General features: G+C 42.8%; 11 protein-coding genes across 19 annotated transcripts in view; 3 read left to right on the forward strand and 8 right to left on the reverse strand.

Annotated features, from left to right (window-relative positions):
* The first annotated feature begins 18727 nt into the window (after positions 1–18727).
* On the forward strand, positions 18728–34939 carry LOC121625702 (dynamin-2-like). Of its 3 annotated transcripts, none has more exons than XM_041963916.1 (20): positions 18728–19155; positions 21963–22036; positions 22314–22463; positions 22554–22757; positions 23972–24070; positions 24251–24411; positions 24601–24743; positions 24844–24979; positions 25320–25387; positions 25744–25882; positions 27929–28015; positions 28105–28175; positions 29119–29173; positions 31396–31506; positions 31616–31725; positions 31819–31930; positions 32439–32606; positions 32743–32969; positions 33649–33897; positions 34136–34939. In XM_041963916.1, exons 1-20 carry the CDS (start codon positions 18995–18997, stop codon positions 34203–34205), a joined length of 2595 nt encoding a protein of 864 aa, XP_041819850.1. In that variant the 5' UTR covers positions 18728–18994; the 3' UTR covers positions 34206–34939. The 3 variants fall into 3 exon arrangements, with proteins under 3 accessions (XP_041819850.1, XP_041819859.1, XP_041819867.1); XM_041963925.1 differs by having other exon boundaries at positions 34139–34939; XM_041963933.1 differs by lacking the exon at positions 25744–25882 and adding an exon at positions 26952–27090.
* Positions 34940–36858: 1919 nt separating this feature from the next.
* tmed1b (transmembrane p24 trafficking protein 1b) lies at positions 36859–41094 on the reverse strand. The gene is made up of 5 exons (XM_041933417.1): positions 40832–41094; positions 39851–39948; positions 39574–39763; positions 38108–38275; positions 36859–37978 (listed from the first exon to the last, which is right to left on the reverse strand). The coding sequence occupies exons 1-5, from the start codon at positions 41081–41083 to the stop codon at positions 37928–37930; spliced, it is 759 nt and encodes a 252-aa protein (XP_041789351.1). The 5' UTR covers positions 41084–41094; the 3' UTR covers positions 36859–37927.
* Positions 41095–44174: 3080 nt separating this feature from the next.
* On the forward strand, positions 44175–47811 carry LOC121604114 (tumor necrosis factor ligand superfamily member 14-like). 7 transcript variants are annotated; one of them, XM_041933526.1, is made up of 8 exons: positions 44175–44319; positions 44430–44541; positions 44868–45127; positions 45969–46037; positions 46120–46153; positions 46417–46488; positions 46619–46856; positions 47026–47811. In XM_041933526.1, the coding sequence occupies exons 3-8, from the start codon at positions 44930–44932 to the stop codon at positions 47213–47215; spliced, it is 801 nt and encodes a 266-aa protein (XP_041789460.1). In that variant the 5' UTR covers positions 44175–44319; positions 44430–44541; positions 44868–44929; the 3' UTR covers positions 47216–47811. The 7 variants fall into 7 exon arrangements, with proteins under 7 accessions (XP_041789460.1, XP_041789461.1, XP_041789459.1 ...); XM_041933527.1 differs by having other exon boundaries at positions 44906–45127; XM_041933525.1 differs by having other exon boundaries at positions 44920–45127.
* A 2718-nt stretch (positions 47812–50529) lies between these two features.
* Positions 50530–52913, reverse strand: LOC121604578. Its single transcript, XM_041934138.1, has 3 exons — positions 52451–52913; positions 52300–52333; positions 50530–51958 (listed from the first exon to the last, which is right to left on the reverse strand). Exons 1-3 carry the CDS (start codon positions 52664–52666, stop codon positions 51573–51575), a joined length of 636 nt encoding a protein of 211 aa, XP_041790072.1. The 5' UTR covers positions 52667–52913; the 3' UTR covers positions 50530–51572.
* Positions 52914–59607: 6694 nt separating this feature from the next.
* On the forward strand, positions 59608–64839 carry LOC121604275 (phospholipid phosphatase 3-like). Its single transcript, XM_041933752.1, has 6 exons — positions 59608–60051; positions 62571–62728; positions 62859–63145; positions 63236–63293; positions 64233–64409; positions 64508–64839. The coding sequence occupies exons 1-6, from the start codon at positions 59844–59846 to the stop codon at positions 64604–64606; spliced, it is 987 nt and encodes a 328-aa protein (XP_041789686.1). The 5' UTR covers positions 59608–59843; the 3' UTR covers positions 64607–64839.
* A 3180-nt stretch (positions 64840–68019) lies between these two features.
* Positions 68020–86040, reverse strand: LOC121604702 (adhesion G protein-coupled receptor L1-like). Its single transcript, XM_041934277.1, has 25 exons — positions 85971–86040; positions 83878–84091; positions 83271–83380; positions 82466–82480; positions 80956–81163; positions 79849–80113; positions 79405–79744; positions 79033–79326; positions 77955–78058; positions 77648–77833; positions 77500–77538; positions 77219–77399; positions 77008–77130; positions 76553–76770; positions 76264–76437; positions 75316–75528; positions 74985–75205; positions 74737–74803; positions 74511–74599; positions 73413–73581; positions 73168–73314; positions 72987–73083; positions 72053–72163; positions 70326–70349; positions 68020–70001 (listed from the first exon to the last, which is right to left on the reverse strand). The coding sequence occupies exons 1-25, from the start codon at positions 86038–86040 to the stop codon at positions 68020–68022; spliced, it is 5661 nt and encodes a 1886-aa protein (XP_041790211.1).
* An 11027-nt stretch (positions 86041–97067) lies between these two features.
* Positions 97068–99111, reverse strand: LOC121604500 (nucleoredoxin-like protein 1). The gene is made up of 4 exons (XM_041934033.1): positions 98965–99111; positions 98123–98376; positions 97530–97619; positions 97068–97392 (listed from the first exon to the last, which is right to left on the reverse strand). Exons 2-4 carry the CDS (start codon positions 98356–98358, stop codon positions 97068–97070), a joined length of 651 nt encoding a protein of 216 aa, XP_041789967.1. The 5' UTR covers positions 98359–98376; positions 98965–99111.
* Positions 99112–99668: 557 nt separating this feature from the next.
* On the reverse strand, positions 99669–103100 carry LOC121604697 (nucleoredoxin-like protein 1). The gene is made up of 4 exons (XM_041934273.1): positions 102988–103100; positions 100914–101184; positions 100712–100801; positions 99669–100528 (listed from the first exon to the last, which is right to left on the reverse strand). The coding sequence occupies exons 1-4, from the start codon at positions 103022–103024 to the stop codon at positions 100153–100155; spliced, it is 774 nt and encodes a 257-aa protein (XP_041790207.1). The 5' UTR covers positions 103025–103100; the 3' UTR covers positions 99669–100152.
* A 2451-nt stretch (positions 103101–105551) lies between these two features.
* Positions 105552–119410, reverse strand: LOC121603963 (procollagen galactosyltransferase 1-like). The gene is made up of 12 exons (XM_041933307.1): positions 119101–119410; positions 116080–116190; positions 115865–115982; positions 114382–114516; positions 112422–112626; positions 112201–112320; positions 110209–110285; positions 110014–110120; positions 109537–109669; positions 108832–108959; positions 106870–107076; positions 105552–106761 (listed from the first exon to the last, which is right to left on the reverse strand). Exons 1-12 carry the CDS (start codon positions 119316–119318, stop codon positions 106491–106493), a joined length of 1830 nt encoding a protein of 609 aa, XP_041789241.1. The 5' UTR covers positions 119319–119410; the 3' UTR covers positions 105552–106490.
* A 13872-nt stretch (positions 119411–133282) lies between these two features.
* Positions 133283–138640, reverse strand: LOC121603824 (long-chain fatty acid transport protein 1-like). Its single transcript, XM_041933069.1, has 13 exons — positions 138309–138640; positions 138061–138199; positions 137706–137961; positions 137433–137600; positions 136768–136837; positions 136257–136348; positions 135579–135688; positions 135245–135454; positions 135040–135166; positions 134762–134899; positions 133976–134140; positions 133735–133881; positions 133283–133643 (listed from the first exon to the last, which is right to left on the reverse strand). Exons 1-13 carry the CDS (start codon positions 138458–138460, stop codon positions 133486–133488), a joined length of 1932 nt encoding a protein of 643 aa, XP_041789003.1. The 5' UTR covers positions 138461–138640; the 3' UTR covers positions 133283–133485.
* A 938-nt stretch (positions 138641–139578) lies between these two features.
* LOC121604523 (adhesion G protein-coupled receptor E5) overlaps positions 139579–140948 on the reverse strand; it is a 15306-nt gene continuing 13936 nt past the window's right edge. The window contains exon 17 of the mRNA XM_041934063.1: positions 139579–140948. This exon is cut by the window's right edge and continues 491 nt beyond it. The gene's annotated coding sequence lies outside the window, so the exon portion shown is untranslated.

Genomic DNA, 140948 nt, shown 5'->3' on the forward strand with positions numbered 1-140948 from the left:
AAAGCACCTGGGTTGAAGAAAAGCTCCAGAAGACTGCTGCAACTGCATCCACACAGAAGACTCATCATTTTATGATTTGTATCATTTATCTTTTATGTTTTCTTAATTATGTACAGACTTGTTCTACTGTCATTGTTTTGTGAATGATCATTGTGTTTCTTATTGTTAATGTTAATATACCTGCAAGCTTTGGAATACGGTCAGGATTGTGTATGCTTTCCCAAGGACTTCTGCAATTTGACACCCCGGACAGGGTGGACTTCCCCAGTCACCAGCAATCTGAATGAGATCCCAGTCACTGTGCATCGTACATGAGATTTTCCGCGATTAATGCTATTCAGTATGATGGGTCTGGCGTGTGGATGCAGTTGCAGCAGTCTTCTGGAGCTTTACTAGCGAACATGGGATTTTCCAATGGAATTCTGCAATGTGACACCCCGACAGAATGGACCTCCCCATTTACCTACAATCTGGTTAAGATCCCAGTCAATGTGCATCGTATGTGTTCGTAACCTCTCCACAGTGATGACCCTCTACGGTGTGTGACGCACCTGGGTTGAAGAAAAGCTCCAGAAGACTGATCATTTTATGATTTGTATCATTTCTTTTTTATGTTTTCTTAATTATGTACAGACTTGCTCTACTGTCATTGTTTTGTGAATGATCATTGTGTTTCTTCTTGTTAATGTTAATGTTAATATACCTGCAAGCATTGGAATACGGTCAGGATTGTGTATGCTTTCCCAAGGACTTCTGCAATGTGACACCCCTGACAGGATGGACTTCCCCAATCACCAGCAATCTGAATGAGATCCAAGTCATCGTGCATCGTACATTCTGCAATGTGACACCCCGACAGAATGGACCTCCCAAATCACCTGCAGTCTGATTCAGATCCCCATCACTGTGCATCGTATGTGCTAGTAACCTCTTCACAGTGATGACCCTCTACGGTGTGTAAAGCACCTGGGTTGAAGAAAAGCTCCAGAAGACTGCTGCAACTGCATCCACACAGAAGACTCATCATTTTATGATTTGTATCATTTATCTTTTTTGAATGTTCCTTTTGTTTTTGATTTTGTAGTTTTATTTTCTCTCATGTTTTTATGATTTGTATCATTTATCTTTTATGAATGTTCCTTTTGTTTTTGCTTTTGTAGTTTTATTTTCTCTCATCTTTTTATGGTTTGTATCATTTATCTTTTATGAATGTTCCTTTTGTTTTTGCTTTTGTAGTTTTATTTTCTCTCATCTTTTTATGATTTGTATCATTTATCTTTTATGAATGTTCCTTTTGTTTTTGCTTTTGTAGTTTTATTTTCTCTCATCGTTTTAAAATTTGTATCATTTCTTTTTTATGTTTTCTTTATTTTGTACAGACTTGTTCTACTGTCATTGTTTTGTGAATGATCATTGTGTTTCTTATTGTTAATGTTAATATACCTGCAAGCTTTGGAATACGGTCAGGATTGTGTATGCTTTCCCAAGGACTTCTGCAATTTGACACCCCGGACAGGGTGGACTTCCCCAGTCACCAGCAATCTGAATGAGATCCCAGTCACTGTGCATCGTATGTGCTAGTAACATCTCCACAGTGATGACCCTCTACGGTGTGTAAAGCACCTGGGTTGAAGAAAAGCTCCAGAAGACTGCTGCAACTGCATCCACACAGAAGACTCATCATTTTATGATTTGTATCATTTCTTTTTTATGTTTTCTTAATTATGTACAGACTTGTTCTACTGTCATTGTTTTGTGAATGATCATTGTGTTTCGTCTTGCTAATGTTAATATACCTGCAAGCTTTGGAATACGGTCAGGATTGTGTATGCTTTCCCAAGGACTTCTGCAATTTTGACACCCCGGACAGGATGCACTTCCCCAATCACCGGCAATCTGAATGAGATCCCAGTCACCGTGCATCGTACATGAGATTTTCCAATGGAATTCTGCAATGTGACACCCCGACAGAATGGACCTCCCAAATCACCTACAGTGTGATTAAGATGCCAGTCACTGTGCATCGTATGTGCTAGTAACCTCTCCACAGTGATGACCCTCTACGCTGTGTAAAGCACCTGGGTTGAAGAAAAGCTCCAGAAGACTGCTGCAACTGCTTCCACACAACAGACCCATCATATTGAATAGCATGTACTCATGGAATATTTTCCTCAGGAATTCTGTAATTTGACACCCCAGACAGGATGGACTTCCCCAATCACCGGCAATCCGAATGAGATCCCAGCAACTGTGCATCGTGTGTTTCACAATCCCAAGGTATACTGCAATTTAATCCACCTACAATTTCTTTTTCACTGTTTACTGTCGACTGTGTTTTTTGAATCATCATTGTTTTTGATCCTGTGATTGTGAAGACACCTGCAGGCCTTGGAAGAAGGTCTCTCTTGTGCTCATCTTCCCAAAGCAGCTTTCTAACTTTTCCTGATACAGTTGTTGGAAGCTTTTCTTTGCTCACTTGAGAGAGGTGTCAAAACTTTCTGTTTTGTTTTGCTTTTGCTTTTGTAGTTTTATTTTCTCTCATCTTTTTATGATTTGTATCAATTATTTTTTATGAATGTTCCTTTTCTTTTGGCTTTTGTAGTTTTATTTTCTCTCATCCTTTTATGATTTGTATCATTTATCTTTTATGAATGTTCCTTTTGTTTTTGATTTTGATTTGATTTGATTTGATCTTTTTATGATTTGTATCATTTATCTTTTATGTTCCTTTTGTTGTTGCTTTTATACTTTTATTTTTCTCTCATCATTTTAAGATTTGTATCATTTCTTTTTTATGTTTTCTTAATTATGTACAGACTTGTTCTACTGTCATTGTTTTGTGAATGATCATTGTGTTTCTTATTGTTAATGTTAATATACCTGCAAGCATTGGAATACGGTCAGGATTGTGTATGCTTTCCCAAGGACTTCTGCAATTTTACACCCCGGACAGGGTGGACTTCCCCAATCACCAGCAATCTGAATGAGATCCCAGTCACTGTGCATCGTATGTGCCAGTAACCTCTCCACAGTGATGACCCTCTACGGTGTGTAAAGCACCTGGGTTGAAGAAAAGCTCCAGAAGACTGCTGCAACTGCATCCACACAACAGACCCATCACACTGAATAGCATGTACTCATGGAATATTTTTCCAAGGAATCCTGCAGGTTTACACCCAGGACAGAATGGAGCTCCCCAATCAACCACAATCCAAGTGAGATCCCAGCAACTGTGTATCGTACATGAGATTTTCCAAAGGAATTCTGCAATGTGACACCCCGACAGAATGGACCTCCCAAATCACCTGCAGTCTGATTAAGATCCCAGTCACTGTGCGTTGTATGTGCTAGTAACCTCTCCACAGTGATGACCCTCTACGGTGTGTAAAGCACCTGGGTGAAGAGAAGCTCCAGAAGACTCATCATTTTATGACTTGTATCATTTCTTTTTTATGTTTTCTTAATTATGTACAGACTTGTTCTACTGTCATTGTTTTGTGAATGATCATTGTGTTTCTTATTTGTTAATGTTAATATACCTGCAAGCTTTGGAATACGGTCAGGATTGTGTATGCTTTCCCAAGGACTTCTGCAATTTAACACCCCGGACAGGGTGGACTTCCCCAGTCACCAGCAATCTGAATGAGATCCCAGTCACTGTGCATCGTACATGAGATTTTCCGCTATTAATGCTATTCAATATGATGGGTCTGGCCGTGGATGCAGTTGCAACAGTCTTCTGGAGCTTTTCTAGCGAACATGGGATTTTCCAATGGAATTCTGCAATGTGACACCCCGACAGAATGGACCTCCCCATTTACCTACAATCTGATTAAGATCCCAGTCAATGTGCATCGTATGTGTTCGTACCCTCTCCACAGTGATGACCCTCTACGGTGTGTGACGCACCTGGGTTGAAGAATATCTCCGGAAGACTCATCATTTTATGATTTGTATCATTTCTTTTTTATGTTTTCTTAATTATGTACAGACTTGTTCTACTGTCATTGTTTTGTGAATGATCATTGTGTTTCGTCTTGTTAATGTTAATATACCTGCAAGCTTTGGAATACGGTCAGGATTGTGTATGCTTTCCCAAGGACTTCTGCAATTTTGACACCCCGGACAGGACGGACTTCCCCAATCTGAATGAGATCCCAGTCACCGTGTATCGTACATGAGATTTTCCCATGGAATTCTGCAATGTGACACCCCGACAGAATGGACCTCCCAAATCACCTACAGTGTGATTAAGATCCCAGTCACTGTGCATCGTATGTGCTAGTAACCTCTCCAGAGTGATGACCCTCTACGGTGTGTAAAGCACCTGGGTTGAAGAAAAGCTCCAGAAGACTGCTGCAACTGCTTCCACACAACACACCCATCATATTGAATAGCATGTACTCATGGAATATTTTCCCAAGGAATCCTGCGGGTTTACACCCAGGACAGGATGGAGATCCCCAATCAACCACAATCCAAATGAGATCCCAGCAACTGTGTATCGTACATGAGATTTTCCAAAGGAATTCTGCAATGTGACACCCCGACAGAATGGACCTCCCAAATCACCTGCAGTCTGATTAAGATACCAGTCACTGTGCATCGTATGTGCTAGTAACCTCTCCACAGTGATGACCCTCTACGGTGTGTAAAGCACCTGGGTTGAAGAAAAGCTCCAGAAGACTGCTGCAACTGCATCCACACAGAAGACTCATCATTTTATGATTTGTATCATTTATCTTTTATGTTTTCTTAATTATGTACAGACTTGTTCTACTGTCATTGTTTTGTGAATGATCATTGTGTTTCTTATTGTTAATGTTAATATACCTGCAAGCTTTGGAATACGGTCAGGATTGTGTATGCTTTCCCAAGGACTTCTGCAATTTGACACCCCGGACAGGGTGGACTTCCCCAGTCACCAGCAATCTGAATGAGATCCCAGTCACTGTGCATCGTACATGAGATTTTCCGCGATTAATGCTATTCAGTATGATGGGTCTGGCGTGTGGATGCAGTTGCAGCAGTCTTCTGGAGCTTTACTAGCGAACATGGGATTTTCCAATGGAATTCTGCAATGTGACACCCCGACAGAATGGACCTCCCCATTTACCTACAATCTGGTTAAGATCCCAGTCAATGTGCATCGTATGTGTTCGTAACCTCTCCACAGTGATGACCCTCTACGGTGTGTGACGCACCTGGGTTGAAGAAAAGCTCCAGAAGACTGATCATTTTATGATTTGTATCATTTCTTTTTTATGTTTTCTTAATTATGTACAGACTTGCTCTACTGTCATTGTTTTGTGAATGATCATTGTGTTTCTTCTTGTTAATGTTAATGTTAATATACCTGCAAGCATTGGAATACGGTCAGGATTGTGTATGCTTTCCCAAGGACTTCTGCAATGTGACACCCCTGACAGGATGGACTTCCCCAATCACCAGCAATCTGAATGAGATCCAAGTCATCGTGCATCGTACATTCTGCAATGTGACACCCCGACAGAATGGACCTCCCAAATCACCTGCAGTCTGATTCAGATCCCCATCACTGTGCATCGTATGTGCTAGTAACCTCTTCACAGTGATGACCCTCTACGGTGTGTAAAGCACCTGGGTTGAAGAAAAGCTCCAGAAGACTGCTGCAACTGCATCCACACAGAAGACTCATCATTTTATGATTTGTATCATTTATCTTTTTTGAATGTTCCTTTTGTTTTTGATTTTTTAGTTTTATTTTCTCTCATGTTTTTATGATTTGTATCATTTATCTTTTATGAATGTTCCTTTTGTTTTTGCTTTTGTAGTTTTATTTTCTCTCATCTTTTTATGGTTTGTATCATTTATCTTTTATGAATGTTCCTTTTGTTTTTGCTTTTGTAGTTTTATTTTCTCTCATCTTTTTATGATTTCTATCATTTATCTTTTATGAATGTTCCTTTTGTTTTTGCTTTTGTAGTTTTATTTTCTCTCATCGTTTTAAAATTTGTATCATTTCTTTTTTATGTTTTCTTTATTTTGTACAGACTTGTTCTACTGTCATTGTTTTGTGAATGATCATTGTGTTTCTTATTGTTAATGTTAATATACCTGCAAGCTTTGGAATACGGTCAGGATTGTGTATGCTTTCCCAAGGACTTCTGCAATTTGACACCCCGGACAGGGTGGACTTCCCCAGTCACCAGCAATCTGAATGAGATCCCAGTCACTGTGCATCGTATGTGCTAGTAACATCTCCACAGTGATGACCCTCTACGGTGTGTAAAGCACCTGGGTTGAAGAAAAGCTCCAGAAGACTGCTGCAACTGCATCCACACAGAAGACTCATCATTTTATGATTTGTATCATTTCTTTTTTATGTTTTCTTTATTATGTACAGACTTGTTCTACTGTCATTGTTTTGTGAATGATCATTGTGTTTCGTCTTGCTAATGTTAATATACCTGCAAGCTTTGGAATACGGTCAGGATTGTGTATGCTTTCCCAAGGACTTCTGCAATTTGACACCCCGGACAGGGTGGACTTCCCCAGTCACCAGCAATCTGAATGAGATCCCAGTCACTGTGCATCGTACATGAGATTTGCCGCTATTAATGCTATTCAATATGATGGGTCTGGCGTGTGGATGCAGTTGCAGCAGTCTTCTGGAGCTTTACTAGCGAACATGGGATTTTCCAATGGAATTCTGCAATGTGACACCCCGACAGAATGGACCTCCCCATTTACCTACAATCTGATTAAGGTCCCAGTCAATGTGCATCGTATGTGTTCGTAACCTCTCCTCAATGATGACCCTCTACGGTGTGTGACGCACCTGGGTTGAAGAAAAGCTCCAGAAGACTGATCATTTTATGATTTGTATCATTTCTTTTTTATGTTTTCTTAATTATGTACAGACTTGCTCTACTGTCATTGTTTTGTGAATGATCATTGTGTTTCTTCTTGTTAATGTTAATATACCTGCAAACATTGGAATACGGTCAGGATTGTGTATGCTTTCCCAAGGACTTCTGCAATTTGACACCCCGGACAGGGTGGACTTCCCCAATCACCTACAGTCTGATTATGATCCCCGTCACTGTGCATCGTATGTGCTAGTAACCTCTCCACAGTGATGACCCTCTACGGTGTGTAAAGCACCTGGGTTGAAGGAAAGCTCCAGAAGACTGCTGCAACTGCATCCACACAGAAGACTCATCATTTTATGATTTGTATCATTTATCTTTTATGAATGTTCCTTTTGTTTTTGCTTTTGTAGTTTTATTTTCTCTCATGTTTTTATGATTTGTATCATTTCTCTTTTATGAATGTTCCTTTTGTTTTTGCTTTTGTAGTTGTTTTTTCTCTCATCCTTTTATGATTTGTATCATTTATCTTTTATGTGTTCCTTTTGTTGTTGCTTTTATACTTTTATTTTTCTCTCATCATTTTAAGATTTGCATCATTTCTTTTTTATGTTTTCTTTATTATGTACAGACTTGTTCTACTGTCATTGTTTTGTGAATGATCATTGTGTTTCTTATTGTTAATGTTAATATACCTGCAAGCATTGGAATACGGTCAGGATTGTGTATGCTTTCCCAAGGACTTCTGCAATTTGACACCCCGGACAGGGTGGACTTCCCCAGTCACCAGCAATCTGAATGAGATCCCAGTCACTGTGCATCGTATGTGCTAGTAACCTCTCCACAGTGATGACCCTCTACGGTGTGTAAAGCACCTGGGTTGAAGAAAAGCTCCAGAAGACTGCTGCAACTGCTTCCACACAACACACCCATCATATTGAATAGCATGTACTCATGGAATATTTTCCCAAGGAATGCAGCAATTTGACAACCCGGACAGGATGGACTTCCCCAATCACCGGCAATCTGAATGAGATCCCAGTCACCGTGCATCGTACATGAGATTTTCCAATGGAATTCTGCAATGTGACACCCCGACAGAATGGACCTCCCCAATCACCTACAGTCTGATTAAGATCCCCGTCACTGTGCATCGTATGTGCTAGTAACCTCTCCACAGTGATGACCCTCTACGGTGTGTAAAGCACCTGGGTGAAGAGAAGCTCCAGAAGACTCATCATTTTATGACTTGTATCATTTCTTTTTTATGTTTTCTTAATTATGTACAGACTTGTTCTACTGCCATTGTTTTGTGAATGATCATTGTGTTTCTTATTTGTTAATGTTAATATACCTGCAAGCTTTGGAATACGGTCAGGATTGTGTTTGCTTTCCCAAGGACTTCTGGAATTTAACACCCCGGACAGGATGGACTTCCCCAGTCACCAGCAATCTGAATGAGATCCCAGTCACTGTGCATCGTATGTGCTAGTAACCTCTCCACAGTGATGACCTTCTACGGTGTGTAAAGCACCTGGGTTAAAGAAAAGCTCCAGAAGACTGCTGCAACTGTATCCACACAACAGACCTATCATATTGAATAGCATGTACTCATGGAATATTTTCCCAAGGAATGCAGCAATTTGACATCCCGGACAGGGTGGACTTCCCCAGCCACTGCCAATCTGAATGAGATCTGAATGAGATCCCACTTTCTTGGACTCAGCGTGCTTTTGAACCAGCAGCAACGCGTCACACAAACATACAGGACCTCATCCTCTCAAATGACTTTTTATGACAGGCAAGTCGTTACAACAAGGCAACAAGTAAGTGACTGCTCACAGAGCAAAGGCATCATCGGGACGCTCAGTCAGTACAGCTGTGTCAAACAAAGACAACGCGCCACAGCACATCCGTCATGGAGGACAGGTAAGCTCACCTGTTCATGTTTGTGGGTGGAGAAGGATTCCGGATAGCATCAATGTCAAAGTGTCTCAGTTTGGAACAGTTGAATAAGGGATGCTGGTCGGATAAGCGATGCCTGTGCATATGTTTGCTCCGTGCGCTGAATGACGCCTGTGCTTTGTTGCGTGTGTGTGCGAAAGTTTCTGACGTTACAAGGAGGAATGCTGATGATGCCTCGTTAAAATGAATTGCTCTGATTGATTGCACATTGTGGATAGATTCAAATGTCACAGTTTGCTGAAACTGAATAAAAAATGAGTCAAACAAATGACGGTGCCTCGTGCTTTGAGATGGAGTCTGGGAAAAGGGAGAGGAAACTCACTGAAAAAGCTATTTGAATAAAACTGAAAGTCTGCAAAATGAACGTAAAGTGTTTTGGATAAAATTCAAGGGTTGATACCACAAATGAAAGTGTGTCATGAAACAAAGGGAAAATGTGTCTCAAGTGAAACAATGTCTGGGAGATATAAATACACTTTGTGAAAATGCTACAACCCTTACACAATGAGCTGTTGCCTCTACTTTCTGAGAATGAACTCAATAAACAAAAGAAATGGTTTTCAAGCATTCTGAACTACAGCAATACATTCGAAAGGACACTCAAAAATGGATTGTTGAAACTGAACAAAGAATTTATCAGAAACAACAGAATTCACCAGAAATACCATTACTTTCTGTGGAAATGAATGAAGCAAATGAAAATGAGGATGACATTAAACCAAGCAACAGTGTTTCAAATGTTGGAAGCCACAAAGCATCTCAGTCACAATGCTCTTCAACCTCTTCTGCACGTTTAATGGCAGAAGCTGAGCTGGCAGCCTTAACCACGAGGCACAAATTATTAAAGGAAAAGCATGCTTTGGAAGAAGAGGAACAACGCCTGCGCAAAAGGAGAGAAGAGCTCAAACTGAACACTGAAATTGCAGAAAAAATGGCAACACTTCAAATTCTCAAGACAAAAAGCACAACATGTGGAAAAAGAGCATCAAAGGTTTCGAATGGAATGAAATCATATTTTGAAAAGGCACAAGCTAAACAGTCACTCAGTGTCAATGCAGATGAATTTATTCCAAAACAAACTGAAACAAATAAAACCATGAATACAACTTCATATGAACATAACCAAATGCAATTTCATATGAGCCCATTCAACACACAAGACTCACATGGACAACAAGGAGTGGATCTGGAAACCAGCAATGGCGTTCTTGGCATCATGAGGAAACAAAACGATATAGCAACATTGCTAATGCAACAGCAATGCCTCTCAGCCCTACCTAAGAGAGAAATCCCAATTTATGACGGTGATCCATTAAAATACCACACGTTCATTAAAGCTTTTGAGAATGGAGTTGAGAGGAATACAACTAACAGCTGTGATCGTTTATATTTTTTTGGAACAACACACAAAGGGTCATGCCAAAGAAATTGTGAAAAGCTGTCAACACATCCAGAACGAGGATACACAAAAGCAAAAGCTTTATTAAAGGAGCAGTTCAGAAATGAACAAAAGATCGCCTTTGCTTACATGGACAAAGCCCTCTCATGGCCTCCAATTAAATCAGAGGACACAAAGGCCCTGCAGGACTACAGTCTCTTCTCAGAGGCTGTTGTAACGTCATGGTGGATGTGCGGTGTTTTTGGATATGGATATGCCTTTGAACATGTTGAGCATCATTAAAAAACTGCCCTACAAATTCAGAGACAAATGGAGAAACCGAGCATGTAAGTTGCAAGAACGACATGACCGAAGAGCTAGATTCACAGATATTGCTGACTTCATGGAAAGGCAAGTGAAAATTATGACAGATCCTGTGTTCGGTAACATACAAGACTCTCAACCAATAGTGATTAGAGGAACAAAAAAACCTAACCCAAACAAGCCACAGTTTCGTCCTGGAAACAAGGGGGGTAGTTTCGCTACCACTGTAGGCCCTCTGGAAACATCAGTCTGCAAGGAAAGAAAAGGAAATTAAACAAATGGGAAGGAAAGTATGCATCTGCTCTGGAGGAGGACACACATTAGATGTGTACAAATGGGACAAATGCCTCATGAGAGGAAAATAGGCTTCTTAAAGGAAAATGGCATCTGTGTACAGGACACATCAGTAAGGATTGCCGTAAAAGGATTTCTGTTCAAGATGTAGCCTTAAAGATTCTGAGCAGATGGAGGAGAGGAGCCCAGAGCTGCGTGTTGATAACACACTGATGTCAAGTGGTCTTACAGGGGCTGGAGACCAGGACTGCAAACTGCCTATTGTGCCGGTACAGGTTAGATCTAATACAGGAACCAAAATTGTCATCACTTCCGCTTTCTTGGACCAGGGGAGCACTGCGGTGTTTTGCACTGAGAGCAAAAGCTCCATCTCACAGGGAGGAAGGGCCACATTCTCCTCGGAACCATGGACCAGGAGAAAGTTGTAGGCAGCAACATTGTGTCAGGACTGGAGGTTGCTGCACTGGAGGGGGACAATTTTCTTGAGCTGCCAAGAGCTTACACGCAAGAGTCCATGCCTGTGAACAGAGGAAATATTCCGACCGAAAGGGATATTAAACAATGGTCGTATCTGAAAGACATTCACTTACCTCAGATTGATGCAGGAATAGAGACTTATAGGAACCAATGTTCCTAAAGCACTGGAACCGCTGGAAGTGGTGTGTAGCGTGAATGATGGACCATATGCTATCCGTACCATGCTGGGCTGGACTGTCAATGGTCCCCTGACTGGAAACAGTGGAGATGCTGTAAGCTGGGAGCATCCACAAGTATCTGTCAACAGAGTTTCAGTCATGAACCTGGAGGACCTCTGGCAGCAACAGTTTAAGATTGACTTCCCTGAAAGCAGCATTGAAGAACAACCTGCAATGACAAGAGAGGATCAAAGATTCTTGGAGTTTGTCACCAATTCAGCAAAACAGATGGAGGGGCATTACCAGATTTTATTACCTTGAAGGAACATTAGCGTCAGTATGCCAAATAACAAGAGAATTGTTAAGCAGCGTTTGTGCTATTTGAAAAGAAGGTTTCAGAAGGACTCAACATTTCACACTGAGTATAACACCTTTATAAATGACCTGTTGGCTAAAGGCTATGCTGAAAAGGTGCCCATAGAGGAGCTGGACTGTGGTGATGGGAAAGTATGGTACATACCACACAATGGCGTTTACCATCCCACCAAAGGAAAGATCAGAATTGTATTTGACTGTGGAGCAAGATACCAAGGTACATCATTGAATGCTCAACTTCTACAGGGTCCTGATCTTACCAGCTCTCTGATTGGAGTGGTGGCCCGATTTAGGAGAGAACCAGTTGTGATTATGGCTGACATTGAATCCATGTTCCATCAGGTACAGGTGCCTCCTGATGACAGAGATCTCCTCAGGTTCCTCTGGTGGAGTGCTGGAAGCCATCCCAGAGAATGACAGAGCAAAAGGCGTTGAAGGGTTGGACATGGAGCTGGACTCATTACCTGTGGAGCGAGTGCTGAGTGTGGAATGGAACATTAAATCAGACTCCTTTAAGTTCAAGATTGTACTTAAGGATAGACCACTTACCAGAAGAGGAATCCTCTCAACCGTCAGTTCCATTTACGTCCCCCTTGGAATGCTGAGCCCTGTGGTTTTAATAGTAAAAAAGAACCTGAGAGACCTGTGCAGGAGAGGGATAGGCTGGGATGATACTGTGTCTGAGTCTGTCTCAAAGGAGTGGCTGGAGTGGCTGCAGCAGCTGCATCTGTTGGACAGATTTGAGGTCAGTACATGCATGAAGCCACCAGGCTTTGGAGAAGTGGCTTCAGCACAATTACATCATTTCTGTGATGCCAGCGAATATGGGTGTGGAACAGTCACTTACCTGCTGTTGGAAACAGCACCCGGACTGGGTGGACTTCCGGTGAAGGCAGAACCCCTTTGGCGGTCTGGCAGGTGGACGGCGGTGACGGCGGAACCCCTCTGGAGACTGGCGGCAAATGCGGAACCCTTCTGGAGGCCGGTAGTGAACCACAGACTGGAGGCCGGCAACAGGGCAGCTGGACAGGAGGTCGGCGACGAGGCAACAGGACCGAAGACCGGCTGGCGTCTGGACCGCAGGCCAGGAGGCCGGCGACGGGACAGCATGACAAGCCTGTGAAGATTCTCATTCATCCAGGTCATTGTAAGCTTCAGGGCCTTCAGTCCTGTCAATGTCCTCACAGAGAGGACATTGACAGTTTGACAACATGCATCACAGACTACATTAACTTTGTGTGGACAACACTGTGCCAACCAGGAAAGTGCAGTGTTTCCCAAACAACAAACCCTGGGTGTCCCCTGAACTGAAAACCCTACTGAATGAGAAGAAAAGGGTTTTTAAGTCTGGGGATAGAACTGCGTTGAAGAGGGTGCAGAAGGGGCTGGAAAGAGAGATCAGGAAAGGCAAGGAGAGCTGTCGGAGGAAGCTGGAGGAGCGCCTGCAGAGAAACAACACCAGAGGGGTTTGGAGGGGCCTGAAAACCATCTCGGGCCACAGCAGCGACGACGGCAGGGGCCCAGAATCTGGAGACTGGGAATTGGCAAATGAGCATTACCTCTCAGCATCCCCTCCCTTTCCCCCAGTGCATCCCATCCCTGACACCAGCAGCTCCATCCTCACACCACTTCACCCCCCACCAATACACATCACAGACTACAGACCCAGCCCCCCTCCTCACCCAACAGGAGCCACCCCCCTGCCCCCCACCTGGTCTCTACATAACAGCAGATCAGGGTAGGAAAACTCAGCAGGACAAATGCGAGGAAGGCTACTGGCCCTGATGGCATCAGCTCCAGACTGATCAGGGCTGTGCAGATCAGCTCTGTGGGGGTTGTTCAGAGCACATCTTCAATATGAGCCTCAGTCCGGAGAGTTCCTGCCCTGTGGAAAAAATCCTGCATGGTTCTGGTGCCTAAGACTGTGCATCCCAGGGAGCCTAACCACTTCAGGCCGATAACCTTAACTTCCCACCTGATGAAGACTCTGGAGAGGATTATGCTGAATCACCTCCATCACCTGGTTAGCAGCAAGCTGGACCCCCTACAGTTCGCCTATCGTCCAGACATTGGTGTGGAAGGTGCCATCATCTACCTGCTCCTGAACAAACTGGTCAGGAGAGCTGGCTCTGTCCTGGGCTGCCCTCTGGACACCAGTGAGGTTGTAGGTGAAAGGAGGATGTTAGCCAAGCTGACATCCATCATTGACAACCCCTGCCACCCTCTGCATGACACAGTGCACTGTAAAAAAGTAAAAAGCTGAGAAAACGTAAAATATCAAGGCAACATGATGCAAGAGATTTTTGAGTTTTCTCAACTTATGCCTACTGTTGTTGACTTAACTAAGGTTCACAAGTTCAAAGAAATTCTGGTTTCAATGCCATGTATTTCTGCCTTCACCAAATGCAGATATTTTTTTGAATAAACATACAATTATTCCTTCAATGCCGTATATTCCTAAAATTCACCAAACACAGATATTCTTGTTGAATAATCATACTTTTTTACTCCAGTGAGTTGAAAATTTACGTATGTAAATAAAGGAAAATGTATGTTGCTGTCATTAATAATAATAATAATAATAGATTTTATTTAAAAACACTTTACATTGTAGAAACAATGTTAAAGTGCTACAATTTGGAATTAAAACCATACAAACAAGTAAAGACACAACAGCCAAAAGACATTTGAAAGATTGAAATGTCTCCTAAAAAGAAAGGTTTTCAATCCCTTTTTAAAACTTTCAACAGTCTGTGGAGCCCTCAGGTTGTCAGGGAGGGCGTTCCACAGGCGTGAAGCGGCAGAACAGATTGCCCTGTCCCCCATTGTACCGGTCTTGGTCCTGGCGAGGAGGAGTCAGTAGCAGGATCGTGCTGAGGTGTATGGGGTGAGGAGTTCTTTCAAATATGAGGGGGCATTGCCATGAATACAATGGAAAGTGAGGAGAGAGACCTTGTACTCAATCCTTGCGGCGACGGGGAGCCAGTGAAGTTTGTGAAGGATGGGGGAGATGTGTTCGTATTTCCACACTCTCATCAGGATCCTAGCAGCACTGTTCTGTATGTACTGCAGCCTTTGAAAGCTTCTGCTGGGGATCCCGATGAGAAGTGCGTTACAGTAGTCCAGTCTGGAGGAGAAAAAGGCGTAGATGAGCTTCTCGCCATCAGGGAGAGTTAGAGTGGGATGGAGTTTTGCTATATTTCTGAGGTGGTAAAAAGCAGTCTTGGAGAGGTGTTTGACGTGAGCCTCAAAAGGTCAGATGAGGGTCAAATCTAACACCCAAGTCAGTGACAATAGATGATAATTTGATGTCCTGGCCAGAGAAAGCAATGCTGCTTATGGGAGATATTCTGGTTTAATGAGGGGTGCCGACTAACAATACTTCAGTTTTGGAGCTGTTGAGCTGTAGGAAGTTGTGTCTCATCCAAGCCTTTATCTCCTCCAGACAGGCAGTAAGTGTGGACAGTGATGAAGTGTACTAAAAGTAAGATTATTGTACTTATTGTGGCTGTAACAGAAGGAGAAGCGGCGACCAGAAACGCCATGAGAGCGCCGTGTGTATGTTTGAAAAATGCTTAGTATATAGATATTGTATAAAACAAAGCATGACTGAATGTTATCTGAAATCTTTTTTATTTTGTTAAACAGTGCCTCAAGTACATTTCAGAATGTTGTGGGTTGTTGGGTCAATTTCTGTAAAAAAAAGTATTGCCTGTTTTTTTGTTGGGTGCTTTGAGCACCGCAGCAGAGACGTTAAAATTGAAGTCCAGAACCAAAAAAGAAAAACAAAGTTTGTGGAAAAAAAGTGTGCAGCAACATGTAGTTACTCATGCACACACCCTGACTGCTTTGTAAAAGCCAACACAACTGCCTGGTCTCACACAGACATACTGCCATCGTCATCTTGTAGGATGGTGAGGATGGCAACAGACGCACTGTTCAGCACTGTTTCCAAAATGTCAGTGTCCTGAAGAACAGTAACGGATGCATTATTGACAGCTAAGAAAAACTAAAGACAAAACACATTTCTACGGATTTGAACTCAAACTTCCTTACCATGCTGGTCATTTGACTCATGGAAGTTTTAAAAAGAAAAAGCATATTTTTCTTTAATTAATGACACAGTAGCTTTCACCCACCAACCTTGTGATGAGTTTTGTACAAAAGTATTTTCTGCTATGGAACACCCACCACCAACCCGCCCAGCTGCTTCTCAGCAGAAAAAAGGGAGCAAGAGTTATAGACAACTGCAATCCTCACCATAAAATTATCTGGACTGCACTGAGGAGGTGTGTATTTCCATTTTGGATGAACTCATCCTTTAAAACATGTCCTGGAAATTACAAATTAGTTTTATTAGTTTTTTTGTAATAACCAAGCACTTCAGGAAAACCTTTATTGCATCTTCTTGGAGGTAAATGTGCAGGCCTCTCAGTGCTGCTGTCTTTCGGTGGGACACAATGTCGGATGTCTCAGGAGTATTCAGTGGAAAACAAGCATTTCAATTAGGTAGTGTACTTATACAGAATGCAAAAAAAAAACTCTTTTGTTATGGCTCGAGCAATGAGAACCAGGACCCAGATGCAGAGTGGAAAACAAAAGTATTCATTTAACAATAACAAAGTACAACTAAGAACGCCAAATGGGAAAAGATATCAAAAATCATACACCCAAAAGGGGAAATAAGTACTCACAAAGTAGCAACCAAAAACCTAGACAGAAACTCGGGAGGATAAACTCAGGTAAATTCTCGAAACATCAATGTACAGGAAGTGTGGCTAGATTCTCCTCAGGAGCGAGACAATGCGTGGGAGACATGAGGGAATAATCTGGCACTGGAGGAGTGTTTGGTCCAGGCTTAAGAAGCCAGCGCTGATGGGTTGATTAGTGTCAGGTGTGTGCACTTTTTACTCTTGAGGAGATCGGCTCCGCCCCTACTCATGCATCTGTAGGCAGAGAGAGAGAGACAGGAGTGAGCACTAAGCAACAGGCAGAGTTTTGACATGACACTCTTTTATAGTAATGACAACGATATAACATGCAACATGCAGCAGCATCATATAGAACTTAAAAAAAACAATACTGCAACAATGTTAACAATTTTACTTTACTTTTACAAATTAAAATTCTGTTTAATCAAATACCTCCAAATGAGAACATAAAGCAATGGCTGCTGACATTCATTTTTACTGACATGTGTTTTTGCTAAAACCAACATCTTTTTCTGTTTCTTTTATGAGAAAAGTATATTCATACTCTTCTAAAAATGTCAGGCAAAGGAGCACTTCACTCAACTGTTCATCAGGTTTATCCAGGAGGTCTTCCATCTTCTCACCAAGAGCTCCCTTCTTAGAGTGGTACAGTTTCAGCAGGCCAGGCACAAATTTGTCAAGGAATGCACTGAAAGTCCCCAGGATGTCTTTGCTCGTGATCCGATGAAATTCTTCAGATATCTAAACAAGACAATCAACAAAATATTGCCATTTATTCAACACGAAAAATTCCTGAGTAGCTGTCTTGTGCAATCTGCAGCATGTTAAATGCCCGACCATGTTATCAACAGCAAGACCTACTTCAAAAAGTTCTCTTGAATACGTCTTTTGCACAGGAATGGAAGAAAAAAAAACGCTAGACTTTGAAGTATTACATTTTAGACTATTAGGTTAAACTTATTATTGGGATTGATATATCCTGATATGAAAAAAAAATATATCATGATAAGAATTTTATCAATATCGCCTGCAGCCCTACTTGCCTGAAATCTAATTGTAACAGCCATTATGGGATAAATCATCCATATATAACACACAGAATGAATCCCTAGATGCAGTAGCTGAATACATCAACAAGCCAAAATCAGAGGCAACAGGAAGTATGAAGGGAATCATATTAACTCATATATGACCACTCTGCTACTATATCTTTTACTACATCAGGTATATAATTGATAACATAAATGACATGTACATAAATGCAAACGTAGATTCAAACATTTGTCTTTGTTACTATGATAAAAATACAATAACTCTGAAAAAAATAATACTATCTATAATGTGACATCAACAACACACAACAATTATACCTCAAATATTCTGTCTCCTTTCCCATTATGTAAAACGGTAACAGTGTCTATTGGAAAAGTGAAAAACAACGTTAACTAATATGCAAGTTACTTACATCACTGTCATGTACCATCACATGTTTGCCATACACCAACCCATGACGCCACTTGTTGTTGCAGTAGCACAATACCCGCATGTTGTTTTCTTGTACTATTATGAAAATCTGTCATATGTAAATTAATATAAATTCATAAATTGTACATTTGAGTACAATTAATAGGATCCAAGCCCTATTATAGACAAGTTACATACGCAAATGTGTATCAGATCAAGTAAACATTTCACCAGTCCAGTTATTTTTTGTTTGTGTATGTTTGCACACATGTGAACTGAAAAGATAAAGAGTAATAGAGCAAATGCTCACAGACTCAGGTGTGCAAAAATAAAAATGTCCCAAATAGAGTTAAAACCAAATGTACAGCTTCGGGGCACCAACTAACGGTAATTTTCTTTATCGATTAATCTTCCATGTATTTTCTTGATTAATTGGTTAATTGTTTGGTCTATAAATTTAAATAAAGGCCTGATTCTCTTTCTGTGAGTGTCCCGGCTTAAACCAGGCGATGGTGAAGCAAACTGAAGTGCTTCGTGTGTGTGTGTGTGTGTGTGTGTGTGTGTGTTTATTGTGAATACACACACTTTTCATTCTTCCTGCTTCAAAGTGCAAGTCCAACAACTGTACTTTAAAAACTATGTACGTTGACAGACATCCGAACTGACCAATGACTGAGAGCGTGACGCTGGAGGCGGCGCCAGTCTCCGGCGGAGGCTGGGTGTCGCCTGACCGGATGATGACAGAAGTTTTCGGTCTTAATGTGGCCACTTTTTATCATGCGATCATCCAGCTAGTGGAGTCGCCGGTTCTCTGAGCGCAGTCGGGACTCTTGCCTCTAAACTTCCTGGTGTTTGAATGAAATAAACTCACAGAGATTCTGACAGACTGCGTTGCCATCTGGGAACTTTTGCTTTGCTGGAAGAGCGTCCCTTTGGCTCTTATCTGACCGGGCAGGAGAGCAGCAGAGAGCCCGCTGGGCTGACCGAGGTGCCGCGATGGGAAACCGGGGAATGGAAGACCTCATTCCCCTCGTCAACAAGCTCCAGGACGCCTTCAGCTCCATCGGCCAGAGCTGCAACTTGGACCTGCCGCAGATAGCGGTCGTCGGCGGCCAGAGCGCAGGGAAGAGCTCCGTGTTGGAGAATTTCGTCGGGAGGTTGTACCGTTTTTATGTAGTCTGGGATTCATCTGACATTGTGAATGTGATATTTACTTTGTTGACTGTTGTTTGTTATTGTTCTTTTAAGACAAACTACACCGAGCTTTTGCGTAAAAGTCGCCAAGTAAGCACTTGGTTACGCACTCTGTGTGTCGGTGCCTCCCAGTTTCTAAGGTTTTTTTCCCCAACGGATTCTTTCCATGTTGGAGCTGAGCTATTCACGATGCATTATTGCGCATTTTACGCAAGTAAACAGCTGTGAAGTGAGAGACAAAAACGAACGGAGAATTGGTCCAAATGTGACTTTAGTCTGGAGCTCCACGTCCTAAATCTACACCGTTAAACATGTAATTTGCTCAGCATTGATGCGTGAAGTCGCTGCTTCACATTAGGCCCATCCTGTCAAACATTTACAAACGCTGTGTTTCCTTGAGGCTGCTGGTTATAAATCCGTCTTTATAGGCCTCACATTGCACGGGTCAGGCCAATGTTTTACCTGCGAGGATCAGGCGCTACAAGGCTGATGAGGTGATCAGGTAGATGAATTATTGGAGAGCTGCACTGACAGTACAGATGGAACTGCCTCCAGTCTGCGCTCGCAGCACGCCTGCACTGCTGAGTTTCTTTGTGAGCTTGATGAATGACTAAAGGAATTTGAATGAGCAGTTGTGGACCCTCTTTGATGACAAATAGCCGCAAACCAGCTGCTCCATTAATGCCACAATGTGGAGAGCAGTCACTTTGTTTTGCAGTTAAAACACAGTAACACAAGCTTTGGAAAATCGATTCACGAGGAAAGGGAAAGGGGAAGGAGACATGGCCGGGCTGCTGCCGTAGAGGCCTAATCTACCGAACACATCCATAGCAGCTTTGTTTGCATCTCCAAGTGAAGCTGCCCCGAACAGGCGACTCTTCTCAACTCTTCTACATGTCCGAATGATTTCACTTGTTGTCCAAGAGATAGGGAATGTTGATTAGGCAGCCACGACTCCTTTTTTTCCTGCTGCCTTTTGTCTCCGAGTCCCGAGCAGTGGCTGGGGGAGACAGTAGGGGCATTGATGTGTTCGTGCTGGGGTCATCAGTGATGTCACCAGCTGCACTGTCATGTGTATATGACACACTGGGTACCAGATACCCACAGAAGGCAGCTTAGCTTTTTTCATGTTTGTTAATTAGCCCACTGACACAGAGGTGTAACGCTGGCTTGTGAGATTTGTTTATATCCAGTCAGTTCAGGGCTCTGGCTAACACTTATTTTGATGATTGATCTGTTTAACGTGTTCTACTTCATCATACAGACCGGTGGTTCTCAACCTGGGGGTTGGGACCCCCCCCATTTGGGCACAAGATTAGTCTGAGGAAGTCACATGACCTATCATCTTCTCTTTTGCTTGTAAAATATCGGACAGCTCTGGCTTCAGGCCTCCAACAATTATTCAACATAACCATCTGAGCTGTGGGGAGAAAGCTGCGACAAGTAGTCACGACTTTTCAGAGGGTCAAAGGTCAGATTAGGAATGGGATTGCAACAAAGGATTATCTTCATTGTGAATTAGTATGTCAATTCCTTTATTAATAGATTAATAGCTTAGTGCATGAAAAGTTAAAAAAAACTGGAAAAGTTCGGAGAGTCCAAGATGACACGAAACTCCGTTTAAAATGATAGAAAATAGTGAAAAGCACCAAATTCTCACTTTGAAGATGCTGAAACCAGAAATTATTTGTAATTTTGCTTGATTTGAATGACAAATAACTAATCAATACACAGAATTGTTGCAGATTAGATATGCACTTGGGAAACACTGATTTAGACTATATAGTGTGAAAAAAATAACAAAAAGGGCCTTCAAAAGTCCATGCAGCAGTCTTCAGTCTACAGTGATATAAAAAAAACCAAAAGGAGCAAATCCTCACATTCCAGGAGGTGCAACCAGCAAACGTTTGGGTGGGCTCTTCACTGTGTAAATGTCTCAGTGATTTAATTGATTAACTGCCTTGTTGGTCATTGTGTTTTTCATGTCGTGCTTTCATAAGTGACAGGAAGAGATGAGGAAAGAGGATGGGAATCACTGTTGTGTAACATCCTGACTGCTCTGTCAGCAGTGGACAACAGGCGCAGGGTGTATGCGTATGTGTGGGTGCAAATGTGTTTTTCTGTGTTTGTGTGTGTGTGTGTGTGTGTGTTTTGGCCTGCTTACCTTACTTTGAAACTCAGTTCAGTCTTTGCCGCTGATCTGGCAAACACACACACACACACACACACACACACACACACACACACTCAGACAGACAAACAGACATATTCTTGTAGCCTGGAGGGATGTGTAGCCAGTGACCTGAACATGATCACAATTCTATTGAACAGGAGTTTCCATTCAGATGAACGTCTGTGTAAAGAGAGGGGAAAAAGAGACACATGTTTCTTTCTCTTTGCACTATTTATAATGAATAAGGTTGTAAGTCAATCTTTGTTTTGCATCAATAATGCACACGTCTACATGCACAGACACTGGGGATCAATTTTAGAGCTTGTACTGTTATTCTGGTAGAAGCTGACACAAATTCTGCATTTTGACATCAGAATGTTTGAAGACAAAAGCTGGTGTGTGTGTGTGTGTGTTTTTACCCTCAGTTTGTATTTGCTTGCTGAGACAAAGCATCATGTTGCTGAATAATTAATGCAGGATTAATGAGAGTGCTTTCAATTTCTCTCCTTCATGTTTTAACATTTGATTTGACATGTTGTTATTCTTGTCTGTGTGTGTGTGTGTGTGTATTAAACAATATCTCTGCCTCTCTCTCAGGGACTTTTTGCCCAGAGGATCTGGCATCGTCACCCGTCGCCCTCTCATCCTCCAGCTGGTTAACAGTAAAGCAGGCAAGTTGTGTGCGTGAGTTGGGTAGGGGTGAATGTTTGGGTCATAGTGCGATCATCAGCAAAGCTTGCAGACAATCAAATGCACACATGAATGTACAGCTGACAGGTGTAGACACACGCTCTCTCAGAAGTTTACCTTAAAATCCATATTATTAACAGCTTATTACAGCCTGTTCCATCCCTCAGACTTCCTGCATTGTCTGTTGTCGTGTCGTTTTTGTCTCTATATGTCCATCAGCCCTGCCTCTTGTCTAATTCTGTGATGGTCTCCATGCAGAGTACGCAGAGTTCCTGCACTGTAAGGGACGGAAGTTTGTGGACTTTGACGAGGTTCGCCAGGAGATTGAAGCAGAGACAGACCGGCTCACCGGATCCAACAAGGGCATCTCCCCCATCCCCATCAACCTCCGTGTCTACTCTCCTAATGGTAACACACACACACACAAACTCAGCCTACTTGCTGCACTTTTCAAAGCTCTGTCTGACTTATTTCTTCCTTCCTGCTTTCCACTCTCAGTCCTGAACCTGACCCTGATCGACCTGCCTGGGATGACCAAAGTGGCCGTGGGAGACCAGCCCCATGACATCGAGCACCAGATCAGGGACATGCTGATGCAGTTCATCACCAAGGAGAGCTGTCTGATCCTGGCCGTCACCCCGGCCAACATGGACCTGGCCAACTCCGATGCCCTCAAGATTTCCAAGGAGGTGGACCCTCAGGGTAAGGGGACCTTGTGAGACCTTGAGGAAAACACGTTAATCTCTGTGTCTTTTGCTACGCCTTCTCTGTATATTTCTCTAAATTTGACCATTTTTGTTCTAATTTTGAACAAAGCTAATTACTCTTTGCTGTATCTTGCAGCTATTCCTCTTACTATTAATCATTGCCTCGGTGCAGGAGCCAGCTCGCCAAAATAATTAACAGTTACATTATTAAAAGACTTCCTGGCAGCATAGAGGTACTGAATAAGATTAGTTATAAGATGTAATGAAACTGAATTATCTCCACCTTCGGCCTTCTTCCACTCAATCCAGAGGATGTTATTTTTTAAACTACAAAAGAAACACTGCTCCACTGTAGGTTGTTAGAATTTGCCTGTGAATATTAAAACAGGGGTGGGGAACCTTTTTCGTGTCAAAAGCCATTTCAGTTTTTATAACATCCTTTCACAGCCATACTCAGTGGCGCCCCCAGACATTTTTCAAAGGTGTGGCACACATGGGGAGGGGGGCACCGGTGATTGGGTAGCACCTGAGAAGTTAAGCATGAAAATGCAACTAACCTCCGCGATGGCTGGAGACGGTGGTGATGATGATGATGATGATGCTCCTCGCAGATCATTTTCCAGGTTTGAGTCTTGAGCGGAACTGAGTCTTAACAAGAGTCAGTCAAGAGCTGAATAATTTCATGTCGTAGGTTGTCAGAAACATCAAATGGTTCCATGTTAAACAGCAGATATGTTTACTTCCTTTTGTTTACTTTTAATGACCTGAAATCTCTCAGCAAATGCCTGAAGGTGTTTTCACCCTCAGCAGCATATTCAGATGTCAAAGCAGGTTTTTGTTCTTGCAGAGCAGGAAAATGCAGTGTTTCCTCTTTCCAGTTGCACTCGCAGCAGCTTTAATTTTACTTGAAATGATTTCATGATCTGAGAAGCTGCTAGAGCTTGAGGTTCAGCTCTCAGATGTTCTTGGTAATGTCCACCATGAAGGTCAAAGCACAAAGCTGCTTGCTATCACTGAGTGTCCACGTCAGGTTTTCCTTCATCTCTGTGAATTATTCCAGACAAACTGACACTTTGGTAGTCTACTATTTTATGTTTTCTTCTTTATTGCTGAAAAAAGGTCATTGCTTTGTTGAATTTTTGAATTGCGTCATTCATCTCATTTTCATCATTTTCATTGAGAACATAATCATGACACCTTTGTCCTCAGGGCTGCGCACCATTGGTGTGATCACCAAGCTGGACCTTATGGACGAGGGGACAGATGCACAAGACATCCTGGAAAATAAACTACTGCCGCTCCGCAGAGGTAAGACCACGCACATCATATGCAGTCTGTCTAACTACGTTCTGAGGTGATGGTCTACTTTTTGCCCTCAGTCTGGTCTTCAGCCAGTGGAACACATTTGGATTTGGGTTAGAGGTCAAAAGCCTTCCACTGCTGGAACATAAAAAACTGTTTGGGTGCCTTTTTTGTATTTTTCTGCAGGCTACATTGGGGTGGTCAACCGCAGTCAGAAGGACATCGATGGCAAGAAAGACATTCGTGCTGCTTTGGCTGCTGAGAGGAAGTTCTTCCTGTCTCACCCTGCATACAGACACATTGCAGAGCGAATGGGCACGCCACACCTGCAGAAGGTGCTCAATCAGGTGAGACTAGATTATACACGCACACACACACATACACAGTTTTCTCTGGGATGTTTTCAGTTGTGTCTGAACATGCTGCACTAAATGTAATTATATTCATTCATTGTTCAAGTCAGTGCATCTGTTTTAAAACTAAAATCCAACAACAGATTTTCCTTAAATGTTATCCTTCCCTTTATTTTTCTCCAGCAACTTACCAACCACATCCGTGACACGTTGCCAGGGTTACGCATTAAGCTGCAGAGCCAGCTGTTATCACTGGAGAAGGAGGTGGAGGAGTACAAGAACTTCCGCCCCGATGACCCCACGCGCAAGACCAAGGCCTTACTTCAGTCAGTGCACGCACAAGCACACACACAGATGCAGGCACACACAAATACACATGAGCTGAAGATGTTAAATCATTTCCACTTTGCTTTGCACAACCTGCAGGATGGTGCAGCAGTTCGGCGTGGACTTTGAGAAGTGCATTGAGGGGTCCGGGGACCAGGTGGACACCTCCAACTTGTCTGGTGGAGCCAAGATCAACCGCATCTTTCATGAGCGCTTTCCCTTCGAGCTGGTGAAGGTGACCACTTTCGTCGTGATTATTTACGTTATGCTTTGTCTTGGAATTGCTCTCTGTTATTTTCCTGTTAGCAGAAAAGCAAGAGCATTGTTTTCCCAAGTGGCTCTGTGAGCGCTCTGTATGTACACTGCTGAAGTCGTGATCTTTATAAATACTGTGACTATGTTGCGTTAACTCTCAGACATTCAATACTAAGAAAGGGCACGCAAACCCACAGACCCCTCCTCTTGTCTAGCCTCATGTCTGTTTGTGTGTCGGTATACGCTTTGCAATAAGATGCAGCATTCATTTTTCAAAGAACAAATAAGACCTGAGCCTCATTTTTTGCACTGTGTCATAGATGGAGTTTGATGAGAAGGAGTTGAGGAAAGAGATCAGTTACGCCATCAAGAACATCCACGGTGTCAGGCAAGTTGGGACGGCCTGCAAGCAGCAGCTTAGATGTCTGGCAGCCTTTTCCCTGTGTCCATTCAGCTTTATAAAGAGCTGCAGTCTTCTCTGTCTTCAGATGCCCTGTTTTTCATGTCTCCGTTAGAAGCGCTGGCTCTTCTGTCTCTCTTTGTTGTCTTTTATCTGTGACCTTTTGTATAGTCTCCTGGGCTTGTTAGCTTCATGTCCGTCCTCTGCACTGCTTCTTCCAGTTTTTCTTCCACCACTCATCATTTGGTCTTCATAAGTGTCTGTCTGCATATGTCTTCCTTCATCTTCCTGTGTGTCTATCTACACCCCGCCCTCCATGTCTGTCTTGTCTGTATGTCCTTCAGGACAGGCCTGTTCACCCCAGACCTGGCGTTTGAGGCCATAGTGAAAAAGCAGGTCATTAAGCTGAAAGAGCCCTGTCTGAAATGCATCGACCTGGTCATCCAGGAGCTCATCAACACAGTCAGACAGTGCACTAATAAGGTATCACTGCATGGTCTCCTGCCCGCTGCCACACCTGTACATACACAGCACAGAGACCAGCCGACGTTAGAGATCCCAGGGCCTGTTTTACTGCCAAACTGTTTTCATTTTTGCTATAATTTCAATAAAATGGATAAATTCAAAGGGAGGGTTCAGTTTTCACAGTCCTGCTTTGAAGTGCACTCGTATGAACATCAGTGGATATATTTGAATGCGCTGGCGTGGTGTCTCTGAGGGGCTGTGTGGTCAGAAACACACGGGCCGTTACTTGTTCCTGCAGGTTCATTACGAAACAAGCTGCAGGCTTGGTTTAAGAGTCTACGGCCATGCTAGCAGCTCTGTGAGGCTGTACTAAGGCACAGCTAAATACTAACATTATCCCAATGGCAATGCTAACATGCTGCTGTTCAGCAGGTATAATGTTATCCATGTTCGCCATCTTGCTTTAGCCTGTTAGCATGATAAAGCTGGATTTATTCTCATGAATGCTGCTGCTGAACTGCTGCGTACCTACAGCAGCTACGTGTGTAGTCTCCAATCATGATGATGATGGGAATGTCAGTAGATATGTAGAAATTTTGACCTGATGGTGGCGCTTGAAGAAATTTAAAGCATCACCAATAATTAATCATCGTCTGGGAACCATGTATGTCCCAACGTACAAAAATTTATTGCAATCCATCCGATTAATGTTGAGATATTTTGGTCTGGACCAAAGTGGTGGACAGACTGACGTTGCCATTCATGGAGCTAGCATGGCTAAACAGCTGTAGGCTGACTCTTAACATGAATAGGGAACTGAAATTGCAATGAACTCTTTTGAGAACCTGCACCTTGTTTCTGTTGTGTAAGCGAAGTAGAACTAACTAAATACCTGTTTTTTTCTTTCTCATATTCCCCAATCTTCATCATCCTTTTTTTTCCTTTTTTAAACTTTATTCTTTATCAAACTCTTCCATCCAACTTGGGCTACCAACGTTCCCTTTTTTCCCCTCATCATGACCCACGCTACACCGACTCCTCCTTCACCTAACATTAAATCTCCAACTCCCATGATGCCTCACCACAGGACAGGCCTGTTCACCCCAGACCTGGCGTTTGAGGCCATAGTGAAAAAGCAGGTCATTAAGCTGAAAGACCCGTGTCTGAAATGTGTCGACCTCGTCGTCACCGAGCTTGTGGCCCTGATCAGGAAGTGCACTGAAAAGGTAAACAGGACCAGTGAAGAGACATATTGAGAAGTGATGAATGCAGAGAGAAGGGTGAAGGGGGAATAAACAAATTCAAGCAAAGAGTGATAGAGAGCAGTGAAGGAAATTACTCACATCACAAAAATTCAATGAACTAACTTGTCTCTGTCTAGCGTCGATCGTTACCCCTCACTGCTGCTTCACTCAGCACACATCCCGCCCACCCTACCCTGCTCTTCCCTCTTCAGTGACAAATCTAAATGAGCCCATTCTGATCCAGGACCCCTACCAGCCCACTTACCCACTTGGTGATTCATGTAACAACCCCTCACCCTGACTCACCTGTCCAATCAGACCCCCACTGACACTAAGAAATATCCCTGCTCAGAAATGGCTGTCTTGTCGTGGGAGATTTTAATGTGTTTTCCTGTGACACACTCTACTCTGCACCATTGACAACAATAATGCACCCCTCACAAGACCCCACCAGACCCTACCCAATCTTCTTCTGCTTCTGGACTTTAATCTGACCTTTTTTCCTCATTCCTACCTGATTTGTTGAGACTCCTTATCAGCTTGAGATGACGTTAAGCCGGAGATTTTTAATACGCTGTTTTGCTGCAACTGCCGTCACAATATCTATAGCTGACGTGAAATCTCAAGCTGTTATGGAAGTCATTGCATGGCTCGCCTCCTCTCTCTCCATCTCATCTTTCGTCATAGTTGTGTTTACTATGTGTATTGATGTGGCGAAGATGTTTCCAGTGGTGTGTAAGCCTGCACTGGTGTGTGTCCTGTAATGACGGTACCTGCAGCAGTGCACGTGTGTGTGTGTTTTGTGTGTGTGTGTTGACAGCTGGGATCGTACCCTCGACTGAGAGAGGAGACCGAGAGAATCGTCACCACCTACATCAGAGAGAGAGACAGCAAGACCAAAGACCAGGTGTGTGTGTGATGCAGCCTACCTATTCGTTGGTATGGTTTTCACTTCTTGTGAACATACCATGCGTAACAACATGTTTTGCCTTTCAGGTGCTGCTGTTGATTGACATTGAGCTCTCCTACATCAACACTAACCACGAGGACTTCATTGGATTTGCCAAGTAAGACAAAGCTTCAGATTCTAGAGCTGAGACGTTAGCCTGAAATGCTCTTCTGTGTCGTGTCCTCTTTAACATCCAGTGAGTCAACGTGCAGGGAATGATCGGTACATTTGTTATTACATAACATGGCCAGGTTTTGCTGAGTGGGACAAAATAAACTCATCAGTGCCCTCAGGTGGACAAACTATGTGATGGCGAGACGCATTACATCAAACATATCTGCATCATCTCTGTACTGCAGGTTTTTGTCACTTATCCGTCGTAGGTCAGCACGGCAACAGTATAGTAGATGGGAAGGGACAGTTCTGTTTGTTCAGGCTTGTGCTGTTGAACGATGACCTCTAGCCTCTTCTCAACAATAGGGACGCTGTTGGTTTAATAGCCTGCAAGTTTAAAAATAGGTTTTTCTAAACACACATGAACAAAGCCACAGTAACTACTATTCTGCCTCTATGACGTCAGCTACAGGAGAACATGAAGGCAGCGGATTATTTTTTACAGTGTGCTGTAAATCGCTGTTATGTTAAGGTTTTTTTGTTAGCGGAGCTGAATTGATCGGCCGATTAATTGTTTAGACGATGCACAGAAGATGGTCAGCTAATATGAGAATAGATTAATTTAAGTTATTTTACAATCATTCCAGAGTCTCTTTTGTGTGGATTTGTTGCTTGACTTCTCATTTGTGAGTTGATTTGAAGTTGAAGTCGTCACTGAGTTTTAAGAAAGTGTGACGGGCATTGTTCACCATTCTCTAAAATATTATTGACCAAACTAACCAAGGAAACAATAGTTAGTGAAAATAATCTGTAGTTGTGGCTCTAAGTAGCAGTTTTAAGTATATAACTAATATCATGTGTTTTTGTTAGGATATCCCTCAGATCAGATTCATTAGTTTTCCTGTGTTTTAAACCAGAGTTCATGTTATTGAATCTCTCTCTTGCAGTGCCCAGCAAAGGACTGCTGCTAACGCCACCAAGAAGAGAGTGATGCCCAACCAGGTAAGTCACCTGTTTAAAGAGACACACTGTGCCCCCCTCCCATATTAAGCCCTCCCAGCACTGTAGCACCATAGCAGCTGCTTCCTCCTGCTGCTCTTTTTATTTCTTGTTCTGTCGTTGTCTCAGCCCGTCTCTCCTGTCATTGTTGCCCTGTGTTGCTTCACATTTACATACTCTTGTCTGTGCCCCTCTTGTCTTTTCTCTTTATTTCCCTTTCCTCTTTCTCCTCTCCTCTTCCTCCTTTTTACGGCCCAGGGAGAGATTCTTGTAAGTACCGTACCCCCCCTGCACCTCCACTTGTCACTTCCTCTTTGGGTGGGTGGGGGAGTCAACAGTCATTCAGACCATGTCTGAACATTTGTGCTCCTTGACAAAGAAGAGGGAAGTGAAAGAGTTACAGTAATGGATGTATTATGTGAACTGGATACAACGCACAGAGATGGCAACCATTCATTCCAATTTCCCAAGTTTCTCACCTAGCTAAAAGGTCAAAATAGTTTTCTATGATCCTGTTTTGAGTTGACATTGCACATATCTTTCGCCGTCCCGTTGACTTTGCACTGGGATGTTGTCACACACAAAAGAGGCTTTTCTAGTCTCTCAGAAAGTTTTACAAATATTAAGTCTCCATGGTTTAAAAATGTACAGCTCAAAGAGCAATAATAATGTTTTCTGCAGTTTTAAAGGTGTCTATCAGAGCCTTTTTTGGTGCTCCTGGTTGGGCTGATTTATTCTGATATTGTATGAAAGTTATGATAGTTAGAGATTTTATTCAGCATTCAAATGCAAATTTATATGCTGGTCTGACTCGCCATATAGCCTGTCAGTTAGCACCTTTACACGCACGCTAGGCTCCATCATGTCATCTCTTGGTTTTAAACATTCAGGATAAGTTAAGGAACAACATGTTTTCACTTTAATAAAACTGGGGGGAAAATGCACAAAGACAGTGGGTTGGGGTGGTGGGTTGGTACATTTTCTACAATACTGTATGAAAAAAAAACTAATCATTATTTTATGTATTGAATAACACACACAGGCTTCAGTGCAGTTGATAAGAATTTAACAATATGTCTTGGTGTGTATGATGCCTCATCAAGGACAGACAGTATCTGACTTTCACTTCTCTAAAGGGGATGTAAGTGTGGATCTGTTTTGCCAGGAGGGTCTGGACATGACAAACCTCCCTTCAACCAACAGCAGCACTTTCAAGATGTCGTTCATCTGTTAGAAAAATTCAAAGCAGCTCTGCTGTCTCACTGACACTTGCTGTTAGATCGTTAATCTAAACTACTGGCTGCAGCTTTTGGACAGCTGGCTTTTTAGCTGATATCAAGACTCTTATTAACCAAAAATATATAGATAGATATAAATCATTCCAACTTTCGCCATTATTTCTTTTGTTTGGCTCACAAATGTTGTTGTAGTTGAGGATGCACCTGCTCGCACACATGCACAGTGTCCCGGTGTGATATATGTGGGATATGATGGAACATAAGCCTGTCTGGTGCTCTGTCTCAGAGTGTGAAGAAATAAAGTGCGTGGGCCTGCAGACTCAGAATCATGCCTATATGGCAGCACGACCATCGAGTTTACTTAACAGTGAAATGCGTGCGTAGGCACGAGTGGGGCCGAGTGGTGAAAGTAGATTAGGTGTCTTCCTCCTGCTTGCCGCCCCTCCAGCTGGTGGTATCCTAGGCAACCACCGAGCTCATCAATGGCGGTCTATGCAGAAAATACATTTTACGCTGCAGGGGAATCTTTTTTGGCAGCACGGCTCTATGATACAGTCATAGTCATACCACCCAGGGTAGGGTATATGTCTGCTTATTATCCGTGTGTGTGTGTGTGTGTGTGTGTGTGTGTGTGCGTGTGCGTGCGTGCGTGCGTGCGTGCGCGCGTGTGTGTGTGTGTTTTCCCTTTGTCTTCTTGGCCCTCAGTCTGGCAGAGAGAGGGATGCAGAGAAGGTGACTTTTCACTGGAGCCTGTGATAATTATTATTTTTTGTGTCTCTATGTTTGCGTATGTGTGTTTTCAGTTCACTTTAATGAGGAATAGTGTTGCATTTGCATGACTGTTGTGCTGTATTTTCAAGCCAGTTCTCTAGTACATGTCCGTATTTTTCTCTTCTGTTGGTTTGTAGTATTCTGTTTGCTTGCTGTAGATGCACATTACCTCTTGTGGGATGTTTAGTTAGTCAACTGTTGGACTCTGATGTGCAGGTGATCCGCAGAGGCTGGCTCACTATAAACATCAGCATCATGAAAGGAGGGTCCAAGGACTACTGGTTTGTCCTGACTGCTGAGTCTCTGTCCTGGTACAAAGATGAGGAGGTAAGACTGCTGATGGGACAGTAGATGCATTTTTCTGTGGGATAGAGAGGAAGCGAGTCATGAGCTTTGATTCTGATTTTGATTTTGACGTCTGCGGGTGTTTTAACAGGAGAAAGAGAAGAAGTACATGCTGCCTCTGGACAACCTGAAGCTGAGAGACGTGGAGAAGGGCTTCATGTCCAGCAAGCACGTCTTTGCCATATTCAACACGGAGCAGAGGTGTGGATGCTAGCATCTTCTGAAACAGTCAGATATACGGTGTTCATCTGTTCATTAACCATTGGTTAATGTTTGTGTGTGTGTGTCTTACAGAAATGTATATAAAGACCTGCGTCAGATTGAGCTGGCATGTGACACTCAGGAGGATGTTGACAGCTGGAAGGCTTCGTTCCTCAGAGCTGGTGTTTACCCTGAGAAAGACCAGGTACACAAGAGGGTATTCTCATGTTAGGCAAAAATGTACAGATTGTATTTACAAAGGATTCCAGTATTGCTTTAAATCTGGCCGAGGGAAGACATGCAGCATGCTGTGACATGTGTGCCTGTTTGCACATATTTGGGAAAGATTAGTCTTATTCTAAAACAGTAAATAATTAATTAAAAAATTGAAGTAAAAAAGACATTTATTATAATATCAATAATAAAGTTTATTTATATAACACTTTTCTAAAATAAATTGTAAGTTATTTGATTTAATCTCAGCTAATCAGATTTGACTGACAGTGGCCAATCCACAGGCTGCCATCAAATTCTGATTTAAATAATGTTTCATCCTGATTGGTGCACAGCATGTGACATCACACAGAGGCCCGCCCACTTCAAACCAGTGCAGCCCTTCACTTAGAGTAACAATCTGAGGGAGAAAATAGATTTTCAGGCCTGTAACTGATCAACATGTCTGCCTCTCTGTCTGTCTCTGCCTTGGTCTCCAGCCTGAGAGCGAAGATGCGATGAACCCTAGCGACACCGTGTCCATGGACCCGCAGCTGGAGCGGCAGGTGGAGACCATCCGCAACCTCGTGGACTCATACATCGGCATCGTCAACAAGTCCATCAGAGACCTCATGCCCAAGACCATCATGCACCTCATGATCAACAATGTGCGTCTCTTTTTCCATTAGTCATTACTCCAAACAAGTACGCTAAATAACAGAGTTGGAAAGTCATTTATCAATAACATTGGTTACTCTCTCCTGTACAGTCTTAGTTGTATTAACCGCCCTCTCCCATCTCCAGGCGAAGGACTTCATCCACTCTGAGCTGCTGGCCTACCTGTACTCCGCCGGGGACCAGGGCAGCTTGATGGAGGAGTCGGCCGAGCAGGCTCAGAGGAGAGATGAAATGCTCAGGATGTATCATGCCCTAAAAGAGGCCCTGGTCCTCATAGGAGACATCAGCACCACCACTGTTTCTGTCCCAGTGCCTCCGCCAGTAGACGACAGCTGGATTGCCAAGGATCCAAGGTAACAGACATGTAGACACACAGATATATTAGCCAGTATCTGCTTTTCTGTGCACATGTCGGCCAAGAAGCGTCATTGCAGACGAGCCAGACTAGACGTGAGGAAATTTAGAAGCAGTGTCACCACTACATAGTTTGTCCACCAGAGAGCGCTGATGTGTTGCACAATGTCCTGTTTGGTTTGTATCCTGTTCACAAGTCTTTAAAGAAAATAAATCTAAGGTATCTGTGTGAAGGTGTCATGGTATTTTCAGTATAACACAGCTTATCAACAGCTGGCAGTCTCATCAGCATCACCTTATCTCTCTATTTCCACATGCGCACCAGAACAATTTGGGGCTACTGCCACCTGATGCAAATTAATGAAATGTTAAGTACTTGTATTCAAGCATGTAATCCTGATTTTTGCTAATCAAAAATATACATAAACCTCTATATAAAGCTTCAAAAATTTCTATGAGAGGGACTGATAAAGTGTGTCCTTCACAAACTAATTATGATCATGTTTTCAGAGCATCTAAACGTATGAAATCGACAGAAACAATTGACCAAATATAACAATGTGTTTAATTGGCTCTTATTTGAATAATATTACTAATCACCCTCAGTGATCTTTTTCTTTCATGTGTGTTTGTAAGTGAACTGAAGCTATGAGATCATTTCATGCCTCTCTGTTTCAGTCCTCCACCGGCGTCCCGCGCTGCCCCAGCAACAGCGCCCCCTCCCAGCCGACCCCCAGCAGTGAGGGGGCCCAACCCGGGTCCTCCGCTCCCTCTCAACCCCTCACCGGCATTCGGCGCACCGCCTGTGCCGTCTCGACCCGGCCCCGGCCAAACGGCCTACACAGGCGATCCCAACTCTGGTTCCGTGCCTCTTGTCCCCTCCAGGCCGGCCCGCGTGCCTCCTGCCCTGCCGCCTGGGATTCCCAGGTAAAATCATACACACACACACACACACACACATTCTGATGCCTTTATGTATGCCGTTGGTATTGGTGGAAGTTGTGGGGACAATTGAGACTGCTGGTGACGGGTTGTACTGTATGTTCTGGCTTTTTGGTGGTTTGGGAATCATTGGTGCATGACTATCTGATGATATTTTGCCTTGCATGTTTCTTCTCTCTCTCTGCCCCTCCCCCAATACCTCCCCTCCTCTCTCTTCCTGCAGCAGAAGACCCCCGGCTGCTCCCAACCGACCCACTGTTATACGTCCTTCAGAGCCCTCCCTACTTGACTAGAAACACACACACACACACACATAAAACCACCTTTCCTTTTGTTTACACTTTTATATTTTTCTCTTTTTTTCATGTATATTCCTATAACTACAAACTTTGTCCTATTGTAACTGGTAATCTGATGCTGTTTCAGTCTGTGCATTTCAGAAGCATTATGTATGTAATTTTGACTTTTATGTGCAGGTAGCTTTTTTAACAAAGGATATGATGAATTATTCTGCACTCAGTATTATAAAAGGGATAAATTTGATGATTTTCTTGACTTAAAGGTTATGAACCAGCAAGTCATCTTGAATTTTGCTTGTTTCATTTGAAATGAAATGCGTCTTAAAACAATTTATGATCCATAACTTTTATATAATGGTAAGAAAACACTTTTAGAAGTCATTGTTTTGTGAGTTGTATACTTGCTAACGTTTTGTCAGTAATCTTATACACTAAGCACCTCATTAAGTAAGCAGCACTTTTTGATAGTCCTTTCCTCTTCATTGTTGGTATTTTCATATTTTCAAAGCTTATTGAAAATAGACTGACCAATGAAATTTGAATGCGATATTTTGGCTAATTACTTTATTACAAATTTTTTAGGGTGTGGAATGGTTGAGGTAAGAGTGACCTGCCATCACAGCTCATCCTTGATGAAATTTGTATCCAAATGATAAAAAAAAAAAGATAAACAATGATTTTATGATTACTTCCAGTATTATCACCATAAAAAGCCATAATGAAAACAACGAGCATGTAAGAAAAGGGCCTCTCTCTTTCAGAAGGTGTATGAAGTGATGGACTGAATAAAAGAGTAGAAAAAGAAGGTGTGCTGGCTGCTGCTTGTTCTTGCTCTTCGACATTCTTTGCTCCATTTACATGCGCCACCAAGCCTTCCTTTGGTTTTTTTTGTTTACCTCATCTTTTGCTCCATCTGTTGCTTGATCTGCCATTTCTACACACTAAACATGTAGTTCATGTACTTCCTGTCACTGTATGACACAGAGTACAGTTCAGTGAGTCCAGGTCAAGACCTGTTGACTTGCACGATAGTCAAATGGAGACAGTCATGCAGAACAAGAACGTTTCACTTTCCTGTGTGCAGCCTGGCATGTCCTTATTTCCGTCCTGTATGATGGAGCTGTCGGTTACCATGGCAATGGTGGTTGCCAGTGGTAACGCACAGTACAGACACTGTTACTCATTGCTTTGGGGCTGTTCATAGAGCCAGGCAGGAATGAATAAAGGTATGCAATCCCACTCCTCTGCTGTCTGGAGATCTCTTCCTTCTCTGTTGTGTCTGTCAGCTGTGTGCGTTATTGATGCACTCAGCAGCAGAAATTGACTGGAAATCTTGTTATGGTCTTCTCTCGCAGGCGACCTCCACAAGTCCCCTCTCGTCCCAACCACTGGTGAAGGAAACTCAGGCGCTGGACTCTGTACAGTCTGCTGTGCCTGAGGGGATAAGCTCCAGGGAGCTTCTGGAGCGGTTTCCTATTTACACTTACACTGAAACTGTAAATGCTTTGTTTTTGTACTTACACATGTAAGGAAGGGAAAGATGGCAAAATAATTGGGATAAATCATGACATATGGTCGTGTGTGTGCCAAAGCTGACTGCCTGTCACCTCAGCCTCAGTTGGTAATACGAAAGTACTGAAAAGCTTTGTACATACAGGTATGCTATTGACCTTACAGAGTGTTCCTAGTATTTAATTTATACTGTAGATCAATTATGATGTATTTGAATGGGAGTAGAACTAAAAAACTGTCTCATAATTCCTCTTGCTCAAACCTGAGGATGGATGAGTCAACATGCAGGAAAATCTCTGCATGTCAAATTAAAATATCAAGAAACTATCTTGAAACAAACTTAGCACAAAGTATTCAGTGCAGAATATAGTCATGTCCTCCTTCAAGATGTCACACTCCTGCTATATTTTTTCTTCTTAAATTGCTAGATAGTGTATGATGGTCATAACAAACTGTTTACACATCATGAACTGTAAAATTAACTCATAAGCTCACCTCTGGCAGCCACATTTGGGACTTTACGCTGTATGATTTTAATTTCCCCAGGGTGGGATTAATAAAGTCTCATTTTATCTCATCTTATCAAGCAGATGTGCCTCAGTGTAGTAATTTGGTGATTCGACTCCAACAAATTCTGTGTTTTTCAGATATGACCACCTAACAAAGTGTGTAGTTAATTCATGCTGATTCTTGAAGTGTCTGATCAAATACGACTTGGTATTTAACCTTTATACCAACTTCAGCTTAATACTGATAATGTCAAAGTTGTTGGAAATGTTTTTAAGGTTAGACATTAGGGGGAGCTACATGAGCAGAAATAAACTGACTATATGCAGTATGTTTGGCATGGATATGTAAAAAAACAAAAAAAAAATCGAAAATTCACACATTCACATATTTTATATATATATACATACATTCTCTTTTTAGAGCTGTCAGCAGTAAGGTTTCTCATGATTAACATGCTAAAAAAAGCAGAAAACTGCTTTTGCTCAGTTGTAGAGTTAAGTCTGTTAAATTCTGATTTCATTTAACTGGAATTAATTACAGCACAACAGAAGATTATCCAGTTGTCAGCTCTGTGTGTTACTAGTTTTTATTCTACAAAGAAAACTCCCATCAGGCCGAGTATCTTCTGTGTAAAAAAATGCATTTATTAATTAATATCAATGACATTCACTGAAATATGATTTTTAATTATTCTATAGCATATGTAATGCCTGCTCTTATTTAAAAAAACAAAACAACCCAGCCCCCAAACACTCAGCATCGGTCTGAGTAGAATCAAAATGTCACATTCTGTTGACACACACATACATCAGGAAAATAAAAAGCGAGTCTGATCGTCTAGAAGACAGAACAAAAACCAGAAACCCACAAGCACACGTCTAACAATCAGTATGTCCACACTGACTTATCGTACTAGATATTTGTCCGGGTACTGACATGTGCATTATTGGCAATCACACTGGAAAACATCCCTTTCTTATTCTACATTCTGATTTGTCAACACATCAGCATGGACATGAAATGGCACATGAAAAGAAATCAGTAACATCTCAAAACCAAAAAAAACAAAAAACAAAAACCTCACTATGAACTAAACTGTGGCCAAGGGAAAACCTGGACAGATGGACAAATCACAAATGTTATGGAAAGATCTTTAACTGTCAGGAAGAACAAATACACCAACAACACTATTGCACATTGTCACCGCTTGTAAACCAGCAAACTAAGAGTTCTGTGGATCTGCTCTTGAGTTGTGTCATGTAGCCGACCTTCAAGCTTAAATTTACCTGTAACAAAAAATTCCAAATACCTCAAACCAGTTTCAGAAACGTAGGACAGCAGTTATACAACAACATTTATTCTTCTGTCTTTGTGGGCAGTGCCTTTTTCAAAATACATTTCCTTATTGGTTTGTGATCAGATTTGACATTAAATGAAATGCCTTCAACTGCCTCGGTCTCTCCCTCTTCTAGTTACCCTTCACGGTCTATTAACATTTCATTATTGCTCACAAACTGATCTAACACAAGATTTTAGAAGTGAAAAAGATGCAATAAAATTGGTGTAAAATGCTGGTGTTGATGCAGAATAAACGAAAAATAATGGAGCGTCGTCTGAATGGGTAACCAGCTGAACCTCTTGTGTCGGACTTTCCTCCTTCCCAGGCTGCCCCTTATGACCACAAAACAATGCCTCTATGTGCAGACCCTCCGCTTATCGTCGAACAGTTTACGGACAGTGTAGACCTGGGAGAGAATTAACACAGACAACAAACAGTGTGATAGACTGTAAAACCCCCTGAAGCATGATAACCACACTCTTTTAGCAGCTGAATTACCATACTGTGCTGTGTGGTGTGCCAGTTCTCCATTTACCTGCGTAAGGGCCACACACAGCATCACCAGCACGCTGGCACAGGACCAGAATGAGACCCTCCACAGGTTGTCTTCCAGGAGGTTTCGGTCTCGCGCCTCAAAAGCCCGCAGCACCGTCTGCATCTGCCGGCTGCGCTCCAAGCGTCTGTGCAGAGACTCCATGGACTCCTGAGGACAGTGTGGAGAACAGGGAAGTGGGAGACAGAGGAAATAAAATCACTTGAGGGACACAATGATCTCAAAAGTGAGTTTTAAATCGCTTCGAGCACCAGCCGCTTCCTCAGACTCGAGCCTGCTCGAAATGTCACACAGCAGTAAAATCCTTCTCACAGGAACTATGTTTCAAACCAAAGTAATGGGCCACTCAACCATCGCTGTGGTTTGGCTTAGCTTGTCTGATCTGCAGAGTAGCTTATGTTTTCAGCTGGTATTACAAGTTAAGAGTGGGCACGGACTAGTTTATAGTTTCTCAAAGTGCGGCCCACAGGCCAAAGGCGGCCTTCAGAGACATTTTGTGCGGCCTCTCAACATGACATGGAACACATGCATTATATTTTTAAAATTTTAATACTTTCACTTTCAACAGGCTACATTAATACACTACACGGCTACAATGTTGAACTGTGCACCCCTAACAAGCAGCTGTCAGGTTGAGAATGACAACAAAATTGTGTGTTGCTCTCAGGTTCAAGCTCGATTCTCTGCTATGAAGAAAAAAGAAAATGAGTCCAAGTCATTTCATAAAACAGTTGAACAGACTGTTGAACTGAACAGTTGAACTAACAAACATTACTAAAAACAGGATTAAATTGTGTTTTTGTTGGGGACTATTTATAACCATGGATTAATATTCTCTAGTGGGTATTTACTGCAGCAGGACGGTGTACGCGGAACTGACTCAAATAATTACAGTGCATGTGTTCATCATAATCAAGAAACACATCAGCCAGACAGTGTGGCTCACTGATATGGTCTTTGGACAACAATGGACAACAGAGGAAATATCTGTCTTTGGCTAAACGGAAAATACTTGTTAGCAAGATTGCTGATGTTGGTCTTTTCAGTGGAGTTGTTAATAATAAGAAAGACATAGAATAATGTAGCCTTATCCTTTGACCAGCAAAATGATCAAGAAAGGTTAACAGTTCAAGAACAAAAGCAACTGCTTTCAAGCAATTATTAACGATATTTGGCTCAGAGGCAAGGGCAGATTTAATCCAGGAAAAAGTAGTCGTCACTCTATTCACATTTGTATATAACATGAAAAATCTGACCTGGGTTGCACCTACACAACAAACCTGCTTCATCCATCTCTCCTCTTCTCTCCTCTTCTCGCCCGAAGTTGTGTGGGTGACATGGGCGAACATATCTAAGTGCCCAACTGAGGTTTATTATGAGATCAGCTGCATAGTGAACTAGATTTCCTTTTATGAATTCATTTGTAAACCCCAAAATAAGCATCTCACCCGAATGTCCTCCAGTTTATACTCCAGAAGGCTTGCATCAGGCTCCTCTAATCCCGCCCACTCTTCATCTCCACCCACATCTCCTCCTTGACCCTCGATGATGATCTCGAAGAACACCATCTTCTCTGAGAAGCGACTGAAGCTGTTATCAAAGCAGATTTCATAGTCTCCCTCCTGTGTAGGCTCCACCCTGGAAAGACAGGAAGTACAGACAAAGATAAACAGACAGCTCTAATAGTCAAGGTTAGTAATATGAAATACACGACGTAGCACTAACACATGGACGCCGTCAGAGCGCCGAGACTCGGTGATGAGCCGGACGCCTTCTGGAGAGAGGATGGTGAAGTCTACATCCATGCCGGCACCCGCTATCACCTGTGTGCACACACATACATACACACAATGAGCAACAAGCTCACAAATGATCTTCCAAAGTGAACATTTTCTTTCTTTTGTTTTGAAGATTATTGTTTTAGCAATTTGTTTTTAATAGGTAGCAACAGTAGCGATAACAGACAGGAAATACTGCATGTGGAGAGAGACAGGGGTCCCAGGATGGTACCAGGCACATTGCAGTTGCAGTGTGTGGTGTGTCTTAACCACAGAGCCACCAGGACGATCCAAGCCAAACATTTTCTAGAGATGACTTGTGCCTTTCAAGAGAGAGCCAGTTAGTCTGTTGGCCTGAGACCCTCCCACTAAACAAACACACTGCTGACTGGTTAAACTTTAGGTGGTTCTTCATATTACATTTACATGGTGTCGCACAGCATGGTTCATAGTGACTCATTCAGACTGGGAGCAATGCCTGGTGTATTCTTCATTTCCTGAACAGTATGTTTTGTTATCACTGAGTGAAGTGCTTTGCATCTCTTTCGGGAAGGACTTCTTATAGTGCAATCATGCGTAAAGGGTGCTGGATAAATAAAGCCTGACTTGACGTTATGGATTTTGATCGAAATTTATCGCCGTCTGTGGAAAATGTGAACTGCAGTGCGTGGTTATTAGATTGGTTACGTTAACTCCCACAACATGAGGTTAATGGAAGAATAGGTGCTGTTATTAGTTTAGCAGCAGACTTATACGACCATCACAGACTATGCAAATACACCCCCAGCATGCCAGCTAGCTAAAGGAGAAACGTTTCGTAACGGTTAGCCAGCAACATCCTGTACCACTGGTATGAGTCGTTAGCAGATAGCAGGTAAATGAGAACACACTAAATGCTTTTGTCTATTTACCACATACACCCAGTTACCTGATATTCCACCTCCATAGTAGCATTCTTCACTGCTGTTTGAAAGAAACACTCGGATCTTCCGGCTGGCAGGAGAAACGTGAACTCGCTGTCTAGGCTCTGTCCGAAACAGCTCACAGACCCTAAACACCACCCAAACACTATCGCAACGACAAGCAGTCGTCCTGTACTTCCCTCTTTCCTCCGTTGAAGGTCCATGGTGAAGATATTCCCAAACCCAGGGCTATCTAAGTTCAGCCATCTCCTTCGCATCCCTCTTCCGCAGCTGAACTTTGCAATATTGTGATTGGATGGAAGACCCCCGATGAGGGCAACGATGCGAACCAATCAGAGGAGGAATGGTAGCAATCCTCCTCCAATCACAACAGGGTTGAGGTTTTCACTAAACACCGTCCAAACGGTTACAGCTACTGTGACCCGCTCCTGTGAGGAAGTGACCTGCTCCTAATAAACAAAAATATCATTATCATAATAATAATACACTTTTTATAAAGCACTTTTTCAATTAAGATAAAAAAAACGCTTTACATACATTTCTGCATGGACAAATGACTCCATAGAGGATTTTTAGGTTGTAATTAAAGTTTTTATTTAAAGTTATTTAAATTAATCACTTACTAATATTTTTCAGACTTGTTAATACCAATAATAATATTAATAACCAACTAACTAAATACTAAATAAAAAAATAAATTTTGGATGCCAGATTGTAAAAAGATCTCTCTCACTGGTTGCAGCCGTAGACTGGAGATTTCAGTTTGCAGTTCGTACATTTGTAGTTATGGAGCACCTTTCAAAACAATAAAAAGTGTTAAATAAACTTTAATGACTGTAGGCATCCTATAATGTGTGTCTAATAAGTAAATCTTTGTCACTTGCCTTTTCCAAGGTCAGCTACATAAGGTAAACTTCAGAACTGAATAATGATTATGTCAGTAATAACAATATTGATAATAGTACAAACAGAAAAATAATGATAACAACAACAATGCACTCATAAAAATATCACGTTATTACTGTCGTCTTTATATTAGCCTATTGTCAATGCTTGCTAATTAGCAAACCTGTTTTAATAGCTACACCTGTGACAATGAAAGAACTGAATTTTTGCAGTTTACTATTTTTCTATATTTCTAAACTATCTTTCAGCTGAAGAATTATTTGGATATGACATGCTTTGCATGCGGTGGCCATTGACACATGTTTATGAAAACTGAAATTGAGTGTGACAGTAGCCATGGAGCTATGATGTGTCAGTTGTATATATCATCTGTATAGTTACAGCAAATTATTATTATTATTATTTAGATTCTCTATTTGGGAGCATTATACTTTTCCAAGTTGGGTCTGAAATCTCCCTCATTCACTGATTCACTATTACCCACAAAACTGGCACCTTTTTGCATCATCACTGACAATTAAATTTGGGACGAGCAAACATAGTGCACTCGGCAGCAAACTGAGTGATTTCAGACTCAGTCCGAGAAAATTATATCAACACGCTACTGGACAAAAGGTATAACATTACTTAATATCCTCATTTCATTTAGGTAATCCAGGCCCAATAAAATATGGAAACTGGAGCTTTGCATGCAAAGTTACTTATGACCGCCAGTTGTAGCCCATATTTAACCGAGGAAGCAGCACTAATCATGTCACTTCCAAATCCCATCAGACAATTTAACACTTATAGGACTTTCACTCATCAGTTGTTTTTGCTTTGATGTATTTTAGGAAGCCTTTTCAACTCCTTGGCCAGTGACTACAGATGGAAAATAGCCTGTTGGCTAATTGTGCCATTTTTACTGTATATTTTATTTAATACAGTCCCTTTTTAAATATACTCAACTAATTGTTGTTTGGCAAGAACAGGACATAGATAATTATTAAATATATGCTAGGAAAGTGAGGAGATGAAAAAATAAAAACAGTTTGGTAAAATGTGCCACGTGTACTATTTACTGTATAATTTCTGAAATCAGTTACACAATCATGGTTGCTTCTGGGGCTTCATACATGTCCAAGTCCATCTCTGACTCTCTAAATATCTACAATTAACAAGCAACACAAGCCGGACCGTAAACTTCCATCTGTCCTCCTTGAGTCTTTATCTACACTTAACACAACGTGCATTTCTCTCTCTCTCTCTCTCTGTATATGTGTGTGTGTGTGTGTGTGTGTGTGTGCAGACACACATACTAGCACGTACGAGCATGTGGGCAGCAAGTAAGTCAGAGTGTATGCAGTGTAGTTTCAACATGTGGAGTCTGTCATGACAAACTGCCCCCTCCTACAAAGAAGAAAAAAATCCAGAATGTTTCAAAATAGCTCGGAGTTTTGAGATTGAGTTTCACTCTGAGAATCATCTCTTTTTGTAGCTCAAACACTTTATTGGATCTTCATTACATTGGAGAGAAAAATTAAAGTATTTCTCAAACTGCTTGTTTAAGAAGCATGTGAAGAAAAAGAAAAAGAAAACAGCTGTCCGCACAAATGTAACATGGAATTAGATTGATGGGGTGCTGCAAGCACAATAAAGCAAGCAAAAGCTGATTGTACCTACAAACAGAAGCATATTCATGTGTCACCCATAAGAGAAACAATGCGGTAGAAAAAAGGAAGAGAGCAACGATACTTAACGTGAGGAAACTCTTGAGTGAAGCAGTGATCCTCAGCATGACAAGAAAAAAATAAAAAACAAAGCAATACAAGAGGTGTTGCCACATTACAACAGGCCTTTCACGTGAGCTGCGGTTTGCTTTGCTGTCGCCGGTCCTCTGCAACACAGTACTCATCTTCAATCACTGCAGGTCAGGTGCTGAAAGTACACAAGTTTCTGCGGTTAAAACATAAGCGTTTACATGAGATGTTTATATTGGTGCATATATGAGAAAGTAGTAGCCTCGGGGCAGGCTGAGAGCAATACTGTGCTGCATTAAAATGCGGATGAATCTTGCTGTGATAGTGGACGGTGCTATTAGCAGCAGTGGGTAGCACTAAAAGTATGCGTGTGAATTCAACAGCTTGCAACAACTCCTCCACAGTGCCCTCTGTGTTTAAGGTCACACTGCATGCTTGAATAGGATTAATAAAGTGTCAGATGCATGGAATTGCGCAAGTTTCCGGGGAGAAGAAAATAGCTTCAAATCTTGAGAAGCCAAACCAAAAGTGTTCAACACATGAAACACTCAAAGCGAGAAATTGAAGAGAGAGGAAGTGTCAGCTGAGGGACGATAACTATATCCAGTAGTGTAGGGAGTGTCCCTCGCATACACACACACACACACACACTCACATGCACACGACTCACTCTCTCGCTCTCTGTCTTTCTCTCTCTCTCTGTTGCCTCTTCCCCATGTCATCTTCATTTCCTCCTTACACGAGCTGGCTTGTAAAGCAATTTTAGTGATAGCTGGCAGCAGGCGAGCAGACGCAAGAGGTGAGGGAGGACAGATATCTGCACTTGGAGTGTTTTCTTCTCTCAGAAGGTGAGGCATTTAGAGAAATCACATGCGCCGAGGCACCTCAAAGAATGTTTCTATTTTTATCTTTTTTTTTAATATGTTAGAGAACATTTTTGCCATTTAATGCCCCAAAGGAGCTTCAGAGGTGTGAAAACTGCCCTGTGCCGCTTGATGGTTGACTGAGCTGTGGCAGAAATATCTGGTGCAATCCAACATAATCTCTCTCTGACCAACCTTGAACAAAATGTAAGAGTTTTGATTCATTGGACCTGTTGAAGCTGCCTTTACTTGTGTGCTTGTAGTAGAAAGAGTATGTTGAAATCACTTTGTTTCCCAGAAGCTGGTTGCATCGCATGTGCCTACTGTAAACAGAGCAGACGAAGCGTCTGCGGTCATGTCAGCGGCTCATGTCTTTATGTCTCATGCCTCTCTCTCTCCGTCCGTTTTATGTCTTCCTATTTTGTATTTCTTTGCTTTTTCTCATCTCTAAACCGCCTGCCTGTCTTTTCCCTCTCTGCATTTCTGTTGTCTTTTACTTTGCTTTACCATAACCCAACCTCCATCTCTTTCAGTACCCCTTCCTCACCACATCAGGCTCTTTCACCTTTAGCTCTAACGCCCCAGGTGGAGTGTGATGGCAGAGCGCGGCGTGGGTGCATGCCCCCAGGTGTTTGTGGTGGACAGCCAGGCTAACTACACCTCCGTGCCCGGCGGAAAGAAACCGAGGTGGGCGAGGGCAGGCCAAAAGTTTCTTTTGCTGCTGGTGGGACTCACCGTGCTGGGACTTGTTGTCGAGGGATATTTAATCTACAATCTATACAAAAAAACTGAGGTGAGGCTCACTGTGTGCGTCGGTCTTTCTCAGCCCTGGTGCTTGGAACACATGGAAACTACCTTTCACTTGAATTTCCCTGTTTTGCTCTACGTCATAACCAGACACAGATACTCATAGACAGCTAAATACATTTGTACATGGGTCATCATTTGATCTTTAAGTTCCTGGTTTGACATTTCTTTCTCTGTTTCTACTTCCCGTTCTTTTCACCCTCAAGTGCAAACCCACAACTTAACTTCGCTTTTGTGAGAGTTTCATAATGCTGATTATTACACACCTGCCTCTTCTCTGCATCTTATGTAATATACACTACAGATACAAATCAGACCTTAGAAAACATAAAATGTCAAGTTTTGTCTCGAATAACAGAAGCTAATAAAGAGAATAATGGGCCAAAAGTGACTCTCATCCCTTTAGCTGGTACAGAGGCATAAAGTTGGCATTTAACATTTTGTTACGTTGTTTTGTTTTGTTTTTTTTTTGGTTATATCAATGAAAACGTCTTCCCATTTTTTCATTTATTAATACCGATTTAATAACACAACGGAAAAAAACAATACATACGTTTAATTATTAAACAAACCGAAAATACATTTTCTGTTTAACTTTTTAAAATTCATGTTAGAATGTGCTTGTTTTCATTCAGGATGTTAGGATATTTTCACATTTCCACTCATTTCTGTTGGTTTCCACGACGCAGGACACCTCCTGTGCTCACACACTCTTAAACTTTTGATGTCTTGCTTGCAAGCACACACAAACTGTGGTACTCGCCCGTGCGTTCAATCTTTGTTTCCCACTTTCTTTTTTCTTTCTGTCTTCCTTCTTTTCTCGGCAGGCATTTTCCCTGTGCATGTCTCATCCTCTCTGCCAGAACCTGTCCAGCCCCAAAACATCTGGCCGGCAGGTAAGTGTGGGTGTATAGGAGGCATGTCTTTGTGTGTGCCTGATGTGTGTTGGAGCTTTAACTCTTTGTTTTTCTGTTTCAGGGTGGCACCTTAATGAGCAGAGTGGGACCTTATGGTATGGAGTTAGCCTCTGTTATCATAATTTCTGGGAAGAAAAGCCACAAATATTTGATGCATGAAATAATCTTGCATCCTTATCAACTGTCAACAGCAAATCTTGTAACTAATATTACATCACCAACAATGATATTTTTTGAGAAGTTCAGGGCTCCAAACATATGCAACAGCTCACATGTGAACTCACATGTTGATTTGGACATTGAATAGTTGGTTGGCTGGCTGATTGGCTCATTGATCTCACCCTGCTTTCTTGAACAGAGTCCAATGAGATTCCTACAGTGCGACCACATGTGGAACAGGACCAGCAGAGGCCATTTGCGCAGCTGATAGGTTAGAGACCTCTCTGTGCTCCAACCTAAATATTATATTTGACCTTAATGGTTAAATTGAACTGATTTTTTTTTTCATTTCGTTTGTTCACAACAGCTCTTGTCTTTCTCCATTCTCATCTTCATCTCAGGCTCTGGGAGTCCTATCGGGGAGAACAATGTCGTACAATGGGTACATAAAGGTGGCGAAACCATCACCTACAACATGGGCTACAACAATGGCCGGTTGTTGGTCGAGAAAGATGGCCACTACTACCTCTACTGTAAAGTGACATTAAATGCTGCAGAGGAGTGTTCGCTAATCCAGCACAAGGTCATGAAAGTCACCAAGGCCTATGATAATGCTATAGAACTTATGAAATCTAAAAGGTTAGTCAGTGTGCCACTCCTTACTTCCTTCCTCTGCCATTGCACATGTGCTTACAAGTGCCTGCTTGACTGCAACCCTTTTGTGTATGTAATGGCAAGTTGAAATCAGTGCCGTCCTCGTTGTGTTGCGGTATGTTTCTCTGTGACATCTGTGGCATGTTTCCTCTAGTTTCCGCTGCCGGACGCCGAAACCTTCAACTGCAAAGTCTTCAGGTGGGGATGATCTGTGGAACAGTTTCCTGGCTGGGATCTTCCACTTACAGAAAGGAGATGAGATTTTTGTCACATTGGAGGACATACAGAAGATGCGTCCAGGAACTACTGACAACTTGATGGGGGCCTTCATGATATCTCCATAGAGGCATATAAAAAATACCTCTGTCCCACATTGTGATCAACTATAACTAGTTTCCCTGAAGATATTAGACTGTTTGATTCATAACGGGCATTGAGGTTTTAAGGTAACAACCACTTAAAGAGTCACATCAGTAACGTTAGTTACAACGACAAATCTTACAGACGTACGTAAACTCCTTTATGACCTCCATCGTTTGTTTTTGGCGCTCTAGTGAAGCAGAGTGACTGATGAACCGTTCGATTCTTCCCTACACAGATCACATTTCACTTTGAACTGAGCATTTATTTTTTTGCTGGCTGACGACCCTGTGCACTGTGCAGGAAACTATTGGAATGCAGGAAGCGATTGCAATGCACCTTACATCTCTCTGTGTCAATTTACACATGTTGTGGTGAATTTTATATATCTAATATATACAATATTTTACAAAACATAATCTAAATTATACTGTACTTGATGAATGTATGTGAATCACTTATGAAAGAGCAACAAATGGTTGTGATATCATAAAAAGTATCTGATATTCAGGTTATATAATCCTTCTTGATAATTTGATATATATTTTGTTGTGTGAATAAAATGCTGTTTCTTATCAAACAACAATGTGAGTTGGTCATATCTTAGATGTGTCACAAGATCCATGAAAAAAAAGTTTTAAACAGATAATCAGCGGTAGGAAGTTTAGACAGATTTCCTATTTGTTCACATAACTACTTGTGCAAAAACCAACATGAAACAGCTTAGATACTTTAAGCACACTGAGACAAACCACAGATATGTAACCCACACAACACAGTAGCAGATCTATAGATTTGCAATATACACAAATGACTGCAAAGCAGTGTGTTTGTGTGTGTGCTTGTGTGTGAAACCCAGGATGTGGTTGAGTAAGGATGCAGTGAGGAGAGGATGGAGGGGAAGACTACTGAGGTGCTGAGGCTGGTGTGGCTGACTCAGCTCTTTTCTCAGAGTACAGGGGAAAGTTTTGCAACCATTGCAGCAGTGTCAAATGGAAAAAAGGCATATAGAGCTACAGAAATTTGAAGTAAAGCAGTTTGGCAACGAACAGGGGAATTAGGGTGCCAGGGAATTAGAGTGGAAAAAGAAAGGAAACAAAAAAAGCATAACAAATGCATTAGAATGGCGTGAAGGCACAGGAAATCATGTAGACAGGTAGACAGACAGGTAACCAAAGCACCACTGAGAAGTAGTAGGTGAGTGGAAAGACTGACCTCAGATGCAGCTAAACTTTTTGGGTCATTTCCTGCTCTGAGACACAGATAAACATCTGTGCATCTGAGTGAAACAAACACACGATGTGTTAATACTCTTGCAGCTTGAGCATGAACACTTTGCAAACAACACCTCGTGCTGTTCATCCTTTGCACTGTTGAAACTGTTGCATCAAGTATATTTGCTCAAATACTGTACAATTTTTATGTGCTTATGTTTATAAGGGCCACCTTACACTACTACTCCACTATAGATTCTGAGGCAAATATTGTATTTCTACAAAACTGTAGTTTTTAGTTAGTTTGAAGGTTAAGATTTTACTTACATTACATATATCATAAAATATGATGCATTGTTCTAGATTAAACTACCCAACACTATATAAAATAGCTCAAATTAGCTCCAACTTGATCCAGCTGCAACTTAAAACATTAAAGCTGAGGTGTTCAGGGTTTTTAGCATTCATTCATTGGCAAAAATTCCATAATGACCTTTAAGCATATTGGAATTCAAGTCGAGAGAAAACTAAACTTCTGCATTCAGGCTTTACAAAATCTACGTTGACCATGATATGAGACTTTGCTCGATCAATGGTAATTTCAGAGAGAGGGCTCTCATTCCTATTGGCTGTTCTACAAACGCAGATGTGCGTGCACATCCCTGCAGATGGTAAAAGCCTGATGCAATGGCAGAAAATCCTGCAGAAAATCTTGGAACTCGCAATAAATTTTGCCTACATTGGTGTTTAGTACAAAACATGTGTAGGCATGTAGGCTAGTAAAGAGAAGCTGTGGGGAACGACTTTTGAGGGAGAACAGTTCTCTCTGTGTGTGCGTGCATGTGCTTGTTGTTTGGCTTTTGCTGGCACAAAGATGAGCATGTCCAGTTTCCTTCTCCATGTTATTAGAAGTTGGTGTGACAGTCCAATAAAAAGGCGCCCTCCTCCAGGCAAAATCAAGTCCTCTGCTGTTTCTTGCCCTTTATGTTTGCTCAGGTAGTCAAAAAGGATGTCTGGACCATCTTCTCATCCCGCTGTTGGATGGTGTAGCAGATGCCTCTGAAGCCCGGGGTGCTCTGCCCTGGGGCTGCAAAGCACTGGAGGGCCGTCTTTTGCAGGGCAACTGACTCCTTCTACTGCCATTTGAGCTTGTGGGTTTTGTGAAAAGGGCTTAGTGGAATGATATGAGGCAGCAGAGAGAGCAGCGAAAGGTTTTGCATTGTGTATGTTCAAACTGCCAACTACAGCCTTGAAGCATTAGCACCCAGCGGCTGAAAAACGAAGCCAAAAGTGCAAAAAACAGTAATTGCTCAAACTGCCACTTGAGACTTGCTCCAAGTACGAGCCAATCCCCATAAACCCCCATAGTGAAATGCCCAAACTTACAGCAGAAAATAAACACAGCCTGATATAAAAACTGGTTTTGGTCTCTTTTGCTAATTTCCCCATTCATGACAACTGCATGAGGGTGACTTTTTAAATCACTCACTTATATAAATTATGTTAAGGCTTAAAGTTATGCATGGACGTAGCATGTTTGACTGGTATGCTTATCTGTTAAATAAAGTTCATCATTCACTCCCTTTTAGCTCTGTTTTTGGTCTCTACCAACTCATGAGATAAATAGCTGTCTCTTTAGCCGCTAAAGGCTCTACTATGTTCATTAAGAAGTTTAACACACACACACACACACACACACACACACACACACACACACACAGAGAGAGAGAGAGAGTAATGTTCACATATTTTTTGGGAACATTACATAGACTTCACTTCCTGGAGAATTACCCTAACCATAAACATAACCACTACTTGCCTAACCCTAATCCTAACCCTGACCTTAACCCAAGTCTTCACCCTAGAATTGGATGATTAACTTAAAAGGACTTTTGTCCCCACGATGTGACTGTGTGAATAGATTTATGTCCCCTCAACATGAATAATGCCCACGCACGCGCACACACACACACAGACACACACACACAGAGACACAGGCATCATAAATAAGACATACACAAAATGGCAAATTTTTCAAATTGCACTCAGCATTTCTTTTCAGACTCAAATATCTGAGCATGCCCTCTGCTTCGTGCTTGTGCCGACAAAATGAAAACCATAACTCGTATATCATAAAAGGAGTTGTTTTTTTTTTCATTTGACATCTGCACCTCGTGTTATGTAACACGGGAGGTGTATTTGTGTTGTTTTGCTGGACCACAGTATTTTTTTCTAAACCACGCTGTATGGTAAATAAACAGGAAGTGATGTACATCCAGTTCCCGGTATTGGCTACGTCACCGTTTCCATGTCTAATATGGATCACAAATAAAATACATTCAAGGAAGTGTCGTTTGTCCACAGCACTTACAGATTTTTAAAACACAAAACATTTCTCAATTCATGAGTCCATATATTGAAGTTTTAGTAATTCTGGTCATGTTTTCATTACAGAGGCATTTTGTTAGGGAACATTGTTTCTGTAAAAGTGATTTTAATTGTAGAGTGTTACTCATCACTCATTTGAACTCACTAATTTGCTGCAAGAGATTAAGTTAGCTACAGTAGGTCTAAACAAAATTCCTGCATAGCTCATCTGGGTTTCTGAGCAAAATTGTATGAATCACACATTTATGTCAGCCCATCCATTTATAAAATGAAAACAGAGCCATAAAATCACATTTAACCCAATGTAGGCTGAATAAAACTTGCAGTATATTGCACATCAACACTAATGTAGTGATTTCTACATCAAAATAAACATCTATAAAAAACAGCAACAACATTATAAATATAGGTATATAAATAGTTCTGCATCGCTAAATAAATATATCACATACACAGCAACATATAAACATAAATATACAGAATGAGGTGAGTGTCTAGTCTCCATATGCTGTTGCACTGTCATAAATGCAACCTCTTCTGAGATTCCACCTTAAAACCCTGCTGAACGTCATCGTCTTACATCTTGAGTTTGCGATAAACCTCAGAGCTTTGAGAAAGGCAGCAGCGCCAGCCCGTCTTCACCCAAGACAACACAAACTGGTGCTGTTTTTCAGCGATGACCCACAGGTCACAGGCACATCTGCATCTCGATGGCAGCGGCGGCACTATAGTGTCCACATCAGTCCACGAGGTACATCCCGAATCGTGAGCTGCTCAGCTCCAGTTTCCAGTCCTGCAGTCCCTCCTTTGGCACGGTCATCTGAGTGAACAGTTTCTGCCTGTCTACCTGGCTCACAGTCCAGCACTTCCTGGTCACAGGTGTTGCATCTGCCACAGCTGGAAGCTCCACCTTGCAGGTGAGCTTGTCGCCTACCTGCACGCTGAGGAGGCCAGCGGTGCAGTTGTAGGTGCAGGTGAGGTTGAGCTCAACGTACATGAAGTAGGTCCCCACCCGTTCAGGCTTCAGAGAATTCTGATGTGCATCAAACAAGAAGTTGCTTCCTACAGATGTCCCAGCACCATAAGCGACTGGAGCCCACTTCATGGTGGAGGTCTTCAAATCGCCTGCAGGTGGAGACAAGCACGTGTCATTTAGATGATGTTTACACAGTGCAACAGTACAAGCTTGTCAAGTTTTATTCCTTGCTGGTGTTGACTTGATTTGAGTCTGAAGTGTTTTAATACAGCTTAAAAAACCCACATTTCTGAAGTAATTTATGCAAAATCTTTAGGCTTAATAGTTGGAAATTACACTTTGTCCATGAAGGGGAAAAAAGACGCTATGGCCCTAAAGGAACACACCATTATGATCTACCTACTCTAAATGTTTGTAGTTTATAATTTTGTGACTCTGTACATAAACATCTATATATGTGGCTGCTTTTGATAAATAAAAGAAGACTTACTTGAGACAGCTTCCAAATAGGCAAAGTTCTGCATCTGTTGAGAGAAAGAGAAAAGAAGACAGACGTGAGTTGAAATGTGGTTGAGGACGTGGGTCAGACTTGACAAGAAGAGAAAAGCCGCTCATTATTCTGATTTAAATCGTTTGTTTACCTTGTACGCTGGGTCCGGTGTTTCTCCTGTAAACTTTGCGTGTTCAAAGGGCGGACGCACGGACTCCAGTTTGGACCGCAGCTCGAGCACCACCATCACTCCGCCGACAGCCACGGCTGCCACCGCCACAAACAGAAAAATGATGGACATGACGAGGAAAACGTCCAGACAGCCTCTGCTCCGGCGGCCGCTCCTCTGGAGAGACTCAACGTCCATGTCTTTGCTTTGCGGTACCGTCTATGGATAGAGCGCCTGAGCTTCGGGGAGAGTGTCCACTTTTTAGGCTCTGCGGACGAAAGGCTTCAGGCTGCAGATGCAAGCTTTGCAAGTTGTACAGCTCCAGGTGCTTTACCTCCACAAAGTAGTCCTCTTGTTGTCACACAGCCCAGTCCGCGTCTTAGGTGGATGTCGCGACTGTGAGGACCATGATGTCTTTATATACACCTACTACCATGTAGTTAGTTTCAGACAGGGAGGAAAAACGCGGAAGTCATGGATTTCCCTCTCGCCTCCTCCCACACGCCTCCTTGCTTCGCTGCAAGCACAGGAGGTGAGAAAACGAGACGCGCAGACTTTCCGCGGCTCCCCCTGCTGTTGCGCAAGAGCGCCCTGACGACGGAGCGCATGCGGTGGAAACGAAAGAGAGAGCGAAGGCGCTGCCTCCATCCCCACTACGTTCCGACACAGCGTCAAACAGACGCTCCCCTTCCCCTCACCACCTCGAGCCCAGCATCTTTTAGCAAGTATATGTAAGAAGAGAAACAGGTGTGTGTGCGCGAGATATGATGGGATAGGGTGGGGTATTTGCCAATAGTGTGTAGCCTATGTCATCATCAGCCTATAAAAAAAAAAAAAAAAACTCACGGCGTCACTGCTGAGCAGGTGTATACATGCACCTGGCGCAATTCTGGCACAACCATGTGCCAGCGACCATCACATCAAAATGTGATTGTGCTGTTGTTTTAAAGTGTAAAACCATACGGGAATCCCCCCGGTATGTGTGTGTGTGTGTAAAGATCTGTATAAAAATTAATAAATAAATAAATAAAAGAGAAAGGCTCGTGGCTGAAAGGGAGGGGAGGGGGGTTGGACTTTTATGTGACGTGTCAGCGCAAGGAAAAAAGCCTTTGTGTTGCATAAAGTCATAAAGTCATAAAGTCACACTGGACGCTACACCTGTCATTTTCATTATTTTGAAGTAACATCTAGTCGTTTCTCCTGTGATTCATTATTTTTATTTTTTTTTTTAGCATTTACAGTTATTCAGTTAATCACAAAACCGAATGCTCAAAATTAGCAGAAAAAGCAGTAGATAAAGTTATGTTCGTATTTAAAATGAAATGACATGGCCAAAAGTATGCGGACACGCTCATCCACAAATGTTTGTGCACTGCTGGTGCTGTTCTCCTGGTTTGGCTGCGTTCCTTATTGCCCATTATGAGAATTCTTAATGCTACAGCATGCATTGATATTCTGGGCAGGAAATAGTATGCCTCCAGGTCTGTGGCAACAGTCTAGGCAAGGCCCTTTGAACACAATGCTGCCCACATGCAGAGTGAACTCCATAAAGAAATGGTACTCTCCCTTTGGTGTGGGTGGACTTGACTGGTAACGCCTGACTCCTTCACACAACATCAGTGTTGGACTACTAATGCTCTTGTGGCTGAATTGAAGCCAAAATCTCTTCACAGAGGAGTGGAGACTGTTTTAGCATCAGGTTAATGCCCTCAAGTGTGACACCTTAAATGTTTGAAAGAAGGGTATGGCGGAAAAAACCTTCCAACTGATAGTAAGTTTAAAAGTAGCCCAGTGGCCTTTCACTGTAAAATACGTCGACATCTATAAGGTAGATTGGCACAAAATTTTGTACAGACATCTATTGCTCCCAAACACCAAATCTTAATCACTTTGGTGATGCCCTGACTTTTTCTCTAGCACCAGCATGCGGTTGATATAGAGTCTTGAAAGAAATGTCTTTAAAAGTATTGGATCGATTGCAATGAAATTTAGTACACACTTTCGTGTGTCCTTCACATGAGAATGGCTGTAGACTCTTTGTCTTGTTCATCAACATTGGGTCAGTGCAGGCAGCGTGCAGTGAGTGAGACTACAGACAGGATTTAGCTATAAATGTAAAGATGAATAAATGCAACCTGAATCCCCTCAGGAGTTTTACTGTATCTCGCTGTAACTCGTGAATTGTTACATTGTGACTGGTGTAATTACTGAGGGCTTCCCCTCCCACATCAGATGGTGATCCGTGCAGCCTTAACCTGCTACAGGACAGTTTGCGTTGGGATTTATGGTAATCACACTCAAATGCTCCATGCTGATCAAAACGTCAGCTGATCAGATCCACATTTTGCATATAAATGCTATAAATCTCAAGGGAATGTTTGTGGTTCTTACTGAAAGGGAAGTGCATGTTTATATACAGGCCCACAACAGACGGGAAGCGAGTGTCACTGGCAAAGGGTCAGAGTTATGTTTAGACTATCAGTTAACTACTGCTGAGAAAGCTAAACGTGTCAAACCCGACACTGACATCATCAGCATGTACAATTAAACAGCTTTTCTATGAAGATTGACAAAACCATCCTTGATTAGAACATTTTCTATGATAAATGTATAGTAAAGTTTTACAAATCTGCACATGAATTCAATGTAAAAAAAATAAAAAAGGTGAAGGATTGTCGCGCTGCGGCTGACTGGCAGGCGGAGTGGCATGCGGGACGTCATTCAGTTCAGGGATCCAAGGACCAATTTGCATCTAACAAAAGAATACAATGTCTGGTTTTGGCCCGTGGGCCACCATTAACTTTCAGTTGCAGTAATTGCAACATCTTGTCTGTGGTTTAATCAACGGCTCTTGAACTTCATATAAATAACATGTTTTTTGTTGTTGCTGTTTTTTAATATTGCCCTGAAAGTCACTGGGAAAATAATGTTCCTCTACATTACGAAGTATGTTATAAATTATATCATTTTGTCTCTTATGAAACTTGACAAATGATACTTTCAAACACTGAGCTTGAAAGAGCTCGTCCTCAGGCTGGTTAACATCATTTCTCACAGTGTGTCAACTCCAATAAACCAGTGAGTTGTAGTAATCACACCCTTCCCCACCCCTGCACCCCTAAAGTGAATGTATATAGTATGATTTAATTTATTTCCCTGGGAAGCAATTATTGTAAATTATTATAACTGTCAAGTAAAGAATGAATGTACTGTTACTCAAAACATAATAAAGAATGTGCATTATTTATTGAAAACCCTGTACAATAAAATCCACAATAAAGGATCAATCCTGAAAATGTATTTGTCTGTGAAGGATCAGCAGGACATGAACATGTGTCTTTTTCACCCAATGCAGAATAATAATAATAACAACAATAATAAATTGTCAATAGTATTAATGGTAATGCATGACTATAGTAGTTTATGGATACATTATTTGTTTGTGTAATATATGTCATGATAATATTCCTTTTTTCCATGCTGTGGTGATGCTTGTTTGGCTGTCAGTAAACTACAATGAAAAATGTTAATATGATTTGTATTTATTCTGTAGAGAAATCAAGTACAATTTTTTATGTGCTGTTGTACCTGGAGGTACTGGTACAGATATTGCACAGTATTAGAAGTACAATACTACCAACATTCTAAAGGTTAATGGTGTAGTTTTTCATTTTCTCATTTATCTGAAAACTTCTTTGCCAACTATAATCCACAACATTCTAACTTTACATTTTGGCAGCATGTTCGCTGCCTTAACACTGTCAATCAAACTGCACGTCCTCCAAACTATTAAATATTCCATATTTATCCTCTGTCACAACTGTGTTCATTTTATCTCATTTCCACTTTCTACCTACAGTATAGGTCCTGGTGAGAGGGGGGAACTTTAAATTTCCTCCTCTGAGGTTTCCTTCATGTTTTCCCTCCTGTGCTGAGGTTGTTTGGGCTTTTTTTTTTCTTCTTAGAGAGCTTGACCTGGGTCAGGAACCTCTGCTGTTGCAGGTCTGTAAGCCCGCAGATGTTGCGTGTGATGCTGCAGGATAAAGGTGAATTTCACCTGTCACACAACATGTAGTGGTCCCACACAACCTAATCTGACCTCATGCCATGCAAATTGCAAACAGAAAGAAAAAAGCGCTTCACTAATTTAAATATCATGAGGAATGACAACTGAGAAAGGCAGCAGGTATGCTGGGAAAAATGTGGGGACTGTTTATGTGGGGGTGTGAGGGAAATGGGGAAGTCAGCACGAAACAGAGAAAATGAGAAACTTAGCGTTACAAGTGTGACATACAGTTTGTAGAAGGTCATATGGTCCTGAAGGCCAAAAACCCAGGCCTTCTGTTCCCTAATGAAACTCAGGCTCAACCACACGCACACACACGCACACACACACACACACACACACACACACACACACACACAGACGCAATAACATGAATTCCTCAAAAGTTTCCATATTTGATTTGGAAAGCTTAATCTTGTCCTTCTGGATGTGCCTTTACTTTATTATTGCTAAAGTGCTGTTTGGGGTTTCTTTGGAGTGTTTTCTCTCTCTCTCGCTCTCTCTCTCTCTGTGTGTGTGTGTGTGTGTGTGTGTGTGTAATGATTGTGTTTCACTTTGTCTGTATGGATAAATCACATACATGCGCTGTATGTATATGTTGGAGTGCTGATGTAGTTTATCAGCATGTCGATAAAAGAAATCATGACTTCTCCTAGGCCTCTGCTTTCCACCTCTCATCACAGGAAGTGACATGCAGCATTACTCAGCGAGTGCTGTAATGTGTCATGTGGAGGAATCATTTCATGAAGAGTAGTAGATTTTTCTTATGAACAGTGATGAAAGACCAGACTGAGGTTGTGATGTCACGTCGTGTTTGAGTGGCTCACCTAAGGCGAATCAATTACTACAATTACTACAGCTATGAAAGCACACATTAAAGCACATACTACTCAAATCCATTGTTGGATTTTCTGTGGTCAGGATTACGTACGGGTCTTTCTGACCAAAGACAAGCAAAAAAAAAAAAAAAACCCTCCATCGTGATGTGCTGGGCTTTCTCACAGGGAAGTCACTGTCTCTGTTTTCACTTCACGTTTACGAAAGTGCAAATAAAAATACCCCCCCCTCTCCCTTTCTCTCTCTATTTTTCTCTCCACAGAGAAAGGAAGCAGAATTTGCTGACCCTCAGCAGAGACAAACCTCGCCTGGCAGTGCTTTTGCTGCCCCCTACAGCAGAGAACCCACCAGTCATAAATGCTCTGCTGCAAAGCTTTCCATACACTCATTTTTATTTTTACCACGCTTCTCGGGTAAATGACAGAGGATGTGACTTGACTTTTTGTCTACTGTGAGGAAACTATTGTATCTAATTTCTCATGTTGTTAATGAAAACAGAAAAACAATGTTATCATCAATTAACCAAAAAGAAAGAAAAAGAAAAGAAAGAAAAAATAAAGAAAAAAATAAAAAAAAAACAAAGAAACGGGATTATATTGACAGGATCATATTACAAAGTCAGTTTGTGTGTAGATTCCTAAAAACTGGAAAAAGTTTCATACCAAATCTAATCAGCAAGCAAACACAACAAGGTGGTAGCACTACTTACTTGTCTACATCCCTTGTAGGGCATACAGCCACAATGAGCTCCTTCTGTCTTTGGCAACATGTTGATATTTATCCCAAGTCCATTTTAGCTACCTGGTAGCTGAGTGAGCAGGTGGGTTTACAGTATACAATAAAACGGAGCAGGACTTCTCTGTCCTGTGTCCTCTGCTTTGTTGTCTTCCTGTTTCATGAACAAATGTTTGATGCAAAAACCCCAAGTTATGGCGATGGAATCATGAAGGAATGATACAACAGAAACAACAAAACCAGTTGTATGTTCGAAGTCATTTAGTTGCCCTCAGGGTGTTTTTATTATATACGATTTATAACTTGTAATATCTTAATTATAATAGTATCATAATCATAATCATAGTATCTTTATTTTATTTTATTCTAGAACATTTCCTATCTTTCTTATTATCTTGTTTCTAACATGGGGGTTGCAATGCAAATTTCATTGACATGTCATGCTCAATGACAATAAAGAATCTTGAATCTTGAATCTTGTAATTCATGTCTTCATTATTTCTTGGCTGGGCACTATCACAGCAACCAGCAGAGACTCCCGCCAAGAAATAACGCAGCTCAAATTGACCCAAACACCACAAAACAGCTTTATAGGGGAGATATAGGCCATTAATAAGAACAATTTTTGAGTTGCCAGGTTGTAAAAATCCCTTTGACCAATTTGACTTCATTCTGAAAATGTGTTTAACTTATGAAGCATTACTCACTGGATAACTGCATTATTGCCAAATAGAAAGAATAAACTCTGGCTCAACATTGGTTTATATCAGGTCTATAAAGCATGAGTACATATATTTCTCAAATTGTACCTTAAATACTTTATATAGAGAAGCAGTACCTCACTCAGAAGAGGCCTAATCTTGTAGAGGTTCACATCAGGCTACTTTTTACACTGCCAGCCAACTAGTTTAAGCATCAGTTAAGTGTGGGTTACGTGCCATGATGCTTATTCAAAGATAAAAAGTCAGGAAATTAAAGTGGTAGGTCTGCAGGTTTACCGGTTTTATGAGTCAAATTCTGGTACATCAAAACAGTACATTTTCAAGAGTCTTCCTGTCTGATCCTTCACTTACTCGTCCATTAGCAAGAGTTTTGTATGGGCTGCTTTACTTGCTCCTTGGTAAACTCGGGATTCAGTGGATGTAGTCCTACAATAAGTCCTACCTGAAGGCGAAATGAAAGTGCACGATGAATCATGGAGTTGAAAAAATGATCTCCCACGTTGCATCCATCAACACCGTCACCGTCAGACATGACACACATCTGATGCATGAGCCAAATTCGTGGAAATTGTGGCCTTGGTGGGCCTATACCTTACTCACAGTGCATCAATTTAATTTGGAGAGAGAGAGAGATAGATAGATAGATAGAGAGAGAGAGAGAGAGAGAGAGAGAGAGAGAGAGAGAGAGAGAGAGAGAGAGACTCCATATCCATGTCTGTTTCGCAACCAGTGTGGAGTTTTCCGCTCCACCGTCTTGCATATCTTCAAGGTGACGGACGCCCTGCAACGAGTCAGGGCGAGCCCTGCAGACAATGTGATGAAATTAAAAATGAGCAAAAAAGACAATTTACTGTCTGACAGCGACGCAGCGCGAGCCGCGGGGAGCATATTAAGCGCCGCGCCAACTTGTGGATTTACTTACAGTCTCTCCACAGCTCCGCGCGTGAGAAGTTCAGGGGCGCTCCCAACTTTCTGATGCCAACAACTTTTTTACTTTCACCCGCAGCCAGTCATCATGTTGGACAAATTCGGGCCGCAGAGCGCTGGTGTGGCCGTCTCCAGCGCGGACCTCCAGCTCAAACTGACGGACAACAAGAGCAGCCTGGCCGCAGCGGGGATGGGGCTGGAGAACGGCACTGGGAAGAAACTCATAGAAATAAGTGGACCGGCTTTATCTAAAAGAAGACTTCTGGTTGGCTTGGACCTACTCTGCCTCTTCCTCGGTAAATATGAAAATATGCAGAAAGGAGAAAACCTTCAAATCTGTTATTTCACTTGTTGAATGCGCGAGTGTGCAGCTTCGTTGATGTGCAGAGTGGAACTCGATATCACAAAAGTACCTGTGCATCATTCATTCCAACAAGATACAATACCATTACAACATATGTTACAGTTTCTAATTGTTTAGTGTGTGATGAAGAGGTGCTGATACAACTCTGGTCAATGTGGAGGCCACATGCTCTCAGGCTGTTGTTTTCACCGGAATGAATTATGTTGTAAGGTGTTTCTGTTATTGTGTCCATCCGTCCATAAGGTATGTGAATATGTATACTTAGTTGCATGAAAATACTTAAATCAGTAAATAAATAGTTTTGCTGAAGGGCTTTTTATAAGACTGATTTAACTCTACAAAGTAGAGCTGATAGTTGAATTTATCAGTTACTGGACTGGCAGAAATCACTGAACTGAAAGCAATCTGATACCATCATCGTGGGCATGATGATCATTATCATTTTTCACAATTTGCTTACACATTAATAGAGAAAATGACTGAAAGTGAAAGTAGCAATGAGTTGAATATTTTTTTTCTCTCAATATGAATTTCCTTTTTTGCTTTAAAGACTACCGAATGAATGAATTCCCTTACAATTTATTATTCCTTCCTGTTCAGGCTTTCTCTCGTGAGGGTGAACTTCAGCCATGCTGAGTTTTGTTCCACTTTGTTTTTCATTGTTTGCGCTCTTTGTGTGGGCCTGCTGAATATGAGCAGCAAATTAACACCAGCGATGTAAGCAAAAAGAAGAAAGACCGAAAGAAAAAAGAGAGAAAGAAAGTCCTTCAAGTGCTCTGTCCATACATGTAGCCCTGGCTCTTTTTTTTCCCTCACTCGTGCGCGCTCTCGAGCGCTCCGTGCCAGCTGGTTCGTGCATTGCCCAGGGAATTCTGCAGTTTCCATGACAACATCCAGTTCTCAGGGTAGAGCCGGGCCAGAGGGAATTCTATTTGGTATAAATAAATAAATGCACGATCCTCTCTCTCTCTCTCTCTCTCTCTCTCTCTCTCTCTCTGTGTGTGTGTGTGTGTAATTGTTGATCCTCCCTCCCATGACCCCTATATGTGACAGGAGGTTGCTTATGTAACGATGGCTAATTGGAAAAAGCTGTACTGAGAGGTAGTCTGTATTAACAACAGATTGGAAGTGTGCAGAGGGGAGGGAGCCATGCTAGAAGTCTGTCTGTGTGTCTGTCTGTCTGCCTCTACTGTGTGAGAGCAGGGATGCAAGACAGAAACACACACACACACACACACAGAGAGAGAGAGAGAGAGAGAGAAAGAGAGAGAGAGAGAGAGAGAGAGGAGGGAAGGACACCCAAAGACAAACAGAGACAGTGTGAGGCTGGTCCTGGCTCTGGTCTGCTGCGGCATTTGCTCTTTGTTTTGCAAAGAAGAGTTGAACTGAAGTCACAAACAACCATCCTTTCTCTCCTCATCAACAGAAATGCACACACACACACACACACACACACACACACACACACACACACACACACACACACACACACACACGTGCAGTTCAAACCGGGTCTCTATTGAGCTCTGCCTGCTTTACTCTTCTATTTCCAGACCCTCACATTCCTAATGGCTGTCTAACTACTTGGGATCTCCGGAGTAAAACTCAAGGTTCCCACCTTTGTTTTCCCATAAAACTGCACCTCATCTGACTGTCTCTTCCTTCCTCTGTCTCTGCATGCCATATCCCCTGTCAGCTTTATTATAGCTTCACATTTATATTACCTCTGTCTTTCTTTTTCATTCATGACCTTATTGCTTTCAACTGTGATTAAGGAGCTACTCAATGTGTGTCTCTCGGTGTGTGACAAGGATATTGACTCAAGGGCATTGTATCTGCACTGGTGCTTTGTTTTAACATCAATGTTTTTTAAATATATATATTGCAAAAGTGTAAAATAGAAATCATCAGTCATATTAGAATCATATATTTGCCAGTTTAGGCCAAAGTTCTTACATGAATGCTTCTGTTTACACAACTTTTAAACTTAATTGTTTGTTAGTTTGTTGTTTACTTGCAGAGCTTTGAGCCAAATGCTGACATTGCTCATAATGACAGGGTTAAAATGCTGTTATTAAGCAGGCAAATGCCCTTTCTCACCATTTTAGTTCAGCGGGGTACCACGCTGGCATATGCTAAGTTTGGACCAGAGGTAGAGCGACTGACATTACCACCCCAGAGCCAGTGTATTCTGTATTGTTGAAAAATATCTTTTGTTTGTTTATTTTGGCACTTATATCTACAAATCTCAAATATAATCCAGTTCATATTTGCACGTATGAATGTTTTGATGACAGTAAAGAGCTGGAAAGACGTGCACAGCTTTGCTCCTCCTCTCTCCTCCCACGCATCAACTCCAGTTTCTCATCACAAAGTGGAATATCTATACTCCCGCTGGGGATTGTTGTGATATCGAATAATCTCCCTCCTCCTTCTGCTCCATCTGTGCAGCTTCCATCCCTTTCTTTGCATGTGAGCTGAAGGCAGTGAGTCCTTACAAAAGGGGCTTCATGTGCGGGGACACCAGCATCACCTATCCTTACCTGCACCAAGAGGCCATATCAGACGAATTACTCATCGCTGGTGGCATCATCATCACAGGCCTCACTGTGAGTACTCCCCACCCTGATCATCCCTGTCATAGCAGTCACTCCGTTATTCATCCTACACAATGTCCCAGGTCCTGAGGAGGATGAGGGGAATGTAATATGACGGTTCTGACTACGTGTCCACCTCCAGATCGCCCTCGGGGAGTGCTACCGGGTTCGTTTCCGAGGCGTCAGTTCCAAGGCCTTCGTCAGGAACCTGTACGTGTCCTGTCTGTACAAGGAGCTGGGCTGCTTCCTGTTTGGCTGCTGCGTCGGCCAGTCACTGACCAACATGGCCAAGCTGAGTGTTGGGCGGCTGCGACCGCACTTCCTGTCTGTGTGCGGTGTCACGTATGCGTCGCTCAACTGCACACCTGGAACCTACGTTGCAACAGTGAACTGCCGCCAAACCGACCACCGGCTGGAGGAGGAGGCCAGGTGTGTGTGCGTGTGTGTTTATGCATTACATGTATGTTATGTATTGGTCTTTAGTTCTGTGTAATTCTAATCACTTCTCCAATTTTTTAGGAAGTCCTTCTTCTCTGGCCACGCTTCCTTTGCGATGTACACGATGCTCTATTTGGCGGTGAGTATTTCTATCTGTCTGTCTATGGATTGCTCTGTCTTTTGCGCATTTTCTCACACACACTCACAAACGCTGGCAAACACAATTTAATGTCTCTCCAATTTCCAATTACCACATCTCTACAAAATGCAGAGAGCGAATGAAAGAAACAGGGAGCCATCATCAGTCCAGTTAGCAGCAGAAAGCGAGAGAATGAAAGAGGAGAGGGAGAAAGAGGAGGACTGAAAGGAGAAATAGGACAAACAGAGACAGCTTTGTTCTGCTGTGGGAGGAGTGTGACCTCGCCTCACTGCCTCACTGCTCTCCTCTATTGTGTATTTGTGTGTGTGTGTGTGTGTGTGTGTGTGCAAGCTTCTGCATTTATGCGTGTTTATGGTGGCCTGTGTGTGTGCCAGTGCCTGCATATGTACATGCAGCATATTAATTTGTGTGCCATCTTGTGTGTGCACAATCTTGGCGAGGCTGTCTTGCTTGTCCATGATTACGTTCTCTAACTGCTCCATCAAGTGCACGAAATACTGTGCAATGTCCATAGATGTATGTGGATGGATACACTCTCATGAGCATGCATGGAAATTGTGTCTATATTCACATTTTAATTCCCAGATAAATGCCAGTACTTAAATAATGACCAAAGCAACTGCACCATTCACCATGTGGCAATTAAAGTTTGTGGTAATTTGATTAAGTGTGAAACATAACATAAACCAAAATTAATAAGAGTCTTAAGGCATCACCTGCAGTTTTAGCTATTTCTTCTTAAACTTTTAGGTTAACTTGGTGCATTTTGCTACAGTACATCCTACTGTAGACATACATGACTCACAGAGGGTGCTGAACATGACACCACTCTCTGTACTGATGTAATTAGCACTGTGGGTATTATTGAATAATAAATTATCGTTCATTATTGACAGTAACATTGTTTTTGTCATGTAGTTTTACCTACAGGCGCGATTGACATGGCGTGGGGCTCGGCTGCTGAGGCCAGCGCTGCAGTTCTTCCTGGTTCTGCTGGCGGTCTACACAGGTCTGACCCGCATCTCAGACTACAGGCACCACCCGTCCGACGTGCTAACAGGCTACATACAGGGAGCCCTCACTGCTTACTGGGTGGTCAGTATGCCTTGCCTGCTTGTTTTTGCTCAGCCGTGCGCGTCCACATTGTCGGCATTGAAATTTTATGGTTGGGCATGTGTTTTTGTGTTCCCTAGGCCTTCCACATCTCATCCATGTTTAAAAGCTCGAGTTCAGATCTGTCTCCGACTGAGACCCCGGACAGCCCCCTGTCGCCCCACCATACTGTCTGCTAAACCTCACCTCCGCCAACTCCTGCGTGTGCCAACGCCTGCCTGCTGCTTGTAGTCTGCTTTGGATGGACAAGATTTAAAGAATGTGAGATCATTTCCTGTGAAGTCAAACCACATACCTCAGTATTCAGACTCTGGGAGAGAGTAAGAGAGCGAGAGCGACAGAGAGTAGAGCTTGTGAGATACTGTATGTGGCTCAAAAGAGAAAACGTGAACTGAGGGAAAGGAGGAGGGAGGGTGCTATATTGCCTGCTCGGCTCGAGTGTTGCATAAGCAGCCTGAGCGCCCGAGCTGTTGTCCTTGTGACTGACCTTAGCTTCACATGTGATACTTACCTGTGAGACGAGACGACTGAATCCTGAAAACACAGCAACCACTACCACTCTATACGTCACCTGTAAATATATACAGCTTTTGTACAACTCGAATGATACTGTAAAAGCACTTTTTGATTTCCATGTTAGTATTATTAACTACCGTTTTATTATGATTTGGTTATGTAGGATGAAATATATTTTATATAAATATGTAATATGTCTTGTAGCTTTTTTTCTTCAGCCCTGTGAATGTAATGGTGTTTAAGGAAAGCACAAATAGTGAGAAGGCAACTCATTTTCCTAATGTGTTGTAGCGTTTAGATGTGGTAGGACGTGCCCGTCCTCCTGTGCGCAGTGTGCTGTATATGAAGATTATTAGTGAGAGAACACAATAGAGCCATGTCCGAGAAGGGATGCTAATAGTTTTCAGACTTGTTTTCTTATAATGCTAATGTATGTTGCTAGACTACTTACCAGTCCAAGAGCACAGATCATTAAAGAAAAAATGTGATTTTTTTAAATAAACTGTTTCCTCTTTAACACTTCATAGACATTTTTAGAATACATTTTTTAGATGTTGTAGCACAATCATCTAAACGATGATGTCTGCACATCCTGAAGTTCAAACCTCATAGCTGTTTGGCCATGTTTGGGCAATGCAAGAAGTTTTTAATATAAGATTGATATATTATTACCTGGCGAACACACACTATATATATATATATATATATATATATATATATATATATATATATATATATATATATATATATAGGCTATAGCGAATAGTTACCTACTAGCAAATGAGTAGACACATAGAAAGCATTAATTTGGAGTCATGTTTCTAGCCAACCGATGAATCTAAGTACAATATACACGTTCTTTTAGCTCTGTTTTTGGTCTCCGCCAGTCATCTGAGAAAAATATTTGGCTCTTTAGCTGCTAAATGCTCCTCAATGTTCACCAATTAGTTGCTAACTTTATATGTAGCGTGCACTGGGCTTATGAGCAGCTGCCTGGAAAATGAGGTTGTTAGGAGCAGTTTAACTGAAGCAGAAAACGCTGAGCTAGAGCCAAGGGGAACTGCAGGGTCGGGAGATAATTTTTTGGGTGTTTGTCACTATGAGCAACACCTCACAGTGCACTACCACACCACAGTCATTAATTTTTTTAAACTAATTTTTCATATTTTAGAGTTATAATTTTTGTGGCTAACCAAAGTCCACAAAACTGCAGTTTAACTCGTATGAATGCATTCGCTCTAATTTTTTCATAATGCAATAAATGTGTGGACAACACTTTTCTTTTTGTCTGTCCGATGCTGACTGTTCAGTCCTGTTCACCTTTTTGGATGTGCATGTCCTAGTTTGCCTATGATATGATTTTTGCCATTTCAGTCTGATAATGTCCTTTAAATCTTCAATTCATATAAAATGAAATATCCTTCACCAGTGGTGGAAGAAGTACTCAGATCCTTTAATTAAATAAAAGTAGTAATGCCACAATGTAACCTTACTCAATTCAAAGTATACTTAAGTAATAGTAGAGAAGTATTACCAGTTAATTATCATTATTCAGCCGACTGGCCTCTAGCAGAGTTAGAATATAATTTAAAACAATATTATGAGCACTGCTGGGTTAATGTGAAAGAGGCATTTCAGTGTTGAGGCTGAAATTGAAGTGTTGATTGAGACGGAGTTCATTTTAGTTACCTTATAAAGTGTTGGGTCATCTGCAAAAATCATCACATGCATAGTGTATAAAATCTTAATCTGCAAAGTAACTGCAGCTCTCAGACAAATGTAGTGGAGAAAAAGTACAAATTTTCCTTTGAAATGCATTGAAAATTAAAGAACTCAAGTAAAGAATAAGGAGCTTAAGTACAGTACTTGAGTAAATGTACTTCATACATTCAACAACTACCTATAGCAGCAGGTTTTAAATCTATTGTCTACTTCAGTTTTTCTCTTTATTATATGCCTCATCAGTCTCTCCTCCCCCTCATTTTCCTCTGCAGATGCCTTTCTCCTTCATCTGAAACCCTCCCTCTCTCTGTACATCCACACAAAGAGAAAGACAGGAACGTTTATTTCACATGTTTACTTGAACTTCAATAGCAATACAAGACAATCAGAACACTTGAGGTCGATATGTACAAGGATCTCTGGGGGTTGCAGAAAAGTTCTGAGGTTTTATATGATCTCTGGCTCCGGAGTCAAGAGTCCTGTTGCTATGACAAACTCCATCACCAACAGTTAGTGGCAGGTGGAGGTGGAGGGGGCGGGGTTTGGTCTTGATGTGAAAATGGGATTGGTCAAGAGTTCAAAATCAGTCGGAGGGGATGTGTGTAAGAGGCCCCCCAGTTGACATTGATAAAATGCTTCACTGTGATACATTAATTATACAAGAATGATGTATATACAGGCACGCACTCTCTCTCTTTCTCTTTCTCACACACACACACACACACACACACACACACACACACATCTTTACACACATGCATGCTCATCAAGCTACACACACGCTCCAACATACGCTCACACACACTCACACCCCACACACACGCGCTTCAGCACTTTCCTCCTACAGTATGTAGCCTTGTAAAGCCACTATAAAGTCATGCACATGTTCTTTGAAAGGATTTTTTGGCAACACACAAGTGCTTCTTTGACACACTGTTCGCTTGCTACAGGGAGGGAAAACACCCAGCCGATGAACCGCTAGAAACTCAGACGATGGGCAAATAAGGATAAGCACCGATGAGATGGGAAGACACATCAGGGTTTCAGGAAAGAGAGAAGAGGGAGAGGAGGAGGAGGAGGAGGAGGAGGAATAGTTAGAAATGGATCACAGTCATAGAAAAGTAACAAAACATGAAAAGGGGGAAGTCTCGTGGTGATCGGGAGATAGAAGCAGGAAGGAGCCATCACTGTCATCATCATTACCTTCGTCATCCATCATCACTGTCCTCAACAGTGTCATCATAATCATCATCATCATCATCATCATTTCCATCAGTTTGATCATCCTTGTTTGTTGTTGTCACCATCTTCCTCCTCCTGCCTGGTTTCTATTCCCCGATCACCACCGCCCTAGTCACAGGCTCGTCACCCGCTGCATCTGTCCGTCTTCTCCCTCAGAGGCGGGTTCTGATGTGTACACTGCCTCTCCATTGGATGCCAGCGGCGGTGGCTGGTAGAAGGTCTGCAGGTGATTGGGCCGAGGGCCCAGTGGGGGTCGCCCCAGGCTGTAAGGAAGTTCCAGGGCGGGCTGCTGGGGCGGGCCAGTGGGGCTGACCTCTTCTGGACCTTCAGGGCTGCTGTCGGGGTACGAAAGGGTCGGAGGGGAAGTGCGGGTGTAGAAGCGAGGAGGGGAGCTGCTTCGGCTGTACACCTGGGGGGAGTGGCGGGTGTAGAGATTGTTCGGAGGTGAGTTGCTGTCTCGAGGGGCGAAGATATTCGTCGGGGGAGAGCTTCGGGGGAAGATGCTGAGTGGCGGCGAGCGTCGGTCTCCAGGGTAGAGGGGAGAGGGGTTTGAATCTCGGGCGTAGATAGGTGAGGAGTCAGGGTCGAGGTCGAGGTCGGGGGTCAAAGGCAGAGCAAAGCTGTCAGAATCTTCTCGTTCACCATGGTAACGAACAGATCCTCTTTTCCTCGCGTCGAGACCTCCATCTTTGCTCTCAAACAGAAAAGATTCCTCCCTGTCTACGTCCATCCCTCCTCTCCACACATCCAGTGCTCTATCCTTCTGTTTTTCATTCTCCCGCTGGATCCCTGCTCGCCATCCATCTCTGTCCTTTAAAAACAGGGATTCATCCTTCTCTCGCTCCATCCCGCCTCGCCATCCGTCAATCCCAAAATCTTTCTTCTGAGTTATGAAAGTCTCTTCCTGCTCCATCTCTGCTCCTCCCCGCCACACCTCCATCCTTCCACCTCTCTTCTCCAGCAGATGAGATTCATCCCTTCCTCTCTCCATTCCACCTCTCCATTCATCCATCTCTCCATCTCTCTTCTGAGAGGTAAAAGACTCGTCCCTCCCCCTCTCGGTTCCTCCCCTCCATTCATCTATCATTCCGTCTCTTTTTAAGAGAAATGCCTCATCTTTCTCTCTGTCCTGGCCGCCTCTCCACGTCTCTACACCCGCCTCCCTCTGTTTCATCAGCAGCGGCTCTTCCAGAGCCTTGTAGAGGGGCTCAGACTCCTGTGGAGGAGGGGGAGGAGGAGGCGGGAGGGGCCTGTCCCGGTACCGATCCCTTTCTCTCTCCCTGTCTCTCTCTCTGTCTTTGTCCGTCCCTCCGCTCGACTCCACAGTGCTGCGGTGGCGGGACAGAGTACCAGGGGTGCGGCTGAGGGTGGAGTAAGGCCGAGCCTGAACATCAGGGGGACGTGCTTGCTGCCTGTCCTGCAGCCCGCGGCGACCCAGAGTGCCTTGCAGCGACCTGTCCCCGTCTTTAAGAAGCTCACGGGACTCGGAATCTCCAGAAACACGTGAGTGCGACCAGCCATCTTGCAAGCGCGGCGTTGTGGCGTGATCTTGTCCGCGTGTTGTGGAGTGTGTCTCAGTGTCTTGTGTGTGGTGCCTCGTATGCGGCCAACCCTCTTGTGCGTTGTGGCGTGTGTTTGGCTGCATGGTGGCAGCCCAGCCCTCTTGGGGTGGCTGTGCGTGTCGAGTTAATGTGGCAGTGTGAGTGAGAGCCGCCCTGTCGTGGTGATGAGGCCTCGCCAGGCTTCCATAGCGCTCAGGAGGGACAGGCATGGGGACTGAGGGTCTAAGGTTACTCTGCACCAACTCTGAGATGATCATCTTTTCCAGCGCCGCTGCATCAGACAGGTTACGACGCATGCCAGCACCGCTGCCCAGATCTGTGGCCCCGTGCGGGGTGAGGAGGGCAGGGGAGATGTCATCGCCTCCCATCCCAACTCCTCCCTCCCTCAGAAGGTCAGTGCTGCCCACCACTCCAGCTCGGGATCCAGGTGTGGTTCCCAGACCGTGCAGGGTGAAGGTGTTCGGGGTGTAGCCTCCATTGAGACATACACTGTCCAGCCCACAGGACTCCTGGCTCTGGGACACACCACCCTCTGTTGGAAAAAACAGGTAGATACCAATTACACAGTTTTACATGACAGATTATAGATCTGCATGAATGAACGTATGAATGAATGAGCAGAGTTTAGGGTTCATGTGCCTACTGAGGGTGTGGCTTTGGATTTGGATATTAAAAATAGTCTTTGATGAAATGTTTGGTAACATTGCCACATGGAAGAGATGCATGTCATGTCTTCATGGTTTCTTAATAATTACTGTGGCAAGATATTGCACAGACAGTTTATGACTTGAAGCACAGTGCACAAGGAAGTGGCGCTCAATGATTCGAGTGAGCACGATAAAGGTAGAGCTCATACTCTGCTTGTTTCTGAAGGTTCCTACTGGTCCACGTTAAGACAGAGAGACAGAGAGGGAGAGTGTCAAAAAACATTTAAAACACAGACATTTCAAGGTCAAAAACTGAAAACAGAACACCACACTGGTACAAAGCAAAAACATCTCCAGTGCTTTCCATTCCAAACATTCACACAGAACAGAAAGAGAAAAATGAAAAACCGTCATGACCCCTGCCATGCACGCCGGTTTTTGTTAAGTTTCCCATTGTGTGTTGTCTTTGTCTGGGTTTTCTTACATCCTGTTTTATTTTGAAGGTTCATGTTATGTGTTTTGGTTTACTTTACTTCCTGTGTTTTCCCGCCCTTGTGATGGTCTGATGTGTTTCACCAGTGTTCCGTCCTTGTGTATTTAAGTCCGTGCCTTCTCCACTGTCTTTGTCGGGTCGTTGTCTGTGTCACCTAGTTGTCTGCGTCACCTTGTCCATGTCGCCTTGCCATAGTTACAATCCTAGCCATAGCCATGTAAGTGAGTGTTCTTTGTTGTGTTTCTTTGTTCATGTCCGCTCCGTGAATTATGTGATTGTCTCATTGGTTTGTCTTTGTCCTTTGTTTGCCACAGTTCCCGTAGGTTTGTTTCTTGTCTTGTTCTTGTTCTTGTCCCCGTTTATGCCTTGTTTTATGTTCTGTTTGACTACTTTTGTTATTTAGATTCTTGTTTCTCCGTTCTTTAGGAGTGTATTTTGAGTTGTTAGTTTTTCATATCTAGTTCTTTCAGTTGGTCAGTTCCGTTTCAAAGCCCTTTGTGTTTTCCTCCTTCGGGAGCGTTTTCTGTTCGTTATCTTATTCGTTGATAGTTATTCATAGTCTTGTCCCTAGCTCTAATGTGTCATTCCCTGTGTTGCATCGTTGTGTGAACTCTGTTACCCTTGTGTGTTGATAGTCATTAGTCCCCTGAAATTCTAGCTGTCTTGGATTTTCTTGTCTTGTGTAAAATTTTTATTCATTAGAATCAAGCACCCCCTTGTATGTCTGCATTTGGGTTCTGTCCCTCAGTTCCCCTTAGTCCCCACTTTCCTGAAACAAACTGTACTGGGCAAAAGTCTTAGGCCACCTAGGGAAAATTCAGGCAGCAGAGCCTAAGCGATAAATCAGTCACCTGACATCACTGTCCCATATTATTTTATTCCGGATACACATATATAAGGCATATAAGTGATGTATGCTGGCAAGTGACAAGAAATCTGGGGACAGAAATGCATAAGAGCCAAATTAGAAACAGGGCTGCCATCACGTAGTTTGTTTATAAGAGAAACCCCTGTGCTGCATATCACTTTTTTTTAATGTAATGCTATGTTATATATAAAATAGATTTTTTTTTAAACTCTCCAATATCGATATTGGGTATTGCTCTCAAAAATCCAGATTACAGATTGGTCTCATTTCAACAAGCAAAACAGAGTAGACAAAGGCAAAAGAGGAAAACTGTCAAAGTGTGTCAGAACTGAACACATTAAACTCCTTCATCTAAACTGAACACCTTCACTTTTGAAGGTTGCTGCAGTACAATTTTTTTCCTTAGTCACTACATCAGACATTTCTGAGTGTGGCATAAGAGGTTTGCAAAGTGCTGAGTACACATAAGTAAAAGAAGTAAAAGAGACCAACATAAAGAGGGAGAGTAAGTAGGCTGTGTCAGAAACACAGACGCCACGTTAGGAAGAATCACAGAAAGTTGTAATAAAACGTACCTGTGGAGGTGAAGGGTTGATTGTATCCCTGAGCCAACATCGTATCATAAGGAGAGGCTCCGGCATGAGTTTGCAACACTGGATTAGTAAGGAAATGGTTCCCCAAAGCGGCTGAGGATGGAGAGAGAAAATAAATATAGCGTTCTTGAACAACAGATGCAGCAACGGTGATATTTAAAGGATCATTATGCAACCATTTTACCAAAAAATAACAAAATCATTTTAATGGTACACTGAATTGTAGTGGGGATAAAGGGCCTCTGTCGCTCCGATCGCCTGGTCTTGCAGCATGAAACCTGGGAGAAGGTGTTCAACACTTTGTGGCACTGTGTCACACACCACCACCACTATGCTGGTGAAACTGGGTCATATTTTTCTCGAGAAAATGTTTGATGTCCTCTGAGGCTGCTCTGCCTCAACTATCTGTGATTCATGGAGTTTCCTGATGGGCAGGTAGCTTTACAGTACTTCCTGCTTGTGGACTAGTAAGTAATATTAGCTAGCCTGCTATGTCTTGTGTTGTTGCACTTGCTTCATGTTCAGCCCATTTCGACAAAGGTTCAGCCATCATAGACAAGTGTCAGCAACATACTGTCACTGGTCCAGCTTACATTAGCTTGGCATGCTACTGTTCTGAGTTGTGTGCAATGCAAAGCAAGTTTCGACGGGCTTTGACTGACTTCGACATGGCAAAAATACTCAAGCATGCATGTTAATTTCAAGTCATAAGTTTAAAACACATTATTACAATGTGGCAGAGCTTTATAGTTAGTAGGTAGCGTACATTACATCTGACAATATTGTTAGAGAAACACGGGTTTTGTATTTAGAACAGTGGTGTTGCACTCAGAAACTGTGGGAGCGCCAAACTGCGCAAAATACCAATTCTTGCATCATGTTGGCTTTAAAAAGCAAACAAAATGGTGATCTCTACCTCGGTTGAGAGTCGGGGTGTTGTTCACATCTGCAGCTATGAAAGACGATTCGGTCTGTCTGCGAACAGTGTCGTTCCACATCCTCCTGATGCGACTCTGAAACAGAAATATTCAACACAAGGTCAAAACTGACTCACACACAGAGAGAGAGAGAGACATACACATTGTATTGTAATGTACCTGTCTGTTAGCTGTAGCTCTCCGACTCTGGCTGCTGGTGTAGCGGCTGTTGGAGCGCAGGGCAGCTCCCTTCACCGAGTCCGGTGAGCTGGAAGAGGTGACGCAGCACTGCGAGAGACGTAGGCATCTGCCGTAGTCCTTCTGACCCTGCAGGCAATGTTCAAACATACCTGTCTAGTCACAAATGGTGACATTGCACACAGATTCCCGCAGCTACGTTATGACACATGAGAACAGAGACAGACCTTCCTGGCGAGGGTGCAGTGCAGTATGGTGATGAGGAGGGCCTGGGCGGTGTTGAGGGAGGAGAAGAGGTAAGCCAGGAGGAGAGACGGTGCAGACAGGAACATCAGGCCCGAGGACCAGGTGACGCTCTGCAGGAAGAGCAGCGTCAGGGAGCCCACCGCCCACGCCCTGGAGACCCCAGAGGAAGCAGGGCACCAGATACAGCACATTAGATTTTCATTCTGACAAGCAATTTCAACAAGACTTCACTCACCTTAGTCTGTTACAACGATTTTCTAATTAGATTTTTCAGTTCCCCGAGCATCAAATCCCACAGAGGAGGTTTAACTGTGCTTCTACTTCACAGCATCATCAAGCTCTCCATAAGCTTTAAACAGAAACTGAAAAAAGGAGCGTTCTGACGAACTTTACAAACACAAGCTTGTTTCTCTGCCGAGTGCAATTTGCCTACTCTATTTTTTATTTATAATACTGCATTGCTCAGGTTTGACCTTTACTTACTCCAAATAACTCAAAGAATACATAGACTGCTGCAGTGCATTTTATTGTATAAAGCTGTGAATGCTTGACTATTCAAAAAGCTGCTATTTAACAAAATGTTGGAGCTTTAATAAGATAATAATTAGATAAAGGAAAGACTGCATTACATGTGTTTCATGCAATTTACACTGGCTCCCTGTCTCAGCTGGGATGAGTCTTGAATATTTTAATTAGCTACAAATCTCTAAGTGAAGATTAGATTCTGCATACATAGTAGAATGCCTCCAGCTAAGGAAACAATCATTTTCAAACTTATTTTTATAGTTTTCTTTCTCTTTTTTTTGCATCTGATTTAATCAGGTTTGGGGACACTGTACTGCACTGCACTGAACAAAAATGAAAAGAAAGAAAGCTCCAAAAGAAAGATTATAATAATATAAATGAATATGTAACAGGAAGGTGCAGAAAACATGAGTCAAGTTTTTATCAATGCAGGCCCTTTTCAGCTCGTAAATTACACTTTACTGTGTTTTTCTGACTGGAGTCACAGCCGCTGAAACACAATGAGCTCGAGACATTATCACCCACAACAGATCAGCATAAGACAGGGGCCTTACCTCAGGTTGTCATGGCGACTGGAGTCTGGCTTCAAAGCAGCAGTACTGTGCATCTTATGTAAGGTCATCACCAAGACAACCAGGTTCAACTGAGGTCGAAAAGAAGGAACAGCAAACTCTGTTTAATGTCTGTTCATTCATGATGACGCCACATGACATTTTGACTGGAAGTATATGAAAATATATACGAAAAGGTCTGTATCTGTGCGACAGCATGAGCTCTCACCGTAATGACAACAGCAACAGGTCCAAGGAAACTCCAGATGAAGTAATTGTCTGTTCGCAGCCAGCATCTACACACACACACACACACACATACATAGAAACACATAAGCAAATCAGACTAAAATAAGAACCTCCAAAATAGTCAGTCTGAGCTGAAACAGCAATATACAGATGTAGGAAAAGTAATTCAATTCAAAACACACACAGAGAGACAAACACAGACAGACACACACACATTAATGAACTTACGCCGTTTTTGAGCCGTAGCCTCTGAAATCAATGGCTGCAGACACAGCCACCACCAGCCCAGGAATAGAGTAGCCACACAGGTAGAAGTACTTCCTCCTGGAGTTCCGTCCCTCAAATACCTCCCGCTGCAGCAAGTACAGTTCCACCCCCTCCAGACACAACCAGCAAAACACTGAGAGCAGCGAGAAGTGCAGCAGGCCAGCAATGATGGAGCACACAACCTGGAGTTTGGATAGAGAAGGAGGAATATTTCACAAAGTGCTTAAAATAGACCACAATCCACCATATCATACTCTAAACTATTCAAAAACTACAACTACAAAGCACTCACTGTGTACTGGGTCTTGTTGGCACCGACAAGGAAGAGCAGCTCAGTGATGAGCAGGTTTGCCCACAGGTTGCAGTGGATGGTGCTGTGGTCTGTGTGCCAGGGCGCCCCCTGGCAGCACAGGGTGGTAAGGCAGGTGGCCAAACACACCAGCGCCACAGAGATGCCAACCCAGGAAACCACATAGACAAGAAGTTCCTCTACACCGACCCCGAACTGATGAGGACAAGCAGCCAGGAAGGAGGGTGCGAAGAGATTAGAGACATGTTTTATCCGATCAGAAAGAGTCCATGATTGTAGGAGCATGTGCTGAGCATATGTGCATGTGTATTTGCCTCTGGTTGTATAACCCTGTGTGTTACATAACATCCATTCAAATGAATAAAACCACACCTAACAAAGAGAACATCTTGCAGAGAGACACTTAATTCAATTTCATGGCAGGACAAAATGCCCTGCAACATTCATCACTCTCTGTCTGTCTCCTACAGCTACAACCCACAAATATTACTGCCTGTGTGCTTGGTTTTTACACAACATTTTGGAGGGCAGGGTTGGGGTGAAGAACTGTACTACAGCTTATGGGTGCATAAGGTTGGAGTCAGGTCAAAGATGGAGCTGGATCTATGATGTTCAAGTATGGTAGCAGGCCATCGAAAAAGAAAACTATAGCAGTAACACAGGCCTTTCTTAAACTGATTTTATCACCACATATGCACACATGCAACATGCACAGAAAACAAAGCTTGTGCATGGCCGTTTTCAGTTTTGCGTGAATATTGACTTGATATCGATATCTGGCATCTTACTACACTGTCATTGTTTTTCTGCACTGCTTGAGAGAACTTTGACGCAAATCAAACAACACACACTGTCTCCTCCTTTCTGACAGCCCTGAAGGTGAATTAAACACTCCTATGCGTTGTTTTTTTTTTGGTGTGTGTTACTTACAGCAGGTTGCTGAAAGGTCATGAGGACAGCATAGCTGGACAGGTGGTTGCAGGCGCAAGTAGTGTGTGTGTTGTTGGTGTGTAGCAGGCGGCAGCCCTGCGTAGACCACCTGCCGCTCCCAGAAACCCCTGATGCATTCCAGAAAGAGCAGTTGGGGCCAAAATGGTTCTCCAGCTGCGGAAAGAACCACACAACAAAACACATATCAGTGCCTAATATAAGATAATCAGGGAGCAGATTCGACAGAGTCTTAACATCCATTCTGAGGTAAACAGATTTCCAAACAGACCTGCAGGTGCCTGAGAGTGAAGATCACCGGCTCGGAGAGGTACACTCTGTTGGATCCTCTGTGCACAGAGGCAGAGATGACATGGGAGTTGACCACCAGGCTCCTGCGCCTGGCCTCAGACCCCTGGCCCAGCCCAAGGCCGAGCCGCAGAGTGGAGTTCTGGGTTGTCAGGAAAGAGCCCAGGTTCTTATAGAGAGTAAGGACCAGCTTCACCTGGCCTGCAGATGAAACCACAGAGAGGAGGGAGACATAGTGAGAGGAGAGATAAAAAAAAAATAACTGTTTGTTCTGTACTTTCTTTTATGATATTCAAGATGAGACGTGTGTGGACGAAAACTAATATTACTTCCACAACCCATTTCTTGTCCTACCTATGGTCTCCCACCCCAGGCAATATGCTGTATAATGAGCTTTCGCTCTATAAGTGTTGATTAGTTTCGTTGTGTGCCACAGACCGTTGTTGCTGTACTGTTGCAGAGCCAGCGCTGATATCTGCAGGATGCTGTCGCTGTCGTAGGAGTGAGGGAACGTCAGGTCCTGTATGTCCGCCTCTGTATTTAGTACATACACCTCCAGATCTGTGCACACACGGACACAAAAGCTTAACTGAACTGGTCATCTCCACAATGTGTAGAGCAAAACAGTGGGTAGAGAAAGACCACGCACCGACATTTGATGCCCTGTCACTGAAGCGGCCTTCATAGAGATTGTTAGCCAATAGAAAGGCTCCTTTTTCTACTGCGTCTAACAGCAGCGATGCTGAGCGGGACTGGTCAACACTGCTCATATCCGCCCAGGACACCAGAGCCTCAGGACCAAGCAGGTTATCAACTGTCTGAACAACCGCCTGACAGAAAGAGAGGCAGATTTAGCATTTTATTTCTACTCCTCAACATTTTCTAGTTTCTAGTTTTCTAGTTTTCCAGTTTTCTGTCTATCTGTCTTACCTGAACATAGGCCCTGCATGTGCGTTCCCGCTTCTGTAGCTAAAAAGAAGAAAAGCATCTATTGTTAGAATCCTCATCGCTGACATTTCCGCTTTCATTTCCAGGAAAGGTCAAGCACACATCTGCTCTGACAACAGGAACAATTTACCTTGTTGTAATTGCGTGCCGCTGACTCTTTATTGGCTGGTCTCAGGGCCTGGAGCTGTGAGTCCAGAATGTCCAATAGCTGTTCAATTAGCCTGACGGACATGCTGACATCACCGGCATAGATCCGCCCCCGTGTCAGGTTGACCAGCTCCCCAGCGATGTTGGCTGCGTTCTCTCCGCTCTTAATCTGGAGTGAGGCGGGGGTGTTTATAATGTCAAATATTTTGACATTTAAGAGAGAACCGCTTGCTGACTGGCTTTCGGGTATTTGCACAGTGTGTGTGCGTGTGTGTGAATGTGTGACTAACCTTCTGTGCAATTTGGCTGACCCAGGGTGAGGTGCAGTTGGAAAGGTCAGGGCCTCTGGAGCTCCAACCCACTGGAGACTGCATGCACTGATAGGAGGCTATACCTGCAGAGACACACAGGGTGACACAGACAGTCACAGAGAGAAAGGACTGACAACAATTACATTTTTTTCTAGCAGCAGATTATTGTTATTGCGGATCGAAAACTCTTGACATGGAAAGAAAATGGACATGATTCTTTTCTTTCCTTCCAAGTTAAGCGTTTGCAAAAAAACCTGCCTATTTACACATCCATCAAGCATGAGGCCACCAATATTCACCCTCCTTTGAGCTCTGTTTTATTCTTCAACTCTAGGAAAAAAAAACAAAATCTAAACTGTTGGCTTCTTAGCTTTGACTTGTTTGACTGTCTTAACTTTGGATCTGTGTACGTTGTGTTCAGTGGACTTCATGATGAGAGTGCTGAGACTGAACCATACAGTAAATGCACCACGAAAACAAAACTCTGTCTATTAAGTGTACAGCTTTACCTGATCTTTTTAATTATTGCATACGTTAAAAAATAAATTATTCTGTTTTTGTTAATTTCATGAAAAGCAGGAGTTGTGCATCTGTTACACACCAGGTCTGCAAATTAGGTGTAAGTATAACACATCTGCTTTTTATTTCTAAACATGATGTAACATTTGATCATTCCACTGTGTAACCATCACCTCTGTGCTAAAACCATGTCCAAACCATTCAGCATGGTTAGGGTGAAGCAAAATGTACCACAGGCTTATCTAAATAATCAGCATGGCAGCTTTTCCTCAGAGGGCGCTCTGAGCTGAAGACAGCTGCACAGCGAGAGGAAGAGATGCCAGCTTGAACCCAGCTTGTCTCAACACCACTTTCTTCCCTCTCATCTGATGGCAAGTTCAAAGAGAGGACATCCAACTACATTTCAAAGGGAAACGAGATATAGACACACACATGCAAATACCACACACACACACACACACACACACACGCACACATACACGCACACACACACACTGCCACATACAGGCTGGCATGCACACACGTATGCCACACCTACCCAGTGACCCTTTAGGGCAGGGCCTCTCCACTGTCTCTCCCTTCAGGGTGGGAGGCCACTGCACCCCTCGTGCCACTCGGCCCTCACATCCGCCCACCTGACCAGGGCCCCCGGGAGCCAAGGGGACACGCAGAGGTGGGCGAGGGGTTAGAGGGACCATGGCTGTGATTGGCCGCTGATCAAAGGGTCCTCGGTTGATGACGCCAATTGGGTGAGAGGCGGATGGCCGCACTGGGGTCAGCGCGACAGTGGCCGTGTAGGAGCGGACGGTGGTCATCAGAGAGGAGAGGGGACCTGGAGGGACAGAAACACTGCTGATTCGCTTGTTTTATTGCTTACATGCAAATACACAAGTGCACTTGTTCCACAAACCTTTAGTGGGCGGTGGCGGCGTGAACTGTAGCGGGTATCTCAGCACGTAGTAGTTATTCCACACATACAGCTGGTTGTCTCTGGGGTTGTAGTCTATGGAGGAGATGTACTGGTAGGGGTTGGGGAATGGTATTTGAACAGGCAGCTCCTGTCCACGGCTGGTGTCGTAGGCGTAGACCACCATGTCACTGCCGACTCGGCCCTCCGCCTGCCCCTCATCGTCCTGGAAGACGGAGCGCACGGCGTAGAGCACGCCACAGGCCATGAAGGCATTGCTCGCCCCGCGCTTGTCAAAGCCGGTGGCCCACGTACCCTCAAAGCGCAGGGTGTATGGATTCACCTGCAAGACAAAAAAGACATGGGAGGATGAGAGGTCTCAGTAACAAAACCCTTCCTTCTTGTGTCTTTCCAAACATCGATCTGTTTTCATTCTTCCTACTGCACCTGGCTGACCACGATGCGTCCATTATTGGCTTCAGTAGAGTAGATCACCCAAAGGCCGTTCTCGTCCACTGCCAGATCAATGTCTGATTTCCCTCCCCAGCGGTAAGGGGAGGTGTCGTGGTAGTTGGCATTGACCACCACTGCCTCGCCGCTCTTAATGCGTGTCCGCAGGTCATACTTGACCAGGTTGCGCGTTCGTTCCTTGTTGTAAAACACAGCGCCGTCATACACCACAAAGCCCGTACCGTCCACACGGCTGGGTAACCTAGGACAGAGAATGATGAAGGATGACTGTACCTGCACATTTACACTATTAATATAAGGATGTGATTAATATTTTTAGGAAAAAGAGTTGGCTGTGTATCATACTACACAAACACATGATTTTCTGTTCAGTTTTGGGTATATCACATGAAAGATTTCTGGATTTGTGTTTTTGTCTGTACTCCTGTCACTGGTTTGAAGTGGGCGGGGCTCAGTTGGAAAAAGGTGGTCACCTACTTCTGTGTACTAGTCAGGATTCAGCAACATCTGAATCATGATCTAATGACTCTTCTCTTGCTTTGTGTAATATTTATAATTACCAAAGGATGTTTTTTAAGAGCTTTAAAGTTGCAGTCCTTAAAATTTAGTTTTAATAACTTAAGTCCCAGAGTTTCATTAGAAATGACCGTAAGTCAACAAATCTCAGTTTAGATCTGAAAACACACTGCGCAGCTACATGCATTGTTTCCTGTGAATCTCTTGAGCATTAGCATACTGTTCAAAGCCAGAGTGGGAATGGCGGACTCCGCCACTGACAATGCAAATTGTCAATGAATGTGAACTCCCAAGGCCTGCAATTACCAATTATTATATTATATCATTATAAGCAAAATAATTTCTATATTTTTGGATTCACTGATGATTTAATTTACAGATTTTCAAAAAAAAAAAAACCAACAACAAAAAGTGGTAATCATGATTTTCCAGAGCCCAAGGTCACATCTTAGGTTTGCTTGTTTTTTCTTTGTTTTGACCAACAGTCCAAAACCCAAAAGTAACTAATTAAATTACCTAATTACCTATAACTATTTCAGTAACACATACAGTGCAGACGTTACTCACTTGTAGGTGGTGGTGACTCTGTTCTGGCGGTAGTCGTCCCAGGAGGCGTACTCATACAACACCTCTGTCCGATATGGCGTCCACGGCATGACGTACAGCCTGTCACCAGCCTGCAGCGGGTCCTTACACCACGCACCCGACTGATGCTCCGCCTCCAGGAGAGAGGAGGCCGGCTGGATGCTGAGCAGTGAGCCGGGACACACGAAAACTGGAAGATGGGAGTCAGGAGGGGTAGACAGCAGGATGTGAGAAAGAAGAGAAAGAGGGAGCAAGGAGAAGAGCAGGGAGGGAATTGAGGAAAAGAGTGGAAAGATAGTGGAGGCAGGTGTGGAGAGAAAATGGATCGATGCATGAAAAATGGATTGAATTAGATGCATTTGATGCAGCAAGAGGAAAAAAAGAATGAGGAGAGAAAGGGAGAGGGATTTACAACACCTGTGCTGATCTCGAGAGGCAAGCAACAGAGGAGACGTAAAAGTGTTGAAAATCACACACTGTTAGTGTGTGTGTGGTGAGTAATACAACAGGGACACTGCAATGAAAGGTGTGTGAGTGTATTTATGTGCTTTGTATGTGTATGCGCGCATGTGTGTGTGTGTGCAGGTTAGTGCAAAAAGAGTGAAGAAGAGTGTGAGGTAGAATCAGGGACGCAGAAGGCGGGGCTGAATTTTGCCTTGAAGTGAATGAGAGGGCAAGTTAGTTTACGCCGGGCACAAAGATTGGTCCACCCACATGTCAATAACTGTATGGACATATGTATACTGTACAGTCTCACACTGGCATGCAAATAGGCATGCACACACACTCACACACATAAGCAGTGCTTGGTAAGCACACATCCAGACGGATATATAATCACACACATTTGGTCTTATTTTTCCTATGAAGATAAATAAGGGGCTCTTCCTATAAGGGAAGAAAAGGGAAAATAAGCATGAAGAGGATGATCGGACAAGAAGGAAGGATTCGAAGAAAGAAAGAAAGAAAGAAAGAAAGAAAGAAAGAAAGAACGAAAGAAAGAAAGAACGAAAGAAAGAACGAAAGAAAGGGTGCTTGCATGTGAAAAGAAAGTAGAGCAAAGAATCTTATGTTTGTGTGAGCAGTTGTGTTTATGTTTGTGTGTGCAGAGAGCGAGAGATCGAAGTGAGAAAGAAATAAGAGACACAAAGATTGACCAGGAGCGAGAGAGGAAGGAGGGGAAGAAACTGGAGAGAGAGAGAGAGAGAGAGAGAGAGAGAGAGAAGAAGGAAAAGAAGAAGAAAGACTAGGTGCAGAACCTGGATAAAATTGGATAAAAGGACGGGTTTCCATACAACAGGAGATGGATAAAATGGGGGGGGGATAATAACCGAGTAGGAAATGAAAAACAGGGGGCAACATCCAGCATGACTACGAAACAACGTCCTGGGTAGGAGGAAGAGAGAAATGGAAGAAGAGAGGAAGAGAAGAAGAGAGGAGAGGGGGGTCGGGGGTAAGGAGAGTTCAAGATGCTACAATGTATTGTCTTTACCTTTTTGGTCCACTTCTACTCAAGCATAGGAAAAAAAGAGGGAGAGAAAGAAAGAGAAGTCAGAGGATGAAAGAAGGGAAGTAAAGAGAAGCAAGAAAGCAAGCAAGAGAGATGAACAGAGAGAAAGAAAGAAAGAAAGAAAGAAAGAAAGAAAGAAAGAAAGAAAGAAAGAAAGAATTGCACAGATAAAGACTTTGGAACTCATTCTCACCACAAACATTTTAGTTGACATTAAAGAAAGAAGAAGCACAAAAGAGACCCAGCATACTCCCCTCCTTTCCTCTGCCCTCCCTTCCCACCCCACCCTCCCTCTTTTCCCCTCCACTTCCCCCCGATCTCTCCTCCCCTCAATCAGGCTCCTGTGGAGAAAAGAGAGCAACTCCTGTGGCGTGAATCTGAAAAAGAAAACACACGCATGCACGCACAAGTGCAGCCGCGCTCGCTCACACTCACCCACACACAGACGACATACAGTATGTACATGTTCCCTCTCTGTACTCTCTCCATACAGCTTTCTTTTTGTTTTTCAAACACGCAAACACACACGTGCGCGCAAACATGCAAACACACACTCTCCCTGAGAAAAAAAAAAAACTATTCTATCCATCAATCTCTCAGGGATACAGTCGACATCAGAGGTTATTAAAAACACCTTAAACCTAAAGTGTAGCTAGACAAAAATAGGTTAAATCTCTGTGGTTTTGCATGTGCTTGCACATATTTGTGTGTAATCATGGTTGTGTGTTTATTGGTGTGTTGATATATATATATATAGATATAGATATAGATATACATGCATACTCACTGTAAGGGACACACTCATACTGGATCTCCAGGTACTTGTATGTTCCAGGACAGGGGTCTGGGAAGACATCGACCCCTGCAACCACCACACACTGAGTCCTGTTGTTACACCTGGAGGACAGCAGATGGATGGATGGATGGATGGATGGATGGATGGATGATCGAGTGAGAAAACAAAGAAGGAAAGGCCAGTGATTAACAGACAGGAAAGGGGAAGCAAAGGACACTCCATTTGTCTGCTCTCCCTCTCCCTCTCGCTGAATATTGATCAGTTCTTCTAGGAAAACACTGCTGAGTACACAGCTAATGGTGCAGCCAGGCACTCAGACTTAGCTGGAGAGATTACTGCACTTGCACGCACACATGACTTCCAACACAACCATTGGCTTTGTCTAATGTTTCCTCTGACATGAATCCACGTACATGTTGTGCGGCAGTGCACACATACTGTATGTACAAAACAGCAGATGCTCTCATTGATTGGTTTAACTACTTTCACAATGTTTGCACATACTCAAATAGCACAAGAATGGCAATTACAATTTCCATCTTTGCTGTACAACTGAAGCTCTTGCACAAACACAGTATGTAACCTTGCACACACTGACCTCTGGGCCATAATCTTTAGTGCATCAGGGAGGTAACACTGTGTGTTCTCCATTTGGAAGGGGTCTGCGTCACAGATCTTGTCATCGGTACGTCCATAGTTGGCGGTCTCCACCATAACCACATCACTTCCTGGACAGCGTAGCTCTATGGGGTAACCCTCGCATGCCAGCTCCCTGCGCAGCAGCCCGAATGGCATGGCGGCCCGAGACATAGCTGCTCATGAGGGGTGGATGAGGGGGAGGGGGAGGGGGGGGGGGGATAAGATGAGGCAGAGCATAAGGGTGGAGGTAGGAAAAAAGAGCAATTCAACAACAATTAGCATTTACTCTGTCCTCAGACTGCAGTGAGCTGGATAATCCAGATATATTTCACTGAAAAGCACAAAGGTCAACCTCACGTTGGTAAGAGGAGAGTCAAAATCAGAGGACCACCAAAGTTATTAAGATCTGTCCTCTGGGGACAATGAAGATCTGTATTAAACTACAAAGAGGACCAGACAGATTTAGAATTGATTTTAAGATGTTCTACAGTGAACCTATCTCTCAGACATGCTTTTTCGATATGTATGTAGCAGATCCCTCAGATTCTCTGCAGCTGGCCTCCTGGTCTTCCCAAGGATATCAACAAAAAGGCACTGCTGAGTCACCGTTCAGCTGCTGTGGCCCATTTCTCTGGAACAGTCTGCCTGTGGATCTGAGGGCTTTTTAAAAGAAACCTCAAGACATGGTTTTTCAGCCTGGCTTTTATTTAAGCTGCGTTGTCATTTTATTCTTTAATTATTAGAATTCTTCAATCAAAATTCTATGCATCGTTATCTTTGTTTGTTTTTGTTGTCTGCTTTTTTTAGTCTCAGTCTGTGAGACATGACAGGTGCTATATAAATAAGATGAGTGATTTCAGTCTGGAGCAAACTAATGAAAGACAACATTGGCATTCATAGAGCTACATCACTAGCATGGCTAAAAATGGCCAAAGTTGATGGAGCAAAGAGTGGAATATACTGACATTTAGTTCCTTCTATGAGCTTGTCATAAATTTATTGTCTAAAAGCCTTAACTGAGATAACAACCGGTGACACCATATTCCCAATGGTAATTACACCAACTATCATATGTAAAATGAATAAGTGCCCGTTTGAATATGTGCTCTGGGGATTTAGGCAGCCTTGTAATATCATGGACAGGTATGGTGATACATTCATTCTCCAATTACAGCAGATGTCATTTAAACACCATACTGTGATTGCCAATTACCTCAGCCTAATCATGCCCTTACATGTATCTGATGATCTCATACCATAGCTGACTCACATTTTTGCACATCTGATGCGTGATTTAATTGAATTAGAATGTCGTTCTAATGCACACATGTGTGAAAGCTGACACTGGAAGGATCTCCAGACGCGAACAGAGTGTGACTGGTGACACAAATCACACAGCACCTCCACTGGGACACTTGCATGTGATGTGATGCGTGGGTGCGCCACAATACCTTGTGTTTCAAGTCAGTGGGGAAGACAAATCTTATACTACTGGCTGTGTAATGTTTGGTAAACACAATCTGACAAGTATGAGATTTTATTTTCCCTCTTTAAGGCTGGATCTCACCATGTCGCATCTCCCCGTGCGCAGGCTCACCTGGCTGCCAAATTAATCCATGTAAACCAGGGTTATTAGAGAAAATCACATTTCCATTACCTTAATCTGGTTGTTCACATCTCTTGGGTATCATGAACACATATAAGGGTGTTTTTGCTGTATCAGGATTAAGCCCACATTTAAAGCGAACAGAGTGCGATCAGTATGCTCCTGGTGTACAGTAGCTGTCCGTGGTGGTGAATGCTGACTGATTATCAACTAGGAGCTACAGGCGGCTTCTGAAACACTCCCTCTGGTGTGCTGCACACTTCAAATGTTTTGGTAAGCTTTTGTTTTTGTAGGTCACAGAATTTCTTGGACAAGATGACGGTGCATTTTTTTAGAGGCAATGGGGCTGACTTTGCTCCATGTAGCGCATTGTATCCATTGTTTGCTGATTGCTGTGTCAGGATCAACACCTCCACATGATGCTACCCCTGCTCATTGGCGCTTACCTTGGCTGGAGGGGGCGACGTGGACCAGAGTGAGCGCACACACCCCCAGGAACCACATTGACACAGCCATGCCGGGCAGGAAGAGTTAGGATGTCACACCACCAGCCACGTTAGGAGAGCCTGGAGAGAAAGCAGAAGAAGTGTGAGATTGAGACAGAGCAACTGCACTCTCTCCTTGTGTGCAGATCAGTGTGTGTGTGTGTGTGTTGGATGGTCTACAACACACAGACAATGAATGAGTGCACGTGAGAGAACGCAGCAGGGTGGGAGGAGAACAGAATAATAGAGAGACAAACCGAGAGGAAAAAGAAAGAAGAAGAGATAACAATTGAGCAATCGTTGCAGCAAAAAGTCCCTCAATCTGTTGTTACCATGGTGATAGCACGGTGCAGTCTGACGGAGGGCGAGAGAGAGAGAGAGAGAGAGAGAGAGAGAGAGAGAGAGAGAGAGAGGAGATACGCCGGGTGTGTGTATCTGTGTGTGTTTGTGAGTGAAAGAGCACGCGTGTGAGTACGTGTTTTAAGTCCGTAATTAGCTGGGAGCAACAGCGGCCATTGACCCATAAAAGAGTCTTAATCTTTCTATCCACACACACATACACACACACAGAGAGAGAGAGAGAGCTTAGGCCACTTTTCAGTAATCCTAAATAAATGATGTTGTGGAGAGGATCTCTTCCCCAGCAGGGGTAACAAGGTAAACAGACGACTAGAGGTGCAGGTGATCAGAGGGCGATGCTGCACTGTGGAGTTTTTACGAGGGAACATACGGGACGCAGGCGGCCAAGCTACAGGAGAACAACAGTAATATGACTCCTTTATATAGTCTGAACTCTTGGCCCCGGACAGAAGGGAGGATGGAGGCTGAACTGCATCATGCATGGCATCACATTCATATTTTTTCCCCTGCTTAGCATTCCAATCTGCTACTGCAGTGTATACACATGGATCGAGCATGATGGTTTCTAGAGAGAGGGTGCGCGTGTTTCTGTGTGTGTGTGTGTGTGTACATATGCACTACATATGTGTGTGTGCGTGTGTTTACTCGCAACTTGCTTTTCTCTCCATCTTCTTGTTAGGTAATGATGGCAGACAGATTTAGGTCACTCCTCAACAAATGTCCAACATGCATCCAAAGACTTGTGCTTGTACAGGGTCTGAGCGCGCGCGCGCACACACGCACACACACACACACACAGACATACACATGCACAAGAAAGAGAAGAGAGACCTCTGCCTTCTTTAAGTCCACTGAACCAACAAGGCTGTAACAGAGGCCCCAGGACTACCGTGACACACACGTAAACACACACACACACACACACACACGCACACACACACACACACTATAGTACATAAAAGACTCAACAGAATGAGTATTTTTCATCTCTCTCTCTCTCTCTCTCACACACACACACACAATACGTCTCATCTCATCCAAAACCCTTATGGCAGCATGTTCTTTTGCTTGCAACCCCCATTGCTGTCTCTCGCTCACGCACACACACACACACACCCTTAAGTGTTGATGCACAGTAAGTAGAGCAAGGACACTGATGGGCCTTGACAAAGCCACACACCCAGTCCCCCTGTTCACAGCACCATGCGCCCTGCCTGCAACCAAAATCCAGCCCCGGGCCACCGGCCGGCCTACTTGGAGCAGCAGCACTCTCTAAGTGAGAGTGTGTGAGTAGTAGTGGGCCTGGAGCAAAATAAATTACATGAGCACGTACATATATACCATGTATGCATGTATCTAACAGTGTTAAAAGTGACTCAACTCAGCTTGTTTCAGCTCTCCATTGAAGTTGTACATGGTGTTTTTACCAGCTTCACCATTTAAACAAATGGGAACATTCTTGATGTTGTGTGCATCATTTTACACAAATTTCCCCCTGACATAGTTTGTATCTTTGGAAACTTTAGGATCTCTGCTTAAAAAAAGCTATGTGGGCTTGTCAAAATGAGCTAGCAATGGCAGGCACCAGAGGGCTTTAGGGGGTTAAGTAATTTGTGAAGCAAAATTGGCAAATATTTGCTACTCCCAGCCTCTCAAATGTGAGAATTTGTTGCTTTCAATGTGAATTCAATAGCTTCGGGGGTTGAACTGTTGGTCAGACAAAACAAGCAATTTCACCTTAGGCTCTGGGAAATTGTAATAGACATTTTCACTATTTTCTGACACCTTATAAACATTTAGTCTGCCAAACAACTCCTGTGTGGTTTTCAGCTCCTCAAAAATGTAAGCAATAAATAAAAAAGAAAATTGAGTGACTCACTGCTGCGGGAGGCAAATGATACCTGAAAGCCATTAAAGTCAGCCTGTTGGAAATCATTCAAACTGATATGAAATCAAGCCAGGTACAAAGATTCACACTGTTGGAGGTGGAGGCCGTGAAATCAACAGAGAGATAGAGAAAGAGAGGGAGTAACCTCCCCCTCTGTTGGCCAGAGAGCTATCAGTGCCTGAAGGTAGATTGCTGCGAAGCACAAAGTGACAAAACAGCCTTGTAGTGTTATGTTCCTAATGGAAGAATGAATGTGTGTGTGTGTGTGTGAGAGAGAGAGAGAGAGAGAGAGAGAGACAGCGAGAGAGAGCAATCAAGAGGGGGGGGGGGGGGGGGGGCAGAGATTAGACTTCTGACAGCACAGCAAGAGCAAAAGCTTTATTGGCTGAAAAACTTTTTTAATAACAACAGCGTTGAGAATTTTCTCGTCACCGTCGATAACATTTAAGGCTTAAGAAAGGATTTCAAAACACACTACGGCGCCCTCTGTGACCGCGAGCCCGTTTCAGACCATTGACCTCTACGGTTCCCAGAGGGCCGAGGCCCGCGCGCTGCAGTCAAAGCCACTTACAGGGTTTTAGAGCCTGTATGTTTGTCTGGTCGATGTGAGACTCTGGGGAATGGAGGTGTCGCCCTCTGTCAATCATTTGCTTGTTGCAGGCAGGAAACATAGGCGACGCTCAGGGCCAAGTTCAAAGCATTAGGAGCTGTGCTGCGTGTCGGACTCTCCTGAGAGCTTTAGGGCTTATATTGTATGAAGGAAATTACTTGCAGATATATCCAGATTGTGCATTAAAAGTCCTTTCCAAAGGCATTCACTGTTTTATATAATGTTGGCCTTCAGTTTTCTCATAAGCTCTTCTGCTACCAGACCAAACTGGATAAATATCTGTAATGCTAACAGATATAAAGATGGAAGAGGAAAATATAGAAGGCCAAAGTGGCCAAAAGCCCATCCTGGCTTCCCATGTTATTCTACATGTGTGGCAGACAGGTGGTTTGTGAGAAGGTTTTGAGTGTGAAGTCATTTGATTTCCTCTCAGCTAAAGAGTTGAGCCTCTTCTAAAGCACATCACCTTTAAGTGCCCTATATAAGCACTTTCTCTGTATATGAGAATCTCCAGACTTTTAGGAGCATTTGTGGCCATTTTGTGGCCATTTTTTCTTTTATTTAATCTGATCACGGTGTAGTGTGAAGCAGAGTGGCTGAAATGTGTCAAATCTAAGATCATCACGCAGGAAAAACAACCCACAAAGAAGTCTGTGTTAAAGAAATACTCACACACAGATATGTTCATTGACATTGAGTTATTTATCGCCCTAATTGTGTCTCCTCTGCCACACTGGCCATGACTTGATTACAATCAATCTGCTGTAAGTGATGGGAAACAAAATCCACAGTTGTCAAATCTTCCAAAAAAACGAATTACAGAGTTGATCAGAAGCGATTATGAAGCTTCAGCAGTAGAAAATCCTCCCTCCTGCCTTGTCAGAAGTGGGCCTGAGCAAACCTTAAAGGTGGGATGAGTCATTCTGGGGAAAAACTGTTGATATTCACTGAATTTGATTGTGTGTTTGACTAGAGCTGCAATGATTAGTCGACTGAAAATATGCCACTATCTTCACAAATAATTGTTTCTCTTTCTGCTGCAATGCTGACCAACATTTGCTGGCGTTAGCTTCTCAAATTTGGTGCTTTTCTTTATTGTACATGATAGCATGTGATGGTTTTACACTCACACACACACACACACACACACACGCTAACCCTACCTTCCATTAAAATTGGATGAGCTTCTTAGCTTCTGTAGCCACCACTAGTGACAGTGTTAGCTGCAGGTCTAATGGTGCAGAATGAACAGCCTCTTTTTGTTTATATAACTTTACTGTCTGCAGACAACAGGGGAAAATATTGAAGATTTTTGAAAATTAAATTTAAGACCTTAATACGTTCTAAGGCAATTTCTGTATGGAAACTCGATTCAATGCTTTTTAAGACTTTTCCAGACCCTGGTTTGACAGTAGACCCCCACTTTCTTATTGACTATAAATGAATTTATCATTTGTGTACGTTGACATTGTTTGTCATCATCATTGTTGCTATTTCTTACTGACTTGATACAGTATTTCTTATTTCAGATAACAGTTACATTTATCACATTTTTTCATTTCCTTGCAGCTTCAAATTCAACGATCATCAGGTGCGAGACGAGATCGAATCCTTGAGAAAGAAAATGAAAGGCTGAATGTCTCTCTAGTCCTTGTGCTGTAACTGGTGTGCTGCTGCAGAGGCTCATTAAACCTAACTTCCTTACAGTCTGAATTAGACCACCCACATGACTTCCAAAAGTCTGTGTTTTCAGTCCTGAACCCCAATGAGTCTTTGCACAGAGTGAGGACTGCAGATTTCCTTTCTCATCTCATTAAGACGTGATCTCGTCATGGCGAGTGCGGACAGGGATGGTAGGAGATTTTGCCATACTGTGTATATTTCAAATGCATTAGGCTTTTGTGGGCAACAGTGCAAATCCAAGAGCAGAACTGCTTTATGGAAATGTTTGATTTTTGTGCGATTCTTGCATTAATGTGACAACCTTATATGTTTGGTATTTAAATCACTGGAACACAGACATGCCCGTGTGCTTATTTTATCCAGAAACAGCTTCTCAAAAGATTTACATACATGCTGATATATCACGTTATATATCATGATCACAATGTGAAATTATACATACTTTAATAGGGGATCTTATCCATATGGCCAACCTCTACACAGCAGGAACAATTACTAATTAATTATTTAAAAACGCTAAGACAGATTTGAATAAATCCTTTTAAAGTGGTACATTGTGTTACTGTATTTAACCCTCAGCTTGAAGTTTTCACAGTAAACAGCAGAGAAATGCTGCAGTAAAGGTCAAACAGAAGTTGCAGCTCCTTAAAAATGGAAATTCCAACATGTGAAGTGACCGGGAACCAAATGTCATGGGGTTGGTTAATTATTCAGAATGGATTGCTAATGTTAAACACATGACACATCTTCAGATGCAGTAATCTATTCACAGTGTGAGACTGTCTGAATGCGTGTTGTCATTGTGAGTTTGAGGCATTAGCACAAAAAGGGTGTATTTTAAATGACGGCATATTCTATTGGCCCTTCTTCAGGGTTATATTATATTTCACTGTAGGTGTTACATGAGAAACCTTCATGTTTTTACTGAGGATAATATTCAGAACAGCACACGCGTGGATTTAGAGCAGCTACAACCTTGAGACATTGAGATGACGTGTAGTCTGCTGTCGATAGTACTGTATGTCCCGTGCTGCACACGTGTCAGCAGAACCTGTTACTATAACATGAGCTGTTTCAACACGTCACCAAGACCAAACTCCCGCACATATAACAGGACTTTGATCCTGAGGTGTGACACAATGACATGGCTACGTAAACTGCTCGTCCTTCCTCTGAAATCATTGACGGAGGAGTGACGAAGCAGAGCCAAGTGCATCCAGCAGCTTTTGTTTGCAGGAAGGCGGAACAGGCTGGAGCTGCACAGTGGGTTTGAGCAATGTAACAACATATACTGTGAGATGACAGAATCCATGTCCCGTCAGAGACTGCCATAATGTGTATAAGATGGAAGCTTTCCTATGAATAACTCTGGTAGATTGAACCAACATCACTTAATGTTAACACAGGATTTTTATATTTTCTGGATTGGCCTAAAGTATTCCTGCCATGTCCTTTATCATGTACCTCTGCACATGCTGAAGAGCTCATCTGGGCTCCACATGCTGCACTTTGTCTAAATGCAATGAAGAACATTTAAAGGCAGAATTAAAGGGAGTGTAGTGAGTCAGAAATTAATTCACCTGCACAAGAATGTGTATTTTGTACACTGATTACTTGGTTGTTTCATCCAAACACTTTCTCAAATGGGTTTTGAGAAAATGTCCTCTCCCATAATAGACAATATTATCCATACCACCCACACCTATTTGACAATATAGTGGCATAGCTAATTATCTATATTTAGTAACGTAATGTAAAAATATATAGATTATTTGTGCTTTTTGCGACATTTCCACACAAGCTGATTTTGAGAAAGAAAAGCATTGATAACATGTATATGAAGACTAACAGGCCATCATTGTCCTCTACTATAACAGCCCGATGAGCTCAGAAAATGGTATCACTGAACTGTAATGCTGCTCTCAATCCTAGAAAAACACGACTACGCTATACAGTATTATTACAGCAATTCGACAAATTACACAATATTAATTTGCAGCTATTTTGATACTAATTTCAATCATTTCTAAAGCAACAATGTCAAACATCCACTGACTGCAGCTTCTCAAACACGAGGATTTGCTGCTTTTCCTTCAAGAATGAAGGGTTCATTTGCAAAAGCATACATCGCCAATTTAATTTTTTTCTCCTAAACTGCATTTTTTTGTGTGCTCCACAGAATGTCATTCATATTGATGTTGGTGTATTCATTTTAATTATGGTTTTAAAAAAATACAATATTTTCATATACGATCAAGCTTAAGCTTGAGCTCTGGCAAGCATTTTTCCACATTCATTTTCGATTAATGAGCCAATTATTTTTTGGATTCGTTGAGAATGAAAGTAATCGTTGGCTGCAGCCTCACTGTATTGTAATAAGTGAAATCCCAGCTGATGCCTAATCTCACGATATTGATATTACACTGATATATCCGCCCACAGCTCTGAACAGGCCACAGCGCAAGCAGGGAGACTGACTCAGTGTGTCTGACTGATGCGAAGGAACATGAGGGGAACCTGTGTGAAGTGATCCAAACAGAAAAGAGACAAATATGCTGCATTTTACAAGTCAAATGATAGAAAATACATCCAAACTGTGTGTGTGTGTGTGCGTGTGTGTGTGTGTGTGTTTGTGTGTCTGAGTGATTTAAGCAAATCAGTTTGCTTTTTTCTCCTCAGTGGTTGATGTAAATGATCCCTACATGGAAACAAAGCTCAGTACAATTGCTTTCTTTTTCCAATCTTATGTGCACGGAGCGGCCACACACACACACACATGTACACACACTCTACTAGGTGAGTCACCTTATTAAATTGTGTGTTCACAAACATTTCTACATATAAATCAGTTCAAATCAGTCGTCCTTTTTGTCTCTCCCACACAAAATCTAAGGTGCACTAACAATATGACACACACATGAAAGAGTACTACACAAAACCATCACACACACACGCAGACAAGGTTACAAATGTAGAAATTCGGCCTGACAGAGGAGCAGGAGTGTGGTCAGCCGCTGAGCTGCTTCTTTCTGCTCTCGTCCCTCTGTTCCTCCATCCTTCCCTCATTCATCTGCTTTCTCCTCTGCGTATCTCTCTCTCTCCTCCTCAGGGTCACTCCTGCCTCCCTGCCTGGCCTCCTCCACTGACCCAGTCCTCTCAACGCCTCTCTGAAATATTGATAATGGACTCTCACTCTCTCCCTCGCTGTCGCTTCACTCCTCATGTTCCCATCTGTGGTGAATCAGCAAAGCAAACCAGCAAACATTTAAAGCTGCATTTGGTACTCCTTTGTACGTGCGCGCGCGAGTGTGTGTGCATGTTTACACCACATTTCACTGCAGCACACCAGACACTGCAATGAAGGTGGGTGACAGTGAACATAATTCAGGCGGACCCCTCTGGTGAGTCCAGCGTGGGACACCCTGAGTCATTATGCCACTTTCACCCTGCACTCCTCTGAGGCCCATAGGATGCTAATCACGTGCCCATGAATATTTCACGTGCACTCTGATGCCTCACTCTCCTATACTGACCCAGCTTTCATGGCAGCCAGAAGTATGAGGCCCAGAACAGCAGCACATCAGATACCTGTCCCTCAGTGATCAAATGGCCTTTGACAGCAGCAGCAGCAACAGCAGCAGCAAAGAAGCAGGGCACCTTTGAGAGAGAGAGAGAGAGAGAGAGAGAGAGAGAGAGAGTAGAAGAGAGTAAAAGAGAGAGAGAGCTAGAGAAACAGAGAGAGGGAGAGAGGAGGGGCGGGGTGCATCCTCATAGCCTATATCCATATCTTACCGTCAATCCTCCGCTTTCCCTCCTCCTCGTCCTCCCCGCTCACTGCGTCTCCCGCATCCCGTCTCTCCGCGCCCTCACGCACCCACTGTACTCTCCTCCCTTTCTCCCGCTCCGCTCCGCCCGATGCATGAAACAAATAAAATATTCAATGGGGAATATTGTGGTGGGCGATACCTGCTGGGCTATACGGCAGTCATTAGCGCGATGTGTCCGACAACAACTGGGCGCCCTCCCCCCTGTGATCAGCGGACTGTGCGCGGCTCTGCTCTGCTGGACCTCACACCCTCCCTCCGTCCTGTCGAGGCTCGATGTCTTCCCCGCTGTGCTGTGTGACTGCGCGTCACGTTGGTATCATAATTCCCACGGGTTTCATGGCCAGCGATGGTGCGGGCTATAGGCCTTATAGCTCCGATAGATGAATGGAGGAAAATACGCGGCGATCACTTGCGAAAACAATAATTAGGCGTAAACTGACGCGCAGACCCGGGCTGCTCTGTCGCCGTCCGTCGATTGCTGCCGCTCGTCAAGCCCGGTTGTCGTTTGTCAGCGTTGATCATACGCTTCCCATATTACATCCTTGCATTTGCTGGAAAATAACGTCGACGTGATAACAGCCGCTTTGCATATCCTAGAAGAATCGTGATGAGGCGCAGCAGCACATCAGGACGGACATGGGGACGTATCAGGCTGTTCTTTTAAATCGCGGGAATCGCGTAATAAAATGATGCTGCAGTAATAAAAAATACAAATAAAAAGACAGCAGCTGGACAACCAGGAGAGATGAGGTTTTTCCGCTCCTGGCCTCGCCTTGCATCCGTCCTTCTCTCCTCTTCTTCTGGCGCTCTCTCTCTCTCTCTCTCTCTCTCTCTCTCTCTCTCTCTCTCTCTCCATCCGCTGGTCCGCTTGTTGCTCGTTCTGCACTCGAGAGCGCGCAACGCGTGTGCGCACGTGCGTGTGTGTTTATGTGTGCGCGTGTGTACGTGTGCAGAAACGGAGAGCAGCAGGGAGAGAGAGTAGGGGGGGCGGGGGGCTTCGACTATATCATCAAGGTTTGTCTGAGGGAGTAACAATAAGCTGCTGTGCTCGGCAAAAAGCAGGGGGATATGGAAGAAACAGCGGCTCATGTTTATTTAGGCCGCTGTGTCCTTTTACAGGTCTGACCAGCTCGGATTTAGGTTTAGCATTTGCGTTTCTCCAATGACAGGAACATGAAGAAAGGGGAGCTATTGTGTTTGCCTGGGCAGCACAGAGCACATCCAGCGAGCGCAGGTACTTGCAGCATTTCTATTAACCTTTGGAGGCGCTTTGTTTAGAGCAGCTCTGAGAGGAAACGTCGCTTATTTGTCAGTCTGTGTGTAACGGTGGATGCTTTGAAATAAACCATCATGTCACTGCCATGTATGAAGCACATCAAAGCTACCAATCAGCCAGTCACACCTTGATGACACCTGATGCCATCCTGGTTTCATCAAGTCTCTCCAGATGTACTTTTACCCCATCCGCTCCTGCCATTACTGCCATTAGTCCTATAATGCAAGAAAAAAAAAGGCACTCCACTGCTTTTCATCTTTGCATTTAGGAGTAATGGCAGGATATACTGTAGTTAAGGCTTGGGTCACTCAGGGGATAGAAGAAGGAAAAAAAAAGAGATCAGGAATCATTGCAAATTGAGATCCGGAGTGATCAGATGAAAGCACCGTCTATGCAGTTTATATGTGCGAGGAAGTGTGCAAAGGCTAAACACAGTCCTCAGTATGAAAGGAGATGAGTCTAAGCAAATCACTGGTTATGCAGAAAAGCCATGTTTCTCCATAATTTTACTTGACTCCCTTTGAATAGCTCTGATTGGCTCTTGTGCAGTCGATAAAGTGGAGCTAGACTTCATAAACACTGAAAGCACAACAGTCACTAACAAAATTATTTTAATGGCGCTGAATTATTCATTGATTTCGGATTATGCATGGTGTGTTTTGATTGGGCGGTACAAATGATCGTGTAAGAGAGGAAAAAGTGCACCGCACTACAGGGTTGTGTCGTTGAAAATGGAGGAATGGTTCGAGTGATCTCCCGGGTGTCATAAAACAAGCCATAATGGTAAGACTTGGCTCAGACCTAGCCTTGGCTTGACTGTGTGCTTGGCAGCATTCAAAGACATTAAAAGACAGCCAATTTGCGGCTGAGGTCAGCACTGGTTAGCAGCATTCAGAGTTCCTTTAGATATGTTCTTTTTATTAGTCGTTGCCATATCCACACCCACTTATGCTGGAGTTAATATCAACATAGTCATATCATCTACAATAGACATCAAAGTGACTAGTTCATACTAGTTCATGAGTTGAATTTTATGATCAGGACAAGGAGAAGATGGTGGTGGTGTTGGGACAGCGAGGCGAAAATACTAACTAGACCGTAACCATGGTCACAACATGAAAATTAGAATTGACATAAAGTTGGAACGAAAAAAACGTCCAATACCAACGTTCCTTCTGGTGACTGGGTTGGCCCGTGGCTTAGCGCTCATATAGAGAAGCAAAGCTCATCACATCAGGTAGACGATTCTGTTTCTTGAGTCGGATGAGAGCACCCAGCTGTGAAAAAGTTTGTTTGGCTAAACAAAACTCTGTCACATTGACAGCAGCAGTAGAGAACTTTGTGTCGAAGCCTTAATGACTAATCATGGCAACTTTTGAAGAAATCCAGAGTCTTGTCCTCTTCTTGCTCTGCATCATAATAGTGACCCTCCTCCATCTCCTTCTCCACCTCCACCCCAGCCTCTGCGCTTTTTCTTCTTCTTTTCCTTCCTCTCATCTTCCACCTTGTATTTCAGCCTTCTCACGGGGTCACTCCAGCTGCGCATGGACTTCTGCTCAAAGTCCTCGCTGATCATGAAGTTCCTGTCGATGAGCTCTGCTGCTTCCTGCCAGTTGCGGTAGCAGACTGGGCCGAGGCCGAGTATCTCCTCCACTGCGTTAGGGATGAGGATGGAGCAGTCGGGACGCAGCACCACCACTGTGGGCAGCTCCTCCACGTGAAACATGGCCTCCAGCTCCCTGTGGGCACACGCACACACACACACACTAGCACACACATTGGCATAGAACTAATGTATTGACACAGCTAGGTGTATTTACATTACAATCATCCACCAGCAGGTTGTGCACACAACTAACGGGCCAGTCCCACACACCTCCTGTAGGGGTCCTCATAGGCCAGGAACAGGCACTTCTTGGGCAGCTCTTTGAGGAAGCTTTCTTGCTGTTCCTCTGACTGGTCCAAACTGACAGATGGAAGGAAAAGGAAGAGCACATTGCTGGGAGGTATGGAATAGACAGATAAACTCCCAGTCCAGACTACCTCTCCAAATGCTTGTTTGTGTCTTCATATGACCATGTGGACAAAGACAGGACTAAGCAAAGAATGAGAAAGAGGACTGTGAAAATCATCCCATCTAAGGGTATTTTACTGGTGCTTATCATTGTCAAGAGATAAACATAGACACTGTACTGCAGGAAGATGCACATGTGGAACAGAATCTGCACACAGAAAGGTTTAGGTTAAGGTTGGGGTATGGTTAAACTGTCCACTGAATTAGGTTTAGGTTTTAGAGTTTCAGAATAAATGTGGACCATTGCAAGTCTGATGTAAGTGCTGTCAACACCTTAACTTAAACTTTCCCATCACAGTAATGCTTATGCCAGCTCGCCATTATCACTAAATTCGTGTGTGTGTGTGTGTGTGTGTGTGTGTGTGTGTGTGTGTGTGTGCTTTGGTGCATTGTACCTAATGTACAAGAGAACCAGCTGAGCAGAGCGATCCACATAGGATTCATCTGTCAACCGTCTGAAGAAGTCAGCGAGTGTGGGAGCAAACTGCTGGCAGCTCTCACACGCAGCAGACGCAAAGAAGAGCATCAGGATGCGGTTCTGCAAGCGCAGGATGATCTCACGCTCCGTGTCCAGCTCATCCTGGTCCTTGTTGTTCTTCACCAGGACCCGGCCAACGAACAGGTCCACCATGGTGAAGGAGGGCTGAGGCTTACAGGGAGGTGCAGAGGGAGAGATTGAAACACTTTGTGCACATTGGTGAGGGTTTTCACATGCGTGTGAGCGGCAAACGTGATGAACGGCAACAAAAAGCTGCTTTATTTGTACAGCACCTTAATGCAATTCAATGTGCTTTAAAGAGTAATACAAATACAGCAAAGGTGAACGATTTGCAATTCAAAAAGAGATTTAGAACTTAAAGTTAAACTAATGCAGTTGAAATCAAGTGAAAACAAAAGACAAAAAAGAAAATACAGCAAATCTCTGATATTTAAATGGACAATTAGATTAAATTATATTTAAAAGCTAAGCTAAGGAGGTGAGTTTTATCCATTATGGCCTCCTGTGTAGAGTCGGGGCTGTAGAACGGGAAAGTTTTTAGCTTTGACAGACTAACAACGATAACACACATGAGAATATTTGACAGTTTTGGTATTTCGTGCTGGCTGTGTGATTTGATGACTCTGTCCTATAAATTAGACTGTACATATTCCACTCAGTCAGACTTACAAACCTCCCGTTAATCATATGAGCCCATCTTGCTGGCTGTTACAGTGGATAATCCTCACAGTTGCTTACCTCCCACAAATATTATCTCCCCTTGAGGCTGCAAATCCAAGAAGAAAACAGCCTTGAAAACATTGTGGATCTTTTTCTTTTCAGCTCTTTCTGGCTTGTACTTGAATCATTTCCCAGCCTGTCAGTTCACGTTACGCTCACTCACCGACTCTGTCTCCTTCACCTTGATGGCAGTAGCTGCTCACTCCTTCTTCCTTTGTGTCTCTGCGCACCGCCCGCCCCCTCCTCTGTCCGGGAGGGAGGGATTGAAAGACAAGGTGACAGAGGGACAAGGGACGTGAAGTGCTCACAGTGACTGAGTGAGTGTAAAGAAAGTGACTGAATGAGAAAGCATAGAAATTAGAGAATGAGAGACGTGCTTCAAAAAATAAAAAAAAGGAGCTTAATGAAGTGAGCCACACCGAGACCTTTATTATTCAGTAACTAATAGAGGAGCAGAACCACAGGGAATATCTGGTTAGTGATCGTCTGATTCACTCGACTGGGAGCAGCACAATACAGCTCATCAAGCCACGGCACGGACATAAAGACGCAGCTTGTGTTAGCAGAATCGGGAATTTATTGTTTTTGGAGATCAATGCAACTCATGTTTAGCTATTCAATAACAAAATAAAAATCAGCTCAAGAGACACGACAGAGAGATGCAAAATAACACTAAAAATAAATAACATATTCACAGAACTTGGATTTTAAAACACCAGCAGGCGCCAGCGCCTAAGTTTAGTTTAGAGTTGCATAAGTAGCTGAAAAACACACACATACATAAAATATTATCAGCGTGTATCTTGAAACCATTTGGTTAAACACCTGTTGTTGTTTTTTTACAAATTCAACAAACATGGATAAACATTAAAAATAATTTGAAGTTGTGTTTCTGGCCAATAGGTAACTGTAGTAATAGTGATAGTAGCATAGAACTTTTTAAGATAGAATAACTTAGTCTTTTTTCATTCCTGTTAAAGTTTTGTATTATCAGCACAGAGAGACACATGTCCAAACAATTTACCTCAAGCAACACACCAGTGGATTCTACTGCACATGCCATTGCAGGCAGACAAAACAAGAGTTTCTGTAAGAGCTGCAGCATCAGTAACCAAGAATTAAGTATTTATGAGGTTGGATTTGAGACAATCAGCACAAAACACCTTTGCCTTTTGTATATATATTTATATGATTGTATTTTTATCTTCATCTTCTCCTCCACGTTCCTTTATCTCCCTCCTTTCTCTTCGTATCCCATGTCCCATCTTTCTCCTCCTCCTCTTCATTTCTATCTTTGCCCTTCCCCCATATCTTCCACCATCTCTTTTTCCTCTTGTCGTCCTCTGTCTTGTACTTGAGTCTCCTCACAGGGTCGGTGGCGCTGCGCAGATTCAGGTCGTCGAACTCCTCGTTGAGCATGAAGCTCCTCTCAATGAGCTCCGCTGATTCCTGCCAGTCTCGGAAACAGTCGCAGCCGAAACGACAGATGTCCGGCACAGCGTTTGGAGAGAGGACGGAGCCGTCGGGACGGAGGACCACTACTGTTGGTACGTCCTTCACCTTAAACATGGCCTGCAGTTCTCTGAGAGAAACAGAGAAACACACACCGAGGTGTGACAATGCACACTAATCATAATCATGTTGAGAAGTGTCAGAATGGTTTGCATTATTTTTGGTTTACATCCTCATATAGTTTCAACAATATAAACTCAAACAGGTTACATACAAATGTATTCACAGACAGTTTTTATCTCCATCCACCTACTTCCTGTACGGGTCCCCAAATGCCAGAAACAGAACCTTTTTGTGCAGGTCTCTGAGGTATCTTTCCTGCTGCTCCTCTGATCGGTCCAAGCTGGAGAGAGGAGGTGGAAAATAAATCATATGAATGATAAAACCATGTGAATGTGAATCCATGCAATCACATGTCTGCATCGAAGAGATAACGGAGAGGCAAAGATCGAGACCTGATGTAGATGAGTGCGAGCAGTTTGGGGTATTCGATGTACGCTGGATCTTTCAGCCTCTTAAAGAAGTCATTCAGAACAGGTACAAACTCTTGGCACTTGTCGCTCTCAGCAGACGCAAAGAACAGCATCATGATACGATTCTCGAGGATGCCGACAATCTCGCGCTCTGTGTTGAGTTCATCCTGGTCCCAGTTGTTCTCTACCAGAACCCGGTTTAGGAACAGGTCCACCATGATGAAGGAAAGGAATGGCAAAGGGTAAAATCCCTCTGTAGGGGAGAGATGGTGAAACACAGATTTGTTTACATACAGAAAACCTACATTGTGGCTGCATTACTCGATGATCCATTAGCCCCTAAAAACTTGCTTTCAAACCTTTGGCATTTCTTCCAAGAATTAAATATTCATGACTAAATAAGCAAGAATAAAAGTTCAAAGAAAAACATCTTTAGCTATTTCTTATTAAAAGTTTTAGCATACAAGCTTCATTAGGACTCTGTGAGTGCGGTTGGATCAGATTTGACTGACAGAGCATGTAAACAAAACTCCACGACTGTCATGGTTTTTATTTCATTAAATGCTGCTTAATGAAAACGAGGTCTAACTGGGGCAGATTCTCCTGTCGCAGTCCATCACTCAGACAAAGAGTGACAGATGTTGATGTTTGTACCAGAAAGTTCTGGCCCAACTTACTGTGACAACAAATACACTTACTGTATACACTGTAAAGCTCGTATTTCCTCTGTGTTTAGCCTGAAGAAAGCACTTTTGTTTGCGTGGGACACATCATTTTTGGTGCAGCAGAAGCTCCACATGAGTGTTTGGAACAAAAGTAGCTTTCAGAGACTTGCTATGAGTTGAATGACCATTAACAACAAGTGATTTATGAGCATGTAAATACACGAATAACCTTCCTTTTATACATGAATACAGAACTGCTGCAAAATAGTGAGTCTAGAAAGTGATGAGTCACTGATACGACAGTTTGTTATTGATCAGTGTATGGAGGGAAAACATTTGTTCAGCTCCACTGCAGACGCAGGTCTGCACATTATCCAGAATGGCCTGGATGTGGCCAATTATGGTGACAATATCTGGAGTCAGCTGAGCTGAATGTCTAAAAATCAATAAAGTATATTACAGGTTTTCAGGCTTTGAAAACTGAGACCTGGACACAAGCACACCTAATCAATGGACATGTGCTATTGTTTGTTTTTAATTTATGGACTCAGGCCTCCCATACCTACATACTTACTTACAAATAAATGCTTTGATTGGTTGAGTTAGCTGTAGCAATAGCAGAAACTATTCCTGTATATATGACCTAGGTAACAGCACTTTCTGGTGGATGTTCCCCTTAAGTAATGCTGCTCACTGACTGTCTGATTTTTTATTTATTTTTTGTCTGACTTCGGTGTTGAGGCCTACTGAATGACATCCAAGCAATAAGCTACAATAGGTTTTGTGGACAAAAGTCAACATGATCTAAATAGAACACAACAGCCGAGCCAGGATCAGCTGGCCAGGATGAACCAGCCATTTACAGGATGCTGTTTTCCAAGAGCAGACTTATGGCTCAGAACAAAAACCACATAAGAAATAAATTTCAGATACAGAAATAAAGTTCAGGCCTAACAGCTCAGAAATGTGCTTTATCTGTCTCGGCCAGCCTGTATTTCACTGTCGCAGCAGTCGCTGCAGGCTATGAATTGACAGCGATAACCTCACAAATTAGATTTGGCTCTCTGGCTCTGAGCTGTGCCAGATCCATTTGAGACTACAACTCTGGACTGAAACTTCCAAGGCTGATGCAGAAGAAATACGTCTGAAATGGAGCAGCATTGCACCTCACCTGGGAAAAAAAAGAGGATTTACTGGAAGACTCAGAAAGGTCAGAGCTTAAATCCTACATTTGGAAAAAGTATTTCACAATCATTCCCTTTTTGAAGCTGATCGATCGCACCTGATATATACAAGCAACACTGCCTTGTTTCGTTAGTGGCAAATTTAATAGGCCATCAATCTTTGTGCATACTGTGGCAGCTGCATATACCACAAGTAATTTACCTCACCTTGAAACTCCTCGACTTGACAGGGAAAGAAATACATCCAGCTTCTCCTCTCTTTCAAGCCATTGTATTCTTTCTTTGGTTTGCTTTGTTTTTGCCTTTAAATCCAGTTAAGTTTGTTATTTTAGTGGCACCTTTCACTGCCTCTTCAGCCCTCTATCTGTAATTTCTTCACCCTGCTCTCTGTGGTCTACTGAGGGAGATTACAGATAGCTGGAGGTGTGGCAGTGCTGTAATTCAGAGGCAGGGCTTGCTGTGTGTGTGTGTGTGCGTGCGTGTTTGCGTGCGTGTGCGTACTGCCGGCCCTAAAACTCTCAGCTCAACAGCAGCAATCTTATTACTTAAAGAGAAGAAGGGAGGGAGGAAAGGAAGGATGAAGAAACTGCACAAATTGGATTGTGAAGAAAGGCCTGACATGTAGGTTAATTAGTGGAAAGAAAGACAGACAAGAAACAGAGAAAAGAAAATCAGAAATGTTTTACGTTAGCATCAAATTGACCATAGTGTTTCTTAAACATACCCGCCATTGTCACAAGGGCCTTGATTTAGGGGCCTTAGATACCACAGTGTCACTGTCACTTTTTTGATGGAATAGTTTGCATTAGACTGAGCCATTAACCTAGCTACTACTCAAAGGCATAGATCAACCAGGAATGAAACTCCATATTCTACAGGAGCTTTTTCAAAGGAGCCGTTTGTTTCTCTCTGTTGAATTCATGGAAAAGACAGGAGTCACTCTAGCTTAGATTTCTGAGCCTATAGACTGCGTCCTATCTTAGGGGTCATTGTGGTACTGGGACCAGTGCAGGATCTACGTTGTGGAGAGCTGAATGAGATGATGTATAGAAAGAAAACAGCTAATGAATCTAGATAATGGGGTAGTTTATGCCTTCAGTGTTAGTCAGGCACAGGCCTGGATGCTGTGTAGTAATCACACATCTGCCTGCTTCTTCTGACATGTTGATAGAGTCTTTGGTTTTAGTACAGCTTTGCATCATGATGATGAGCTGGTGTAATCGATTTGACTCATCACCATCTACTGATTATTATTATTACATCGTGTTAAACAAGATACTGTAAGGACTGTGAGACTTCAAACAAAGTTGACCTCCCTTCAATTGTCATTGGATAATTCACACTGAGTGAAACCTCCTAATCTGAGTCAAGCTTTCCTTCACAGCCAAACAGTGCCAGTTGTGCTCTTACTAATTACTGATGTCACTCATTTACCCCTCAGAGCTTTATAATGATCCTGCTGCGTCCTGCTATCAAGGTGATTTGACAGCCAGGATGCGGAAGCGTCAAGGAAATGAACTGAGACAGTCGATAGTTTGAGTCCAGCCTAGTTCTAGTAAAACCCCAGCAGGGCCTACTGTAGAAAAGTGGCTATTGATCTGCTGAGGCACTTGCAGAAAATACCTGGCTTAATCTCGGAGTGGGGTGAGGTAAATATAGAGGTGGGGGGAGAGAGAGATCTAATAGGATTAGTCTGAGCCACACAGACATGTGCCAGTGCACGTGGATGCACACAGGCACTCGTGCGCACACACACACACAGGTCCTCCGGTGGCATAATAAACATATACATACTGTTGACATGCGAGCAAGCACACACACAGCACATGCTAGTAGCAGGGCTTTACTGTCGGTAGGTACGCCACAAGACTTAAATGTCTTTCAGTGTTCTCCTCAGGATGGGATGTAATAACTTTATTGATGTGTGTGCCATCAATAGGTGTAAATTTAAAAATGCCCAACACTTAGGTTTATGAGCAAATACCAAACTGCAAAACTGCAAAACTAATCACATCCCCTTCAGCTTCAGTTGTACTGTGCTCAGAACTAATTAGCGAATGTCAGCATGCAAACATGCTAAATGGAAAATATTAACAGCTAAACAAGTCTGTCATTGTGAGCATGTTAGCATGCTGATGGTAGCATTTAGCTTATAGCACACTTTGTCTGAATACAGCTTCACAGTTTGGCTTTCCTGTTAAGCCTTGCAATGGTAAAAATGCATCCTGTATAGACAACTAACACAGACACTAGGTGTGTTAGTATCTAAACGATCATTTCTCATTAAATATTTTTTCTAATTCAAATCTCTGTGTTGGATGTAAATATCATGAAACTGCAACAGTCAGTGCAGCAGGGTAATGCTTCACAGGTTAACAGTAAATGACTGATCGTCTGTGCTAGCACAGCGAGGAGGAGGAGTAATGGCGGACTGCTTCAGCCCAAACTGACCATTATGTACTGGCAGGGCAGGCAAACACCAGCAGGCACCAATTAAAAGAAACATCTCAATCATAGACTTGCGGGACATCATGTCTGCGCTGAAATAAAACTGCTGTATGCCAAAAAAAGAGGCAGCACAGAGCGGATTTTGATGTTTCAGCCGCTGCAGCTCTCACTAGACGTGAACCCACAATTTGTCAGAGCTACCATGTACTTTTAACTGAGCTTAAAGGGACTGATGCTCCAGCATATCCCCTTGTAGTCCGAGCTAAATTCAGTACAACACGGCCAAACAAGCCTTTCATTATAAAAGTTTTTATTCATTCTTTGGTTAAAAAAAGAGACGCTCTGTAAACACAGAGGAGAGACATAACATGAAAAGTTACTAAAAATCTATATTCATTTGTTTTTCTGATCTTCAACAAACAAAATGCAACACAAGTTGCAAGTCATACATTCATAAGTGAAAAAATAGAAAAAGGGTATTAAGTAACAACTTTACTTAAATAACACACTGGTGACTTGGAGCTATACACGACTGGCGATTAAAGGTTACAAAGAGACATTGCTTCTTTTTAAGGGGCCACAAGCCAAACAGGTTGGGAACCACTGAGAGTATAGCAGAGTATAGTTCTGTATAGAAGAGATGTAGCAAAATCTTTGTTTATTTTACAGTCTCACATTTCAAACCCAAAACATTCTGCAGCTTTTTACATGTATTTAGTTTTGGTGACGTGAAGTTGTTGAAGTCATTTTTAGAGTTGGGCTTAATACTGCATCTTCTCCTGTTTCTTTTTTTTCTGTTAAAAGCTACAGACAGAGGGAATTTTTGGATATTGTGGTATTCAGTCTGCGAGAAATACTGTTTCAAACATGGAACTATTTGAGGACCAGGCTGTGGTCAAGGGAAGTGCGCTGGATGCAATAAATAAAACAAGCTGCTAGCTGACTCTTCAAGAGTTAAATCTACATCTAACCTCCTCTCTTCAGAGAAAGATCAAGTAGTGGATAGATCAAAGATTGTATGTATACATGTGACAATAAACTTGATTGATTGACTGATTGATTGATTGGAGAGAGAAATGTACAAGGATAAGCATTTGTCCCTCATCTACTCTGCCCTTCCTCCCTCCTCTCCTGCATTCTGTTATATTCCCTCCGTCTTATCCATTTCCCCCACTATCACAGCTTTGTTCTGTCTCCCTCTTCCTTATCTCTATACGCCAGAGTTCTCTCCCATCTCTCCTCCTCGTCTCCTCCCCTCTTCATCACAGCTCGTCCCGTGCGCTCCAGTTCTCCAGTTCAGACTGCAGTACATCAGAGTTCTGGGCCTCAAAGCTCAGCTCCCCCTGCTCCTGAGTTTTCCTCGACTTGGCTCGGTCCCAGTCGGTTTTGATGGTGTCGTTGTCCCAGACCACCGATGTTTCCGTGTCGCTGATGTAGCCCGCGTCTCCTGTGTAATGGGTTGGATACACCAGAAGCGGCTCAGCAGAAAACGCATGCAGGTCCCGACGCTCAAAGTGGTCCATGTACTCTGAACTGAGGAGCGAGAGCAGCAGGGACGCGGTTAGGTTAACAAGGGCTCAAAAAGACGAGACAGATAAGAGGAACAGAAAGAGGATGAGGGAACGAAGGGGTTTTACTCACACCGGGTGTTTGTTGTACATGACAGGGAGGAACTCATCGACAGGAAGCATCTTTTTCAGAGGTTCAGCCCTAAGGAGCTTCTGGGCTCCTTGTAATGACAACATGTAGCCTAGTGTCCAGTAGGAGTAGTCTGCCTCCACCAGATTGTGGATGTTCGGTACAGACGTCTCTGGGTGGTCCACCTGCATTCGCTTCCGTCCAATGTAACTGTATAAGAGAGACAATAAATATCACAAGCATTTAACTTGGAACAGAATGGTAGACGTTATCATATGAGCCGTGTTGCAGCATCTGATTTCATGTTACACTGTTCCACACGCTGGCAGCATTTCTGTCAGCCGTGAGTCAAGAGTAGATGTTACAAACGCACTGTCAGAAATTAAATGCGTTAACTTACTGTCCAATTAGCAGTCAACAGACAAAGTCACTACATGACAAAGTTTCCAGCACTTAATCAAGAGAGATGAGAAGATGAGTTTTGCTGTGCTCTGACTGTTGACTTGGGCAACAATTAAAATGTAATTCCCCAAACAATACGCAGTCGTCATCCTTTCATCCAGTCAATTACAGCTGCAAAGTGAGAGATTATTCAACACAGAAACACTGGAGTCCCATAGATAATGTAGCAGTACTATAAGTTATGGTTATGGCCATGAATTATTTAAATTATGATTCTGAGAAATTGTGTTGTTTTTTTCTTTTATTCAGCTTGGTACAGTGGATGGCTTTACATAATACATTACCCATGAGCCTCCACCACTGTTGCTTTGGAAAAGATGCCGGTCAGACAGGAAAATCAGAGTTTTAACAAATTCAAAACACTTCAGTTGGGAACAAAACACCACACCATAGTTGATGGTGTACCAAAATGTACTTAAAATGTAAAAGTGAGTTGATTTAAACTGCTGAATATATTATGAGGTATAGCATATAACGCTATTAATTGCAATTAGTGGTGCATATGACAGGCTTTTAAGCTTTTAAACGCTACTTCGGAGTTGTAGGACTACTGAACCGATGCCTTGATTCCACCGAGGACGGCTCTATTTTGCTGTTTGTGTATCTGTTCTTTACCATTTCTCAACCGATCAAATCCGTCTGACTATTTAAATCTCTATAATTCCTGAGCTACATGTGAAGATACTCAGGCTTTACATGCTGTTTTTCCTACTGCTTCGCTGATGTCCACCCTCACTCTCACTCCTCTCCTGATATTTTCATATCTAACTGAGTGAATTAAGGGTTCATTTTGACCAAACAAGAGTTGGAACAGTACAAAGACAAACCAAGAAGGTTTTGGTGAGTCATATTTTGCTTCTGTCGAGCATGAACAAATATGATTTATGATGATAAAATTACTGTTTCTGTAAATGGAGTACGGTGGCTTTGGCGAGTGCAATACAGCAACTGTTCCTGGTTAAACAAAAAGGATCTAAAATAAAATAATAATAATAATAATAAAAGGATCCTTTCCATAATGTTGTCAGACACTTAGAATAACAATCTCAGCCTGTCAGTACCAAAAACAAACACTTTTAGTGGGCGTACATTGACGGTGCACAAACGCCTGGAAGGACGGCACTGCAGCTACTGGCTGCAACAGTCTATCTCAATACTTGACCAATTTCAAAGATTGTTGTCCCTGTTAGTGACTTAGACACAAAAACAGGGGCAGACAGAGTCCATAAACACAGACAATATTTGCCCGGATAATTCTCTCATTTGTCCAGGACACTGAAATCCAGGACATGTGAACCAGCACCAGTTTGTAAAAGCAGAACAATGGAAGCCTTGATCTTCTCATACTCAGTAGTGTGATGCTAACATGCTTGCATTTTCTGCATCAGATCAGTGGTGCCTGAGATATCGTGTGCGACAGATGGGCAGATTTCACCACAGGGGGATGATAATCCTCTCCGTTTACTACATCATGCTTTTCCTCTGGTCTGAAGCATCACTCACATGAGATCCCAGTCCAGCTTGTGTGTCGTCGCCTCCTGCAGCAGCGTCTGTAGACGACGTTTGAAGAACACCTCGAAGCGGAGGTCGTCCTCGATGACCAGGGAGGTCTGCAGACCACGATCTGCTATCTACTCACAAATACACACGCACACACACACACACACACACACATGAATTTAGTGATAATTGTGAGCTGGCATAAGCATTACTGTGATGGGAAAGTTTCTTTAGTCCTTTCCTGGCATCAATAACATCTGGAGTCCTTTGTTCAATATTAACAAGGATAAGGATAAAACAATTGACAACAAATATTAAATGTGTATATATATATATATGTGTGCGTGTGTGTATTCTTTGTGAAAAGTTATTTTGCATCTGTTGCATTAACTTGCTTGAGGTGGTTAAATGTAGCTGCTCTAAATCCTAATACTGATGGTGTTGTGCTCACCAGGTGATGTGATGTTGAACTGAGCTGAACATGAAGACATACATATAACCTTCGAAAGGTTTCGACAAGATGTTCAAAAACCCTGTTTCACAAAAGGCCGCACATTTATTGAAACAATAAATCAAACGCAGTCATTGCGCCCACTAAGCTGCCTTTCCTCACACAAACTCAGTTACTCTGTGTTTCAGTAATTAACGTTATCCGCCATGTCAGTACAGACAGACGCAGAGGGCCTGAGACCTGTACGAGCATCTCACCTCCTTCCAGATGTTGTAATGAGACAGGAAACAACCCAGTTCCCCCTTGGTGAGAGGCCGACCATGATAAGGGTCTTTGTATCCCGGCAGCATCTTAATCCCCATGGACTCTATGTCAGTCTTGTTCAGAGCTCTGAGAAAATAAGAAGAGATAAACAAAGAGATTAGACAAGGAAACAATAAATCACATAGATGTGATGTGTGTCGTGTTCAATAAAAAGTATATCTAATATATATAAAACACGACACAGCCTAATAACTGGACAGTCTACATTAATATTTGAGGTAAATTTTCCTCACAGATGCGTTCAAATTACATGTTTAGTGAATCTCTGAATGACAGCATGCTCCTGCTACTCTTCACCTTGTTGTTTGTCTCAGCTCAGCCTCCTTACATCAATCTACACTGCATGTTGCAGAGGCACAAATCAGGAGGATACAGAGAGTGGTGGGGGAGGAAGAAGATGAGAGACGTACTTGCCGTCCACAGCAGCTACAACCTTACAGCTGAGCTCCTGCTCGTACAGCGCTCTTAGCATTCGCTCCCGACGGTCAGATCTCCGCACCAGATTGATCATAAACACCTGGGTGCACACAAATGCAGAACCTCACACACGTGTCGGTTATTGTGTGTGGGGTTTTTTTTGTGTGCGTTTGTGTGTGTGTGTGTACCTCATCAAAGCCCATCTTGTTAGGCTGTTTGGGAGGAAGAGACAGGAAGCTGGAGGGCTCCAATGGAGGATTTTTCACTTTCAAAGGAAAAAAAGGCGTAACGTTACAAAGAGAATGAGTAATGTGTTGAAATAGGGTTTCCCAAACAGAGGTACAGGAGTCCTCAGGAGGTTTCCAATGGAGCTCTCAAAAATGAACCACAGTTTAACTTTTGCTTTGATTTTACATGCTAGAATTGATGAGAATATGTTGAGCAATGACTATTTCATTATTATAGCAGTATTCATTATGTAGGTTTCTCAGCCAACCCTACTGGTTTTTCCTCACCTATAATGTGTACAAAGAGTGTACAAAGGGTGTGATATATATTGTAGGATATAATGTTGTAACAACAGAAGGACCATGCCTTAATTCTGATAGCATGGAATATATATTCAGAGTTATTGAATTATAGGGACATTATCTATCACATTCACATCCATTTTAATGGCACTTTATTGTGCACTGTTTCCTGCTGTACTATATGTATCATCTGAACAGCTTTCCACGCCTACTGCCAATGTCTTCAGCAGCACAAAAAAAAAAAAAAAAAACTCGCTGCAGATATATTTTTAGTAGCAGAATATTTTCCAGCACCCGTGTTTTGTGTGGCACATTTGCACAGGATAACCGAAGTCTATAGTTTACTATTATTCCCCGGACATGATATTAAAGCTCTGCGTAACAGCAGCTTCCTGAATGACAAGAGCAATGAGCCTCCTGAGTTTGCAACCAAAATGCTGTGAAAAATTAGGCACCCCTGGTCAAAATTTCTGATGAAGATGACACATTTCTTACATATCTTAAGCAAGATCACTTTCATATTTCTATCTTTTACAGTTTCAAAATAACGTAACAGCAAAAGGGCCTGAAGCAAAAAGTCTCTGCATGGTGAGTGCTTTGTAAAACCCCCTTTGGCAAGTATCACAGCTTGTAAACACTTTTTGTAGCCAGCAAAGAGTCTTTCAGTTCTCGTTTGGGGGATTTTCAACCATTTTTCCTTTCAAAAAGCTTCTACTTCTGCGAGATTCTTGGGCCGTCTTGCATGCACTGCTCTTCTAAGGTCTATCCACGGATTTTTGATGATGTTTAGGTTGGGGGACTGTGTGGGCCATGGCAAAACTTCAGCTTGCACCTCTAGTCAGTTGTGCATTTTGAGGTCTATTTGGGATCATTATGCTGTTCTCTTTTCATCCACAGCTTTTTCACAGACTGTGTGAAGCTTAATTCCAGAATTTGCTGGTATTCAATTGAATCTATTCCTCCCTCTACCAGTGAAATGTTCCCCCGTGCCTCTGGCTGCAACACAAGCCCAAAACATGATCGATCCACCCCCGTGCTTGACAGTTGGAGAGGTGTTCCGTTCATGAATTTTTTTTCTCCAATCATATCTTTGCTCATTACTGCCAAAAACTTCTATTTTAACTCCATCAGTCCACAGGACTTGATTCCAAAATGCACAAGAATTGTTTAGATGTTACTTTGCAAACTTTTGAAACAGAATTTTGTGGTGAAGTAGCAGGAAAGTTTTTCCTCTCAAGACTCTTCCAAAAGGGATAGTCTAATTAAGTATGTGGTTTTCAGGCATACAGTATATACTTTGCTATGGCAACTCTGTACCTCTATAACTCAATATAACTTCAGAACTCTAGGCTACTTCCAGAAAACCTTTTCTGAAAAAAAACAGCAGTTTAGCTAAACATAGGTTGGAGAAATCTATTAAATGCAAAACCTGCAGACCAGCACAACATGACACTGCAAGTTGAAGATAAAATTGGAGTAAAACCAGATCAGTCCATCTGAAACCAACAAATTTCCATTTCCAAGAAGTAATTTGATGTAATCACAGCCTAGTATCTGTTTAAGTGCTTTATCACAAGCAAACACGCTCCCTTTTGCTAAAACTGTAGAGCACAGAAATCATTCTGGTCTTTCTGAGCACTCTCGACTCACCCATGACCTCAAGCTGAGTGTGCAAGAAGCTCTCCAGCTCATCCTGCAAGGTAGCGTGGGAGGGCATTGGAACTGGAAAATACCCATAAGTTTCTTTGTTGCACACGTACATCTGCACATCTGAGAAGATTAAAGAGGAAAAACATGCTTACAAAACAAGCCTGGAAAGACATTTAACCAGCTCTCTGATAACAAATCCCCCAGTCTTGCATTTGTCTCACCTGCCATGCGAGCTGAGTAGGCAAAGACGATGACATCATCCAGGGCCCAGCTGTACTCTGGGTGTGGTGGATAAAAAGCCAGCTGACGAGAGGCCTCTTTCTGTAGGTCCACTAGGTAGGTAGAGTGGACCATCGGTACAGCGAAACAGCCATGGCGTTCCCGCTTACGGATAGGCATGTAGGCTGGTGTGCGCTTGTAGTAACCCTGCAGAGAGTGCACATCAACACCGTGCTGTCACACACAATTTTCTTTGTGTCCAACTGGTTTGGGTGATAGGTAAGATTCAAAATCTCATGAGGAACTTGATCTTAGATATTTGACTGAGACTTGTTTGAGAAAATCAGCTGCCCCCAGTCTGTGAGATATGTCTATGTGTCAGTTAGAAAAAAAAAGACAATCTACAGGAAGACATATTTGAATCTCCATTCCTTACATTCTCAAAAAATGTAAAACTGGACTGTGAAAAAAAAAAAACATTAAGTGACTGACACTGAGTAACAATGACTTATAGGAAAAGATACTGACAGACATGCTTATTGCTTTTTGGCTACAGGCCCCTTAACTGTCATGGAAGGAAATGTTCTTTGCAGGAATAAGAGAGGCAAACTCTTGGTTTGACTTGGTTGATTTTGTGCTGGAGGACAGACAATGTCCATATGTCTAGTCTGGTTTGAAAAGAAGCTCAGATGAGATGCATCCTATCTAGACAGAAATAGATCACAGACAGAACTGTTTCCAAGACATGCAAATAATGAATGGCTGACATATCTGATGCAAGTCTGTCAAAGTCACTTTGATTAAAAAAAAAACATTTTTTTAAGCAGAAGTAACAGACTGAGAAGGTGGAGCAAATGTACCATAATGAGCTGTGCAGGTTGTCTGTGCACCAGCCATATACTCTACGGATATCACAAACCTTTATCAGAGCTACATATTACGTCAAATCAGTTAAGTTTCAGTTCACCTCTGAGACAAATCATTTACACAGTAATCTGAGGGAAAACACAACACTGAATACAATACAAACAAAAAAACTCTACTAAGCCTTCAAATTCAAACTCATTTACAGTGTTCGAGGTGAGTGTTTTGCACAAATTTGATTTCCTCATGCATAAGAAAAAATCATGAAGTGTAAAATTCCTCCAAGATCATATTTCTGTGTAATGAGGGTGGCAAGAGATGTGCTCCATTATTCAGCAGGACGACATGAAAAGTGACATTTTAGTCGCTATCAGTAACCCACAGAGTTCAGAGCAGACATTTATCTGGATTGCATTATTCATCAAAGATGTAAAACAAAAAAAAAAAAGCTTTTTATAGAGACATTATGAAGAGGCTACACTTGATAAATAATCTTCACAGACTGTTAGGTGAGTTTGTGTGTTAGAGTGAAACAGGATGCTAGTGGAAATTTTATTATGTGTTGTAATGCAACAATAAAAAAGGAAAAGAAATCCCCATTTCTTTTTCTAGAGCTGTACTAACATGCAGCTCATCATTTAAAGTCCACACATATTATTTGCACAATAGCCTTAAATGGATTTCTGATTGGGTGTGGTAACTTTACACACAGATACACAGATTTCAAAAAAGCTGGGACGTTGTGTAAAAACAGACTGTAATCACTTGCAAAGGAACTGTTTACTGTGTTCCCGAGCCTGTGTAGTAATATCTTTTATATAATCAAATCTGATTTATAATTTCACAATGCTAATTCAAAATATACTTATATTAGGTGCTGTAGTTCTACTTTTCTATGCCAGGTGTCAAATGAGTTAATATACTGTTTAGAAATACAAATTGCCAGCAGAATATTTGTACCACCCTCATAACAGATACATCAGACACAATGCAATGTTTAAATCTGGTGCAAAGGATGTGAAGGAACTATGAGGTGTACCTGAAGCTGTTATACAGGTGTGAGCGGTTCACAGCATTAAAACAGAACATCTGCAGTACCTGTGAAGTCATGCCGCACCAGAAGTTAGAGTAGGCAGCTCTGGACTCCAGCATGGGTGCTACAATCGTCTTGTTCTCGCTCATCAGTTTCCACAACACATCCGGCTTGATGAGCAGGTTGTCACAGTCAGCCACCTGCAGACGGAAGAGAAGGGCACAATATTGACAACAATGGCACACAAACGTGCACATGCAAGCACATACAAAATGTCAACCGCTGCCACTAAATGATTGATTGGGCCACAGCAACATGGTTCGATCACAGAGAACTGTGAGCATAAGCAGCTTCTATCTAACCTGTTTCATCTCACAGCCCAGAACTTCAAATAAGGACAGCCAACAGACTGCACTTGTATTTGCTGCAGGCTGTTCTGGTGCATTTGCAAAAAACAATGTTGTTCCATGTCCAGAGAGGAATGTTTTTTTTCAAAGCCAAAACATTTAATCATGTGTGTTTGATGTGACGGCTCCCAGTCGAAACTGTATTTACTTTAGCCAGATTATCTGTTTGTGTGTGTCATACTGCCAATTTAAAGCTGAGTTGATTCTTACACTGACATTTGAAACATTTTCCATTGTGACTTTTCATGTCATTGTGATGTTTTTGGCCGATCAGCTGATCCTGAACTTATTCCAGATACATCAGTACGGGCCTATATGTCGACAAATCAGTAAAAAGTTCACAACAGAATCGCCAAAAATATGTCTAAGATAGTGTAGATGCGTTGCATATTTAAACGCCACAGAACACTGACAAATGTTGTTTTCAGCTGGAAAATTTTCTGCTCAGTACACATCTTGGTCATAGCTCTTTGATTACCAAATTTAAAGAATCCTTATGAAAGACTTTGTTTATGATAGTTGTGATTGTAAAAAAACATATCAAAATATCATACGTCAAAATACTCTCAAATATCAATATGAGTATCGGCTGCAAAAATCCACTTTTCATATTTCACAAAATAACTTTTGGTAGGCAGGTGGTGTTAAAATCAAGACACCTGTTAAAAATCAACATTTTAAATACCCATCAAAGTTAATTGTGGACTTAGTAGTATAACAAAATAAATGTCAACTTAAAGTCTGCTTACTAGCTTTTTCTGAGGATTAAAAGCTTAAGGAAAACATTTTAACGGTCACTAGAATGGTGCACGTGCAGCTAACCATAGCAACGATACTTTGGGTAAAATGGTAGAAAAAATGATCTAATCATGGGTTAAACTGACTACAAAGAACTTCACTTCATCCTCCTTCTCCATTACTTTGTTATATTAGCACAGACAGCTTTGCTTTCTCTTCATTTCATTTCTCATTTTTAATTTTCACCCTATTACTCTGAACAGGTATAAGCAGGTGTAGGCGATGGATGAATCAGCTTATACTTATACACATCTCCTCACACATCTGACCTGGAGTCAGAGACATCACTGAGAGTACATAATAAGAAGAGGCTCGTGAAGCTGCTGAGTGGATGATAACATACCAGGAGGTAGTCGGCCCAGATCTCACGGGCGGTCTCCAGCGCTGCCTGGCGGAGCTTCATTACATGTTCATAACGGAGATTATTCCAGTGCTTAGGCCCCCCCTCGTCTTCAAAGGCTCTGAGACATGCACAGACAGACCCGTTCGGTAATCTACTTATATCTCCCTCTCTCTCTCTCACATACACACACACACGCACACACACACACACTGTACCTGCGTTCATCATCAGGCCTCCACTCCACATAGTGATAATCATTCTGCACCTTGATGAGCCACTCTCTCAGGATGGCTGTGGTGTTATCTATGTTGTGATCTGTCGCCACCCTGTGGAAGGATGACACACAACAGAGAGACCATGAGTGAGGAGCGCACCTGGGTCAGCAGTACCACCAGCTGAGTAAGATACTCTTCTCCATTAACCCGTGTTACTTTGTCTTAGGGGTACATAGGTGGAAAAAAAAACCCTCCATCACTGTGTGCCGAAATTTAAGTTACAGATTGTAACAGCAAACGTTCTGCACGACAATGTCGTATCTATAAATATTAACCAGCAGTTATTATGCTGTCACTCACATTCTCACAGCAGGAGCTCCATGATTTTCTAGTCCTGATTCATTCATTTATTACAGTGAGCTAATGTCTCTACATAAATAATGCTTCCACTTATAGTAACAAGTGCAGTGTATTTATACGCTTTTTTTTTTACAGAGTTTAGCTATTGAATTTGCTGTTTTTCTGCCTTGTGTAAATGCAAATACAACAGCTTTAGGTTTTGGAGCATTTGTCAGACAAAACAAGCAATTTGTAGATGCCACCTTGGAGTCTGGAATATGGCTATATTCACCTCCCCCTTTATAGAGTAAACAATTCATTGCTTCATCAATAAAAAAAAACTAAGAGATAATAATAATAAATAATAATAATGAAAGTAACAGTTTGTTCAAGCTTTATTTCAAAACAGCTGGAGATCACAATTGGTGCTTCAGAAAACTCAAAATAATCTGCAATGTGAATGTGATGACCAAACCTGTAGAAGGAGTCACTGTTCATTTATTCGAGCTACAACGCTCAAATATCACTCGACTGTAACACAGCCTTAAGCAAAAATTGATTTTTTTTTGGCTATTTGTGGGCAGCAGAACAAGCTGAAATCAAAACATTGGCAAATTACAGTAATTAGCAAACAATTACAGCCGATTGCAGTCATTTGAACCATTTTTGCGTATGTGAAAATACTGATTACTGCAGCTTTACAGAGGAAGACAACACTTAAGACAGATCTCGATATAACCAAATCCCAGAAGATATTGATTTTTTTTTATCCAAAACTGATATAATATTTAACATCCACCTTTACTTTTGGCTTTACATCCTCTGAGGGTTTTGCTGTTATTAGAGTTGAGTTGCACATCACTAATGTCAGGCGTGGACAAAGAAGAACAAAGACAGACAATAGGGGCTAAGAAGGGGAGGAGCGGCATTCGTCTGCTGTCTGTGTTATCATAACAAATCTCAGTGTGTGTCAGTGAGGGGCTCAAAAACACCCGCAAGAGAGAGAAGGAATGTGTAAATATGAGAGAAGTGGATTTACTCCCAGCCCTGTCGTGTACTGAGTGACAGTCGGCGTGCTGCAGGTTTTAGTTTCCCATCTCTCTGTGGTGTTTTAACACTGCAGTGCTGTCCCAGCACCTACATGTGACTGACTCACCCATCCATCTTTTTCCTCTCTCTCTATGCACTCGTCCACCTCTCCCTCTCTGACTGCCGTGGAGTTTTGAATGAGCAGAGGTAGTGAAAAAAACGGGTTTACCGACAGTAAATATTTGGGATTGCTTGCGTGCCAGCAATAGAACCGTGCCTAAAGGATTAGAGCGCTGACGAAGAGGCAGGGGGACGAAAATGGAAGATTAATGGATTGATAATATCCATCCTGCATGTTCCTACAGAACAGACACACACAAGGCAGTCTCCATGTATGTGTGTCTTTGCTGCCGCTTGCCAAGTACTCCCTCTTCACCTGTCAGGCTGATAACTGCAGGTATCGACAGGTGGCCAGCTAGCAGATCAGTTTATGTCTTTCACGCTGCATTTCAAAACTTTTTATGTCTGTTCGTCCACTCAGGGAAGAGATGTGTTGTAGATCAAAGCAACCACGCAGAAAACTGAGCTCTGGCTGCCACATGGGCATAGTTAGACTCAGGCACAGAGGCTGGGTTTCTGGCTCAGACACAAGGAGAAAAACTCAACGTCCAGGCTGGGTTGTTTTAAGAGACACACGGACACTTGAATACCTCATTCCAGCTCCCACTGAGGAAGTCTAATTCAACATTCGCTCCTAGACCAAGCAAAGCACCCCCTCTTGGATCAAACAATCAACGCATAGGAGTGAATGATTAATTTTAATCCACACTCACACAGACCCATTAAACATAATTCTGCTTGAGGCTATTGCCAAGAATTCTAATCTAACCTGTCAAGTCTAAATGCTGATGAACAGATTAACTTGATCTTTAAAGACAGATCTAATGGCAAGGGATCAAAACGAGAAGAGGCAGCAGTGTTGTAGTCGGGTATAATGTGGAAGGCCGGGGGCTTGGTGACAGAACAACAGGCTGAGGTTAAAGAATGTAAATCCTGCAGAGGCGGCTAATATTCATCTTCACAGACACAAGTATGTTGGACGTGGATGTAAAACTTTTTTGTTCTAACAGTACTGGTTTTGTTTCCAATCGAGTCTGCAGGACGAAGATGAGGAAGGGGAAGAGGGAGGGGAGTGAAAACGCAAGGGAGGGGTAGAGGGGGAAAAACCGGAGGGGCGACGAGAGAGAATATCTATGACTGAATGGAATCTTTCATGGGCACGATTCTGCAGCTGCAACGCGCCCTCCGCGCTCCGAAACCGGAGTCCATACAGCAGCCCCAACTTTCACTCCTTTCGCTGCCGGTTTGATCTGATCAGTGTGGAGGTAGGACGCTCGTGCGTCTACCTACATCCTCATAATAACACAGCGGTCACCACCTAGCCCCAACTCACAAGCGCACGCGCAAACGCACGCAGAGTTTTCCTGTGTCTACATAGGCTTGACGTGTCCCTGGTGCTCCCGAGCTCACTCTGATGTTGAATAAAACTTTGCGGCTCTGTATTGCCAATGAAATATTCCTAAAATAATTTCAAAAGTTTTGACATGATATAGACTGACATTCGGCGCTATTCCCCAAACTGCTGGCACTCACCAAAGCGCAATGCGGTCCTTTGGGTAGTCGAGGCGCTCGATGGTTCCGAGGAACAGCGGCAGAGAGTGCGCCGAGTTGCGGCAGACCAGCGCGATGACAACCCGGGGAGCGAGGAGCGGAGATTCGGGGCTCCAGCGCTCCTCGGGGAAATATCCCCGGCTCGGGCCCGGCAGGAGAACGAACAGCAGGGCGGGCAGTAGCGAGGTGACCCGGAGCATGGCAGGGGAGAGAAACTCGTTGGTGACGCGGCGGTCAGAGAAGGGCACGGAAGATGTACAGAGCGTGAGGTCCCGCTGTTGTGTTATGCCGACAGTGGATACATGGCGGAGGAACTCGTCTCGAGGAGCTGGTTGAATTAAAGGGAACGTCTGGATTGGTTAAAGGGGAACTGGCTGTTCTCAAAATACAGCCGAAAGCCCACCTCTCTTTGCCACGGTAAAAATGAATCATATCATATTTTATCAGGTTTGAGTTTAAGGTGACTTCTATTAAATAAAAACAACTTGTTGTATCTTGTACGGCCAATCAGAGTATTAGGCGTCCTTCTGCAATTTTCTGTCCTTCCCTTTAAGAACAGATCCAGCTGTAGGGAGAAGAGGGTGCGCTCCATTTAGTACGCGGGTGCACCGCCGCACGAACACACCGCCGCTTTTAAAATGGATTGTAGTCTGCCAGCCACAGACAGCAACCATGTTAATTGGCAGATGACAAAGTAAACCACAATGTTGGCCTACAGGGCAAAAATCATGACAGTTTTCCTACTTGACAATAGTTGCTAACATGGACAGTAATGGTGTGAAAATGGTGCGGACACACATAGAGCGAAATGGGCGTGTCACTGTGTTTAACATACTGTAGGCTTGTCCGTCTGGATTTCTGTTCAATCAAATAATATTTTTAAAAAATCCTAGTATGCAAGATTTTAGAGGCCTAGAGAGGTAACAGTATGCAGTACTTAAAGTAGTAAAAAAAATGACATGAAAAAAAGAAACAAAAATGTGTGTTTTCATATTTTTTCTGTCCCATTTGGTTGAACTCAGGAGGTCTCTAGGTTGGGAACCACTGTTTTGCAGCATCATTGAAATTAAATGTATAGCAGCTCAAAGTCAAAAATATATACAGAATACTAAACAACATTATAAAAGTTGCTTGTCACAACGCAGTGATTCGGCTCAAACCAATACAACAAGGCGACTGTATGTGTGCTTTCATGAGACACTGCGGGTCTGCCTCTAAAGGGGATTTTTATTATTGACTAATCTGTGGATTAATTTTCAGTCATTTCTTAATTGTTTATTCTAGAATGTCAGAAAATGGTGGGAAATGCTTATCACAGTTTCCCAGGGCTCAGGGTTAAGTTTTCAAATTGCTTGTTTTGTCTGGCCAGCAGCCCAGAATCGTTCCTCTATGATGTAAAATAGAGAAAAGTAACTTATCCTCACATTTGAGAAGCTGGAATTGGCTCATGTTTGGCATTTTTGGTAAATAAACATCTTAAACTATTGACTATTGCTCATTTATTTTCTGTCCATTGACTGATTATGGTAGAAATTCTTTGGACATAAAGGAGTGTTTAATTTGAGCACTGACATGGTAAGGCCTCACTTGGCATGCTTTTTTTTGAGAGACAGGTGTCTGGGTAGAAAGATAAGATAGAAAGATGAGATGGAGATGTTCCAAACTCTGCTGATAAAACTGATGAGAAGCGACATTGACCGATGGTTACCCGCATTGTTTTACCTCCTCCCTGGTGGTGTGATTGTATGTGATTCTGTATGATGTGGAACATTAAATGAACATTCATCACTCATTGTCACTGTCAACATGAATACCTGCACATTGTAAATTCTGTTGTATATATTGTTTATTGCCTCATCACTCTTTGTATATATTGTTTATTGTTTATTATATATTTTGCACAGTTTAACTCTTTTCGTCCTCGTTCAGCTCTATGTGCATTGAGTGCAATGCACACATACTTGGCCAATAAAGCCGATTCTAATTCTGATAAAGCTGTGTGAATGTAATGTTACTTTAAGCTTTTGATATTTTGACTGTCCATCTATATATGCTGTGCCAAGATCTCCACTGGCATCAGATTTGTGTTGCAATGAACTCAAGTAAGGACAACTAAGGCTAATTGAGTTATTCTTTTATTCATCAGAGTGAAGATCGACCAGAAGTACAAGTTCTTCCAAATCACTAACTGATTCATCGTCCCCTACTCAAATATACTAAAAGGTCCAGTGTGTAGGAATTAGGGGGGTCTATAGGCAGAGTGGAATATAATATTCACAAGTGTGTTTTCATTAGTGTGTAAGAATGACCTTAGAATGAGCTCTTTATATCTATAGAGGGAGTCCTCTTTCACTGAATCTGCCATGTTTCTACAGATTGGACAAACCAAACACTGGCTCTACAGAGCGCCTTCCCTGTTTGTACATTGATGTGAAGGCCACTGTAGGTTCTCCTACATACATGCAAGATGAGGTGAGGGACACTAGTAACCTCACAGCTAGATGACTTTTCTGAGTTGGTCAAAGAGTTATCACCCAGGCATAGTGTTTGATATGTTTCAGATTCTGTTCCTGCACTCACCAGGAGTTAGCAGACAGTGGTACACTGGCTATAAGAAAGTAGAGCTGGAGCTGCAGGAGTCACTGGGATTGACAGGGGGAGGCATGAACTGCTGTGGCAGGGAGTACCTGATCACTGCAGCCGAATATATAACCTTGACACTACCTTCTTGAAAATGTGGGGGGAAGATGGTGTCAGGGTGTATGAAGAGGGCTTGTTCTGACTTCACCATGACATGATAACGAGACATCCTGAAACCAGGAGGAGGTACCATCAAAATGAAGACCAAAGTGAAGACACTAAGCTTAAAGTACACCCGTTAAGACACATACCTGCTCACCGGCACCATGTGTAAATGCTGGCAGTGACATCTGCAGGATCATCTCCAGAATTAATTGAGATTGGAGAACCAGCAGTTCTGTTTCCAGGTGCTGTGTTTGTTTGCACTGTGCATGTGTGAGACGCAGACAGGCGCAGACAGGGAAATGTGTATTTGGTTTGCAATTCAAGAGAAGTGTTTTTGTCCCAAACCCACCCAGATACACGTCTTTACCACTCTCTCTTTGACCCTACACAGCACGGCCGTGAGCTGAGAAGAGACTAGAGAAGAACATGGGTATCGAGAGACCACCCTCCAGAACATCACAGTGCACGCATCAACCTCCTGGAAGACAGAGACGGGTGGAGAGACATCAGAGAAGGCATGGCTTATTTTTAAAAACGCTATTCTTTAACCTATTCTTTGGATACTCAAACATGTTTGTTGAATTACTTTGTGGAGAGCGTTCTGAGCTTTAACCCTATAATGCCTGACCCAAGAAATAATGGACAGAAAATTCTATTTTTTTGACTTTGAAGACTTTATTTGGCCCTTTAACAATTTTTTTTATTAAAAAAAATTGCAAATATGTTTTTTTGTTTGTATCATTTTGAGCAAAGTTTTTACCATATGGTTATATCAAATATGATACCCACAGCATTATAGGGTTAAGTAATAAAGGTCTCCAGGCTCCAGCGTGGACTCCCCACGTCTCCTGGAGCCTCCTGGAGCTCTCCGAGCTCAACTCCAGCCTGTCCACCACATCCTGGCACCGTGTGGACCGAGGCCACTCAGAGGTGACAGCACCTAAGACAAAGACAGCTAGTGTACAGTGCTATGTATCGTCAATGACAGTCAGTCGTATCAGCTCACATTAGAGTGTAGGTGTACGTGTAAGCAGAAAAATACTCAACAGATTATTTATTCTATGCTGATTTTAATGGATGATGGTTAATAAGGTATCCACATGTGTTTTAATAAGTTACTCTTATACTTTAGAAGGAGCATGAGTCGAGCTTGCATTATGTGCCTCAGGCTTTGTAAACACTTTACTTTCCGTTATATAATTATGCAGTTGAATAGCTGCCAGTCACATAATGAAGTGGTCTAAAGAAACTATAAAAACACCTCCCCTGTCGCCTCAAGGACGATCCTCCTTCTGCTCTTACTTTGTGCAAGGCTAACACAATGTTTGGCTACCATCTTTACGTCTGGAACAATTGGAAAACTCATTTTTGGCTTGTGACCATTTAAAATAAAGCCATGTTATTTTGTAGTTATCCAGATTATGGCCTTAGAGTGAATGCGAGTTGTCAGCAGTTCAACCAAAGAGTGATTTAGCCTTTTCACATTATTTTATTGAAGTGCCAGAAGTATCAGGTATTCAAAACGAAAAAATCAAAACTTAGGTGTGACTTTTTTTTCTTTCTAATCTTTTTATTCATTTTGGGACCATCAAAAGAGCAACATCCAAATTAGCATCTTAAAAATGTAAAGGAAAGAGAGGTGACTTTAAATGATGTAAGTGCTCAATGCACCACCTTTTCTGACATCTTTCATGGATGTGCTTTTTGATGCCAGGTCTATGATGCCATCACAGGAAGTATCGCCAGGCAGAAACGAATCCATCACAGGTGGGTGTGTCACGCACACCTGTGATCATGTGATCGAGCAATGTGGTCTTGCATCACACTGGCCTGTTGGTTGCTGTTGTCCTCCTTCACAGCAGCCATGGCAGCTTTTACCTGGCATTTTGCTGTCCTGTAGCCCTCAACTGGCAGACATGCACAAATACACATACTAGAGGTTAAGACAAAGAGCTGCATCAGTCCATTGGCTTCTACCTATGCATATGTATGTGTATGCTTAAGCTAAATTATATTGCACATGTTATTTTTCCTTTCACTCATTCTGATCCAGGCAGCCTCCTGCTGCTGTGGTGTACAATAATCCTGGGCAATACTTGCTCATAGAGGTAAGACATCACTTCTTCCATCACCATGCTTACAACACCCAAATGGCAAAGAAAGACAGAGGAAGAACATGGAACAAGTAGAACGTGGAAATACGGTAGATATATGAGAGGCAACATGGCTCAGTTGATCGGAAAAGAAGGCAGCAAACAACGTGAACTTTTGTCTGATGATTAGTAGATGAGTGTAAGATGGTTAAACATTAGGGCAAAGAGGAATGGTTTAAAATGGATGAAAAAAGAGAGGAGAGGGAAAGTGGGAATGACGTTATGTGCGACTGCTCACCTCTTCCCCATGATGCCCCTGGATGTACCTCTGTTTGACAGCTTCTTCTTCAAAGAATAGGCAGCAGCTAAGAAGGCTCCAGATTCTGGCAAATCTTCACACCAGAGTGCTACCAGACAATGCACAATGACGGGAATGGATGGTGAAAAGAATAACTTTAAAAGTGGCATTGAAGCATGTGGAAATGTTGTGATTGGAAACAGTGAGTTCTGATGATGTGTTGCAGCTCGTAGGATGCTGGCCCACCGTGTCTGCTCCTGGTGTGATCCGCAGCCAGAGACACTGGGGCACTGTAAGGGTGCTGTATGAAGACAGGAAATGCTGTGGGGCAATCCCAACATGCCATTGTATCGCCTGACTTACCTGAAGCGTGCATGCACACAGAAGCACAGACATTACAGTGCGTTTGCAACAATGTGTACGTTCCGGCTGCCTATAGACAATAAATAGCAGCTGCAGCCTAAAAGCATACCGTTGATGTGTCGGCACATGTCTTCCACTATCTTACGATGCTCTTGTGCGGAGGTGCAGATATGACAGCCAGAAAGCACCAGTTCTGTCTTACACCCCCAACCACCTTCAAATACCTGCAGCATTCAAAGTCACATCCAACCACACACACACACACAGGACATACAATGTGCAGATCAGGCTACCGTGACAGAACCAGATGTAGGTCAGGGAGCAGATGGCTCCCGGATTTCTGTTCGTACCTGTTTGGACTCACGACTCTTGACTGCAAAAGTGTGGGTGACCTGTAGGTGGCGATGTGTCCAGATCCCATCCAGGTATTGAGGCAAAGTAACTTCTATCACAGTCCCAGCATGAGCAACAACATCCTGGAACACAGGGTAGAACAAGGTTGTTAAGAAATCTACTGTTTACTTTTAACACTGTTGACAAAAATAATGCAAAGTTTTATCTGTAAAAATGTGCAGAGATAAACATTAAAAAAATGTAAATTTCTTACTGGATGCTGGATCAGAGGGCGAGGTTCGATGGGCTCCACGTGTTTGCTCCTCACGTGGGTCAAGAGATTTGAGCTGACGAGACGTTGCTAGAGAGGAGCCAGCACCTCCATGATGTCAACAATGTGCTGTGTTGGTTCATGGAAGCAAAGACTCCAACAATTCAATACCAGTAAGTGCAGGTGAAACATTAAAGAAAAAATCTAATCACTTGATTGGAGAAATGATGCTTTCACACGGTGAACAAGGGATCATTGAATAGTTTGATGAGTATGAACCGATTGTGAATAACATGCTATGGTCTTCAGTCACCAGATCGCCGCCAAATTCACAATCATTCAACAGAATGTGGGAATACGTTGGTTTAATGTGTCACCAAAGCTGATGTGGAAATACTTATGTGATAGATATTGACTTAATTTGCAGATTGGATCTGTGTCTGTGTCTGCAGGCACAGAGGGTGCTTGGTAAATATTCTCTGCTATTGAGCATGAATAACAGAGGAGGAAACAAAGAGAGGGCAATATTAAGGATACAATTATTGACATTTTAATGTAACAAATAAGACATAAGCGTAATATTTGAGTTCCAAACGCTGACAAGCATTTTCTTTACATCTCAGCATGTTTCAGTAGTTGGGAAGAGAGACAAACAGAGCTGACACCACTTCTGCTTACCTGAGATGTACCTGTGCTCTTTGGAGTTCAGGTGACAGGTGAGCTTCTATCCCATTCTCTGCTGTTTCCCTTTCATCAGTCTCTTTTCTCCGGTTTATTTCTTACTGCCCTTGTCTGATACTAACCTGTTTTCTTTATTGGTTGCAGCCGTTTATCTTGACCTTTTTTTCTATCGCTCTTCCTCCACCTCTTCCTTCACTCGCACATCATTTCTCTGTAGTCTACTCAATAAAACTGATTTATGTTGAGTCAATGCTTGAGACGGACGTGGAAAAACAACAACTGACCTCACTGATGCCCTCATATGTTCATATTCACCCTTTCATCACTTTGGACTTGAAGAACTCTTCAAAAACATCATAGAAAATACATGCAAACACACATGCAGAGACAGCTGCTGTACTGCTGTGATGTCTTTCAGCTGCTGTGTGAGAACGTGCCGCCGCAGAACGCGCACATGCACACGGTCATGCTTGTATAGTGGCACCCGTATAAACAGTGTAGTCAGTCCATATATGACAACCTGCATGAGACGATGAAAGAAAGCTATGAAGCCATGTTCACAGGTATCGCTATCAGTATGAATCTAGTTATAGCTTTGATTAATAGTCACGCACTGAAGGTCATGTCTGTCTGCCTTTAAGTGAAATGAATTAAGGCATATCAGTCGTTATTAATGACATGTCATCGCAGTAATATTGCGGCTTATCTCTACTAATCTATCACACATTTTATTCTGCATGTACCACCCGACCAGTTGCAAATTCAGGATAACAGATTATATGTCATTCATTTCACTTCGGGGCATGTGATTCAGTGAAATATGATTCACCTGTCAGGGCTGATCGGTCCTACATGTGCTGTGAATCTGAGCAGCTCAAAATGTTAAAGGCCAATGAAATGGATCCATTTAGCATAACTCAGGCCTGACATGCAATACATAAAGTATTATTGTCTGTCTGCAAACTGAACAACTTGCAGACATTCTCACTCTGCTATTTTATTCACACCCGAATCAGACAGGCTTGAACAAATAAGCACACATTTAAAACTTGATACTACAAGTGAAATCGGAAACTGTGCACATCACAAAAATTCCCGCTTCACACAAGTGAATGACAAAATGTCATCAGAAGCCAATTACATCTTATTGTTGCTTGCAAAATATGCAATTGAATGAAAGAACTGCTGTATTTGGAAGCGGGGGAATGGGTGAAGTAGTAAAAGTAACGAGCACAGGCATGAATTTGGCCTCAGGATGTGAGAGAATACCATAAACCGCAGGCTCATGAAAGTCAGACTGACACTGCAGAGTGATGTATGGGATCTGGTGTAGGCACGCTGGCTAAGCTTCAAGTCTGAAAAGGAGCGTGTAAGCAGATCTGTACACAGATACAGCACGAATCCACGCCTCACATCCACGCTCATGTACGACACCTGTGCAAGCAACTCTTATAGCAACACACACGATCACACTGCTCCTCCCCTCGTTTTCTGTCCCCCCATGTTCCCACTTGTCATCTGCTTCACACAAACTCACACAAACAAGACTGGCTGCAAATCTGGAGCTTCAGACCACCAGCAGCCCCCCCAGCATGAGCTGCCAGTCCTTTCTTCCTGTGTCCCCTGCAGGGGCAGAGGCAGAAGACCTGGCCTGGCCTCCCTGGACAGCTGGCTGTCCAGAGGAGGAGTGTGAGGAACATGGAGAGATCCTGTCTATGTTCTGTTTGGATGACCTGGAACCTTTATGTAAACAATGTGCAGCTGTGAGCCATGCAGGACACAGAGTTTACGCCCTGGCTGAGGCTGCAACTGACTGCAAGGTAGGAATCAGGCACTGCAAAACGTTTGAAAACACAAGTTCTACAATGAACGTAGCCTTTGAGAGAAGTACTATTATAATAATAGTGAATCAATATAGATATTTTCCATCCTCAAATCACTGCTTAATGATGTTCCTCTCTTAAATTGTCTCATTTAAATATGTTTAGAAGCCTCAAAATTGTCCAGTAATTAACAAAAAAAACCCAAATTATAAGAGAGAACATACTTTTGTGTAGATGAATGTATTTTTTTCATCAGATTAATCATTCTGTGAATCCTGAGGTGTATCTTTCGACCGCTTTGAGAGAACTATTTAAGGAAAAGCCTGGAAATAGTAGGCCTTCCTCCACTGAAATCATGCTGAAGGAATGGATACAGAGCAGCTGGCAGGAATTCACTGTTTTCCTCAAGGACACTTCAGCAGGCCAGATGATTGCCAGAATAAGTGCTTGAAGGGAGCTACAGCTGCCACAAAGCCAAACCAAACAGGAGCACAAAGACGTCACACGATAGTCAAGCACCCTACAACACATCCTCTTCCAAGATTTGAACCCGTTTTTTTTTTGCTGAGGGGGACATCTCATGGCTGTTTCATACTTCTTTATTAACATGCTTCCTGCGACACAGCGAGTGGATATCTAAACAAGGAGGCAGTCAGGCATTTTTTCTCCTGTAAATATTCATTTTCCGGCCCAAACAGATGCTGTCTTGTGTTAATCCAAGATTAGTTTATACAGGCAGAATTTAGAGTGACTTTCAAAGAGGCACCGATCTGAAAACTAGGTTGGTAATTACTGTTGCTATTATCATGTCACAAATGCATGTTTGGAATGCTAAGAAAAATCTGAGGAGCTGGTGGGCTGTGTTGAGCTCCTGTTAATACCATCAGTGCACAGTGCTCGCTCATGAATATGGATCATAAAGCCTCAATGTAAAAATATTCCACTTCAAGTAAATCCTGCAATCAAAATATTGCTTAAAGTACTTAAGTATTATCTGAAAAATGCATTGAAAGAATTGAAAGTAATGCTCATTATGCAGAGTGAAAAGTACAACGTAATTCAAAGTATTATAATTAATCAATTAATGTGACCTGGACCCAAATAAGTGACAGAAAAAAGATGGATTGATTAACCAATTTAAATATAATTTAAACTCTACTATTAACACTTGTCCATTATGAGATGATGAGCCTCTTAGCTGCTGTAGCTAGCAGCAACAACAGTGTTTCCTACAGGTCTGATGATGCCGGCAAATTTATTTAAATTTTAATTTAACAGCCTCCTGCAACAAAAAAAAAACATTTTAACACCTTCAAAGGCCTTTTCTTTGAGGGAACTGAGTTCAATGCTTTTCAAGGCCTGCAGATACCCTGTTATTGTCAAACAAAGGTCCTCTCAGCTTCAAACTGAGAGGAGGTCTGAACAGCCAAAGTAGGCAGAGTCTTTCAGTTTCAAAGTAGTGAACTAGAGCTGTTAAATAAATGTTGTGGAGTATATATAGTATAACATGGGGTTACTCAAGTGAAGTACAAATAGCTGAAAATTGTGCCAAAGTACAGTATTGAGTAAACACACCAAGCTGCATTTTACCTAAGTGAGAGTATAAGTAGTACCACAACTTATAGTTTTACTAAAGTGTTATGAGTATTATTGTTACTCGATTATACTGATTCATGAGTTCACATGTAAGCAGCATATTAATGTTGTTATAAAGCTTGTAAAGAATGATACAGTATGTATGTTGGGTAGTTTCATACTGTATCTTCTTCCATAAACTCCTCACAGGTTTTGTGAATAAAACATAAATCTGCAAAGTAATCTAATAACTGTAGATAAAGTAAACACCCTACTGAAGTAAAATACACGTACCTCAAAACTGCATGTACGTAGAGTAGCCTACTTGAGTAAATGTACTGCTAACCTGTGATAGTCCCAACAGATACTGATGGAGCGTCATTTCAAAGTAGTTCTCCTTTTGGCCACTAGGCAGAGCTCCAAACTTCACTAAATGGACTGATGGAGAAGAAGATTCACTTTGAGAGAGTCACACAGGCCTGTCAACATGCATGCAGACATAACCAGGTAGAGCTGTGACTGCAAAGCTCAGCTAAAAATCATTCAGAAAGCTGTCTGAAGTCACTGCTTTTGGACCTCCTCTTCCTCCTTCTTCCACACTTTCCTTGTTTCTCTTCCCAGGCTGAGGCCAAAGTCACAGAGGAGCACATGGAAAAGGAATTTGAGAGTCTTCACCGTTTTTTGAGAGAGGAGGAGGCAGCCAGGCTAGTTATACTCCGGAAGAAACAGGAGGAGAAGAAGAGAGAGGCAGGAGAACAGATAGACAGAATGAACCAGGCGATAAAGTCTCTGGAAGAGAAGATCCAGCTCATTGAGGAGGAGCTAGATGCAGGAGGAGATGGGGTTAAATTCTTAGAGGTAACATCAATCAAATGCTACATAATTAGTCAATGAGTGGAACAATGTTTGTGTTTGTATTTAGTAACCATACGAGTCCTTTTTTGCAGAACTACCAAGACACGATGAACAGGTGTGGGACATTTCTGGGTATTTTTCAAACACAAGCTCATGTATGAGATATATATAGTAGCGCAAATGCAATGGTGTAACTGTCTGCATGTTCATATGTATCTGCTGCAGTACATGGGCAGGTAGCCAGGAGCCACAGAGGGTTTGCAGACCTCTAATCGATGTGGCCAAACACCTGGGCAACCTCCAGTATGCTGTGTGGGAGAAGATGAAGCACATCGCACCGTACAGTCAGTTTCTTACCCTTCCTGTTCTCTTCCTCCCTCCCTGCTCCCTCCTTCAGTATCTCTTACCCCCGTTTGAATCTTCCAGCTCCAGTGACCCTGGACCCCAGGACGGCTGGTCAGTCTCTGAGCGTGTCTCCTGGTTTAAACAGCGTCCATATCACCCCTGGACCCTCACAGGGGCTGGAACAGAGTCTGTATGTTGTCCCAGCTAACCCTGAACGGTTCCAGACTAATTCCTGCATCCTGGCCAGAGAGGGCTTTGACTCAGGAGTGCATTGTTGGGACATTGAGGTATTTACTGTACAAGAGCCTGAGTAGTATAACAATGATGGACTGTCCTTATTTGTAAACATAGCCTTGGATCTTGGCTGTCACTGATAGTCAAAGTAGTGTTAGATATCCAGCCTCTGTCAGCTCTTTAAAAAACACATTTGGGGGATCCTTGCCAAAATGTGCACTGTGCCAGATTTTTTTGGCAAAATTATGTGTTGTGTAAAAGCAAATATCAGCCCATATATGGATTTATTCACTCTCACATGTCAGTCTCAGGAATTCAGGATCAGATGGGTTCTAGTATACACAAACCTTGAGATACATGCGTTTCTGTTAGCATGTGTTAGCATACGAGCTTCCATCTACCACCTGTCTAATCCTTTTCTCTATTGATCTGAACAGGTTGGTGACACCGATAATTGGACAGTCGGTGTGGCAGCTCAGTCAGTTTCCAGAAGGACACAATTTGAGGCCTGTCCAGAGGCAGGACTCTGGTGTATCAGCCTGCGAGACGGCGAGTACCGAGCTCTGACCACCCCCTCTCAGGACCTGGATCTGGACCACTTACCCCACCTTAGCAGGATCCGTGTGAGGCTGGACTGGGATGAAGGGACGCTGGCATTCATGAACGGAGATGCTGAAACCCATCTTTTCACATTTAGACATCGCTTTACTGAAAAGGTGTACCCATACCTTGAGAGTGTATCGTTGAGTGGGCGTCTTGCTGTGTTGGAACAGAGAGTGAACGTGAGTGTTGGGTCAGATTATGTCTCTGTGGATGACACTGCTATCGCTGAGGAGGATCAGCTGATGAAAAGTGAATCTTGCACTGAGGGAGACATTAACGCTGCATCAACTAACAGCAAAAGCAAGATGTCCGAGTGTGGACATCTGACTGAAGACGAACACTCAGCAAATTGCACTATGAGAGAGGAGAAAACCAACCCCCTGAGACGCAGCACTAAGGATCAGCTCATTAAAACAAAACCCACTGATAAAAAGGAAAAGACTAAAGACAACAGACCTGCTGTCAAAACACAGAGCAGGAAGCCCAGGTTCAGTGTGACCTACCATGTTTCACTTAACAGAGCCCTAAACGTCAGCAACAGCGACCCTGGCAATCACAAACAAGTCCAGATGAATCATGTGGATCATCTGGTTCATTATCCCTGTAACGAATAGCAAAAGCCTACAGCAACAATGATTTAAAATGCCATCTTTAGCATTCACACAAGTGTCCTTTGTTTTTGGTCATGCTATTCTAGGGATGGCAACGTCAGTCTATCGGCTGGTTGGTCCAGACTGAAGTATCTCAGCAACTATTGGATGGATTGAAATTTTTCCCCAGAGGATGAATCCTGGGGACTTTGGTGAGGTCCTGACTTTTAAATGAATGCCTCAACTACTGGATGGATCACCTTGCCATTTGGTACTAACATTCATGTTCCTGTCAGGATGAACTATAATCAATTTGTCGTTCCCGTAACTTTTCATTTTAACTTTTCAGTTTTTATTTGCCCAACACTTCGATTCAAAACTACCAGCTGAAGCTGTACTGTGTTTAGTGCTAATTCGCAAATGTTAGCATGCAAGCACTCTAAATTAAGATAGTGAACACTGTAAATGTTACACCTGCTCAACATACTGTAAACGTAAATGTCTCTTTGGAGATTAATAAAGTATCTATCTATCCATCTATCTATCTATCTATCTATCTATCTATCTATCTATCTATCTATCTATCTATCTATCTATCTATCTATCTATCTATCTATCTATCCACTGATGTTAGCTGTTATGGTTGTGAAATCATGCCCTCCAAGCCTTACACTTATGCTGTGTTTTTTTTTTTTGTTTCAGACTGGAACAGGAGAGGGGCGGTGCTGATCACCTGGCGGAGAGCGCTGAGACGCACCTGTCCCTAATTGGCTAATTACCGGCCCTTTATAAGCAGCCTCCGCTCTGGTCTCGTTGCTGGACTATTCCCTGTGTCAGTGCCTCTCTAGTCGCTCTCTCGTGATCGCCTCGCTCGTGATCGCCTCGCTCGTAGTGAGTTTTTGGTTTGTGTATTTTATCGTTATTTGCTAGTTCAAGTTTTTCCGGTAACAGTGATTTTTAGTTCATCCTTTAATTTGTCACTTTGTTATTGAGCTTGAGTTTTCTGTTGGTACTTTGCCCCTCGTGGCCTTTGATTTTTGGGAAGAAGTTTTTGTTTCCTGTGTTTGTCTCTGCATCTGGGTCCTGGCCTCGCTCTTTGTGATACATAACAGTTAGCATTTAGTCCAAGGCGTCATTGTGTCTGAGTACAGCTGCCAGCATGGATCCACTCTTAGTCTTCTTTCTAATGCATTTAAGAACTGATTAGACTGAATTTTGTTTCCAAGGAGTGTGATGAAAATATATACTTTACATTTACTGTGTGCTCATCAGCATTTAAAAAGCACAGTGATGCATCCTCTGATGTAAAACTCTTCATCTTGTCCTCTGATGTAAAATGCCGTCAACAGTTAAAGGCTTTTATCTTTTATTAAAAATATATAAAACAGGTATGGAAAAACATTGACAAAATGTAACATAAATGAAAAAAATGCATTAAATTTGGTTGAAGAAATATTTAAATGAGTCTATTTAATTGCAAAAAACAGCAATGTTTTCCCCTTTGAAATATACACACTATCCTCTTCAGCAGTCTGTGTCTTCTCAGCCTCCTCCTGTCTCATAGACACACTCTCCCCTCCATGATGGCACTATATAGCTCATCAGTGACAGCCTCATAACGCCCGGCACGACCATCCAGGAAATAAATCTTTTCACTCGAGCCTTGTGGCTTGTATCCTTCCCTCTGCAGACGCGTCTTCTGGATTTTGAAGGTACCTGAGGACAACAGTGGAAAATGAAGCTGTGAAGTTGTGTGTGACTTTTTTCAGCGTGCGTGTGTTTGCATGTCCTTGCATCAGCGTCTCACCTGTAGTGTCAACAGACGGCATGAGTCGGAGGAAGACGGGGCGTGCGTAGGAAGGCAGCGCTTTCTGGACAGCAATCAAGAACGCATCCAGGTCAAACTGGCCTCCTGTGTGAGCTACTGCTGCCATGCCAGCCTTTCCCTCCACACCTGCGCACACACAGACAGATAAGGTAATGAATAGACTAGATGATGTCACACCCACTTAATCTTTTTCTTCTGTCCTGTTTCGTCTCATCTCTACCTGGTACAGAAACTCCATAGACGGCGACATCTGTGTGTCCCAGGAGGCCACTGAGGACTCCTTCCACCTCTGTGGTGGAAACGTTCTCCCCTCGCCAGCGAAACGTGTCGCCGATGCGGTCCCTAAAATAAATGTAGCCATATTCATCCATCACCAGCACGTCACCTGAGAGACGAAAATAGGAAGACAGACAAAGATGGAAATAACAACAATCATCATCATCATCCCTGGAGGGGATAACAGAGCAGAAGTCTGTCATGATGATTATTCATCAGTTTTAACTTTGATATAATATAATGGTGAGTCACTGTTCCGTCTATTAGACAAAACAGCATATAAAGCCTTTTGTAAATGTTAATATTATGGACTGGACATGGATTTTTCATGATGAGTCCTGATAGTGAGCTTTACTAAAGTGAAACCTATTGAATCATATGTCCAAACTGTGTATTGTCCTCTGAGTGTCTGTTGGTATTTGTATCTATTGCAGTCCTCTGTGTTTCTGTTATGCCTCTGTGGCGTAGCCAGCTCACTTCAGGGGTTAAATAAACTGTATCGTCTCTATTAATCATCATAAATTGATTTTTGTATGCACTAGGTGGAAGGTGTTAAACAGCATGGACAGGTTCCCAGTCCATCATCACAGACAGTGAATCACTAACTCTCCAGTCTCCAGTGCGGCTGTCTTATACTGTTTGTCTTCAGACTGTGGGAGGACACCTGAGAACCCAGACAGTCCATCAACAATACTGTGACTGTGTTCTAAAGAGATAGATTGAAACATACCTGAGACATAAGCAGAGTCTCCCATCTTGAAAACATTGTGAGCTATTTTCCGATTGGTGGAGTCCTGATCAACGTAGCCATCGAATCTCCTGAGCGGATCAGTGTGGTTGATGCGTCCCACTAACATACCTGGCTCACCTGCCGAGACAGAGAGAGACGAGAGAAGATACTAGAGATCATTTTGATTTATCCAGTTGTGGCTGTGTGTGTGTGTGTGTGTGTGTGTGTGTGTGTGTGTGTGTGTGTGTGTGTGTGTGTGTGTGTGTGTGTGCTCTCACCAGGCAGACAGGGTGCACAGAGTCCCTGTGAATCCCTGAGCAGCTCTCCGTTCTTCTCCTGCACCCTTACCAGTCTGATGGGGTAAAAGCTGGGCAGTATGCGACTGTTGAAGCCACATGCCCCCACCTGGACATGTAGGAGTTGTGAATGAGACGGGATGCAGTTTGGAAAATCCTTCACTCTACCTTTAAAATAAACACGCACCTTTCCATCTATGTTGATAAGGCTGCAGTTGCATTCGGTGGCGCCATAAAATTCCCCAACTCGTCGTATTCTGAATCTCCGGACAAACTCTTCCCACACAGAGGGACGGAGGCCGTTACCAACAGCAACGCGCACCTGGTGATGGGCCTCAGATGAACAGACTGGCTGGGCCAACAGGTAACGGCAAATCTCACCTATGTACAGAATTACCTGGACGCGCACACACAAAGGACAGAACAATATAACTATTCTCAGTCAGTGTAGGTTGAGGAGAATCAGTGGAACTGCCGTCTGCAGTCATCGTTAACTGAATTTGGTGGCAGTGTGAACTCACAGTGCAGTTGTGTTTGACACAATCATCCCAGAAACGACTGGCTGAGAACTTTCTCCTGACCACAACAGTCAAACCAAAGAGCAAACACTGGCCTACACCCATGATGGTACCTGCAAACATTCATATTTTTACAGTCAATAAGTACAATCTGTTTTTTCTCCCTAAATTAACTGATTCTGGTCACATATTTTGCAGTACAGTACTCAGAGATGTACCCTTGACGCAGACAATATCATTGATCCATGTCAGAGGAAGCAAAATGATCTTAAAATAAGACACAGTTACTGCAAACCAATGATATTAGATCCAACTACTGGTACGCAATTTTTCAGAGAATCCCAGCACACTAACACAAAAGCACAGCAGTGATGATGTGTAAATGGTGATGGGTGTGATGACGTTTTCAGTAATGACAGCAATAGTATATTAGCATCATTATATTAGCATATGGTATACAAGGAAACCAGCATCATGGAAATTAGAATCATGGTATCCAAGGAAAAGTGTTGTGTTTGTAAAGGGGTGGGAATTACACGATGACACTGTTTTTTGACAAAATCTTAATACTGAAGCACTGAAAAAGACACAACAATAAATGTGTTACTGAATGAATGATTTGTCTTGTTAAAGACAGGAAAAGCACATTATGGCTGAGAGATCAGTTGGAGGAAGGCCTACCTGCAGAATGATACAAAGGCAGGCAGTTGTACATGATGTCGTCATGACAAAGGCCAAAGGAGTGGAAACCAAAGGAGGCGATGCGATAATACCTGTCAATAAAAGATCCATCATCACCAGACATCAGCTTATCAAGACACTGACCAGAATCCTCACAGTGCTGAGTTTCACTGGAACACTTAACTACAGTTTGGTGATGCTGATGTCAACAATTTTTTTAATGAGCCTTCATATGTTGCTACATTTTCCTGAACTCATAGTGTTAGAGTTACTCGCTAGACAGAATCTGGCTCCCAGCAATCATCTGACAATGAAAAATGAGATATAGGGTTGTAAAAATAGTCAGATGTGTGGGGGCAAATCATCAGAGCTGACGCAATTGGGCGCAGTTGTCCTGCAGCGTTTCCCAAAAAGTCGCTACTGTGAGTGCGTCAATAAACTCCTCAAACTCGTCTCCACAAACCGAACAAGGCGTCATCACTGGCTCTGATGAGATCACAGACAGACTCACCGACTGTGCACCACGACAGCTGCCTTTGGCATTCCTGTTGTGCCAGAGGTGTAGATGTAGAAAAGTCTATCTGCATGGAGAGAGAGGGGACACAGCCACAGAGACGTGAGCACTATGGAGATGACTTTCTACAGGCAATGCTCAGCACAGTGGTATGCACCCCAGCACCCCCATCATTCCTTAACACATTCTGTCTCTCCTTCTATGTTGTTTGGATGTCTCAAAGGTGGTACAAGCGAAGACTTGAAGAGTATTAACTTAGGAATGTCATGTGATAGCTGAGGTAGAAACAATGCAGATAAGCCGATTGATAAGGGAAAAGTAAATGGACGAATATATCACCTGATACCTCAGAGGGGAGATTCAGAGTGTTTTTTTTATCATATCAAGTGAATACCAAAATATCTTTCACAATGCACGTACATGTTGTGTGACATATAATATTTCTTTGAAGTGGGTTGATGATTTGTTTGACTGTGGTGTGTGCGGGTGGATTCAATGTCCTAAGAAGACGTAAGAGAGAGTGAGCTCTGGCAGCGAGCGCTTTACTCTGGCAGGCAAAGACTTGCTGGGGTAAAGAAAGAAGTGTTGCAACCGAAGCTTTGTGACATGTCACACACAATCATACCAGCACCCCCATGCGCACACACTCTGTGGAGCCTCACCGTTGAATGCCTTCCTGGGTGTGTAGTGTGGTGGGTGTTTGGGCGAACGGTCCAGCAGGGTCTCCAGCCTCTGAACTCGGAGGCCGCACAGCTCCTCCTCCTCGTCCCGCTCGCCGCTGCTGAACAAAGCCATGTCGGGCTGCAGAGAGCCGCTCACCTCTGACACCGCTGGGAGACGATGGCAAGTGTCGGAAATGTAGAAAAAGAATGCACATGTTCAAGCCTGATTTAGCCAATACCTCCAGCTGTCTTTAGTCTACGCTGGCATCCTACCTCCTCTCATCTCTGTCCCGAACACCATTGCACGAGCTCCACACACACTGACACAGTGCAGCAGTGATTGCTGTCGAAGGTTGTTGTTGATGAGCGCAGCCTCTACGCCGACCACAGCCAGACCCAACCACAGAGCCACAACCAGAGGCTGGTTCTCCATGTACAAGGCCACCACATCTCCCTCAGCCCATCCCTGCGCCAGCACCCAGTGAGCCACAGCATGGCAGCGCTCCTGCAGCTCCCTGAAACTCCAAACCTGGAATGAAAACAATATGGAGATACAGTAGATTCGGACATCAATGTGACAATATGATGTTAGGGTCTGATGCTGCATTTATTTGTAGTGCGTCCTCACCTCTCCTGTAGCCTCATAGATCAAAGCAGGTTTGTCTGGGTGCTTTGCCACCACCTGGGCAAACAGGGCAGGAATGGTGCTTCTATTTCGCAGGTTACGGTACATGGAGAACCTCACTCGCAGGATAACAGCCAGACACCTATTAGACAGAGAGGGAATGAAGTAAAGTTCAAAAATAGGACATACTGTAGCAGGCAGCATGGGGGATGAGCGAGGGTCAAATATGACAAGAAGAAACATTCACTTACATGAGGTCTCTTTTGATGGTGCACAGAGCGACATGCACGAACTTCCAGGAAGCTCTCCAGACCAGGCAGAGCCTGAGCCCTGCCAACACGCTGCAGAGCCTCACAGCCCCAAACACAGCGAGGCACACCACAACACCACTCATCAGACTCATCCCGGTTTCTCTTCTTCAAACAGTGACTCCAGGCACAACAACAAACAGTCACACAGAATTATGGTTTGGTGAGAGGGAGTTTACCCGTCCGGGAGTTACCAAACCCGATGCACCAAGAAATCAAGACACCAGCTGTGGGCTCAGAAGCCACAGGTCCGGAGGAGTGTGAGTGAAGAGAGCCGTGGAGCCTCAGAGCGAGCCGCAGCAGGCGGGAGGAGGTGCAGGGGGTGGAGTACGTGATAAGACGCAGAGACAGAGCAGCAGGTCACAACTCATCATGCGCTGCGTCACTGCACTGATTCATTACCCCCGAGAGCAACACACACACACCAACGTCTGACTTTATGAGCGACAAATTAATCCATTTCATCACAAACATGAATACGTCACATTAATGTGGTGAACTTTTTTAAAATTAGAGGAAGCAGCCTGAAAGTAAAAGAGTTCAAACGCAAGTCTGTCGAGCTGATTTTTTCAGAGCTGCTGCCTCCCCAGATTTAACTCAGATTTAAGTGTTTGGTTCGTCTGGTTTTATAAGATACATGTTTTGTTGGTGACATTTTAAACTGGATGAAATAAGTTCACCTTTGAAAGACAGAAGTATAACACAGCATTAAACTAAATTCAAACAGTCACTAACTTTATGACCTGTCCTACTCTCATCAGACAGTACATTTTATTTGTGGTTGCTGTTATGCAGAAGTTACATAGTCTCATTTGTAATTTGCCTTTAATTGTTCTTGTATAGTCGCTTCTTTGTTCTATTCTTCTTTTTAAACACCTATAATTGTTTATTGTCTAAGTTTCTCCCTTCATCTGCACTTTTTTCTGTCTTTGTGCTGCTGTATTACATGAATTTCCTCTCTAGGGGATCAATTAAGGATTATATTATTATCTTAAGGATAGCAATATTTTTTTATTTCCACCACAGAAGAACTGAATGGATTGTAATTTTCATAATAGCTGTGGGGTGAAACAGCTCTTGGTCTTCCATCACTTCCTAAAATATATCCTTGATGGAATAGTAGGAGCAGATTTTTCATTTCCATCTCTCTATTTGTCTATCTGTGTATGTATCTATCTGCAGGGGACTGAGGCGAATGAAGCACACGCTTTGTTTTTCAGATGAAGTATAAGCTTTAATAAAATTTGTGGTGCATATTCTTTAAAGAAAAAAGTACCGAACAACATACAACAAAACAAAGTAAAAAAATAAGTTCATATAGCTTCAAACTAGAGCACCTATAGTACGTTCGAGCAACAAGATTCTTACATTCACAAACTTCTGCATACTGCATGTAGCTTTTTCACATAAAAATACATTTTGCAATGCATGACTAAAAGGCATCACAAAAAAAGTGCAGCCACATGAACCGCAGAACAGTTTAGGTGTTAAAACCAAGACAGCCTTTGCTTAATCAGGCAATTTAAATATAAACAAAGAGCAGAAGAAAAAAACAATCATACAAAGTCTTTTCTCTGAGGATCAACGTCTTCGACATGATGTGATCAATTCCTACAAAACAGGAAAAAATATATAACTGCTTTATTACAACACGTAAACTGTTCAGGTTCTGAGGCTGGTTCTCAAGTCTTCTAGATCCTCCCATTAAGATGTGCTGGATTATCATCTCTTACAAAGGAAAAGTGCAATAAAATAAACTAACTCAGGTCTGTACAGCTCCTGTTAAACCTCATCAAAACAGCTGGTTCTCATTACTCAGGGATGTGATACCTTACAGTCACTAACAATGTGTGAAAGCACAGGCTAACAGCTATAATAAGAAAACATGGTAACAAAATGGAATTTTATTCTATAAACACAGTTTGATTGCAGGAAGCTGCAGGCTTATTAGAAGGGTGGGCCTGTTTTTGTAAATTTCCCAAAACAACCATTATGCGCCGGATTTGTTTTCTTGGTTTCTTGTTTCAAGAAGAATATAATACACCAGTGACAGAAGGCACAGCTCAATTGCTATTCAAGAGATTTTCTTTAAGAAGAGCCACAAGTGATTAAAAACATCACTTATTTTGTTTGACATGAAAAACAAACAAAACAACAGACATAAAGTTCTTAGAGGAGCCCTCGTGGGATTTGCAGGCACATCAGTGAAACATAATGGATCCCATGAGCAAAAAGCACACCCACCCTTATCTTTACATAAAACATTTCTAGAAAATACAACGCAAACTCTGCTTTAAACATTAAGAGCATCACTCATATTTTCTTGTAGCCTACATGATGCAGGCTTTATAGTCTGCACTTAAAAATAAATACTCTATATCAGCATCACTTTTCATCACTCCAAAGGGAATACAGCTTATACTATGATTGCGATATGTTTTGCATGAAGCTACGGAAACATCTTCAGAGTTCCTGAATAAACTCTCTTTTGAAGTTGGCTACTTCTTGCCTGCAGAATTCACACTAAAATGAAAAGTCAGTCATTATCAGCACAACTTGATCCACCAACAGAGCACTCTTTCA

The sequence above is a fragment of the Chelmon rostratus genome, chromosome 3, assembly GCF_017976325.1.
Source record: "Chelmon rostratus isolate fCheRos1 chromosome 3, fCheRos1.pri, whole genome shotgun sequence".
In the NCBI taxonomy this organism is placed as follows: Eukaryota; Metazoa; Chordata; class Actinopteri; order Chaetodontiformes; family Chaetodontidae; genus Chelmon; species Chelmon rostratus.

Bases quoted from the DNA above. Each gene is read 5' to 3' on its own strand.
- LOC121625702 (XM_041963916.1), top strand. From the start codon at position 18,995: ATGGGAAACCGGGGAATGGAAGACCTCATTCCCCTCGTCAACAAGCTC. The intron at 22,758-23,971 runs GTAAGGGGACCT...CTTTGTCCTCAG, and splicing joins CAAGGAGGTGGACCCTCAGG to GGCTGCGCACCATTGGTGTG. The intron at 28,176-29,118 runs GTAAGACAAAGC...TCTCTCTTGCAG, and splicing joins GACTTCATTGGATTTGCCAA to TGCCCAGCAAAGGACTGCTG.
- tmed1b (XM_041933417.1), bottom strand. From the start codon at position 41,083: ATGCGAAGGAGATGGCTGAACTTAGATAGCCCTGGGTTTGGGAATATC. The intron at 39,949-40,831 runs GTAACTGGGTGT...GTGTGCACACAG, and splicing joins CTATGGAGGTGGAATATCAG to GTGATAGCGGGTGCCGGCAT. The intron at 38,276-39,573 runs GTGAGATGCTTA...CACTGTCCTCAG, and splicing joins ATAAACTGGAGGACATTCGG to GAGTCCATGGAGTCTCTGCA.
- LOC121604114 (XM_041933525.1), top strand. The intron at 45,128-45,968 runs GTGAGGCTCACT...TTTTCTCGGCAG, and splicing joins ATCTATACAAAAAAACTGAG to GCATTTTCCCTGTGCATGTC. The intron at 46,857-47,025 runs GTTAGTCAGTGT...TGTTTCCTCTAG, and splicing joins GAACTTATGAAATCTAAAAG to TTTCCGCTGCCGGACGCCGA.
- LOC121604578 (XM_041934138.1), bottom strand. From the start codon at position 52,666: ATGGACGTTGAGTCTCTCCAGAGGAGCGGCCGCCGGAGCAGAGGCTGT. The intron at 52,334-52,450 runs GTAAACAAACGA...TTCTCTCAACAG, and splicing joins CACCGGACCCAGCGTACAAG to ATGCAGAACTTTGCCTATTT. The intron at 51,959-52,299 runs GTAAGTCTTCTT...CTCCACCTGCAG, and splicing joins CTATTTGGAAGCTGTCTCAA to GCGATTTGAAGACCTCCACC.
- LOC121604275 (XM_041933752.1), top strand. From the start codon at position 59,844: ATGTTGGACAAATTCGGGCCGCAGAGCGCTGGTGTGGCCGTCTCCAGC. The intron at 62,729-62,858 runs GTGAGTACTCCC...GTCCACCTCCAG, and splicing joins TCATCATCACAGGCCTCACT to ATCGCCCTCGGGGAGTGCTA. The intron at 63,294-64,232 runs GTGAGTATTTCT...TTTGTCATGTAG, and splicing joins ACACGATGCTCTATTTGGCG to TTTTACCTACAGGCGCGATT.
- LOC121604702 (XM_041934277.1), bottom strand. From the start codon at position 86,040: ATGGCTGTGTCAATGTGGTTCCTGGGGGTGTGTGCGCTCACTCTGGTC. The intron at 80,114-80,955 runs GTGAGTAACGTC...TCTCTGTCCTAG, and splicing joins AGAGTCACCACCACCTACAA to GTTACCCAGCCGTGTGGACG. The intron at 77,131-77,218 runs GTGCGTGGTCTT...GTGTGTGCACAG, and splicing joins TGACAGGGCATCAAATGTCG to ATCTGGAGGTGTATGTACTA.
- LOC121604500 (XM_041934033.1), bottom strand. From the start codon at position 98,358: ATGGTGGACCTGTTCGTTGGCCGGGTCCTGGTGAAGAACAACAAGGAC. The intron at 97,620-98,122 runs GTACAATGCACC...TCCATCTGTCAG, and splicing joins CTGGTTCTCTTGTACATTAG to TTTGGACCAGTCAGAGGAAC. The intron at 97,393-97,529 runs GTGTGTGGGACT...GTGTGCCCACAG, and splicing joins TATGAGGACCCCTACAGGAG to GGAGCTGGAGGCCATGTTTC.
- LOC121604697 (XM_041934273.1), bottom strand. From the start codon at position 103,024: ATGTATTTCTTTCCCTGTCAAGTCGAGGAGTTTCAAG. The intron at 100,802-100,913 runs GTCTCGATCTTT...TCCTCTCTCCAG, and splicing joins CTCGCACTCATCTACATCAG to CTTGGACCGATCAGAGGAGC. The intron at 100,529-100,711 runs GTAGGTGGATGG...TGTTTCTCTCAG, and splicing joins TTTGGGGACCCGTACAGGAA to AGAACTGCAGGCCATGTTTA.
- LOC121603963 (XM_041933307.1), bottom strand. From the start codon at position 119,318: ATGCTCCGGGTCACCTCGCTACTGCCCGCCCTGCTGTTCGTTCTCCTG. The intron at 109,670-110,013 runs GTACGTCTCTCA...TTATTTTCTCAG, and splicing joins GTAGCTGCTGTGGACGGCAA to AGCTCTGAACAAGACTGACA. The intron at 108,960-109,536 runs GTGAGATGCTCG...ATTTGTGAGTAG, and splicing joins ATTACAACATCTGGAAGGAG to ATAGCAGATCGTGGTCTGCA.
- LOC121603824 (XM_041933069.1), bottom strand. From the start codon at position 138,460: ATGAGTCTGATGAGTGGTGTTGTGGTGTGCCTCGCTGTGTTTGGGGCT. The intron at 135,167-135,244 runs GTGCGTGTTTAT...CTACATGTCCAG, and splicing joins TTATCAACATAGATGGAAAG to GTGGGGGCATGTGGCTTCAA. The intron at 134,141-134,761 runs GTATGTTTCAAT...TTCGTCTCTCAG, and splicing joins AGACTCTGCTTATGTCTCAG to GTGACGTGCTGGTGATGGAT.